Source organism: Staurois parvus, unplaced genomic scaffold (assembly GCF_062004578.1).
Source record: "Staurois parvus isolate SC_StPar_1 unplaced genomic scaffold, SC_StPar_1.0 ptg000053l, whole genome shotgun sequence".
NCBI classification, from domain to species: Eukaryota; Metazoa; Chordata; class Amphibia; order Anura; family Ranidae; genus Staurois; species Staurois parvus.
This window is the reverse complement of record NW_028317849.1, coordinates 3414301-3558479: the sequence shown is the minus strand read 5'-3', so window position 1 is coordinate 3558479 and position 144179 is coordinate 3414301. Positions and strand designations below refer to the sequence as shown.

The 144179-nt window shown below is 44.5% G+C and overlaps 1 protein-coding gene across 3 annotated transcripts; it reads right to left on the bottom strand.

Moving 5' to 3' along the window:
* Positions 1–37328: 37328 nt before the first annotated feature.
* On the bottom strand, positions 37329–134400 carry LOC149470079 (acetylgalactosaminyl-O-glycosyl-glycoprotein beta-1,3-N-acetylglucosaminyltransferase-like). 3 transcript variants are annotated; one of them, XM_089667655.1, is made up of 3 exons: positions 134274–134393; positions 120018–120101; positions 37329–38838 (listed from the first exon to the last, which is right to left on the bottom strand). In XM_089667655.1, exons 1-3 carry the CDS (start codon positions 134276–134278, stop codon positions 37692–37694), a joined length of 1236 nt encoding a protein of 411 aa, XP_089523781.1. In that variant the 5' UTR covers positions 134279–134393; the 3' UTR covers positions 37329–37691. The 3 variants fall into 3 exon arrangements, with proteins under 3 accessions (XP_089523781.1, XP_089523783.1, XP_089523782.1); XM_089667657.1 differs by lacking the exon at positions 120018–120101 and adding an exon at positions 76733–76860 and having other exon boundaries at positions 134274–134375; XM_089667656.1 differs by lacking the exon at positions 120018–120101 and having other exon boundaries at positions 134274–134400.
* Between the last annotated feature and the right edge of the window lie 9779 nt (positions 134401–144179).

Here is a 144179-nt window from a genome sequence, read left to right as displayed (position 1 = left end):
AACGCCCCTCCTAGATAGCGCCAGTTTGCCCGCTAATGCATGGGATTTTTTTTTACCAAAAACATGTAGCAGAATACATTTTGGCTTAAATTTATGACTAACTTTGAGTTTACGATATATTTTTTATAGCTGAAAGTAGAAATATTGTTTTTTTTCAAAATTTTTGTGGTTTTTTTGTTTATAGAGCAAAAAATAAAAAGCGCACAGGTGATCAAATATGACCAAAAGAAAGCTCTATTTGTGTGAAAAAAGGACGTAATTTTCGTTTGGGTGCAGCATTGCATGACCGCGCAATTATCATTTGAGTTAGTGCAGCGCTGTATAGCAAAAAAAGGCATAAATTACAGTATCTATACCATAGTTTGTAGACGCTATAACTTTCACACAAAGCAATCAATATGCACTTATTGGGATTTTTTTTACCAAAAACATGTAGCAGAATACATTTTGGCTTAAATTTATGACTAACTTTGAGTTTACGATATATTTTTTATAGCTGAAAGTAGAAAATATTGGTTTTTTTCAAAATTTTTGTGTTTTTTTTGTTTATAGCGCAAAAAATAAAAAGCGCACAGGTGATCAAATACCACCAAAAGAGAGCTCTATTTGTGTGAAAAAAAGGACGTAATTTTAGTTTGGGTGCAGCATTGCATGACCACGCAATTATCATTTGAGTTAGTGCAGCGTTGTATAGCAAAAAAAGGCATAAATTGCAGTATCTATACCATAGTTTGTAGACGCTATAACTTTCACACAAAGCAATCAATATGCACTTATTGGGATTTTTTTTTTACCAAAAACATGTAGCAGAATACATTTTGGCTTAAATTTATGACTAACTTTGAGTTTACGATATATTTTTTATAGCTGAAAGTAGAAATATTGTTTTTTTTCAAAATTTTCGTGGTTTTTTTGTTTATAGCGCAAAAAATAAAAAGTGCACAGGTGATCAAATACCACCAAAAGAAAGCTCTATTTGTGTGAAAAAAAGGACGTAAATTTTGTTTGGGTACAGCATTGCATGACCGCGCAATTATCATTTGAATTAGTGCAGTGCCAAACAGCAAAAAAAGGCCTGGTCATTAAGGGGGTAAATCCTCTGGGGCTCAAGTGGTTAATGAAAAGCTAATGGCTATCCTTTATGATAAACATGATCAATTCCTGAAACCTTGGCAGCCTTGACTTGACCATTTTCCACCCTCACAACTAACAGCAGACTTGTTGGAGGGGTTACTTTAAGCCAAAATGAAGGTGTATACAGTGATAGCCGCCTCTGAGGTATCCCCTTATCTTGGCTTGTCCTCTCTTATTTCTTTTCAGGGACATAGATAAGGGAGGGATCAGGGCATCCGGACAAAAATCAAATGCATGGTGTCCCTGCTATGCTGTTTGTCTCTGGTGCCACGTGCTGCCGGCAGCAGAGCAGGGAAATCATGCAGACTGCAGTTCATTTCTGTCAGTGGACAGCGCACTGTACATTATTTTACACTAGGTACTCACTCTGTTGACATCATCGGGCGGCCGGGCTGTTACTCACCGAGGCTGGCTGACACTTTTCTTCTTGCTGCTAGCATAAGAGATCTTTAACTAACCAGTGATGTGTGACGTGGCAACAGTAATCAGAGCGGTATCGGCCAGTGCTTATCCTGCCCTCTGCTATATTCCCATTGGCTACTCGCAGTGCAGCTTTGCCTGGGCCCCTTACAGTGCAGAACCTGAGAGCACTGTGCTTTGTAATCTGCCAGGCCACCCAGATGATGTGCTAGCTGCTGCTCTCCTTTCCAGGTGTGTTCCTCGTTCCATTGTGTCCTCCCTATTCTGTATGTATGGAAATTTTTATTTGTAAAAACAAACAGAAATACATAGTAACAAAACTAACCATATAATAAAAACACATGAAAATAACAAAAATGTAACAATTGCTTATATATTTTTCAGATCAAAAACTCAGCAGTTCAAATTAAAAGAAAGTTATAAATAGAATTTTCATGCTGGAAATAAATTCCTTCCCATCATTCTATATTCCTCCAGTATTTCTTAAGCTCTAAACTCCTTATCCATCTCAGCTCTGAGAGGACTACATCTGCAATTTTCCTAGACAGGAACAGTTCATTGTGCATGGCTACTTTAATTCATTTGTGCATGCCAGTGATAATATTTGACCACAGTAATGATAATAGAAATAGTTCCTCTGTATATGTTGTGTATCAGTGGGGGAACGCCATAAGGACTGTCTGAGCAGCTCAGGTTTCCCAACCTTTGGATTCTAACTCTGTCAGCTACTTCCTTTCAGACTTCACGGCTTCCCCAACAATCCACCAAGAAATGTGCCATGGACTCCTCCTGATTACAACTCAAAAGACAGTTTCTATCAGAGGCAGCCAGACCTTTCACAGTCCCCCTCACATACATCTTTCCATGGAGAGACAGCCTGGCAATGTCATGAAACCTTAAGGGAAGTCTTGGACTATTCAGCAACTTTAAGCATTCCTTCAAAGCAGCTGTAGTGCAGTTCCTGAGTACAAGTGAGGAACAGTGCAGTGGAGTGGAGAATAGAAAAAAGTCCTACAGATCATCTGATATAACAGTTTCCTTGGACTACTTTCAAGGTAGGACTTCTCTATCCCCACCTTCTCAAAGACTTCAGAGCTGAGTTTAGATATGATGTAAGGTAACCCTGAGTACATTTCTTCCTCCTGAGAGAAACACCTTGCTGAAACTTTCAGAAACAAAGAATCAAAAAACACCTTAAGATTGATCATATTCAACCCACCCTCCTTCGTTTGCAAGTAGCCCTCCTTTTTGTTGGGTTCAGTCTATTCTCTCAGAAGAGCTGAAAAAACAGACTGAAGAGCCCAGCGGAGAAAGATTCCAGCAAAGGAAAACCCATAAATTCTTCCCGATATTGTTTGGGCACATATATGTTAATTAACCGGAGTCTCCTGCCATGAATTGTTACCTCCAACATAAGACATCTACCTACTGACACCTCAGTGAGTCTGTGTACCATTACATTCTTGGTATTAAAGAGGATGGCAACACCCGCACAGGACTCCACAGCCAAAGACCAAAAAGAGAGTCCTGTGTGCCACTCCCTCCCTGCCTCCAGCAATAACCCAACAGAAGTTTGGAGAATCTCTTGTAAAAAATAGACATCAGCGTCTAGGTATCTGAGGTGTTCAAAAACAGCATGCTTTGTCCTCCTGTTTTGTATACTGTTCACATTGCTGAAGACAGTGTTTAATGAAAACCCTGCCATCACAGTAAAGCAAAGTAAAAATAAGGCCCCCATCATTATAAATCAGAATCAGAGTCACTTTGCAGACTACCAGTTTCCATATCAGATTCTGCAGATGCAGGAGCAGGAGGCAGCCGCCTTAGTAGGCAGGTCAACCCCTGGGCCAGCCTCATTTTCCCTTTCCACTCTTTTTAACTCCTGCTCCAGTTGGGCCTCAAACACAGGAGTTGGCATCCGATGATAAGACATCATACCTATATGTAAATAGAAAGGCTACAGTGAGCGCTCCAAAATGTCAGCAGTTGAACATACAAGGAAAACACATAAAAAGTCCCAACATGAATATACAAATATAAAATGCAGCGCTATGTGGTGTTGCCCTAATATAGGTAACAATAATATAGACATAAAACCAAACATGAAATTTATATCATAAATGGATGAAATGCAGTCCTGTAATAGTGCTCACTGTTCTCCAGTGCAAATGATAGAAATGCGCACTAACCAGAAGCGTATTGGTAATACGCATGTATATAAATAATCCTGAAGAATCCCCTCTTTCTGGTCAGAAAATGGATAGGAGCTGGAAGATGTGGAGATGAAGCGCCCTTGTGTGGTGAAGATGAAGTCCCACAGGCCAGAGATATCCTTGCAGAGATGTGTGGAGTGGATAATCCCCCTTCTCTAGAACTGGTACAAGGGTCACTCTGAGGCCTTCCAAAATCAAAGATGGCCGCCGGGTCTCCACGTGGCGCCGGCGGCGTGATGTCAACGACGTCCTGGGCTCCCACTGACACGTTTCGTGCACACGCACTTCTACCTCAGGGGCCTGTGGGACTTCATCTTCACCACACGAGGGCGCCTCATCTCCACATCTTCCAGCTCCTATCCATTTTCTGACCAGAAAGAGGGGATTCTTCAGGATTATTTATATACATGCGTATTACCAATACGCTTCTGGAGCTTTTCAAATTTTGCAGCCTCAGAGTGACCCTTGTACCAGTTCTAGAGAAGGGGGATTATCCACTCCACACATCTCTGCAAGGATATCTCTGGCCTGTGGGACTTCATCTTCACCACACAAGGGCACTTCATCTCCACATCTTCCAGCTCCTATCCATTTTCTGACCAGAAAGAGGGGATTCTTCAGAATTATTTATATACATACGTATTACCAATACGCTTCTGGTTAGTGCGCATTTCTATCATTTGCACTGGAGAACAGCGAGCACTATTACAGGACTGCATTTCATCCATTTATGATATAAATTTCATGTTTGGTTTTATGTCTATATTATTGTTACCTATATTAGGGCAACACCACATAGCGCTGCATTTTATATTTGTATAAAGACATCATACCTGTTGGTGGAAACTGCCATACCCACTTCTGGTGCCCCTTTCACTTTCTTAGCTGGCTTCTGCACTAGGGTCCAACCACTTTCAGGTTTACGGGTAGACTTGTCTCTTCTATGCCTTCTCTTATGCCTAGGAATGTTCTACACAGAGGCAGGAACTGAAACAGATGAAAAGTGTATAGCCGGCCACTGCTCCTCAGCCAGCTGAACATTGTCCATCCGCCCGCACGAGGGTTGACCCTGGACCTCTAGGTCTACTTCCCCCCAGTTAATATAGCCCCATTCATTAAGGCTTCCTCTTCTAGATGTTCTGCTGAAGCCAACAGTTCATCATCTGCAGATTCCTCGTCCCTGTTATGGAAGGCCACTGGCAATCTCTGTGGAAAATGGCCAAGCCTACCACATAGATTGCACTTAACCTTCTAACAGTTAGAACTGATATGCTCTCCACAAACATTACAATTCAAGGATTGTACACATACTCGCCACGTGACTGGATTTACCACATTTAAAGCATAACCTGGGCTGACCTGCATAGAAGCAAACTCCTCTGTCCCGCTCAATGAAAAAGGAGTTTGGCAGGTGATGGGTGACATTGTTGATTTCCCTCAACTTAACCAGAACCCTCCAACCACCAGTCCAGATCCCATCGCTGTCTTTAGTTTTTGTTATTTCAGAAACCATTTCACAATGCCTTCTGAGTCAGACTACAATATCCTAGGGAAAAGGGGGGGGGGGTGTTTCAGAAAATTACATTAACATTTGCTGTGTCAGGTTTGGAAATGGGAATGAAGATTAAATTCTTCCACCCCTCTTTGTCCCAAACCCTACTGAAGTTGGCACAGGACCTGTCTAAGTCAGACATGAGTTTAAAGCTGACATCATAACCTTATATATCTGTATACCAGTATATCTGCATGCACAAACCCTATCTGCTGACACAACTCCTCCCTAATTACAAACCTCCTGACAGGGAACTCTTCTCTGGAACCCCTATGCTTGAACCTGACTACTTTCCTCCTCTTAAAGGCCTGACCAGTATAACTAGTATTGTTGGAAAAAGAAAGGGCCCCATGGCTCCAGGCATTCTGAGGAGGGAAATGACCTGATGGACCACCATTCCCTTGTGATGCAGGTGGTGGCTCAACCAAAGGGAGGAAGTCATGAGGATTATTCTGAACTGACTCCTCCACTGCCACATTCTCAGAGCCCTCATACTGGTCATAACCCCATTCAGACATTCCTGCATCAGTATAAGTGACATCAGAAACCCTTACATCAACATTAGTGATATCAGCACTGGCTATCACATCACCACTAGCATCACCAGCCTGATCCACATCATTACCAGTTATCTCATCATGAACACCAGTCCCCCCAGCATTGATCCCACCATGCAAATTGGGGGTAGAAGCACTGTTCATATGATCCATGTGCTGGGAGTCCACCATGTCACTTCTCTGGGTTTCCTGTACTGTGAAAGTGTGCTGGGTTGAACTGATGCTCCCGGTATCCTCCAGAGGTGGATGTCCAGCAGATAAATCAGCTAGAGCCTGGTGATGTTCGTCACTGTCCCTCAGAGTCTTTCAGGAAGCACATTTGTTGGCAGAGTGCATTGGACCAGTTCCTCGGAGTGTGACTCTGAAGAAGACTCAGTCCTTCCACCACTTAACTACGCCTCATAGTGATCACAATTCCGGTACACCTCCCCCACTGGTCCCAGTTCTTCCAGAACAGCATCAATGTCCTTTGATATACCAGCCAGTTCAATGCCCAGGGAGTTTAGTTTGCTCTGATCTGCTGAGCTTGCTGTGGCTGTAATGGCTGACTGCCTTGAGTTGCACTTCCAGAGTGTGGAGTGTGCTGGGTGACAATATCACTTTTCTGAGCCGTATGAACTGTATGGGCTCTGCTCTGCATGGCATGGGCTCTGCTTGGCTTGCTATGGCTGACTGCATGGAGTTGGACCTCCATGGCTTCTCTGTGCTGGGTAACAACACTACATTGCTGGATAGACTAGACTGAATAAGCTCCAGTCTGCTGGGCTTGTTGTGGCTGCAATGGCTGAGTGCCTTGAGCTGCACTTCCAGAACTCAGATTTTGCTGAGAGACGTTATCACACTGCTGGACCGACTTCATCTTACCTGTATTTATCAGAACTTCTCATACTGGACTTTCCATCACAAACATTTCCACATCTGCTCAGTCTCTGCCATCTGCTTTCCATTCCCCGAACTCCATCCTCCCATGTGTAGGCCGAGAAGCCTGGGACTCTCCTGGGAGGCGTCCCAACCCAGGGCAGCCCAACTATGGCAACAGATAGCAGAGGAGGTCAGCACCACACAGTCTGCAGCTACTCCACAGGAAGCCACACCATCTGCAGAGTACAACTTCTCTTGTCCTGTATGTTGGGTGTAATTCTCTGTATTTGTTCTTATTCTGTATGTATGGCCTCTGCACAGTACCACTTCTCCTGTCCCATATGCCAGGTGTAATTCTCAGTATCTGTCCTTATTCTGTATGCATGGATATTTTTATTTGTAAAAACAAACAGAATACAAAGTAACAAAACTGTAACCATCATAAAAATAAAACACATGAAAATAACAATGTAACAAGTGCTTACATATTCTTCAGGTCAGAAACTCAGCTGTGCAAATTAAAAGAAAGTTATAAATAGAATTTTGGTGCTATAAATTCCATTCCATGATTTTATATTCCTCCAATGTTACTTAAGCTCTAAACTCTTTATCCACCTCAACTGAACAATTTTCCTAGACAGGAAAAGCTCATTGTGCATGGCTACCTTGGTCTGTGCGAGCCAGTGATAATACTTGACCACAGTGATAATAAAGTACCGTGAGGAACAGAAGTATTTGAACACCCTGTGATTTTGCAAGTTCTCCCACTTAGAAATTATGGAGGGGTCTGAAATTCACATTGTAGGTGCATTCCCACTCTGAGAGACAGAATTAAAAAAAAAAATTTCAGGAAATCACATTGTATGATTTGTAAAGAATTTATTTGTCTTGCACTGCTGAACATAAGTATTTGAACACCTGAGAAAATCAGTGTTAATATTTGGTACAGAAGCCTTTGTTTGCAATTACAGAGGTCAAACGTTTCCTGTAGTTCTTGACCAGGTTTGCACACACTGCAACAGGGATTTTGGCCCACTCCTCCACACAGATCTCCTCTACATCTGTCAGGTTTCGGGGCTGTCGCTGAGCAACACGGAGTTTCATCTCTCTCCAAAGATGTTCTATTGGATTTAGGCCTGGAGACTGGCTAGGCCACTCCAGAACCTTGATATGCTTCTTATGGAGCCACTCCTTGGTTATCCTGGCTGTGTGCTTCGGGTCGTTGTCATGCTGGCAGACCCAGCCACAACCCATCTTCAATGCTCTGACTGAGGGAAGGAGGTTGTTGCTCAAAATCTCATAATAAATGACCCCATTCATCTTCTCCTTAATACAGTGCAGTCGTCCTGTCCCCTTCGCAGAAAAGCACCCCCAAAGCATGATGTTACCACCCCCATGCTTCACAGTAGGGATGGTGTTCTTGGGATGCAACTCATCCTTCTTTTTCCTCCAAACATGACGAGTGAGGTTTAGACCAAAAAGTTCTACTTTGGTCTCATCTGACCACATGACTTTCTCCCATGCCTCCTCTGGATCATCCAGATGGTCATTGGCAAACTTCAGACGGGCCTAGACATGTGATGACTTGAGCAGGGGAACCTTCCGTGCAATGCATGAGTTGAAACCATGACAGCATAGTATTCTACCGACAGTGACCTTTGAAACTGTGGTCCCAGCTCTCTTCATGTCATTGACCAGCTTCTCCCTTGTAGTTCTGGGCTGATTCCTCACCTTTCTTATCATCAGTGATACCCCACCAGGTGAGATCTTGCATGGAGCCCCAGTCCGAGGGAGACTGACAGTCATCTTTAGCCTCTTCCAATTTCTAACAATTGCTCCAGCAGTTGATCTATTTTCACCAAGCTGCTTGGCAATTGCCCCATAGCCCTTTCCAGCCTTGTGGAGGTCCACAGTTTTGTCTCTGGTGTCTTTTGACAGCTCTTTGGTCTTGCCCATGGTAGTAGTTGGCGTCTGACTGACTGTGGGGTGGACAGGTGTCTTTAAAGAGCTCAGACAGGTGCTACTAAGTTAGATTAATGAGTGGAGTAGAGGTGGACTTTTTAAAGGCACAGTAACAGGTCTTTGAGAGCCAGAATTCTTGCTGTTTCTTAGGTGTTCAAATACTTATGTTCAGCAGTGCAAGACAAATAAATTCTTTAAAAATCATACAATGTGATTTCCTTAATTTTTTTTTTAATTCTGTCTCTCAGAGTGGGAATGCACCTACAATGTGAATTTCAGACCCCTCCATGATTTCTAAGTGGGAGAATTTGCAAAATCACAGGGTGTTCAAATACTTCTGTTCCTCACTGTACATAGTTCCTCTGTCTATGTTGTGTACTGTTGGGGAAACGCCATAAAGCCTGTCAGAGTAACTCCGGTTCCCCAACTTTTGGATTCTAACTCTGTCAGCTATTTCCTTCCAGACCTCACAGCTTCCCCAACAATCCACCAAGAAAAGTGCCATGGACTCTTCCTGATTACAGCCCAAAGGACAGTTCCTATCAGAGGCGGCCAGACCTTTCATGTTTCCCCTCACATACATCTTTACATGTAGAGACAGCCAGGCAATGTCATGAAACTTTAAGGGTAACCTAGGGCTATTCAGCAACCTTACATTTTCCTCCAAAGCAGCTGAGGTGCAGTGAAGAATAGAAAAATGTCCTACAGATCCTGTGATATAACAATTTCCTTGAGCTACTTTCAAGGTAGGACTTCTCTATCCCCTACCTCCTCAGAGACTTCAAAGCTTCAGATATGGTGAGAGGTAACCCTGATTACTTCTCTTCCTCTTGAGAGAACCACCTCACATCCAAGACTCTGCATGAGGCAATATCCAGGCCCTAACACTGCTTACCCACAGAGGGCCACAACTGGAGTCTAAACACCCAAAATTGACTTTCAGAAACAAAGAATTATTAAACACCTTAGGGTTTATTATATTCAACCCACCCTCCTTCCTCTGCAGGTAAGTAACCCCCTTTTTATTGGGTTCAGTCTATTCCCCCAGAAGAGCTGAAAAAACAGATTGAAGAGCCTAGTGGAGAAAGATTCTGGCAAAGGAAAAACCATGGAGACATACAGAAAGATAGGAACCAAATAAGTCTTCAACATTGTGACCCTTCCTCTGTAGGTCATCTTGCAATTCTTCCATTGCTGAACCTTTGCATTTCCAGCATCCAGTTTCTCCTCCCAATTTAGCCTGGCATTATCTTCCCATCCGAACTTAACCCCTAGGATCTTAAGATAACTTGAGGCTTTTCTAAATTGGGGCAGATCAAAATCTGGATCACCCTGCTGTGTCCACAGAGTTTCACTCTTCTTAAAGTTGACAAGAGACCCTACACCCTCAGCCTCTGCTGGGTGTAGAAGGACTCGCTGGGGCAGACTGGAGTGTTATTGCCGCCTTCATCTTTATTCTGCTGGAGTTTGGAGCATGATGAGTGTTCCTGGCCACTTCCCACCATTACACACTGCTGTAAGTTCTCCTTAATGGTTTTCTGCTCCAGAGAAGTCCTTGCATATTTGTGTGGAGTACTGGGAGTGACAGATGCCTCTGCTCCGCTCTAAACAGCATGGGCTCTGCTCTACATGGCATGGGTCCCACTCTGCGTGGCACGGGATCTGCTCTGCACGGCATTGGCTCCACTCTGCTGGGCTTGCTGTGGTTGTAATGACTGACTGCCTTGAGTTGCACTTCCAGAGCTTGGAGTGTGCTGGGTGATATCACTTTTCTGAGCCGTATGAACTGTATGGGCTCCGCTCTGCACGGCATTGGCTCTGCACTGCACGGCATGGGCTCTGCTCTGCTGGGCTTGCTGTGCCTGTAATGGCTGACTACATGGAGTTGGAACTCCATGGCTTGGACTGTGCTGGGTGACAACCAGGGGCGGACTGACCATTTGGAAACTCGGGCACTGCCTGAGGGCCCAGGGTCAGTAGGGGGCCCCATGAGATGCCCCTGGTACCTTTTTCGTAGGCTTTTTTGAGTTTGGGAAAGGACACAGGGGCCCCATGTTCCCCTATTGCCCAGGGGCCCCATGAGTTGTCAGTCTGCCCCTGGTGACAACATTACATTGCTGAGCCATATAAACTGTATGGGCTGCGCTCTGCACAGCATGGGCTCTGCTCTGCTGGGCTTGCTGTGGTTGTAATGGTGGACTGCATGTAGTTGGGCCTCCATGGCTTGGACTGTTCTGGGTGACAATATATCCTGGTACCTCCTGGTATCCTATGTATCTAACAAATTCTGGGAAATTGCTTTTTTTCACTACCGTAGCCTGCTTTGTGAGTCTTTCGATATACAGTATGCACCTCACAAAACTGGCTTACAATGTAACAATGAAGTACCCGATAGGTCTGTTATTAGAAGGAGGGTTTTTACCTATATTTCCCTATATTTCTAAGAAAATGCATTTATCTCACATTTTTAGTTGCTGCTATTTTTTTTTCTACTTTGTGTCATATTTTTATGCATTCTGTTCTTTTTGTTTAAACGTGATGTATCTGATACCAATTCCATGTAAATGCTTTAAAATCAATAAAACTACAGGGATGCCACAAAATGTTTCTCAGAAATGAAGGGAACAGGATGTCTACATGCCTTTGGGGTTCATATTACCAATTTAAGTGTATGTACACCTAAAATATATTTTTCATTATGTTTGGTATAATGTTTCACTGTATACATTTTTAAGCAATTTTTAGTTTCTTACATGAAGATACCGACAGTAACAGCTCTTTCTATTGTAGGCTGACAATGCTAAGACACTGCTAATGCTTATCCAATGTATTCATATCCCTCTGCAAACTAGGCATCTTTGCTTTTTTTATCATTTCTGGCACTTCAAGGTGTTGCCAGAGGCTTCCTCTGCCAAATGTTCACTGCTGTTCCCCTGACTCTTAGAAGTATAAGGGACTGGTTTTGTGTAGGGAGGATTGGAAGGTCAGGTAAGTAAATCTCCGCTGTACTTTCCCCTAGGACAAAATGAACAGTTAAACTGTGCACTGCGTGCATAGCCCCACTGCACGGGCTAAAAAAAAATTGCCTGGAGTTCTGCTTTAGGGCTTATCAACCACTTTAAAGTGGAACTTTAGGCTGGGATTTGAAAATGGGCAAACAGACAGGAATTTAAATGCAGAAGAAACATGCTTTGTCTCAAGTCGTTTTGAGTATGATGCTACAAGCTTGGCACACCTGTTTTTGGGCAATTTGTCCCATCTTTCTTTGCATTACCACTCAAGCTCCATCCGGTTGGATGAGAAGCATCGGTGCACAGCCAATTTCAGATCTCTCCAGAAATGTTGAATCGGGTTCAAGTCTGGGCTCTGGCTGGGCCAGTCCAGGACATTCACAGAGTTGGCATGTAGCCACTCATTTGTTATGTGGGTTGTGTGCTTAGGGTTGTTGTCCTGTTGAAAGATGAACTGTCACTCCAGTCTAAGGTACAGAGCACTCTGGAACAGGTTTTCATCAAGGATGTCTCTGTACATTGCTGCATTCATCTTTCCTTCAATCCTGACTAGTCTCCCAGTTCCTTCTGCTGAAAAAATCCCCACAGCATGATGCTGCCACCACCATGCTTCACTGTAGGGATGGTATTGTCCAAGTGGTGAGCGGTGCCTGGTTTCCTCCAGACATGACGCTTGGCATTCAGGTAAAAGAGTTCAATCTTTGTTTTATCAGACCAGAGAGTTTTGTTTCTCATGGTCTGAGAGTCCCTTAGGTGCCTTTTGGCAAACTCCAGGCAGGCTGCCATTCCCTTTTACTGAGGAGTGGCTTCCGTCTGGCCACTCTACCATACAGGTTTGATTGGCGGAGTGCTGCAGAGATGGTTTTCTTCTGGAAGGTTCTCCTCTCTCCACAGAGAAACACTGGAGTGACCATCGTGTGCTTGGTAACCTCCCTGGCTAAGGCCCTTCTCCCTCGATCGCTCATTTTGACCGGGCGGCCTGCTCTAGGAAGATTCCTGGTGGTTCCAAACTTTTTACATTTATGGATGATGGAGGCCACTGTGCTCACTGGGACCTTCAATGTTGCAGAATTTTTTCTGTACACTCCCCCAGATCTGTGCCTTGATATAATCCTGTCTCGGAGGTCTACAGACAATTCCTTGGACTTCATGGCTGGGTTTGTGCTCTGACATGCACTGTTACTAGAATGTTGAGGAAAAAAATTAATTTAATCCATTTTGGAATAAGGCTAAAGCATAACAAAAATGTGGCAAAAGTTAATTGTTGTGAATACCTTCTGGATGCACTGTATTTTCCCTAATTCCATCACCATTGATTATATGCTTATATATACTATTGTATGCCGCATCTACCTCCTTACTTTGTCACGGCCAAATAACCGACTTGCCTACCTATCTTCTGATGGCTACTTCCAGCAGGATAATGTACCATGTCACAAAGCTCAAATTATCCCAAACTGGTTTCTTGAACATGATCATGCGTTCACTGTATTCCAATGGCCTCCACAGTCATCAGACCTTAATCCAATAGAGCACCTTTGGGATGTGGTGGAACAGGAGATCTGCATCATGGATGTGCAACTGACAAATCTGCAGCAACTGCGTAATGCTATCATGTCAATATGGACCAAAATCTCTACGGAATGTTTCCATTGTTTAATCTATGCCATGAAGAATCAAGGCAGTTCTGAAAGCAAAAGGGGGTCAAACCCAGTACTAGCAAGGTGTATCTAATAAGGTGGCCGATAAGTGTAGTTCTGCTTTAAGAGATCTGACTTGCCTGTTATGTATAATATGGTGACATGCTCATATTAAAGCTTGGGCTACATTGGAGATTTTAATTTCTTGTCATTGACACTTGTTGGCACAATTTAAAGGAGATCATTTTGGATAGTGTATAGAGAGGGTTATAAACCCTGTCAGATTTTTTTTTTCCATCTGTGTCCCATAGGGGAGATTGTCCTTCACTTCCTGTCCTACAGTCAAAACAGGACGCAAAAGGAAATCCCTGCAAATTAAGGAAATCACTTGGGGCCCTTCAGGTCATCAGATCTGGTGTCCCCATTGGAAGATTTCCCCTCTATTACTTTTCTGGGGGATCAACCCAAAACTTGGATTTTCTTTTAATTACACTTCCAATGATAATGGTAAACTGGACAAATAGAAAGGGTTAATCAATCTCAATCAGGATAACATGTGGCTTCATAGCATAGTCTCTATAAGATTCTTTAACAACAGAGAGTCTAGATGAGAATCATTACTTCGGCTAAACAGTTTAGAACACAGACAGCTACTTGTGATTATTCTCATAGACAGCATCCCTCTCAGTGAAGTCTAGGGTAGTTCTGGTAACACAGATGAACAACTGGAGGGATCCAAGGCCGAAAGACAAAAGGGCCACCCCACTGGAACTGCAGTACTCTGGTACCAATTGGGGAGGTGCTTCCCAGAACAGCTGGGCCTTCTGGAGAAGCTGCATGCTATTAGGCTCCAGCCCAGATACCTGTATGCCAGTCCTGAAAGTGAAAAGCCTCTCAACTAGCTGCAGATCACATCACTTGCCCAGCTACTTCTGCCTCATCAGGTGTGGTATCTCTGAGCTTTCAGGGGATGAAAGCTATGGAATTTGTACTTTCTGGGTGTTTTCAGGAACCCAGAGATTTGTGGGAAATAAAGATAAAGGGACCCACACCTGCATCCTATAAAGTGACCACTACAACACTCTCCATCAAACAATGCAACTGTGTTAATTTGATCAAGTTCCTTAAATCTACCCTAAAGCGACCCTGCCACTATTCTAAAATATTCTCAGCAGCTGCACCTTGTTAAAAAAGAGGCTAAATACTTTCCACTCCAGTGGGTGACAAGTCCATTCTTTACTCTTTTGCACAGCTATTGTCTTGCAGAACCAGCAGCTATGCAGTCCTTCTGGGTGTGCTGGATAGCATGTCTCCTGCTTGGTGACATGGAGCCGTTCACCAACCACTAAGTCCTGTAGTCACTTAGCAGCCGGTGGGAGAAACTATGGTGCCCAGTGGGGTACATGCTATCACAGACATGTCGAATAACAGCGATGCTGCTATCTCTGCAAGAATGTGAAGAATACAGGTGATACTCGAAAAATTTGAATATCATGCAAAAGTTCATTTATTTCAGTAATGTAACTTAAAAGGTGAAACTAACATATGAGATAGACTCATTACATGCAAAGCAAGATAGTTCAAGCCGTGATTTGTCATAATTGTGATGATTAAGGCTTACAGATCATGAAAACCCCAAATCCACAATCTCAGAAAATTAGAATATTACATGCAATCAATAAAACAAGGATTGTACATAGAACAATATCGGACCTCTGAAAAGTATAAGCATGCATATGTACTCAGTACTTGGTTTGGGCCCCTTTTGCAGCAATTACTGTCTCAATGTGGCGTGGCATGGAAGCTATCAGCCTGTGGCACTGCTGAGGTGTTATGGAAGACCAGGATGCTTCAATAGCGGTCTTCAGCTCTTCTGCATTGTTCGGTCTCATGTCTCTCATCTTTCTCTTGGCAATGCCCCATAGATTCTCTAAGGGGTTCAGGTCAGGCGAGTTTGCTGGCCAATCAAGCACAGTAATCCCATGGTCATTGAACCAGGTTTTGGTGCTTTTGGCAGTGTGGGCAGGTGCCAAGTCCTGCTGGAAAATTAAGTCAGCATCCCCATAAAGCTCGTCTGCAGAAGGAAGCATGAAGTGCTCCAAAATCTCCTGGTAGATGGCTGCGTTGACCCTGGACTTAATGAAGCACAGTGGACCAACACCAGCAGGTGACATGGCTCCCCAAATCAACACAGACTGTGGAGACTTCACACTGGACTTCAAGCATCTTGCAGTGTGTGTCTCCATTCTTCCTCCATACCCTGGGTCCTTGGTTTCCAAATGAGATGCAAAAGTTGCTCCCATCAGAAAAGAGGACTTTGGACCACTGAGCAACAGACCAGGTCTGCCCAGGTAAGAAGCTTCTGACGTTGTTTGTTGTTCAGGAGCGGCTTGACAAGAGGAATACGACATTTGAAGCCCATGTCCAGGATCCGTCTGTGTGTGGTGGCTCTTGATGCACTGACTCCAGCCTCAGTCCACTCCTTTTGAAAGTCCCCAACACGTTTGAATGGCCTTTTCCTGACACTCCTCTCTAGGCTGCGGTCATCCCTGCTGCTTGTGCACTTTTTTCTTCCACACTTTTCCCTTTCACATAACTTTCTATTAATGTGCTTTGATACAGCACTTTGGGAACATCCAACTTCTTTTGCAATTACCTATTGAGGCTTTCCCTCCTTATGGAGGGTGTCAATGATTTTCTGCACAACTGTCAGGTCAGCAGTCTTTCCCATGATTGTGATTTCTACTGAACCAGACTGAGAGACCATTTAAAGGCTCAGGAACTCTTTGCAGGTGTTATGGCTTAATTAGCTGATTAGAGTGGGACACTTTGAGCCTAGAATATTGCACCTTTTCACAATATTCTAATTTTCTGAGATTGTGGATTTGGGGTTTTCATGAGCTGTAAGCCATAATCGTCACAATTATGACAAATCATGGCTTGAACTATCTTGCTTTGCATGTAATGAGTCTATCTTATATATTAGTTTGACCTTTTAAGTTCTATTACTGAAATAAATGAACTTTTGCACGGTATTCTAATTTTTTGAGTTTCACCTGTAGATGAAGGGGTATTTTATACAGTGTGTGTGTGGATCTTTTTATGGCTTTAAACATATATATAAATATATGGAAAAAAACCTTTTTATTTAAATTTCTTCATTTTCCCAAAAATTGTGATAAAAAAGTACAACTTCATAAATTTAGCCATGCCTCTTACTTACCTCAGACTCTCTGCTTTCCAAAAAGGAGTCATTTGGGGGATATTTGTACTGTCCTGACATTTTAAGGGCCTCAAGAAATGAGACAGGGTATTAGTACATCAGGACTGATTAATTTACATATATATATATGTATACAGTATATATATATATATATATATATATATATATATATACATGTAATATAGCAGAATATATCTTGGCCTAAATTTATAGTTAATTTTTCTTATTGAATATGTTTTATAACAGAAAGTAGAAAATAATGGGTTTTTTTTTTTAATTTTTGGTCTTTTTTTGTATCTATAATAAAAAATTAAAAACCCAATGGTGATCAAATACCACCAAATAAAGAAAATTATACAATTTTAATTTGGGTACAGTGTTGCAAGACCACACAATTGCCAGTTAAAGCACAATGCTGAATAGCAAAAAAATACCCTGCTCATGACGGGGGCAGAACCTTGTGGAGCTCAAGTGGTTAAAGATATTTCTGGCATATGGGCAGTGTGTTGCTTCTTCTTTTATATGTTATGTTTCTATTTAATCAGAAAGCAGGGGCAGACTGACCATTCGGGAACTTGGGCACTGCCCGAGGGCCCGGGGTCAGTAGGGGACCCCATGAGATGCCTCTGGTACCTTTCATAGGCTTTTTGTGGGTGTTTTGAGTGTGGGCAAGGACACAGGGGCCCCATGATCCCTTATTGCCCAGGGCCCCATGAGTTGTCAGTCCGCCCCTGTCAAAGAGATATGTTTTATGTGGTGAACCTAATGTTTTGCACTAAATGTTTGTTAATGTATAACCAATTCAAATAAACTAAGAATGCAAGTCAGAACAACCCTTACTATCATAAATACCTAAAGAAAATGTTGTCTTTGGACATGTATGAAAAATGTAGTCCTATCATTTGATCAGAATAAATTTGTATTTGTCCAGAAGCTACACACTTTAAACATTATATAACATGTGATAGTGACACATTCAATAGGCTTCAAAGTCCAAAGTCCTGGAACTAGGATGTAGCTTGAGTTGGGGGATGGCTAATTCCCACAAAACAACATTATTGGCGTTTTGCTTTAACTACTTGCCCTCTGGAAGATTTGCCCTCTGGAAGATTTACCCCCCTCAATGGCCAGGTCATTTTCTGCTATTCGGCACTGCGCTAATTCAACTGGTAACTTCACGGTCATCTAATGCTGTACCCAAACAAAATTTATGTCCTTTTTTCCACACAAATAGAGCTTTATTTTGGTGACATTTGATCACCAATGGGTTTTTTATGTTTTGTGATATAAACGAAAAAAGACTGAAAATTTTGAAAAAAAAACAATATTTTTTACTTTCAGTTATAAAAAATATATAGTAAACTAAAATATAGTCATAAACTGAGGCCAAAATATATTCTGCTACATGTCTTTGGTAAAAAAAAAAATCCCAATACATGTATATTAATTAATTTGTGTGAAAATTATAGTGTCTACAAACTATGGTATATATTTTGGAATTTACGCAGCTTTTACTTTCTGAATGCCTGTCACGTTTCTTGAAGTGCTAAAATGCCAAAGCAGACAGCCTAAAGAATTTGCTGAGAGGCATGTTGAGTCCATGGAACATTTTATTTTTTGCTACAAATTTTTGGAAAATTACAAAAATGTATTTTTTTTACACAATGTTGTCACTTAAATGATGTATTGCTCATGCATGCCATGGATATATGTTGAATAGCACCCCAAAACACATTCTTCTACTTCTCCTGGGTATGGGGATTCCACACGTGAGATACTTTTTAGCAGCCTAGCCACATACACGCTTCCAAAATCCAAAGACCAGCTCCAGGCTTTCAAGGGGCATATTTCCTCATATCACTTCCTCACTACCTATCACAGTTTTGGAGGCCCTAAAATGCCAGGACAGTTCAAACATCCCCCCAAATTATCCCTTTTTGGAAAATAGACACCCCAAGGAATTTGATAACAGGCATGGTGAGTATTTTTCAGATATAACTTTTGTCACAAGGTTTTGAAAAAGAATAAAAGTAAAGAAAAAATACATTTTTGTTTCCTTTCTTTGTTTTCCAAAAACATATGGCAACAAATGAGATCTGCAAAATTCTCACCATTCCTCTTAGCTAAAACCTTGTGTGTCTGTGTGTGTGTGTAGGGGGGTTTGGTGCTTCTACTATCCTGGCATTTCAGGGCCAACATTAGAAGCTTATGCCAGACATCTCCCACTTTTCTAACTGCTTGTAGATCAACCCTTTTTTGACAGTTTTTGATTACTTGAAAAAACTTTTTTTTTTGGTTGAAAATGACTTTGAACCCCCAAACATTATATATTTTTTAAAGCAGAGGCCCTAGAAAACACAACAGTGGGTGTTGAAATTTTTTATGTCACCTAGCATTTGCGCAGCGATTTTGCAAACGCAAATTTTTTGGAAAAAATACACTTTTTTAGAATTTTATTGCACAAAAACACAAAATATTGCCCAATTGTGTGGTAAAATATAAAAGATGATGTTACGCCAAGTAAATGGATACCAAATATGAAATGCTTTATTGTTATCACAGGGAATGTAAATAGCAATAGGCAGTGACAAGTACTCTTTTCTGAGAAATCTGGGATGTATTAGATTAGATTTGGCTCCAGCTTGTCACATGGTACAGGGTGCTGTGATTGGCCGCATCTGTCATGTGAGAGCTATGGACTAATCACAGCTCACCAGGAACAAAAGCAAAGCTTTTATGAATCAGATTGATTCATAAAAGCTTTGCTGTCATTGTGATCATGTGATCGCATAGCAATCACATGATCACTAGGACCCGATTACAGGGATTCTCATTCTGCTCTCGGGCATGCAGCCCCCTGTATTGCCAAAAAAACAGAAAAGTAAGGGTAAGTCGCTGGTCCTGTAGCTGCCGCCCATCCACAGTACACATGGGTGGGCCGCAAGCGGGTGGCCTGAAACGGTTAAAAAAAAGCCCTGAAAACCATAATATTTTTCAGCTTACCTGTCCTTAGATGTGGTGGCTGCATTAGTTTTCACTTTTCAGGCTAGCAATTTTTTCAGCAAGTATAAAAAGTAACTGTAGCTGCTTCCCGTCCACAGTACATCGTGGGCGGGTGACCTGAAAGTGAAAAAAAAACCTCAAAAGCAAAACTATAATATTTTTCAGCTTACCTATACTTAGATGTGGTGGCTGCATTAGTGTTCACCTTTCAGGCTAGCAATATTTTCAGCAAGTACAAAAAGTAATTGAATATTTTGCCAGAAATTCGGGGTCCTTTTCACTTTCTGTGAACTAAAAAGAATGCACAAACATCCAAAATTTAGTCGTGTAAACTGTTATCCACATCAATCTACGATGTAATGAAGATGAACAAGAGAAATCTTCACATGAGGGATGCCTGTCCTCTTCCTACCTCTGAACTTCTTCTTGTGGTTCCTCTCACCAACCACTTGTTAACAGCTTCAGGTCTTCAGGAAGAACAGTATTCCTTCATTGATTACACTGCTTTTAACACGGTCTGTGAATCGGGTAGAAAATCCTGTGACTGATCAGATGCTCCCCCATTCACAGAGTACATTAAAACTTTATTTTAACCTCCTTGGGCCCCTTGACTACATTTTATTCAAAAAGTAAATTTAGCCTTTAACAGAGAAAAGGGGGCCAAGTAAGAGAAATTGATTGTTAAACACAATTTAACATATAAAGTTTAGGCCAAATGTATTTGTAGTCAGCTTTATTTTTGATGAAGAGTCTGCTTCATAGGTAGTCAGGAAATCAGATGCATAATTTATGCCCCTTGAAAGCCTAAAGGTGCTCATTGGATTTTGGGCCTCTCGATGCATCCAAGCAATAAAACAGTTTTATAAATGTGGTATCCCCATACTTCAGAGAAGTGGAAGAATGTGTTTTGAGTGTAATTTGAAGTATGCCTATGCATATGTGTAAGAAGGAACGGAAAATAACAACTTTGTAAAATAAAATAACATTTTATTTACTTTCTTCATTTTCTAAAAAAGTGTGTAAAAAAATTGCAATTTCAGAAAAGGCACAATGCCTCTTACTAAACATCTTAGAGTGCCTACTTCAAAATAAAAATTAATAAAAGTAATTTTGTGGGTGTTTGTACTGTCCTGGTGTTTTAGGGCCTTGAGAATTGAGATAAGCAGCCGGAATATCAGTATATAGTATTGGCTAAGCAGTTAAGCACTTCCACCTGGCAGCCTTAGGGTTGTTGGTTTGAATCCCAACATGACACTACCTGCACGGAGTTTGCATGTTCTCCCTGTGCCTGCATGGGTTTCCTACAGGTACTCGTATGTGTATGTAAGAATGTAAGTTAGGGACCTTAGATTGTATGCTCCTTGAAGGTTAGAGACTGATATGAATGTACAATATACACTATATTGCCAAAAGTATTAGGACGCCTGCCTTTACATGCACATGAACTTTAATGGCATCCCAGTCTTAGTCTGTAGTGTTCGATACTGAGTTGGCTCACCCTTTGCAGCAATAATAGCTTCAATTCTTCTGGGAAGGCTGTCTACAAGGTTTAGGAGTGTGTCTATGGGAATGTTGGACCATTCTTCCAGAAGTGCATTTGTGAGGTCAGACACTGATGTCGAACGAGAAGGCCTGGCTCACAGTCTCCACTCTAATTTATCCTAAAGGTGTTTTATTGGGTTGAGGTCAGAACTCTGTACAGGCCAGTCAAGTTCCTCCACCCCAAACCTGCTAATTTATGTCTTTATTAACCTTGCTTTGTGCATTGGTGCACAGTCATGTTGGAACAGGAAGGTGCCATCCCCAAACTGTTCCCACAAAGTTGGGAGCATGAAATTGTCCAAAATGTCTTGGTTTGCTGACGCCTTAAGAGTTCCCTTCACTGGAACTAAGGAGCTAAGCCCAACCCCTGAAAAACAACTCCACACCATAATCCCCCCTCCACCAAACTTTACACTTGGCACAATGCAGTCAGGCAAGTACCATTTTCCTGGCAACTGTCAAACCCAGACACATCAGATAGAAAAGCATGATTCGTCACTCCAGAGAACACGTCGCCAGTGGTGGCGTGCTTTGCACCACTGCATCCAACTTTGCATTGCACATGGTAATGTAAGGCTTGGATGCAGCTGCTCGGCTATGGACACCCATTCCATGACGCTCTCTACGCTCTGTTGTTGTGCTGATCTGAAGGCCACACAAAGTTTGGAGGTCTTTCGCTACTGACTCTGCAGACAGTTGGCAACTTCTGCGCACTGTGCGCTTCAGAATGCAATTCAGAATGCGCTGACCCCACTCTGTCATTTTACGTGGCCTACCATGTGGCTAAGTTGCCGTTGTTTCCAGCTCCTCCACTTTGTTATAATACCAATAACAGTTGACCCTGGAATATTTAGTAGCAAGGACATTTCACAGATGGACTTATTGCACAGGTGGAAACCTATCACGGTACCACGCTTGAATTCACTGAGCTCCAGGGAGCAACCCATTCTTTCACAAATGTTTGTAGAAGTAGTCTGCATGCCTAGGTGCTTAATTTTATACACCTGTGGCCATGGTGGTGATTGGCACACTTGAACCCAATGATTTGGAGGGGTGTCCCAATACATTTGGCAACATAGTGTATGTAAAGCACTGTGTACATTGATGGTGCTATATAACTACCTGAAATAAATAAATAAATAAAATAGTTTGTAGATTCTATAATGTTCACACAGTGTGTGTATATATATATATATATATATATTTTCTTTTTTTTTTTTTACAAATGTAGCATAATACATTTTGGCCAAAGTAGTGGTATTATTTATTTGCAATTTTTTTTTGTTTTGATTTTTAATCTTCATTCTTTTTTCTTTTATATAGTAAAAAAGTGGTAATTAAATACCACCAAAAGAAAGCTCTGCCTGTCTAAAAAATTATATAAAATGAATTTTGGTACAGTGTTTTATGACTGAGCAATTGTTAGTTGAATTATCACAGTGCTGAAAACTGAAAGATGTCCTTGACAGAAGGGGGGTTTAGCTTACCAGTCTTCAAGTAGTTAACTGCAAAAAAAAACAAAAATAGCCCCAAATAATGAGAACCAATACAGTGGGGCAAAAAAGTATTTAGTCAGCCATCAATTGTGCAAGTTATCCCACTTACAAAGATGAGAGAGGCCTGTAATAGGCATCATAGGTAGACCTCACCTAAGAGAGACAAAATGAGAAAAAAATCCAGATAATCACATTGGCTGATTTGGAAAGAATTTATTTGCAAATTATGGTGGAAATGACCTTTGTTGGCAATGACAGAGGTCAAACGTTTCCTGTATGTCTTCACAAGGTTGGCACACACTGTTGCTGGTATGTTGGCCCATTCCTCCATGCAGATCTCCTCTAGAGCAGTGATGTTTTGGGGCTGTCGCTGGGCAACACAGACTTTCAACTCCCTCCAGGGTTTTCTATGGGGTTGAGATCTGGAGACTGGCTAGGCCACTCCAGGACCTTGAAATGCTTCTTATGAAGCCACTCCTTCGTTGCCCGGGCGGTATGTTTGGGATCATTGTCATGTTGGAAGACCCAGCCACGTTTCATCTTCAATGCACTTGCTGATGGAAGGAGGTTTGCACTCAAAATCTCACGATGCATGGCCCCATTCATTCTGTCCTGTACATGGATCAGTCATCCTGGCCCCTTTGCGGAAAAACAGCCCCAAAGCATGATGTTGCCACCCCCATGCTTCACAGTAGGTATGGTGTTCTTTGGATGCAACTCAGCATTCTCTGTCCTCCAAACACGACGAGTTGTGTTTCTACCAAACAGTTCTATTTTGGTTTCATCTGACCATATGACATTCTCCCAATCCTCTTCTGGATCATCCAAATGCTCTCTAGCAAACTTTAGACAGGCCCGAACATGTACTGGCTTAAGCAGGGGGACACGTCTGGCACTGCAGGATCTGAGTCCCTGGTGGCGTAGTGTGTTACTGATGGTAGCCTTTGTTACGTTGGTCCCAGCTCTCTGCAGGTCATTCACTAGGTCCCCCCGTGTGGTCCTGAGATTTTTGCTCACCGTTCTTGTGATCATTTTGACCCCTCGGGGTGAGATCTTGCGTGGAGCCCCAGATCGAGGGAGATTGTCAGTGGTCTTGTATGTCTTCCATTTTCTGATTATTGCTCCCATAGTTGATTTGTTCACACCAGGCTGCTTGCCTATTGCAGATTCAGTCTTCCCAGCCTGGTGCAGATCTACAATTTTGTTTCTGGTGTCCTTCGACAGCTCTTTGGTCTTCACCATAGTGGAGTTTGGAGTGTGACTGTTTGAACTTGTTATCAGTATAAAAGACACCTGTCCACAACCTCAAACAGGTTCCATTGATACAGTTAATGAGTGCAGGACAGAGGAGCCTCTTAAAGAAGAAGGTACAGGTCTGTGAGAGCCAGAAATCTTGCTTGTTTGTAGGTGACCAAATGCTTATTTTCCACCATAATTTGCAAATAAATTCTTTCCAAATCAGCCAATGTGATTGTCTGGATTTTTTTTCTCATTTTGTCTCTCATAGTTGAGGTCTACCTATGATGCCAATTACAGGCCTCTCTCATCTTTTTAAGTGGGAGAACTTGCACAATTGGTGGCTGACTAAGTACTTTTTTGCCCTACTGTATGTCAGCAAAGAGTTTTTTTGCACTTTCCTAACAGTCCCTAATCTTTCCTTGTGCAGTTTACCTGTTTTCTGCATCTGTCCCTTGAAGCAGCTTCCATTACACTGAATCATCAATGTGAATCCCTGTTACAGCAATAAATAAGTAGTTTTGCATTTTGTAAGCATTTTCAAAATCGGATTGCCATTTTTCCATCTTCTAATCTAGATCTGTTATGTTTGATACAACCATTTGCTACTTTCATCTAATATGTTATAGAATTTAAGTGTTATCGATGCTGTTCAACATGCTTAGGATATTTCTGTGTCAAACGATTTTCCAGGTGTGTTTATAGTAATTTACTGTACACAAACAATTTACTTTAGGGCTGGTTTTTATTGGAAGGGGGGTTTGCAACTGTGGGAATTCCTAAATTTTACAGTGGTCACTAGAACAGGAGGTAAGGAGAAATCTGTCAATTTCCCTTTGTAGAGCTTTCCTGTCGTATCTGCTTTGTTCAGAACTGGAAATAAGGGGGAAATCTCTTCCATGTGACATGGTTAAAAAAAAACCTAACGTGGTTTTTATCTACTGTAATGTTTATATGTACTCTATCCATGTGCACGTAAACTTTAAATACTCTTTTTTTAAGTTTTACAGGTTTTGTTTTCAAATTCTTTATTTATATAGACAACACCACACTCACAAGTTCAATATATATCCAGAGAATACAGATTAGAAAGGCATAACATCCCCTATGTACAAAAGCCATCTTGTAAAATATAGCCAGAAGTATAAACATGAAGACAATACAAAGATAAAACATACAAAGATTGCACCTTAGCCCGCAGGCCGTAGAATGATAATCAGACAGGGAGTGTACCTCAGAGTCCGTATGGACTGCAACCATGAGGGGCTGGGATTGTCTGCTTTTACAAAAATTATACGGAAGAGATAGAAGAGTGGGATGTATTCAGATAGAAAAATCTGTAAATAGAAGGAGGAAAAGAGAAAGAAGAAAATAAAAAAAAAGGGGAAGAGGGGAGAGAAAGGGTCGGGGATAGGGATACCAGAGGGGGGAGGGATGACCCAGCCAAAAGAGTGTAAGGTGAGTCAGTCATGTAAGGAGGCTACAAAGAGGGTTTTCCCCTCTGAGAAAGTAAACATATTCCAGAGAAGCCAAGTTTTTGAGTAGGTTTGGTGTCTATTTTGTGCTGTTAGGATCAGGTCCTCCATCTTGTTAACCTCCTCTACCCTCAAGAGCCAGAGCGAGATGGAAGGAGGCCACGTATCCCTCCACCGCAGGGCGATACAAGATCTGGTGGAGTTGAACAGGTGGTAGAATCGATTTACCATATGCTTTTACAGGCATGCAAGAGGAATAAAGCTGGGTCCTCTGGGAGGACATAATCAGTGAACTTCTGGGATATACGATGTACCTCTTTCCGGAAGGCTATCAGTTTTGGGCACGACCAAAAAATGTATAACAAAGAGCACTTGCCATCCTGATATCTCCAACACTGGCTTGAGAACGTGGGCAGAATTTATGAAGTACCAATACCATCTGGTAAGGAGCTTGAAGTTCATTTCCTGTATCCGTGTACAGATGAAAGATCTGAGAGCAAATGTATCATTCGTCGTTGTTGGGTTGAAGAGAATGATCTGTCCAACGCCAGTTCACCCCATGAAGGGGGAGAATAGTCCTCCGGCGTGGTTAATCAATTGAGCGTACATTTGAGAAAGGGAATGTGGCACAGGACCATCTCCCACACAAAGGCGTCCAAAAGAGGTCAATGGTGCTGAAATCGTTCTGGAGAAGGGAGTGCCATCAAAACTTGGTGTAACTGCAAGGCACTCCAAAAGTTCAGATGATAGCGTCCCGTCGCCAAGGTAATCATTGAGGTAAGCATCCATTCACAGTTGTAGGGTCACCGCAGAGTCCATTTGGTGGGTCTGGTACCGCTCCACTGCGGCAAGTCTGTCCTCTATAGCCCCTCTTGAGACTTCCTCCTGGGAGATATGCTCAGATAGCTGCTGAGCGTCAGTGCGGATTACCTGGAGATCTTGTTTATGCTATTCAGTCATGTGGAGGAGTAAGGCCTCGATATTGGCCCTTGTAGGGAGGGCCTGTAGGAGTTCTCTAATCTCCGCAAGTGGGCTCCGTGGAGGGGGGAGCGGAGTCAAAGGGATGGGAAGCCAGGACCACAGGGAGATCCGAGGCATCTGAGTCCCCAGACAGGGTGGGTGATGTCGCCGACTCCAGCAGGAGGCCATTTTCGGCTGCACCACCACAAGGATCTGCCATGGTAGGCCGGGGATTAGCAGTAGAGGTTCCCAGAGAGAAATGTTGAATGACCAACCGGGCCAGAGTCCCACGAGAATCCTTAGTCTTTTTACGTTTTGTGGAGCTTTTGTCGGGGCTTGTAAGCTGCAGAATGTGGGAGACAGGAGCTCCAGAGAAGTACGTCCTTACGCCGCCTTTTTTTCTTTTTGCAATGGTATGTATGTATGAGAGCTAGTGTTCAATTTATAGATAGAAAGACCGAGTAGCAGCCTGGGCAATAGTCAGTTGGGTCAAATAGAGGTCAGGGCTGACAGGCTCTGCAAATCAGTTCCCTGATACCTCCACCTGCTCAAGAATCTTGGAGAAGATTCTAGAAGCATTGGGTGGGGGTGAGGAGGGGCTGGTCTACAGGGTCAAAGTCCCGTCAAAGGACTCTGGCCAATCCGTAAGCTTGGCATGGGACCAGAGCAATTCTTAAGTATAACTGAGCCTGCTGGACAAGAAGAGAATTATCTGGGGTATGGGGTGATACACCAGGAGAGGTTGGAGAGCTCTCCAAGAAGAGTTTTTGCTGTGTAAAGACTTGTACATAGAAGCTAAGGAGTTTGTTCTCAGTTTGCAGTTCCATTGGGCAACACACACCCTTTACCCCATTCAAGTTCAACACCCCTAATAACAAAAATAAAACAAAACAGAAAGCTGTTTAATGTGTCCTGAATGCAAATCTGTGAAGAATGCGTGTTGTCTCGCTTTGCAGGACTATAGGGGGACCCAAATCTTCAGCCACCCTTAAGGGGGTAGTGCTACTGGTATTATTATTCTTATTATAGGATTTATATGGTTCATCCCCCATATAGTAATTCATCCCCCATATAGTAATTCATCCCCCATATAGTAATTCATTCCCCATAGTAATTCATCCCCCCTATAGTAATTCATCCCCCATATAGTAATTCATCCCCCATAGTAATTCATCCCCCCATAGTAATTCATCCCTCCATAGTAATTCATCCCCCATAGTAATTCATCCCCCCTATAGTAATTCATCCCCCATATAGTAATTCATCCCCCATAGTAATTCATCCCCCATATAGTAATTCATCCCCCATAGTAATTCATCCCCCATATAGTAATTCATCCCCCATAGTAATTCATTCCCCATATAGTAATTCATCCCCCATAGTAATTCATCCCCCATATAGTAATTCATCCCCCATACAGTAATTCACCCCCCATATAGTAATTCATTCCCCATATAGTAATTCATTCCCCATATAGTAATTCATCCCCCATATAGTAATTCATTCCCCATATAGTAATTCATCCCCCATATAGTAATTCATCCCCCATATAGTAATTCATCCCCCATATAGTAATTCATTCCCCATATAGTAATTCATCCCCCATATAGTAATTCATCCCCCATAGTAATTCATTCCCCATATGGTAATTCATCCCCCATATGGTAATTCATCCCCCATATAGTAATTCATTCCCCATAGTAATTCATCCCCCATATTAAGTCCCCCCTATAGTAATTCATCCCCCATATTAAGTCCCCAAGTCCCCCCGTGTCAATTCACTTACCTTTGCTCCGCGCGTTCTTCTCGCCGTGTTCCTGCGCTGTTCTGGTCTTCAGGGCGGACTGTGAGAGCAGAGGAGTTCGTCACGCTGCCCCGCCTACATCCTGGCTGCCCCGCCTACATCCTGACAGCTGCAGAGTCCTGACTTTTGGGGCGGCCGCCCGAGAGGAGGGAGGGGGGCGGCCGCCCGAGAGGAGGGAGGGGAGCAGGCGACCGGCACACAGAAGAGCCGCATTTAAGTTTGTAAAGAGCCGCATGTGGCTCGCGAGCCGCGGCTTGCCGACCACTGTGTTAACTGGATAGCTAAAAGAAGTCCAATAAAAATTGGGGTATGTTTCAAATAGATTATTTCTAACTATTAATAAAATATGAAATTTGAATGAAAACTTGAAAATATATCTTATGGTATCCAATAACACTGAAACTTTTCCACCAACAGGACCAGTGCAAAGCTATAAAGTGTTGACTCCCACACAATAGCCCATTCCCTCTTAACCAGCCTTTCTCAACCTTTTCAATGCAGAAGAACCCTTGACATAACTTTCCGGTCTCATGGAACCCCCGCTAAAAATGACTATATCTACAAATTCATGATATGTTATAGTGATAGTCAGAGGTAAGAATGCTTCTCACACTTGTGGTCATTGGGAAGAATAACCCCCTTACAGATTGCTAAAAAGATCACTGGTGTCAGTGGGAACTTACCTGAGACACAAAAATTGCTCACTGCTCAAGGAACCCCTGGCAACCTCTGGAGGAACCCTAGTTGAGAAACCCTGCTCTAAACCAATAAAAAAGAACTGGATCGATTTAGTATGCTGCCATGGACTGGCACCAGGAAAAATAATTACAAGGCAAGTATGATACAATTTTCAATTTCCTGGTGCCAACATGGCAGCATACATGTCATAGACCAATAGCTAGCTGCCAGGGTGGGGAGCTTAAGCAAATCCTATATTATGAGAAAGGGAGGAAGCTCCAGTCTTCCTGCCAAAATCAGTTGTAGTAAGGACTGCTGAGCCCAGCAGTAGTGTTGAAGGAATGCACCATAAGAGGACTGGTTGGCTGTCCTGCCTATTTTCTTAGTTGAAAATCCCTGTACAAGGTGCTCACAATATCAAGACGCTTCTGCTAGAATATTCAGCAATTACACCTGATCATATAGTTATCTCTTTGAATTAATTAGGCTTGGAAATATGGTTCCATGGCTTCTTGGATCCACTCACTTGGAAAGCAGGCTTGGAAAACTTCAGATAAAGACAGAACTTCCAAGGAAGATAGTCCTGTGTGCTCTGCTATATGGGCAGACTGAAACTCACAGTTTTCACCTCAAAAGATGCATTTAGCATCCAAGGTCAGGGACTGAGCTACAGGAAAGGCTGAACCTATAGTCAAAATGTAAAATCATGTATTAATTTCTACATTGTATTTCATTCATTTCTAGCCTACTTCTGTTAAACTGAATCATTTTGAAGTTTGTAAACTTACTTTGTGAACATTCTCACACATTTACTTTTTTTTTTTTAATTATATCTTTTATAAAATTTTTCCAATACAAAAAAAGTGTTTTTCTTATAAAATTTTGCAAATAAATAATATTTCAGCATAAATCTTGGCCAAAATGTATTCAGTTATCTTTTTAGTAAAAAAAAAAATAACCCAAATTAGTTTATAACCAAGAATTATAAGTTTTACATTTTGTTTTACATTTTATTTTATTTTTTTATATTATTATTTATGTTTTTTTTTTACATACTGTCACCCTAGCAGTACAGTGTCACCATGGTGACACTGTACTACTTGTGGGGGGTGATGAAGATTTTTGTGAATAGCCTTGTACCATGTGACCTCTCACACGTAGTAAGCAATGATGTCAGAAGTGACATCTTGCATACTACTCTGCATGTGATCACTGATTGGCCAATCAGTGATCACATGATCGGGACCTCGCACAGAGGTCCCGTACGATGATCGGTGTTCCACTGTGTCCGGAAGATACAGCAGGCACCGGATCGCGGTGCTGCGCGCTCCCAGGGAGCACGCACAGTCTAAAATGGTGGGTGCCGTTTATGAACAGCAACCCGCCCCTGGACTGCCACCGTCTGGCCGTTTATATACAGCAGCCAGACGGCAAGTGGTTAAATCTGAAAAAGTGTGCAATTTCCCTTTATTCAGTATATCCTTCAAACGTGCATTCTTATCTTTAATCCATTTCCCAGAAATATTATCCTTCCCTGGGGGGGAAATACTCCGTTCCCACCAAGGGAATAATAACTGAATTATATTTCCATCCCTTTTGCATATACAGTCTATCCCAAACACTTAAAACTTTCTTTGTCAGACATTCATGTCCAATGTGCGAAATTTATGTGGTACACAAGCCATCTTCTCTGTGTCTTGCTCAAAATCCCTTCCATATTCACCCAACCTTTCCCTTGTGAATTAAATATCCAGCCTAATATTCATAATAATATCACTGCTTGATAATATTTCTTAACATTAGGCATACCTAAACCCCCATTCTCTTTTGCCCTACACAGTACCTCATAACTAATTCTTGGTTTCTTGTTTTCCCAGATAAACTTAAGTATCATTTTTTTATCCCATAGAAAGATTGTGGTAGGTGTACAGGGAGCATGTGAACCTTATACAGGATTTTTGGTACTATCACCATCTTTACCAGATTTATACGACCTGTCCAAGAAGCTCCACCTTTTGACAGTCTCCCCATCTCATCTTTTATTTTGTTTAAGAATGGAGTTTAATTTGCCTGGTACAGTCCTTTTATTGAAGGAGTTAATTTTATTCCCAGATAGCCTATTTCCTTTTCCCTCTAAGTAAATGGAAATTTTTTTTGTAGACTCAGCTTCTCTACCTTTGGTATATTGATGTTTAAAATCTCTGACTTTGCAGGGTTTATTTTCAAATTTGATAGCTCACCATACTGTTTTAATAATTTCATTAAATTAGGCAATGTTATTCTAGGATTTACAACACAGAACAACATGTAGTCTGCATATGCTGCCACCTTATGCTCCACCTCCCCTATCTTTATTCCTGCCATTTCTACACACTTTCTTACCCTCACCAGGACAGGTTCCAGGGATAAAACAAATAATAAAGGAGAAAGTGGGCATCCTTATCTGGTTCCGTTGTACATTTTAAAGAACTCAGAGAGGGATCCGTTGACCTTTACCGCCGCTGACTGAGTTCTATAAAGCACTTTTATCCACCTTAACATTTTAGGCCCTATTCCTAAGGCCTCTAGCGTATCAATCATGAAACCCCAGTTAACCCTGTCAAAAGCCTTTTAGCTGTCAATCGACAGGAATATTGTCGGCAGTTTCTCTCTTTTTACCCTTTGCAAGAGGAGCAATGATCTCAGGCCATTATCCCTACCTTCTCTTCCAGGAATGAATCCTACCTGATCCAGGTGTATCCACTCCGGCATCAACTCCTTCAGTCTGGTTGCCAATACCTTAGCGTACAATTTGTTGTCAATGTTTAATAAGGATATGGGCCTGTAACTGGCGCTCTGTGTGCTATTTTTCCCTTTTTTTAAGTATAATCGTTATATGTGCCTGTAATGACTCCTCCCTCATTTCCATCCCCTCCCCAATTGCATTCATAAAACCACACATTTTAGGGATGAGGAGATCTCTAACGTTTTTAAAATAACCCACAGTATATCCTTCCGGGCCAGGGCTCTTTCCTGCAGCAGTATTTTTTAGGTCCAAGGTGATTTCCTCTGGAGTAATAGATCTCTCCAGGGTCTCTAATTTTATCTTCTGCTATTCTTGGCAACTCCACTTCATTTAAGTATTTCTGCCTGTTTTTCTTCTTTTCCTCCTCTGTTTCTTTTTGGTTTCTGGGGCTCACATCGTACAGCCCGCTGTAATATTTTTGGAACCTATTGGCAATATCAGTGCTGGTGTATACCATTTCTCCTTTATCATCTTTAATTTTTTCTATAAAGTTTTTAGATTTCTTTTCTTTTAGCTTCCTCATTAAGTATTTTCCAGGTCTATTCCCCCACTGATATCTTTCCTTTGAAACCCTATTGAGTATCCTTCTCGACTTCTGTTTCATAAGATCTTTTAATTCTTCTCTTTTAAAAATTATCTTCTGATATCCGTCTGTACCTGTTTTCTTTCTATGTGATTGTTCTAACTTGTAGAGCTCCTCCATCACCATCTTTATTTTTTTTTCTTGTTCTTTTTTTTCTGCTTCTATTGAGATCAATATTCCCCTGATATATACTTTTTGTTCCTCCCAAATTGTGGCCACCAACACCTCCTCAGTCTCATTAAGCTCAAAGAATTGCTCAATTTCCTGCCTTAACCTTTTCTTTAATTCAGGACCCTGTATAAGCATCTAATTTATTCTCCACATAGTTATTTTATCCTGATCCCCCCTACCAGTAGTCTCATTGTGACAGAAGCGTGATCAGAAATGGACGTAACCTCTATATTGGCACTGACCAACGACTCCAGTTGTCTATGTTTGATCATCATATAATCCAGTCTTGAATATGATCCATGTACCGGAGAGAAGGTATAATCTATTTCTCTTGGATGTTTTACTCTCCAAGTATCGGCCAGTTGACACTGATATAATAACCTCTTCAATAGTTTTGAATTCCTACCCCCCTCTCTCCGCGTACATGATGACGCATCGATCTGAGGATCCAAACACAGATTTAAATCTCCAGCCACAACCAGACTACCCTTTTTAAATTCAAAAAGTTTTCTTAGCACGCCCTCCAAGAATGTTACTGGATTTTTTTTCGGGCAATAGATATTAACTAGTGTATATTCAGATCCTTGTAATTTTCCCCTCAGAAATAGGAATCGGCCCTCTGGGTCCTCCATTATTCTCTCCAGGATAAAACTTATATTTTTTGAAAACCCAATTGCTACCCCTTTAGCTCTTTTAACTGGAGAATCAGCATAGTACCACGTTGCATAATACTTTGTGTATAACTTAACATTTGTATCGTGGGTTATATGTGTCTCTTGAAGAAACACTACATCTATAGAATGCTGGTGGATTTCCATAAGTATGTTATGTCTTTTTGTTGGAGAGTTTAGCCCTTTCACATTATATGTCATAAACTTAATAAAGCTCATTTCAACTATTATTTCCCTACCCTACCAGGATTCCCATCACAGGAAGACAGATCCAGACATTTTAAGATATGGACTTTCTCCTTCCCTCCCTACCACAATTCCCCATTTTCTTCCCTCCCCTCTCTGTTTGCCCACCCACCACCCCTTTTCCCACCCTCCCTTCCCCCTTCTTCTCTTTACCCTAAAACCCTCCAGGCCTACATATTGCCCTGGAATCTGTCACCCCTCCCCACTTATTCCTCTTAGATAACCGCTGCCATCTTCCTAATCCCTGCCCTCCACTCTCTCTCAAAAATATGCAAGTTTGTTTCCGCATATTTTATTTCAGTAGAGTAACGTACACCTTTCCATATTCTCTCTCTATGTTCGAAGCGATGACATTGAACTATCACGTCTCTGGGGCTTTCCACAAGTACTCTTTTTGGCCATCTAATCCTATGTACTCTTTCGATTTTTAACTTTACTGTTGCTGATCTTCCCATTATTGGATAACACACTCTTTATTTTCTCCCGTAGATCCTCTTCCTGTTCCTCTTCTTCTGGTAGGCCCCTAATCCTTAAGTTATTTCTTCTCTTGCAATTCTCCTGGTCTTCCACTATAAATGAGAACTTTCTCTGTTCTCTACACATCACCTCCACCTGCGTTTCTAAATTATTGATTCATTGCGTAATATCCCCATCTCACTTTTCATGGACATCTTTAGTTTTGGGAACATTTCTGCCATCTGTTTTTGTAGGTATTTGTGACGTGGCTCCTTGCTGTTCCATATTTCCTTGCTCTCTTACACTTTACATGTTTGTAAATTCTTTAGTCTGGTTCTCTTCCAGTGTCCCGAATGACAATCTAGATTGATCTCCATGATACTTTTTGTATTTCTATGGTTTTTATTAATTTTTAAACAGTTTAACAAAGGAGCAACAAATCATGCCCATGCAGGGGCTATCAATTGCACATAAAAAATTTAGAAAAAACAGTGCTCTAACACCAACAGAGCAAAAGGTGTGCCCACGCAGGGCTATCAATGGCACTTAAATGGCAAAACATTAGTATAACACTGACAGTAACTCAAACTAAAGGCAGCTATCCACTGCCACACCAAAAACAAACAAAAAAAAAGAAAAGGAAGGATGAATACAAAAGAAATAAGATAAAAAAACCAAGAGCAGGGGTTCAAGAATGCCAATACCGAACAACATCACATCCCACACCCTCTGAAGAGGGACAAACAGGCTCTTCCAGGCCTGAGCAATTGTTCTAGTGGCTGACAAAAATAAATAGGAAGCCAACTTCTGCTGATGAGCCAAGAGGCCCGGTATTGGACAATGAAGCACATACCAAGCATCCCGGCGTATGGAGAGATGGAAGAAGGTGAAAAGGAGGCCAAACACACGGGACCAAAAACGAAACAGTTTCGGGCATGACCACCAGATATGCAATACATCACCATGAAGGCCACAACCCCGAAAGCATTGATCACTGCAGACAGGGTTCGCCTGGGTCAAACCCAATACCAACAAAACAATACTTGGTATGCCGCCTCCAGCATGGTCGTATTAAATTAACATTTAGCTGTAAACGACCAGGCCCTATTCCAGTCCTCCAGATCCACAACTGCCCCCAGGTCGTGCTCCCACTGAACAACATATGAAAGAGAAGTATGTGTCATACTGTTCAAAGCTGCATAAAGAATGGAAATAAGGCCCGGGGCGCTTGGACACTGTTGGAAAAACAGTTCAAAGGCAGATTTCTGGTACGGGAAAGCGGACGTGCCCGCAGTGAAATCAGCCAATGCCGCAATGGAAGGTAATGAAAAAATTCTGCCGGAGGGACATCCGTGACTCCCGAAGAGAATTCCAGGTAGGGAAGGACCGAGAAGTCAAAAAGTGCCACACCTGCGAAAAACCATTGGCCACCCACCAAGATCTAAACCCGGTGGGAAGAGAGGGTTGTTAGTAATTAGGAGCAAAGGCAAGAAAGGTGACATCAGGCCACTGAAGTAACATCTCCATCATACTTTTCAATTCTTTCATGCTGTTTTCCCCAAGTTTGGGTCTCTGGGCAGGGGCATGTATTTTCTTATTGTGCTTGTATTTGCATTTGATTGGGGGGTTTTTGATCCCCCCCTTTAACAGATCTACTCTTCATTTCATTCAAGGATTTACAGTTAGCAGGAAAGACCCTTTTTTTTCTTTTCCTTTTCTTCTGATGACTTTTACTGCCTCTATTATGTTACTTTGGGAGCAGTAATAATCTAGCTCGTTCCACCTACCACTAAACACCCCGGCTCATGTAGTCCTTATATATTTCTCCGTCTCCCCCAGTGTACATGTGTATTTTAGATTGCAATAATTATATCAGGAACAACAAAGGATTAAATGTTCTGCCATTACCCACGGCAACTCACCACTACCTTCTGTGCAGACCGTATAGGATCATTCAATCCCGCTGCACTTTCGGTCCCTGCCGCGGCCTTCAAATCAGGTTCCAGCAAGGTCCAGGTGGATCAGTGGGGGGACTCTATGTCTCAAGTGGCCTGGGGTGTTTCAGGGTCTCCCAAGGCTACTGTCTCACTGTTCTCCTGTTTCTTTAGGACCGTTTGTCACATTCAAAGCTTCCGCCATAGTCCCCGTCACATGGTCAATCACATGGACGCTCTCACCTTCCCCTTCTCCTCCGGTTCCACTGCCTCCAGTTCCCAATCAGTCGGGGGGGTCCAGCGCTCCTCCCCAAACACCGCCACCCGTGATTTTCCCAAGGGTCCACCTCCAGGCACCACCGATAACTACCGGCCCCCTGTCATCGACCTGCCACTGGGGCTGCCCACACTTGGAGTCCCCGCGGGATCCGACACCACACCGGCCCAGGCCTCAGGTAGGGCAGATAGCTTTCAAACGTGGTGGGCGTCTGGAGCTCCTACTCCTCACAGCACCATGTTCAGGCCCCTCCCCCCCTCTTTGACACATATTGACTATGCCCTGTGAGCAGGCGCTGCTGTGTCACACATTTCACAGAGTCTGCCTTCTGAACTACAGAGGTGCTGAAAGGAGGAGTTTCAGAAGGCAGAGTCAGTACAGGAATCACAGCTTGCAGACAGCAAGGTACCATGAGCTATGTATTCCCTAAACATTGAAATGAAATAGGTTGCAAAGCATGCATAGAATCCAAGAAGTTGAGCTTATACTGGATTGTCAGAAATAACTATTATTTGTGTTCTATTGCACTGCTAATGTTTTTAAATGAAAGTGTACGCTAAGACTATAGATCTCCTTTAAGTGAAATGTACCTTTGTTTTATCAGTATAAACTAGGGATGCACAGATACTGATACCGGTATCGATAGTCAGTATTTTCAGGAGTACTCATACTCATGAAAATGCTTCTGATACCGGAAACGGATACTTTGTGGTGTGATTTGCATCAATACAAATTGCCCCGCAAAGATTGACATGCAATTTGAGCAAGGAGAGGAGAAAAAGTGGCAGGAATTTTAAATCCCCACTGCTTTCTCTCCTCTCCTACCACTGAGAATATGGAGCATCTGCCACCATAGTTTACATCCCCACACACCCAGTCTCTTTATCTGCGTGAAAACCTCCCTGCACCATTCCTGTGCGTTTTATTTGGGGGGGGGGGCTGTCGGGTTCACTGTATGTGGCCCCGTGGTTTCTAACAGCAGGACTGAACTTAGGTGTGGAAAAGTTTAGAACTTTTTCTGAGGTGTGAGTCAGAAAATGACCATTCATTTTGTTTAGTTTTGCAGCAGAGTAGGAATAGAATACCTGCCACATTAAACTGTGATCACGTATAAGAGATTTCCTATCATTTCTTATTGGGATGAAACTCTTTTATTCATTGAAATATGGAAGGGATAAAACCTCAACTTAATGTAATTGTCTTTGTCTTTCTGTCGACTGTTCCTCAATTCCTATCCTGCTGTCACAGGTGCTGGAGGTGAGGTGAATCTCCCTAACAAAGTTAAGGACAAAAATAAAAGTGAGATTAAGGTTAATTTAGTAGTACAAAATTTATACTGTAATGTTGAAAATTGTAACGTTTTGTAACTTCTACCAGTCACGTTTTGATACAGGTTCTAACCCTCATCCACTCAATCCAAAACTGCAAAGAAAAAGAATTTTTAAATATTTTAGTTCATTTAATTGGTATGTATAAAAATATGGCTCAAGATAAACTACTTTGATACAAAATGGAGAATAAATTAACAAAGATAAGCATATGAAAAGTCATTCTGAAGACAGCTGCTTAACCGAGTACAGCAACCCAACAACTCTTATAAAAACTGGAGGAAAGGAAAACATTGCCATGGTTCCCATTTTTAAGTGTAAATGAACGTGGACATTTTGATTCAAATTTCTACTCTGGTTTCTGGTTTTTGTGAGCTATACAGATTTTCCTTTCACCAAGTCTTATAGATAAGACTATTTGTTAAGAGAATTAAATGGTATATTGCTTCAGAATCTTCCCAAGTCCATCCCTGTTAGTGGCCTACAGATATAGAGTGCTTCTGTCCACAGTTGAGATGAGGATCTTGTATAGCTTTCCACATGATCAGTATCTGATATGGCACAAAACGGTGTACCATTAGAAGTTCTCTATAAAAGCATGGGTCAAAAGAGTCTACTTTGGCAGATTTCACATTCACTCCTACTGTTCTCATTCCTATGTGAGAGCCTGGGACTAAGCCAGCCTTTGCCAGACACATGCCTAGATAAACATCATCAATAGGGATTAGGGGAATTTCTAAGGATTTATTATAAATGACATGAGCAGTGTATCTGGATAGCAAAATTCCCCCACCAGCACAATACATTGGGTAGGAATTGGAGCTAGCGATCTGTTCTGGTACATAATATTTGCTACCAGTATTACGATCAGGCTTCACATCAGTTATCAGCTGTCCAACAAAGAGGTGATTATCTGCATCCAGTCCACTTAGATAGGTGACAACATTAAAGGTATTAACAAATACATCATCATCTCCATTAAAAAGAAACTTAGCTCCTGGGCAGCTATCCACAAACCATTTATGAAAGAGGAGCTGTTTCAATGTCAGATTAAAAAATGTGTCATGGAAGTTCCACTGTAATATATCACCGTAGGTTTCACTTTCGATTTTTAGAAGTTGCCTTAATTGTTTGTCCTCGCTCTCATTTTTGGAAGTTCCAGAAAGAAAAATCCTTCTGATATGGGCACCGTTATAGCTGTTTTCCTCCCCCCAAGTCTGGCGAATGATGGCTCTTCTTTCATAATTCCCAGGGGAAGTCTTTATGGCAAGAAGCAGAAATACCCTTTTGGATTTAGCTCTTCCACCACACTTCTGTGGTGCATTAAGAATCTGTGGAAAGCTTGTGCAGTGTTTATATCTCAAAAAGTCTTTAATGTGTGCAGGTAATTTGGAAAATTTATAAATACTTTCCACTGAGGAGTTCTCCTGACAGTGGGAGACCCATTCAAGTTTCTTTAAGGTAGCAGGTTCAGAGGTAACATGAGGAGTGAGAATTGGCTGATCTTCAATCTCTTCAATTCCATCTTTTCTTTCTTGCATAATGAACAAGAGACCAACAATCCCCACACACAGCAGTAGTATGCTTCCCACCTTGACAATAGGCCGCCTCATATTGATGCTGTGAAAAACAAATAAAACTGCTTAAAGAAAGTCTAATTTTGTCAAAACTACAATGCAATATTTCATAAATCTGTTTTATAAAGCTGTATTTATGCAAAGAGCAAACCCTTGAAAATCTGCTATTTCAGTGTTTAATAGGTGCTGCAGAGTTTCTGTGAGTCTCTATGAGCAAAAAAAAAAGTTGCAGGTATAAAGTACAGGCATATTGTACAGGTATATCTGAAACAGCCTCCAAAGCCTCTACAGCCAAATAATAGGCCATTCTGACAGGCTACAAAAGACTGAATTTAAGCTGCTTTGCTTGCAAGGCAAAACACATGGCTGTAGGACTTACTGCATCCAGCAAGTTCCAGAACTTCTTTTGGGAAACACACGTCAAACGATTTGGTTTGCGTGATTGTAGTGCAATTTGTCACATGACAATTGCGGCAGAATTGCCCCACATTTTTAGGTGCCATTGAAATGAATGACACCTGAACACACCAATGTGCAATTTGACATTTTAACAGTGCGCTTTGAAATCGTGATCAGAATCATGACGATTCTGCCTGCGATTCAAAGCACCTGTATACAAACGGAACCTCAAGCAAAACAGGTTAATTGTAGCTTCATGATTGCCATCTACATTATTCCAGTTATGTAAAAGGGAATCTGCAGACCTGCATTTTGTGTGCATATGAAACTTAAAACACCCATCTACACAAGTTCTTAATCATCAATTCTAATATCTCTCAGGGATTCAGTATCTGTACATGGGTTCCAATCTGCCACAGCCATTGTAAGATGATTCCTTTCTCCATACTAGGCATGTTATTTATTTTATGTAAAAGAGAATGCAATAGTGTGGAGGGAACATTCCAATCAGGGGCATTGCTAGCGGGGTGCTTGGGAGTACGGAAACGGGTGCACAGATGTGAGTGGAGCCTCATTGTTCTGTGTAAACACACCAATTTCACTTTCAGGCCCCATTCACATCTAGCATAGCGGGAGCGCACGTTTTTTGGCTTGTTTTTCCCTTGACACGCATAAGGCAGCCCGTTGATTTCAGTGGGCTGCGCAACATGTGGCTCATTGGCATATTGTGGGTTGCACGTTTTTTACTGTGCGTTTTGCTGCGTTCGCCACTCCTTTTTTAACATAGCAAAATGTTTGTTTGCTTCTGTATTTGGTGTGCCATTAACAATTAATGGCACCGAAAGCACAAGTACTTAATTTTAGGTGTATAAAGGTGGCCATACACTACACAATCTAATTGTACAATCTCTGTACGCTCTCCTTTAGAGTTACCAAAACTATATAATAGGAGGAAACACCACCTATCTAATCACTGTTTCCAATCAGGCAGGCCCTTACACTACATAGATGATGGTAGACCTAAAGCATGGAGAAAAATCGATGCCTGTGTATTTAGTGAGAAAATGTGCTCCTGGAAGTGGGTGGGAGGTAGGAGGGTAGATGATGCAGGGTGTGTGCTAATGAGGTCAGCTGGTCAATTCCTACCTGTGTCATGAACCTAAAGTCTCTCCAGGAAGTAAGGGAGAAGTAATGGAGTTTTTTTTTTCATACAGCCAAATGGAAGTAAGAGCGTGTAGAATAAATGGAAAGCATTTTTATTTCTACATAAGAAGTACATAAATGCTTTATTGGTACTTAGAGGAGCTGGAAAACAAAGGTGAACTAAGCCTTTAAGAACACTGTAAAGATGTGGTGGACTATTTTTTGTGGTTATGTTAGACTTTTACACAAATCTGTTTTACGACAACTGGAATATTTTGTTTGTCGATCACTTAGCGCCTCCTTAGATCTGTATTTTATTGCAGCTGTAATGGTATTATATGGTTGAGGTATGGTGACTTTTTTTATTTATGATGTTTGCATTGTAAGTTGTATTGACCTTTTGTGCACTTGGTGATTCAACACACGTCCTCTAAGGTGCAGTGTTGAAAGGTTTATTATGTTTATTTTATTCCCACAGTCTCTTTAGTTCAACCCCAGGCCACATTTGGTCTATACAACGGGAGAAAAATGTCACACTGACCATGAAGAAACACCCACTTGCTGGCAACACCCACAAGTAGGCAGTGGGCGAAGTGCAAGGTGTGCTACATTACCACTCCCTCTTGCACTCCCAGTGCCAACACTTCCCAAAAAATTGTCTGGAGCTGCCCCGATTCCATTATGCATGGGAAGATCCAAAACACTAAGGTGGCCAAGAACACAGCCAGGAATAATAGAGGCATCTCACTAGAAGTCACCAAAGGATGTAAGAAGCCAAACAAAACACTTGCATTAGGCTCTATCTATAAATAAAATATTCCTGGGCAGACTGATCCTTTGAAAATATTCATAAATAAAGTATGGTATTGAAAAACAGCATATAAAACTGAATTTAAGATTATTATAGATTAGATATTCAGTGAAAAAGTAGTTCCCGAGAATTAAAAATAAAGGATAAATTATAAGTAATTGCTCTACAAGAAAAATCTTTAACCACTTGCCCTCCTGAGGATTTACCCCCCCCCCCTTCCTGACCAGGCCTCTTTTTGCTACTTGGTGCTGCACTAATTCAACTGATAATTGCACCCAAACAAAATTTACGTCCTTTTTCACACAAATAGAGCTTTCTTTCGGTGGTGTTTGATCACCTGTGCACTTTTTATTTCTCATGCTATAAACAAAAAAAGACCAAAAATGCTGAAGAAAAACGATATTTTTTTACTTTCAGCTATAAAAAATATATAGTAAACTCAAAGTTAGTTATAAATTTAGGTCAAAATGTATTCTGCTACATGTTTTTGGTAAAAAAAAAATCCCAATAAGTGTTTATTATTATTATTACATCTTGTTTATATAGCGCCAAAGGGTTTGCTCAGCGCTGTACAATAGGGGGGACAATACATGGCACAGTACAACAAAAACAGACAGGGTACGAGGGGTAAGAGGGCCCTACTCTTTCAAGCTTACAATCTAGGAGGGAGGGGGTAGTGGAACAATAGGGAGTGGCTGAGGGGAATGAAGTGGCTGAGGGGGATGAAGTGGTGGGAGGAATGAGGTAGAATGGCCGTTAGGTGAGGGTGGGGTAGGCTTCCCTGAAGAGATGGGTTTTGAGGGAGCGCCTGAATGTGGGGAGGGAAGGCGACAGTCGGATGGATTGGGGCAGTAATGGATTGTGTGAAAGTTATAGCGTCTACAAACTATGGTATAGATACTGCAATGTACGCCATTTTTTTGCTATACAGCGCTGCACTAGTTTAACGGACAATTGCGTGGTCATGCATTATGGTACATAAATTAAAGTTATGTCCTTTTTTTCACACAAATATAGCTTTCTTTTGGTGGTATTTGATCACCTGTGTGCTTTTTATTTTTGACGCTATAAACAGAAAAGTTTTTGAAGAAAATTTTTTTTTTAAAAAAAAACAATATTTTCTCATTTCAGTCATAAAAAAATATCCAAAAAAACTAAAATTTTGTCATAAATTTAGGCCAAAATGTATTCTGATACATGTTTTTGGTTAAAAAAAATCCCAGTAAGTGTATATTTATTGCTTTATGTGAAAGTTATAGTGTCTACAAACTATGGTATAGATAATGGAATTTACACAGCTTTTACTTTCTGACCACCCATCACATTTCTTGAGGTGCTAAAATACCAGGATAGTACAAACACCCTCAAATGACCCCTTTTCAGAAAGTAGACACCCTAAGCTATCTGCTGAGAGGCATATTGAGTCCATGGAAGATTTATTTTTTTTCCACAAGTTTCTGGAAATGGACAAAAACATTATTTTTTTTGCACAAAGTTGTCATTTAAATGATTTATTTCTCGCACAAGCCATGGGTATATGTGGAATTACACCCCAAAATACATTCTGCTACTTCTACCAAGCATGGGGATACTACGCGTGTGAGACTTTTTGGGAGCACTTTGAAAACCTGATGGTGCGTAACTTCCTCTTTCCACTTCCTCACTACCTATCACAGTTTCGAAGGCCCTGACATGCAAGGATAGCCCCAAACTCCCCCAAATGACCCCTTTCTGGAAAGTAAACACCCCAAGGAATTTAACCGCTTGCCGCCCTGCCACTGTATATATACATGTGCAGGGCGGCACTCAGGCACAAAACCACGTTTTAAAACGGGTTCCGCGCACCTGCCGTTTTCGCCAGCAGGGGGCGCACGCGCGTGCTCCCGCAGACTCGCGGGTGACACCATTCGATCTCGGAGGGATCAATCATTAGATTTCAGCCAGTGACGTCTGTTGACATTTACACAGGACAGGATATGATGTCATTCTTCTCTGCCTGGACACATTCCGTTCCAGACAGAGAAGAAGACATACAAAAAGTGAGTACAAAGCACTACACTAACAGTTAGAACACACCTAGGACACATTTAACCCCCTGATCGCCCCCCCCCCAGTTAACCCCTTCACTGCCCTGTCACCAGTGTCACTGATCGGTGAACCGATTTTTACTGATCACTGTATCAGTGTCGCTGGCGACTTCCGATAGTGTTAGCGCCCCTCCCAGTTAGCGCCAGATTGCTCGCTAGTGCACCAGAAATCCCATTTAACCCCTTGATCGCCCCTCTCCCCCCCCCCAGTTAACTCCTTCACTGCCCTGTCACCAGTGTCATTGATTACAGTGAACAGATTTTTACTGATCACTGTATTAGTGTCACTGGTGACATCCGATAGTGTTAGCGCCCCTCCCAGATAGCGCCAGTTTGCCGCTAGTACACAAGTAATCACATTTGACCCCTTGATTGCCAGGAACACGCTTACTTGCACGCTAAACCTCCATTGCTAGTATAGTGTCTGATTGGATCAATATCTTTGATCAGATCAGTGCTATACCAGCGTTCACATTACTATAGTATCCCCAAAAACGCAGCATTAGCGGGATCAGCCCCGACACCTGCCAGCACCTGTGTTTAGCCCCTACGCCCCCCCCTTCTCCCCCAGCAATTGCAGTGTCAGTAGATAACTGTCACTTGATACATATTACACACAAAACCACAGTGTTCACAGAATCAGGCCTGATCTCTGTTAGCACTTGTCGGTAAATTTTTTGTAGCGGTTCGAACAGTCCCTGACAGCCAGGCGCTCTTTTTCCCGTGAATCGCACTAGGTACCTGTAAATTTAGTGGCCAAAATGTCCAAGCAAAGGTACTCTAGTGAAGAGGCCTATAGGATTCTGAGCATGTCAAGTGAGAGCGAAGGGGAAGACTCACTGGCAGAATCAGGCTCAGAATACGAACCTATAGACAGCAGCGGCACCCTGACAGATAACTCAGACGACGAGGAAGAGGTCCCTGCTAAGATCAGGTGTACCCGATCCCATTCCTAGGTTGCTGAGGTGGTACAAATGCATGATGACTCTCATATGCAGCAGAGTGCCAGTACTAGTGCCGCACTACCTTTTGGTGAACTGGCGAGCACCAGCGGCCTAGTACATCCTGGTCGTATACATACCAGCACTGCAGTATCACTTGGTGACGTGGCGAGTCCCATAAGTCCAGTACAAGCTGGTGCGGTAGTGAGCACAAGTAGTGTCTCGCGGCCACCAAGAATTCGCAGACAGGCCCGTAGAGCCCCTAGTGTCCTTCCGGATGTGCTTGCAAATCCCGACTGGCAGCCCACAAATTCTGCAGCACACTTACTTCCCCCATTCACTGCCCAACCCGGAATTCAGGTGGAAACAGCAAATTTAAATACTCCCCTTGATTTTTGGAGCTTTTTTTCACAGAAGATCTTTATGCATTGATTGTGGATCAAAGCAATTTATATGCACGACAATATATCGCCACCAACCCAAATTCATACCTTGCCAGACCATTCGCATGGAAACTCATTACGGTTTCCGAATTTGAAGTTTTTTTGGGCGTAACCCTCAACATGGGCATTAATAATAAAAATCAATTGTGGTTGTATTGGTCCACAGACCCGCTTGTTCACATGTCCGTGTTCTCTGCTGCCATGGCCAGGCATAGATATGAGAAGATAATGCGTTTTATGCACTTCTATGACAACACACTTGGCTCCACAAAATTCGGCCCCTCGTAAATCACTTTAACCAAAAATTTGCAGATGTGTATACTCCCCATAAAAACATCTGCATCGATGAGTCCCTCATTCAATATTCTGGCCGCCTTCTAATCAAACAAGCGTGCCAGATATGGGATCAAGATGTATAAGACCTGTGAGAGGGCAACAGGCTATACATGTAAGCTTCGGATTTACGAGGGAAAAGACAGTCACTTAGAGCCCCCCGGATGCCCAGACTACATGGGGAGCAGGGGCAAGATAGTTTGGGACTTGGCGTCATCCTTTTTCCATATGGGGTACCACTTATACGTGGACAATTTTTATTCAAGCGTGCCACTATTTAGACATTTGTTCAATCTGGGAATTTGCGCATGTGGCACTGTGCGATCTAATCGCCGGGGCTTCCCCCAACGGCTTGTAAATACCCGTCTTAAAAAGGGGGAAAAAGCCTGCTTGAGAAATGAAGAATTGCTCGCAGTGAAGTGGAAGGACAAACGGGATGTTTACCTCCTGTCTTCCATTCACGCAGATATGTCCGTCCAAATTACCACGGCAGCTGGTGTTGTTGAGAAGCCCCTCTGTGTCCACGATTATAACCTTAACATGGGAGGGGTGGACTTCAACGACCAGATGATGAAGCCGTACTTACTTTCCCGAAAAGCCAAACGCTGGTACATAAAAGTGTCAGTTTATTTATTTCAATTGGCTGTATATAATGCTTTTGTCACTATAAAGCAACTAGACATAGTGGATCATACCTAAATTTCCAGTTAGAGATCAACAGGGCCTTTCTGTATCCAGAAGGTGCTGCGCCCCAAACCCCTATCCCAGATGCAGTTAGCCGTCTGCATGAGAAACATTTTCCCGATACCATTCCTGGTACCCCAACCCAAAGAAGACCCGAAAAAAGATGTTGTGTCTGCAGCAAACGTGGAATTAGGCGTGAGAGCCGCTATTGTTGTCCCTCCTGTCCTGGCCAACCTGGCCTCTGCGTCAAGCTCTGCTTCCGCCTCTACCATACACTAGTTGACTATTAGTATAGGGTACAGCACGGCACAGATCAGGGCACATTTACACAGGGTCTCAAAAGATGTTAAGTAGTCAGGAAACTGGCTATCGCATTTGGAGAGACCCTACCAGCTGTTTTAAAAATGTTTAAAGTTTGAAAAAAAAAAGTTAAAAAAAAAAAAAATTAAAAATACAAATCCCCCCCAAAAAATAAAAAAATTTAAATACCAAAAATAGTTATAGTTTTTTTTGTTGTCATTTTTGTGATTGTTCTACTTTTACTGTTTTATTGTTACTATTTTATTGTTAACCATTTCTGTTTGCAAGAATGCTTTCAGCTGCAACACTGACCTGTTTATTCTGACAGCAACAGGAACTTGCTCTCAGAATAGACATAAGTCAGCGTGGGCAGCGCTGTTGGATGAGATTTTTCATCCGCAGTTAAAAAAAAGAGAATATATGCCAAAGCATGGGGGCCTGGGGTGGCCAGTGGGTGGATGGCCCCTATGCTTCGGCATATATATTTTATATTTGTTGGCACATTTCATGTGTGCCCACTATTAGAAGTGGGTGGATGCAGGGAGGTTTCTAATGGTGGGCATACCACCACACACTTTTCCTTGCAGAGATATTTCAATTATAAAGTTGTTTTATTGAGTTAATGTTTTATTGTTAACCATTGTTGATTTCTTTGCAGGAATGTCAAACTGCAGCACTGACCTGTTTATTCTGACAGCAACAGGGTTTTGCTTTCAGAATAGACATAAGTAGGTGTGTGCAGTGCTGACGGATGAACATTTTCAGCCGCAGTTAAAAAAAAGAGAATATATGCCAAAGCATGGGTCCTGGGGTGGCCAGTGGGTGGATGGCCCCCATGCTTCGGCATATATATTTTATATTTGTTGGCACATTTCATGTGTGCCCACCATTAGAAGTGGGTGGATGCAGGGAGGTTTCTAATGGTGGGCATACCACACACTTTTTCTGGCAGAGATTTCTTCTCTTTTTTTTCCATTCAGCCCACAGGCTGCATAAAGAAAAAAAGAACATAGCATATACACCCAACAAGGACCAGCGACGTACTGGTACATCACTGGACTTTGAATGGTTATACCAGGGTGATGCCTGCAGAAGCAGGCATCATCCTGGTATCATTTTTTTCAGCCGGCAATGGGCTTTCATGTAAAAGCATTCCTAGTGGTTAATTAGCTGCAGGATTGCCTTTACAAGCAGCGGGAGAAAATGCCCCCCCTCCCCCTCCCTGAGATAGCATTAAAAGTGATTAAAAAAAAAAAAAAATCAAAGGGACAGTGTAAAAATAAATAAATCAGAAAAAAAAAAAAAAAAAAAAAAAAAAAAAGGACCCTCGCCCATCCGCACACCTGCGGTCGTGAGCGTTGACCCTGTGCCAGTATGGAAACAGCGATTGCACCATGCATGTGAGGTATCGCCATGAACGTCAGATCAAGGGAAGTAATTATAGCTCTGTAAATCTAAAATGGTAGCTTGTAAAGGCTTTTAAAGCATTGCCTATAGATATTAAAAATGTATGCAGTTTGTCGCCATTGCACAGGGCATGCGTAATGTCATGTTTGGTATCTATTTACTCAGCATAGCATCATATTTTATATCATACCAAATAATTGGCCAATATATTGTGTTTTTGTGCATTAAAAGTAAAAAAAGTGTATATTTTTCAAAAAAATTGCGTTTGAAAAATCGCTGTGTAAGTAATATGTGAGATAAAAAAATCGCACCACCCACCATTTTATTTACTAGGGTGTCTGCTCTAAAAAAATATATAATGTTTGGGGGTTCACTTTAATTTCCTAGCAAAAATACTGATTTTTTTCATGTGAACAAAAAGTGTCAGAAAAGGCTTGGTCTTCAGGTGGTTAGAAGAGTGAGTGATGTGTGGCATAAACTTCTAATGCTGGGCATAAAATGCCCCCACCCCTCAAAATGACCCCTTTTTGGAAAGTAGACACCCCAAACTATTTGCTGAGAGGCATGTTCAATCAATAGAAGAATTTATTTTTTTACCACAAGTTTTTGGAAAATGACACAAAAAAAATTACACAAAATTGTCATTGAAATAATTTATTGCTCACACAAGCCATATGTATATGTGGAATTACTCCCCAAAATACATTCTGCTACTTCTCCCGAGTATGGGGGTACCACATATGAGAGACTTTTTGGCAGTCTAGCCAAGTACAGGACCCCAAAATCCAATAAGCACCTTCAGGCTTTTAAAGGGCGTTATTTCCTCATTACACTTCCTGACTACCTATAACAGTTTCGGAGGCCCTGGAATGCCAGAATAACACCAACCCCCCCCCAAATGACCCCTTTTTGGAAAGTAGACACCCAAAAGGAATTTGATAAGAAGCATGGTAAGTATTTTGAAGATCTCATTTGTTGCCACAAGTTTTTGGAAAATGAAGAAAGAAAATAAAAACATATTTTTTCTTTTCTTTTTTATATTTCAAAACCTTGTGAGAAAAAATGAGATCTGCAAAATACTTACCATGCCTCTTTTTAAATTCCTTGGAGTGTCTACTTTCCAAAAAGGGGTCATTTGGGGGGGGGGGTTTGGTGCTATCCTGGCATTTCAAGGCCTCCGAAACTGTTTTCAAAGTGGTCATTGGATTTCAGGCTCCTGTATGTGGCTAGGCTCCCAAAAAGTGTCACACGTGTGGTATCCTCATACTCGGTAGAAGTAGCAGAATGTATTTTGGGGTGTAATTCCACATATACCTATGGCTTGTGCAAGAAATAAATCATTTAAATGACCATTTTGTGTAAAACAAAAACAAAAAAAAAAAGTTTTTGTCATTTTCCAAAAACTTGTGGAAAAAAAATAAATCTTCCATGGACACAATGGGGTTTATTTACTAAAGCTGGAGAGTCCAAAATCAGACTCCCTTCTGCATAGAAACCAATCAGCTTCTAACCTCAGCTTGTTCAATGAAGCTTTGGCAATGAAACCTGGAAGCTGATTGGTTTCTATGCAGAAGGGAGTCTGATTTTGGACTCTCCAGCTTTAGTAAATAAACCCCAATATGTCTCTCAGCAGATAGCTTAGGGTGTCTGCTTTCCAAAAAGGGGTCATGTGGGGGTGTTTGTATTATCCTGGTATTTTAGCACCTCAAGAGATGTGATGGGCGGTCAGAAAGTAAAAGCTGTGTAAATTTCAAATTATCTATACCATAGTTTGTAGACGCTATAACTTTCACACAAAGCAATCAATATACACTTATTGGGATTTGTTTTACCAAAAACATGTAGCAGAATACATTTTGGCTTAAATTTATGACTAACTTTGAGTTTACGATATATTTTTTATAGCTGAAAGTAGAAAATATTGTTTTTTTTCAAAATTTGTGTTTTTTTTGTTTATAGCGCAAAAAATAAAAAGCACACAGGTGATCAAATACCACCAAAAGAAAGCTCTATTTGTGTGAAAAAAAGGACGTAAATTTCGTTTGGGTACAGCATTGCATGACTGCGCAATTATCAATTGAATTAGTGCAGCGCTGTATAGCAAAAAAAGGCATAAATTACAGTATCTATACCATAGTTTGTAGACGCTATAACTTTCACACAAAGCAATCAATATACACTTATTGAGATTTTTTTTACCAAAAACATGTAGCAGAATACATTTTGGCTTAAATTTATGACTAACTTTGAGTTTACGATATATTTTTTAAAGCTGAAAGTAGAAAATATTGTTTTTTTTCAAAATTTTCGTGTTTTTTTTGTTTATAGCGCAAAAAATAAAAAGCACACAGGTGATCAAATACCACCAAAAGAAAGCTCTATTTGTGTGAAAAAAAGGACGTAAATTTCGTTTTGGGTACAGCATTGCATGACCGCGCAATTATCATTTGAATTAGTGCAGCACCAAACAGCAAAAAAAGGCCTGGTCATTAAGGGGGGTAAATCCTCAGGAGCTCAAGTGGTTAAAAAGAGGCATGTTGAGTATTTTGCAGATCTAATTTTTTCTCACAAGGTTTTGAAATATAAAAAAAGAATAGAAAAAATATGTTTTTGTTTTTTTTTCATTTTCCAAAAACTTGTGGCAACAATTGAGATCTGCAAAATACTTACCATGCTTCTTAGCAAATTCCTTGGGGTGTCTACTTTCCAAAAAGGGGTCATTTGGAGGGTTTGGTGCTATCCTGGCATTTCAGGGCCTCCAAAACTGTTATAGGTAGTCTGGAAGTGTTATGAGGAAATAAAGCCCTTTAAAAGCCTGAAGGTGCTTATTGGATTTTGGGGTCCTGTACTTGGCTAGACTGCCAAAACGTCTCTCACATGTGGTACCATACTTGGGAGAAGTAGCAAAATGTATTTTGGGGAGTAATTCCACATATACCCATGGCATGTGTGAGCAGTAAATCATTTAAGTGACAATTTTGTGTAAAAAAAAAATAAAAATGTTTTTGTCATTTTCCAAAAACTTGTGGTAAAAAAATAAATTCTTCTATTGATTCAACATGCCTCTCAGCAAATAGTTTGGGGTGTCTACTTTCCAAAAAGGGGTTGTTTTTGGGGGTGGGTGCATTTTATGCCCAGCATTAGAAGTTTATGCCACACATCATTCACTCTTCTAACCACCTGAAGGTCAAGCCTTTTCTGACACTTTTTGTTCACATGAAAAAAATCTGTTTTTTTTGCTAGGAAATTAATGTAAACCCCCAAACATTATATATTTTTTAAAGCAGATACCCTAGTGAATAAAATGGTGGGTACTACAATTTTTTATGGCACATAGTACTCGCACAGTGAAAAGCAAATTTAAAAAAAAAATACACTTTTTTTACTTTTAATGCACAACAACACAATATATTGGCCAATTATTTAGTAAAATATAAAAGATAATGGTATGTCGAGTAAATACATACCAAACATGACATGCTTTAAAACTGCACATGCCCCATGCAATGGTGACAAACTGCATACATCTTTAATATCCATAGGCAACGCTTTAAAAGCTACCATTTTAGATTTACAGAGGAGGTGCTGTTCATATCCTGTGAAACTGAAGTGATGAAATGCTTGTAGCTTCCGAATTCTTAGACTATAGAGATGATTGGCACCACTCTGGTCTCCAATCAGCTCTATGGTCAGCTGGCAGAAACACCGGCTGCATTCTCAGGTTCCCCCGATGGCACGGGACTGCCCGAGAAGGCCGTGGAAGGCAGCGGGAGAGGGGGCATCATCTCCCACTGCTTATAAAAGCAATCCTGCAGCTAATTAGCCACTAGGATTGCTTTTACATGAAAACCGATCGCCGGCTGAAAAAAACTATACCAGGATGATGCCTGCAGCTGTAGGCATCATCCTGGTATAACCATTCAAAGTCCAGTGATGTACCAGTACATCGCTGATCCTTGTTGGGTGTATATGCTATGTTCTTTTTTTTGTATGCAGCGAGTGGACTGAATGAAAAAAAGAAAAATCTCTGCCAGAAAAAGTGTGGTATGCCCACCATTAGAATATACCGCCCTGCATCCACCCACTTCTAATGGTGGGCACACATTAGGTCACACTTTGTCACAAGCGCCAGTTCCAAGATTGTATAAATGTCTAAATAGTGGCACGCTTGAATAAAAATTGTCCACGTGTAAGTGGTACCCCATATGGAAAAAGGATGACACCAAGTCCCAAACTATCTTGCCACTGCTCCCCATGTAGTCTGGGCATCCGGGGGGCTCCACGTGACTATCATTTCCCTCGTAAATCCGAAACTTAGAAGTATAGCCTGTTGTCCTCTCACAGGTCTTTTACATCTTGACCCCATTTCTGGCACGCTTGCAGGGGAGAAATTGTTTGAATGCAAGGCTGCCAGAAAAATTAATGAGGGACTCATCAATGCAGATGTTTTGCTGGGGAGTATACACATCTGCAAATTTTTGGTTAAGGTGATTTGCAAGGGGCTGAATTTTGTGGAGCCGGTCAAATTCAGGGTTACCCAAGGATGACAGAGTGTATTGTTGTTGAAATGAATAAAACACATTATACTCTCATATCTATGTGTGAGGGACCGCCGAGCGGCACCACTAGCACTACACCGGTCAGGCGTGCCCAGAGCGCGGAATCTAAGCCCCAGGGTACTTGTTCACCAGGGCCCCTGATGGTGGGGATGGACTTGTAGTACCCTGAGACCAGGTCGCCTCTACTGAGCACACCTGTCAGTGGTAGGGGTGTCCGCCAGGGGTTCCAACCAGGGAGAGCCAAATGTGAGGAGGTCGGGTGACCCTGATGGGATGGATGGATGGATGGCTGAGCAAGTGCGTAGTCAGACAGGCCGAGTCGGTAATGTAGAGGACGGTAAGGTACAAGGGAGCAGGCAGAGAATCGTCGGGTCACACGCCAGGTCAGCAACAGGAGGTCAGATCTACAGAGGGGCATCCAGGGAGAGAGGTCAGGCAAGCAAGGGTCTGGGCAGGAGAAATCAGCAAGGTCAAGAGCAATCCGGGTCAATAACTTACAGGATACAGGTTCACAGGATCAGGAATGCAGGTAAGACCAGAAGGCAACGAAATGACAGCTCAGGGACCTTTAAATATCCCGCCCTGCGCTGCCATTGGTGCCCAGCGGGCGGCCGCGGCTTCTACTGCGCATGCGCAAACTCGAACGCCGCGGCCGGCCCGGACCTAGTGCCCGTGTACTGGGAGGAGCAGTGCGCCTGCGCCGGGACCATCGAGGGACGGATCGCGGGGATCCCTGACATTGCCCCCCCCCCCTACGGGCAACCTCCGGATGCCCACCCGATCTCTCCACCACGGGTGATCACAAAGAAACCTCCGGACAAGCCTAGGTGCATGGACATTATGGGCTGGTTCCCACGAATTGTCCTCAGGGCCGTAGCCCTTCCACTTGATGAGAAATTGGGTCTGGCCCCCCCTTCGACGGCACTTCAAGATTGCCTCCACCTCGAATTCCTCTTCCTCTTCAACCGTTACGGCCTCCGGGGGCCTGGATTCCCGTTCCGGGAAGGCATCAGGGACTACCGGTTTCAACAGGGACACGTGGAAGACAGGGTGGATCTTGAGTGTGTCAGGGAGAACAAGTTCATAGGCCACCTCATTGACCATCCGTTTGATGCAAAAAGGGCCTATGAATTTAGGTCCCAACTTCTTCGACGGGCAAAGCATCCTCAAGTTTGACGTAGCCAGCCAAACCTTCTCTCCGGGCTGCAACACCAGGTTCCCTCTTCGCTTCCTATTGAAAGCCTTCTTGTAGTCTTCTTGGGCTTGACGGATGGCTTCCTGTAATTTCTTATTGTTGGAGGTGAAGAAGGTCAGTGCATCCTGCGTCGCTGGAATCGGGCATTCCGGGACCAAGTCCGGGAGGAAGACCGGATGAAACCCATAGTTGGCGAAGAACGGGGACTGCCCAGTTGCTGAATGGCAAGCGTTGTTGTACGCGAATTCTGCCAAAGGGAGGAGTGGCGCCCAGTCGTCCTGAGAGAATGATGTGTAGCATCGCAGGTATTGCTCCAGGGTCTGATTGGTCCTCTCGGTCTGGCCATTGGTCTGAGGGTGAAATGCCGAGGAAAGAGACAGCTTGATATCCAGGGCTTTGCACAGCGCCCTCCAAAACCGCGAGGTAAACTGCACCCCTCGGTCCGAGACGATGTCTTCGGGAACCCCATGCAGTCTAACGATCTCTCGAATAAAGACTTGTGCCGTCTCGGCTGCAGATGGAGTCTTCCGTAAGGGGATGAAATGGGCCATCTTGGATAAGCGGTCCACAACCACGAGAATTGCTGTGTGGTCCAGCGAAGGAGGGAGCTCGACTATGAAGTCCATGGAGATTCTCTGCCAGGGCCGTTCAGGGATGGGCAATGGACGTAGCAGGCCCCATGCCTTGTTCCTTGAAGGCTTGTTCCGCTGGCAGATGGCACAGGAGCCCACGTAGATCTTACAATCCTTGGCCATGTCCGGCCACCAGAAGGAACGCCGGAGAAGTTCCAGGGTCTTGACCGGTCCAAAATGCCCTGCCAGTGGGTGATCATGGCAATGTCCCAAGACTAAGGTTCGGGCATCCTCTGGCACCACAATCCGGTCCTCCCTCCATAGGAGTCCCTCCTTGTTCTGGAGGGGGGCCCCATCGGAGGTAGACATTGCTGTGGACGCCCTCAGGATCTCGGAGCGAAGGTTTGTCTGAAGGGCCAAGAAATTCCCTGCCGGAAGAATAGTGTCGGGCACTGGGATCTCCTTGGTGTCCTCATACATGCGCGACAATGCGTCAGGCTTCGTGTTTTTTGAGCCGGGCCTGTATGTGATGTGGAACTGGAACCTCGAGAAAAACAATGCCCATCTTGCTTGTCGTGGGCGTAGACGTTTGGCCGTCCTCAGATATTCCAGGTTCTTGTGGTCCGTGAATATCAGGATGGGATGGGAGGCACCTTCCAGCAGGTACCTCCATTCCTCTAAAGCGGTTTTGATAGCCAGTAGCTCGCGATCCCCAATGTCGTAGTTCCTCTCCGCCGGGGTAAGTTTCCGTGAAAAGAATGCTACTGGGTGAAGTAATTCCTTGGCGCCCTTCCGCTGGGAAAGGATGGAGCCAACCGCGTTTTCAGATGCATCTACTTCTAAGATGTAGGGCAGGGAGGCGTCGGGATGACCCAGAATGGGTGCCGAGGTAAATAACCTTTTTAGTGCCTCAAAGGCTTCCTGTGCCTCGGGCGTCCATCTGAATCGCGTCCCAAGCTTAGTTAATTGAGTGATAGGGGAGACCAGACCCGAGAAGTTCTTGATGAACTTCCGGTAGAAATTTGCGAACCCAATAAAACGCTGGACACTTTTCCTGTCCGTGGGTTCAGGCCAATCTAGGATCGCTGAGACCTTCTGAGGGTCCATTGCGACCCCCGTGGTGGAGATAATCAGACCCAGGAATGTAACGCTAGTCTGTTCAAAGCAGCATTTCTCTGCTTTAGCGTACAACCCGTGCTGCCGCAATCGCCCCAACACCTTTGTTACATGTACCCTGTGCTCCCCCAGGGAGGATGAGAAAATCAAAATGTCGTCTAAGTAGACGATGACAAAGATGTCCAGGAAGTCCCTAAAGATGTAGTTTACAAAGTGCTGGAAGGTGGCTGGCGCATTGCATAACCCGAAAGGCATGACCAGGTATTCAAAATGGCCGAATCGGGTGCGGAAGGCCGTCTTCCACTCATCCCCCTCCCTTATGCGAACCAAATTGTAGGCTCCCCTTAAGTCTAACTTGGTGAATACTACCGCAGCCTTTAAGCTCTGTAACAATTCAGGTACCAGAGGTAATGGGTAACGATTTTTAATGGTGACCCTATTCAGCTCCCGATAGTCAATGCATGGCCTCAAAGTCTTGTCCTTCTTTTCTACAAAGAAGATCCCTGCACCTGCTGGGGAAGTGGAGGGACGGATGAATCCCTTACGGAGGCTATCCTCAATATAGTCCTTCAGGGCCCCTAATTCCAGCTCAGAAAGGGGAAAAATTCGTCCGAACGGGATTTCAGAACCGGGCAACAGATCAATCGGACAGTCATATGGGCGGTGGGGGGGTAGAGCATCTGCTCCCCGTTCACTGAACACGTCAAGGAACTTGTGATAGGCTGCAGGAACCACTTGTTTCAGGCTGTCATCCCTTTCAGAGCACAGAAGAACCTGGGGGACCCCCGGGCCCGAAGTTCGACACAGTTCCCGACAATATGGGGAAGGGAACGAGACAACCCCAGTTTCCCAGTCAATTTGGGGGTTATGGGCCCGCAACCAAGGGAGCCCCAGAATGACTGGGAAAAGGGGTGATGCAATAGCATCCAGGCGGAGGAGTTCCCGGTGCTGACCGGCAATGGAAGTCATAATGGAAGGGGTCTCCTGGTTGACTACTCCTGACTTTATCCGGGAACCATCAGCTAAAAAGATATGAAACCCCTTCTCCTTTGGGCGGAGGGGAATACCCTGCTGGTGAGCAAAATTGATATCCACAAAACAGCTGCATGCCCCCGAATCAACTATGGCCGACACCTCCACGGTCCTTTCGGAAAGCTGAAAGGAGAGGGGAACAACTAAGTACTGGGACGGGGTCATATCGCCAACAGATAAAGAAGATGAAGTGAACTTACTCAGTTTCTGCGGGCAGGAACGCACCATGTGACCAGCTTCGCCGCAGTACAGGCACAGATTCTGGGAGCGTCTGCGCTGGTGTTCCTCAGGCGATAGTTTAGGCCGAGCCAGGCCTAGCTGCATGGGTTCGGGGGCATCTTCAGCCGGCAGGTTCTGGATGCTTGGCCTAGTATGTTGACCGGATCCCTGAAATGACCCCCAGGGATTTCCGCGACCCTGACCAGACCTCTCCAATCTGCGCTCCCGTAGCCTACGGTCAATTTTAATAGTGAGTGCAATCAAGTCCTCTAATATCTCGGGCACCTCTACCCGGGCGAGCTCGTCTTTCAGAGCCTCAGATAGGCCCATACGAAACTGGTGTAAAAGGGCGAACTCGTTCCAACGAGTGTCACCCATCCAGCGCCTAAAGTCAGAGGCGTATTCCTCAGCCGTCCGCCGACCTTGTCGGAGTGCGTATAACGTGGCCTCGGCCGAGGCCGCCCGTTGTGGGTCATCATATAAGATGGCCATAGCGTTAAAGAAGCTGTCGACCGAAACCAGGTGAGGGTCATTGTTTCCCCTTAGTCGGTGGGCCCAGTCTTGGGGTTCACCCTGCAGCAGGGAGACAACAAACCCCACTTTCACTGACTCTGTCAAAAAGGTCCGTGGCTGTAGTTCAAAAAAGAGCAGACAAGAGTCACGAAATGACCGAAAACGTGTGCGATCCCCATGGAAGCGCTCGGGTAAGGATACTCGGGGTTCCGCCATAGGGAGTGATGTGGGAGGCCCAGGAGCCGGCTCGTGGGCTGCTGCGACTGGAGGTGCAGGAGCCGGGGCCTGTGAAACAGGAACAGATATGGTGCAGGCCTGAAACCGATTCTCGATCTGCAGACATCTGTCCTGTAATGTGTTTACAGCTTGCGTCAGGGTAGACAGGTGCCTGCACACCTCGTCCAACGGGGTGAGTCCTCCTCGAGGCTCAGTCATGGCCTTCTGGTACGGTGAGGGACCGCCGAGCGGCACCACTAGCACTCCACCGGTCAGGCGTGCCCAGAGCGCGGAATCTAAGCCCCAGGGTACTTGTTCACCAGGGCCCCTGATGGTGGGGATGGACTTGTAGTACCCTGAGACCAGGTCGCCTCTACTGAGCACACCTGTCAGTGGTAGGGGTGTCCGCCAGGGGTTCCAACCAGGGAGAGCCAAATGTGAGGAGGTCGGGTGACCCTGATGGGATGGATGGATGGCTGAGCAAGTGCGTAGTCAGACAGGCCGAGTCGGTAATGTAGAGGACGGTAAGGTACAAGGGAGCAGGCAGAGAATCGTCGGGTCACACGCCAGGTCAGCAACAGGAGGTCAGATCTACAGAGGGGCATCCAGGGAGAGAGGTCAGGCAAGCAAGGGTCTGGGCAGGAGAAATCAGCAAGGTCAAGAGCAATCCGGGTCAATAACTTACAGGATACAGGTTCACAGGATCAGGAATGCAGGTAAGACCAGAAGGCAACGAAATGACAGCTCAGGGACCTTTAAATATCCCGCCCTGCGCTGCCATTGGTGCCCAGCGGGCGGCCGCGGCTTCTACTGCGCATGCGCGAACTCGAACGCCGCGGCCGGCCCGGACCTAGTGCCCGTGTACTGGGAGGAGCAGTGCGCCTGCGCCAGGACCATCGAGGGACGGATCGCGGGGATCCCTGACACTATGCCTGGTCATGGCAGCAGAGAACACATATGATGAATCGGGTCTGTGGACCAATACAACCGCAATTCATTTTTTTAGTAATGCCCATGTTGAGGGTTAGGCCCCAAAAAAATTTAAATTCGAAAACCGTAATGAGTTTCCATGCGACTGGTCTGGCAAGCTTTGAATTTGGGTTGGCGGCGATAAATTGTTGTGCATATAAATTGCTTTGATCCACAATCAACGCATAGAGATATTCCGTGAAAAACAACTCCAAAAATCAAGGGGAGTAGTTAAATTTGCTATTTCCACCTGAATTCCAGGTTGGGCAGTGAATGGGGGAAGTACGGGCGCTGCAGAATTTGTGGGCTGTCAATCGGGATTTAAAAGTGTAGCCCTGTTTTGGGGGGGGTTATGTGAAATGGCCCACACCAAACAAGCTATGGCGCTAACCTGTATATGAGTAGGCAATCCTGAGCCTTCGCTATATGGAAGAGGGGGTTGTGATAATACAAATGGCAGTGCCTCCACCTAGAATAGGGATCCTGCAATTGAGGAGACTCACCCCTTTCTAGGAATGTAACAGGTAGACAACTTAAAGTAACTATACATAGCAGTATTTGTCAGGGATCCCCTCGATCCCCGCCGCGATGGTCCCGGCGCAGGCGCAGTATGCCGCCCTGTGCAGGGACTCGAGCACTGGGTCCGGGCCGGCCGCGGCGTTCGAGTTCGCGCATGCGCAGTAGAAGCCGCGGCCGCCCGCTGGGCACCAATGGCAGCGCAGGGCGGGATATTTAAACGACCCTGAGCTGTCATTCAGTGCCTTCTGGTCTTACCTGTATCCTGTATCCGTGAACCTGTGTATTGTAAGTTGCTGACCCGGATTGTACCTGACCTTGCTGTATTTCTCCTGCCCAGACCCTTGCTTTGCCTGACCTCTCTCCTGAATGCCCCCTATTGGATTTGACCTGCTGTTGCTGACCTGGCGTGTGACCCGACTATTCTATGCCCGCTGCCTTGTACCTTGCCGTCCTCTCTGTTACCGACCCGGCCCGTCTGACCTTGCTCATCCATCCATCCATCCCGTGCAGTGGGGTCTGCTGACCTCCTCATATCAGACTCTTCCCCGTGGGAGCCCTTGGCGCATACCACTACCACTGACGGACGCACCCAGTAGCCACGACCTGGTCTCAGGGGGCTCCAAGTCCATCCCCACCATCAGGGGCCCTGGTGAACAAGCACCCTGGGACTTAGACTCCGTGCGCTGGGGACGCCTACTCAGTGGAGTGCTAGTGGTACCGCCAGGCGGTCCCTTACAGTATTAATGCACCCAGCTTATATTTCTAACATGAAAACATGTCACCACACCTGTATGAGATTAATGCAGTTTATATAAAGCAGCCACATAAAACAGGATGCATAAGAATAACATTCAGGAATTACAATTTAGCATAAATTGGGAGGTTGCAATTATACCCGGGTATATGTGCATGTAGTATACAGAATACCTCCAACCATGGGTTATAGCGCTGTCCGGTTGCAGGGGCCCCTGGAGAGGTGAGAGTCAATAAGATGCACGCTTCCACTTTAGATGCTGTGATGGCGTCCAAGTAACATGCGGATGATTGCACTGCTTGTCTGAAGATCAGCGATGCATCACCTAGAAGGATAAAATGCTCTATCTATCCTCACTCTTAGTCCCTATCCCTAAACTGGGCTGTCACTGCAACCGGGCCTCTATCTGTCTAAGTGGCCGTCGGATGCCTAACCTACCTCTAGCCTAATCTTATCCAACGCTCCCTATGCTAATCCTAGCTAAAGAGAGATCCAGACCAATAAGGCTCTTTAAGCAAAGAGGCTGCAAAGATACACTGCAATTAACAGAAAGTTCACCTGACAGTCTTATGCAGGTGAAAACACTGATCTATATATATATATAGACAACTATAAGGATTCTGCAGTGTGTAAATAGAATAATGATAATGAACCACAAATCTCTCTCTTACAGAGATATTAGGGTTCCTATACAGAAGTTGAAATATAACAGAGGCAGACCTAATCTGCTTCAGTAACAACTAAATAGATAGCAGCCTTGTTAATCTGGATCAGTACTCACAGAATCCCCATACAGTTCTCCCCAGATACATAGCACATGGCAGACTGGTACCCTCTGCCTGATACTTCCTGGAAAACAACTATATAACATCCTGGGGTTTCTTGACCTCCTTGTAGGGGCAGGAAGCACACCTAGGGACTTGTCTGTAATGGGACCTCTATGGTAGTGGCTGTATATGGATGTAAACAAACCACAACTAGTGTATAAAATAACAGTTCCCTACACAAGCATATTCGGAAGGATACTAGGAGCTTTACAGGCCTGTGTGCGAATTCTTTGTGGTTGCAGGACAACACTTGTGCTCGCCACCGCACCAGCTTGTACTGCACTTATGGGACTCACCACGTCGCCAAGTCATACTGCAGTGCTGGTATTATTATTATTATTATACAGGATTTATGGCGCCGACAGTTTACTCAGAGCTACAATATAACGGGAGACAATACAGAACAATACAGTTCAATACAAGAGGGTTAGGAGGGCCTGATCCTGGGAGCTTACAATCTATGAGATATGTGAAAGACCAGGATGTACTAGGCCACTAGTACTCGCCAGTTCACCAAAAGGTAGCGTGGCACTAGTACTGGCACTCTGCTGCATATGAGAGTCATCAAAATTTACTGACAAGTGCTATCAGAGATCAGGCCTGATTCTGCCAACACTGTGTTTTTTTTGTGCAATGTATGAAGTGACAGTGACCTACTGAAACTGCACTTGCTGGGGGAGAAGGGGGGGTAAGCGTAGGGGCTAAACGCAGGTGCTGGTAGGTGCTGGGGCTGATCCCACTAACGCTGCGTTTTTGGGGACGCTATACTAATGTGAACGCTGGTATAGTGCTGATCTGGTCAAAGATATTGATCCGTTCAGACACTATACTAGCAATGGAGGTTTATTGTGCATGAGCGTGTTCCTGGCAATCAAGGGGTTAAATGTGACGACTGGTGTACTGACGGGCAATCTGACGCTATCTGGGAGGGGCGAGAAAACCGCGGGAGCACGATTTACGTATATATACAGTATATGTGATTTTCTGCACCCATGCTGCGCTGTAGCAGTATTTCTGCTACAGGGCCGTCAGGAAGTGGTTACAGAAGCGGTTTGTGTTACATCGCTGTGTTACTTTAACTAACAATTGTGCAGTCATGCAACACTGCACCCAAATAAATTTATGTCCTTTTTTCCCCACAAATTGAGCTTTCTTCTGATCGCCTGTGCATTTTTTATTTTATGTGCTATAAAAAAAAACACCAACAATTTTGAGAAAAAAAACATTTTGGACTTTTTGCTATAAAACATGTCCAGTAAAAAAATTTAAAAATCAAATTTTGTCATAAATTTCTGGCAAAATGTATTCTGCGACATGTCTTTGTTAAACAAAATCCCAATACGCGTAAATTAATTGGTTTACGTGAAAGTTATAGTGTTTACAAATGGCAGTATAGATACTGGATTTTTTAATTTTTTTAACCACATGCCGCCCAGCCACTGTAAAAATACGATGGCAGGGTGGCACGGGCAGGCAAAACCATGTTTTAAAACGTGCGTTTTGTAAACAGGTAGGGGGCACGCGCGAGGCACGCCGCTGCCCTACCTGTCCCTCTGATCACAGCCGTGGATGTCAGTCGCCGGGTCACAGCCGATCGTTACCGGCTATGTCCCGGCGAACGGCGGCAATAGCTGACAGAGAGCACAGCTGCAGTAGCTGTGCTTTCTGTCAGTTCCCTGACAGCTCCAGGACAAGCTGATCGGGACAGAAGAGTTTCTCTCTCCCGATCAGCGGTGTCCCGTGCAGTACACATCCCCGTCCCCTAGTAAAACACTCCCCCTCACACAGATAACCCTTCCCTGAAAAATAAACTTAACCCCTTCCTCCCCAGTGCCATTAGTACAGTGTCAGAGTTTTTGTTTTGCACTGATCACTGTATTGGTGTCACTGGGGATGTCAGTGACCCCAAGTCAGTACCCTACAATGTCAGAATGTCCGGCGCAGTCCCGCAGTCCCGCCATAAGTCGCTGATCGCCTCCATAAGTCCCTGATCGCCGCCATTATTAGTATAAAAAAAAACTAAAAATCCCAGTATCTTTCCTGCCATTTGTAAATGCTATAACTTTCATGTAAACCAATTAATTTACACGTATTGGTTTTTTTTTTAAGCAAAGACATGTCGCAGAATGCATTTTGGCAGAAATTTATGACTAAATTTGATTTTTTAATTTTTTTTTACTGGACATGTTTTATAGCAAAAATTGTCAGCCTTTTTTTTTATAGTGCAAAAAATAAAAACCGCACAGGCAATCAAATACCACCAAAAGAAAGCTCATTTTGTGGGAAAAAAAGGATGTAAATTTCATTTATGTACCATATTGCATGACCGCGCAATTGTCCGTTAAACTAGAGCAGCGCTGTATAGCAAAAAAATGGCGTAAATTGCAGTATCTATACCATAGTTTGTAGACGCTATAACTTTCACACAAAGCAATCAATATACACTTATTGGGATTTTTTTTACCAAAAACATGTAGCAGAATACATTTTGGCCTAAATTTATAACCAACTTTGAGTTTACTATTTTTTATAGCTGAAAGTAAAAAATATTGTTTTTCTTCAAAATTTTTGGGCTTTTTTTTTTTTATAGCGCGAAAAATAAAAAGTGCACAGGTGATCAAATACCACCGAAAGAAAGCTCTATTTGTGTGAAAAAAAGGACGTAAATTTTGTATGGGTGCAGCGTTGCATGACCACGCAATTATCAGTTGAATTAGTGCAGCGCTGAGTAGCAAAAAGAGGCCTGTTCATTAAGGGGGGTAAATCCTCTGGAGGTCAAGTGGTTAATACTAATAATGGAGGCGATCAGCGACTTATGGTGGCGATCAGCAACTTATGGCGGGACTGCGGCGGACATTCTGACACTGGGAGGAACTGACTTGGGGTCACTGACATCCCTAGTGACACCAATACAGTGATAAGTGCAAAAAAAAAAAAAACACTGACACTGTACTAATGGCACTGGGGAGGAAGGGGTTAACTTTTTTTAGGTAATGAAAGGATTAACTGTGTGAGGGGAGTGCTTTACTAGGGGGTGGGGGGGTGTTCTTCACAGGAACACGCTGATCCTGAGAGATAAACTCTTCTCTCAGGATCAGCGTGCTTGAAACTGACAGGGAGCAGAGTTGCAGTGTAAACACTGCAGCCGTGCTCCGTCAGTGATTGCCGGTAATCGCCGGGACACGGCGGGTAATGACCGGCTGGGACCCGGTGATTGACACCCGCGGCTACAATCAGCGGCACAGGTAGGGCGGTTACGCGCCCCCTACCTGTTTTGCAGAATGGCGTTTAAAAACGTGATTCTGTGCAGCGGTGCCGCCCTGCCGCAGTATAAACACTGTGGCTGGACGGCAACCAGTTAATGAAAAAGAAGTTGACTACATTAAAGGGAATTTGTAAGGGTAAAAATATAGAAACTGCCATTGCCGACTTGGTTTTTAACTGCCTCCTGGCATTGGCAAATGTCAGACGGGTGGGAGCTCTCTTGCTCTGGGAGAACATCAGGGGCACACGGTGATCGCTGATGAGGTATCCCTTGGACACATCGCATCATCGATCAAGGTAAAGAGCCAATGCCAATGGCTCTTTACCGCTTGATCAGCTGTGTCCAATCGCAGCCGGTCACAAATGTACCCACAGAGTGGTAACTCGCTGTTACCGGCTTCCTCTCCTCATACACAGATCTTGTGTGAGGAGAGGAATCTTCAGACAGTGAGTTACAGTTCTGTACACAGCACAGTGCATAAACAAATCACAGTGCCCCTGTCACAGTGCTCATCAGAAGTGTTTCTAGTGGCTGTCAGTGTAGCTGTCGCACATCAGTGTACCCGTCGCCCATCAAAGTACCTGTTGCCCATCAGTGTACCTTTCGCCCATGAGTGCACCTGTCACCCATCAGTGTACTTGTCACCCATCAGTGTAACTTTAACCCATGAGTGCACCTGTCACCCATCAGTGTACTTGTCACCCATCACTGTACCTGCTGACCATCGGTGCTCTTCAGCAGTACACCTGTCACCCATCAGTGCCCTTCAGCGGAGCACCTGTCGCACATGGGCCCTCAGTGCCGCCATCAGGAGAGTACCGGTCACATAGCCACCATCACCAGAGTACCCATCACACACCCGCCCATCAGCAGTGTACTCGTCATACAGCCACCATCAGCAGAATACCATCACACAGCCACCATCAGCAGAGTACCATTAAATAGCCACCATCACCAGGGTACCCGTCCTACAGCCACCATCAGCAGTCTAACTGTCCCAGTGCCATCAGAGCCAGCCATGTCAAAAAACATTTACACTAGTGAGGAGGAGTTCAAAATCCTCAGTATGATGAATGAGAGCAGCGGGGAGCTCTCACCTTCCGATTCTGATTCAGTGTATGAACCCATTGACAGTAGTGGATCAGCCACCAAATCGGAGGAGGAAAGGGTCCCTCCTAAAAAGATATGGTGTTCTGAAAACCAGGCAACCACCAGCAGCGCCATACACCCCAATTTTTTTAAATGTATTTTTTCCCGACAGTTTATTTTGTTTTATTGTGGACCAGACAAACATTTTTGGCCAACAATATATTACTAACAACCCCAGTTCATCCTATGCCCGTCCATTTGAATGGAGACCTCTTACATTGGAGGATTTTAAGTTATTTTTGGGCCTCATCCTTAACATGGGGTTTACAAAAAAAATTGGTACAGTGTTGCATGACTGAGTAATTGTCAGTCAAAATATGACAGCACTGAAAGCTGAAAGTTGGTCTGGGCAGGAAGGGGGTATAAGTAGGTAAGTGGTTAAAGTTGCAGGCTCTGAGGCAGTCACACTTCAACTTGAAAGTCCTGCTGGAAAATGAAGTCAGCATCCCCACAAAGCTCGTCTGCGGAAGGAAGCATGAAGTGCTCCAAAGTCTCCTGGTTGACGGCTGCATTGACCCTGGACTTAATGAAGCACAGTGGACCAACACCAGCAGATGACATGACTTAACCCTCTCTGCCCTGCTCCGCATCCCGTGTATTGGATTAACCCCATTGTGCCCAGACCTCTGCCCTGCCTTTGACTTAACCCTCTCTGCCAGATCCACATCTGGTGTATTGGATTAACCCTGTTGTACTGGATTAACCCCGTTGTGCCCGGATCTCTTCACTGTGTGGACTTAACCTCTCTGCCCTGCTCCGCATCCCGTGTACTGGATTTTTTTTGTAAATTATATATTTATTAAATACAAAACCACTATAATCATATATGCATTAGTACACAGTAATCAAACATTTATTAAAATTTTCCCAATACCCCCCTTCCCGCCCCACTCCCCCCCCCTTTTCAATGTCTTTTCCCTTCTAGTAATTTTCGTTCACCTCTACTATCTTCCTCTAAGTCAGATGTATCTTCTTATCATCAACTTTTTACTCTTTACTTCTCATTCCTAGATTTCCATTTTCCCTTCTACTCCATCAATTCTGCAAATCTGTGTAGTTTTAAATTCTCCCCACTTTTCCCATATTCCGGAATTTATCCATTTTATCTTCTCCACTAAAATAAAAGTTCTTCATTCTTGTATATAATTTCTACTCTTTTTATCCAGTCTTTTATTCTTGGTATATCTTGGACCTTTCAGAATTTAGGAATCAACCCTTTTGCTGCATTAATTAAGTGGGGCTGTCAGGGATCCTGCAGCGGTAGCCTCTAGCACTCTACACACCGGAATCCCCCAAGGCGCGGAATCTAAGCTCCGACCTGCTTGTTCACCAGAGCCCCTGATGGTGGGGATGGACTTGGAGCAGGCCGAGACCAGGTCGCGGCCCCTGGGTTCACCCAGCTGTGGTAGAGGCACCGTTGAAGGTGTATAGCGGGTAAGAGTCTGATGTGAGGAGGTAACTGAAGCAGCGTCGGGCAGGCCGGGTCGGTAACAGTGGTGGCGGTGTAGTACAGAATCAGCAGGCAGAGGGATAAACAGGTCACAAGCCGGGTTCGTCAACAGGTCAGAACGTATGGGGTTAAGCAGGAGAATGGTCAGACAAAGCCAGGGATCAGAGCAGGAGATGGACAGCAAATCAGGATCAGGCAGGGTCGGCAACAAACAATCTACTCACAGGAACTCAGGAACACAGATAAGACCATAGGCACTTGAGCATTGCAAGAGCCGGGTTTAAATAATCTGCCCGACTCCTGACAGGCGCTCCTGGGTCCTAGTGCTTGCCCAGCGCCCTCATTTGTGACAGGCGCGCCTGGGTCCTAGTGCCCGCTTTGTCAGGATTCTACACATGTGCAGATTCGATCGCTGCGGCGATCTTCCCATTCCCTGACAGGGGCATCATCGTGTTTTTATATTCTTTGTTTGTTAGATCGGTATTATGGAAAAGACATACCCACGGTTCTTTTAATATACAGTATTTTCCCTCGTAATCTCAGCTATTTGTTGTATTATCTCCTGCCAGAATTCCTGAATTTTGGGGCATGCCTACCATATGTGCGTTATTGTACCCTCCATCCCACATCTCCTCCAGCAATACATAGAATTCTCTGGGTGTTGTTTATGGGCTCTACAAGGTGTTATATACCATCTTGCTGTCAATTTATAGTTCATCTCTACAGTATTCATATCCACTGCTCCCTGTGCAATTCTAAATATTTTCCTTCTCTGTTCACTCAACTGCATTCCCAACTCGTTTTCCCATTTTCCCGTAAATGCTGGTATAGCCGGTTCAGATTTTATAGACAGTATCCTATAAATAAGTGAAGTACCATGTTTTTGTATTCCATCTGAGTTTAACAATTGTACATATCGATGCATATTTTTAACCTCTCTTAATGGTTGTGGAAGAGATATAACAAAGTGCTTTAATTGGCGGTATCTCCACTCATCAAGTACATAAAATGTGTCCTTTCTTTGTTTCAACTCTTGTAACGTGCCTATTTCTCCATTACTCGTACCGTGCTTATTTCTCCATTACTCATAATATACTTTAATCGTGCTTTTCTATATTTAATCCAAGTTCCTCCTATACTAATTTTACCCGGCTGAAAAAAATGTGCTCCTTCTAGTGGTATTAGTGGTGAATTAAACCCCCATCCATTTTGTTTGTGAATTAAATCCCATACCTTAAGTACATTTTTTTGTCAAAGTGCTAGTATTTACTGATAACATCCGATATTGTTGTGGAACCCAAATAATTTTATTTAAAAGTGCTTCACTTAATATTTGTTCAATTCGTACCCAACTTTTTCCCCGTGCATTATGTACCCAATCTATTATTTGTGATAATAATACTGCAAAATAATATCTTTTAAAATCCGGCATGTTCAAACCCCGATTTGTTTTGTCTTTACATAATACCTCGTATTTCACCCTAGGTTTTTTATTTACCCATATATATCTCATTATCATTCTTTTTAAAACTCTAAAATACATTTGCAGCAAATATATTGGTAACATTTGAAATTTATACAGGATTTTAAGCACTATCATCATCTTCACCATGTTTATTCGTCCTATCCAGGAAAGTGATCTTTTTGAGATTTTCCTCAGCTTGTCCCTAATCTCATTTAATAATAGTATATAATTTGTCTGGTATATATTTCTTAATGATGGAGTCAGCTTTACTAAATAATTAAGTTCTTTATCCCTCCAGGTAAATGGGAACTTTTCTTGTAAAGCAGTGGTTCTCAACCTTTCTAATGCCGCGACCCCTTAATACAGTTCCTCATGTTGTGGTGACCCCCAACCATAAAATTATTTTCGTTGCTACTTCATAACTGTAATTTTGCAGTGGGAGGAGTAGTGCCACGTCACTGGTGTCAGTGGGAGGAATAGTGCCACGTCATTGGTGTCAGTGGGAGGAATAGTGCCCCATCATTGGTATCAGTGGTAGGAATAGTGCCCCCATCATTGGTGTCAGTGGTAGGAATAGTGCCCCCATCATTGGTGTCAGTGGTAGGAATAGTGCCCCCATCATTGGTGTCAGTGGTAGGAATAGTGCCCCATCATTGGTGCCAGTGGTAGGAATACGGCCCCATTATTGGTGTCAGTGGGAGGAATAGTGCCCCATCATTGGTGTCAGTGGGAGGAATAGTGCCCCATCATTGGTATCAGTGGGAGGAATAGTGCCCCCATCATTGGTGTCAGTGGGAGGAATAGTGCCCCATCGTTGGCATCAGGGGGAGCAATAGTGCCCCAACATTGGTGTCAGTGGGAGGAATAGTGCCCCATCGTTGGTATCAGAGGGAAGTATAGTGCCCCATCGTTGGTGTCAGTGGGAGGAATAGTGCCCCATCGTTGGTGTCAGTGGGAGGAATAGTGCCCCATCGTTGGTGTCAGTGGGAGGAATAGTGCCCCATCGTTGGTGTCAGTGGGAGGAATAGTGCCCCATCATTGGTGTAAGTGGGAGGAATAGTGCCCCATCGTTGGTGTCAGTGGGAGGAATAGTGCCCCATCGTTGGTGTCAGTGGGGGGAGGAATAGTGCCCCATCGTTGGTGTCAGTGGGGGAGGAATAGTGCCCCATCGTTGGTGTCAATGGGAGGAATAGTGCCCCATCATAGGTGTCAGTGGGGGGAATAGTGCCCCATCATTATAAATATAAAAGTAAAGTGCAGCGCTAAAGAAAACAAAAAACAAAATAAAATAAACGCACATAAAGTCAATAAAAATAAGTCCGCAAAAATATGAGGGAGGGGGGAAGGGGAAGGCCCTAGGCCAAAAAAAGTCTCAAAAAAAAAAGAAGGACGACTTCAAATGCCCATATACACTGATCAAAGATGTATATACTGCGGTAGAGATGGAGTTTGAAGATGTAGTCAGGGCACAGAGGTAGATGCAATCCCCGGATCAGTGAAGATCCCCAGATCAAGGAAGCAATCGTTCCACAAGACAGCAAGGAAGCAGTCACAGCTCCACCAAAGAGAAACACCACTCCTTCACTTCATATCAGCGGCATCTAGGAGGAGATACTCCTCATAAAAAGAAAAGCCCATGGTGAGGTACATTTAAAAAGCATTTATTAAATAAAACAGGATGCATCCAGAGAATATGTGAAAATGCACACCGCTAGTGAATAAACATGAAAACTAGCAATGGAGGCGGAACAGGACTAACCGTCCTGTCAGATGTAGTGGCCGCCGGAGCTCCCCAGTGCTCCGACGGCGTGGCGTCAAGGCGTGCGCAGGTTCCTCCTATCCTTAGCTTTACTAAATAATTAAGTTCTTTATCCCTCCAGGTAAATGGGAACTTTTCTTGTAAAGCAGTGGTTCTCAACCTTTCTAATGCCGCGACCCCTTAATACAGTTCCTCATGTTGTGGTGACCCCCAACCATAAAATTATTTTCGTTGCTACTTCATAACTGTAATTTTGCAGTGGGAGGAGTAGTGCCACGTCACTGGTGTCAGTGGGAGGAATAGTGCCACGTCATTGGTGTCAGTGGGAGGAATAGTGCCCCATCATTGGTGTCAGTGGGGGGAATAGTGCCCCATCATTGGTGTCAGTGGGGGGAATAGTGCCCCATCATTGGTGTCAGTGGGGGGAATAGTGCCCCATCATTGGTGTCAGTGGGAGGAATAGTGCCCCATCACTGGTGTCAGTGGGAGGAATAGTGTCCCATCACTGGTGTCAGTGGGAGGAAAAGTGCCCCATCATTGGTGTCAGTGGGAGGAATAGTGCCCCATCACTGGTGTCAGTGGGAGGAATAGTGCCCCATCATTGGTGTCAGTGGGGGGAATACGGCCCCATTATTGGTGTCAGTGGGAGGAATAGTGCCCCATCATTGGTGTCAGTGGGAGGAATAGTGCCCCATCATTGGTATCAGTGGGAGGAATAGTGCCCCCATCATTGGTGTCAGTGGGAGGAATAGTGCCCCATCGTTGGCATCAGGGGGAGCAATAGTGCCCCAACATTGGTGTCAGTGGGAGGAATAGTGCCCCATCGTTGGTATCAGAGGGAAGTATAGTGCCCCATCGTTGGTGTCAGTGGGAGGAATAGTGCCCCATCGTTGGTGTCAGTGGGAGGAATAGTGCCCCATCGTTGGTGTCAGTGGGAGGAATAGTGCCCCATCGTTGGTGTCAGTGGGAGGAATAGTGCCCCATCATTGGTGTCAGTGGGAGGAATAGTGCCCCATCGTTGGTGTCAGTGGGAGGAATAGTGCCCCATCGTTGGTGTCAGTGGGGGGAGGAATAGTGCCCCATCATTGGTAATAGTGACACCAATGATTGGGCACTATTCCTCCCACTGACACCAATGATACTTACCTTGCTGACCCCTGCTCCAGCCTGGGCTCGCTCGCTCCCTCCCTCTCCCATGGTACAAACACTTACCGGTCAGATGGCTTCCTTCTCCGGCCGCTTTCCTCCTCTTCACTCGCTCGTGCTTCGCGGTGCCGCTCGGCTCCTCCTTTCCAAGCTCCACCTCCTCGCCGGTGATTGGTCGCCTGTGTGCCTCTCTTGAGCTACAGTTCCGGCGGCCAATCACCGACGAGGAAGGATTGATCCTGGGGGTGTGTCCAGATGACAGGGACGGCATGTCATCCCGCCCACACCTGCAGACGGATCAAGGAGCGGTGTCTCGGTTCCTAAGGCCATCGGAAATATGTGTTTTCCGATGGTCTTAGGCGACCCCTGGGAAAGTGTCATTCGACCCCCAAAGGGGTCGCGACCCCCAGGTTGAGAACCGCTGTTGTAAAGACTGTCTTTCTGTTTTCAGTACATTAATATCCAATATCTCTGATTTTGAAAGATTAATTTTAAAATTTGATAGGTCTTCGTAGTGTTTTAGTAATATTATTCTAGGGTTTGCTACATAAAACAGCATGTCATCAGCATATGCTGCCACTTTGTGTTCTACTTCTCCAATTTGTAATCCCTTTATATCTACACTCTGCCTTATTGTTGCTAACAAGGGCTCTAAGGATAATACAAATAAAAGTGGTGAAAGTGGGCATCCTTGCCTCATACCATTGTACATGGATCTGACAATGAGCCATTAACATTCATCTCTGCAGAAGGGTAGCTATATAAAGATTTTTTCCATTTAATCATTTTTGGTCCTAGTCCTATTGCATCTAAAGTACTCACCATAAATTCCCAGTCTACCCTGTCAAATGCTTTTTCAGCATCTATTGACAGATATAGAACTGGGGATTTCTCCTTCTTGCTTTTTTGTAACAGTAGTAATGACCTCAGACCATTATCTCTTCCTTTTCCTCCTGGCATAAACCCCACTTGATCTATATGAATCCGTTCTGGCATTAAATTTTTCATCCTGTTAGCAATAACTTTTGCATATAGTTTTGTATCTATATTCAGTAATGCTATCAGCCTATAGCTGGCACATTGTGATAAGTCTTTACCTTCTTTAGGGATGATCATTAAATGTGCCAGAAGCGATTTTTTTCTTATTTGCATTCCCTTTCCTAACGCACTCATATACGCACACATTTTCGGGATTAGTTGTTCTTTAAACTTCTTATAATATCTTACAGTGTATCCATCTGGCCCTGGACTTTTCCCTGCTTGTTTACCACTGAGGGCTTCAAGCACCTCTTCTGGTGTTATTGGGTTATCTAAAATTGCCAATATTTCTTCCTCTAATTTAGGTAGTGCAGCTATCTCTAAATATGTCTGGATTTTTTTATTTCTATCCTCCTCCAAATCTCTTGGATTCTTTGAGGTTACCGAATACAGAGACCTATAATATTTTTGGGATACACTCGCAATTAATTTAGTTGACTATTACTATTTCTCCAGATTTATTTCTGATATTTTCTATATAGTTTATTGATTTTTTTTTCCTTACCATCCTTGCCAAGTATTTTCCCGGTTTGTTTCCCCATTGATATCTTTCTTTTAACACAGAATTAAAGGCTCTATTTGTCTCCTGTTCCATTAGGCTATTTCATTCTCTCTTTAATATTATCTTCTGTTGTTTTACAATTTCCATTCTTTTTTTATGTATTTGCTCTAATTCAAATAGTTCCTCTGTTACTGTTTTTATCTTTTCCTGTAGTTTTTTCTTTTTTTCCGCCCCTATGGAGATCAGGATACCTCTTATATATGCCTTAAGGGCTTCCCACAACGTAACAATCGAGACTTCTTCCGTTTCATTTAGTTGAAAGTACTTATTATTATTATACAGTATTTATAAAGCGCCAAAAGTTCGCTCAGCGCTGTACATTACAAAGGGAGACAGAACATGTGACAGTACAATAACAATACAATGTGATACACGAGGGGTTCGAGGGCCCTACTCTTTCGAGCTTACAAAGTACTTCTCTATTTCTTTTTGTATTTTTACTTCCGTCTCTTGATCTTGTATGAGTGTTCCATTGCACACGTTTTAATTCGTTCATTCCCCACTTTCAACCTCATTGTGACTGGTGCATGGTCAGACAGTGATGTGATTTCTATATTGGATTTAATCAATTACTCCAATAGTCTATGTTCTACCATTATATAGTCCAATCTAGAGTATGTCGCATGTACTGAGGAATAGAACATATAGTCCTTTACCCCCAAGTGAATCTTACATTTTTTGCCATCCCAATAGCAACCTCTTTAGCTCGTTTTATTGGTAAATCAGCATAGTACCAAACTGGGTAATTTTTTTTATTGTAACCTAATTCTTGTGTCCTGACATAAATGTGTTTCTTGAAGGAACACTACATCCATTGAATGTTGGTAGATTTCCTTTAAAATCTTATGTCTTTTTACTGGAGTATTTAATCCTTTTACATTGTATGTTTTTAAATTGACTACAATTAACTACTTTCCCATCTTCCATCCTTTTTTTTATTCCTACTCCTTTTCTCCCAATCCACCTTAACATAGATCTTAATATGATACATCTATACCAACCGGGAACTGTTAGACAGATATTATTGCTTTTTTTTCTCCTCTCCCCCTCTCCCCAGGGGCGCACACCCGCCAATCTCCATGATCACTGCATCCTACGGACACAGTTGATCATGTGATCTGGTAAAAGGCCAATCACAGCGGCCATTTACCACGTGATCAGCAGTGTGCAATGACACAGCAGCTCACCGGTAAATGCAGTTGCTGGTTATTGGCTGCACTTTCCTCCAGCTGTCACTGCGTGAGGAAAGTACTGCAGATAACTGGCAATTGTCAGAGGACGGATCGGCACCGATCATCAGGGCACTTCTGATCAGTGCCCAGCAGTGCCACCCACCAGTGCAGTCCACCTGTGCCCAGCAGTGCTACCCACGCATGCCCAGCAGTGCCACCCACGTGTGCCCAGCAGTGCCACCCACGAGTGCCCCAATCAGTGCCACCCATCAGTGCTGCCCAGCAGTGCCACCCGTCAGTGCCCAGCAGTGCCACCAGTCAGTGCCCAGCAGTGCCGACAGTCAATGCCGGCAGTCAGTGCCACCCATCAGTGCCGCCTTTCAGTGCCCATCATTGTTGCATATCAGTGCAGTATCATCAGTGCCAGCTCGTCAGTACCACCCATCAGTGCTGCCTATCCATGCCACCTCATCAGTGCCGCCTATCAGTGCCCATCAGTGCTGCCTATCAGTGCCACCTCATCAATGACGCCTATCAGTGTCCATCAGTGCCACCTATCAGTGCTGCCTATCAGTGCAGCCTCATCAACGCACATCAGTGGAGAAAAATTACCGGTTTGCAAAATTTTATAATAGAAACAAAGAAAAACTTTTTTTTCCACATTCTTTGCTCTTTTTTTGTTTATAGCGCAAAAAATAAAACACCCAGCGGTGAGTAAATACCACCAAAAGAAATCTCTATTTGTGTGAAAAAGAATTATAAAAATGTCATATGGATACAGTGTTGCATGACCGCTCAATTGTCATTCAAAATGCAACAGCGTTGAAAGCTGAAAATTGGCCTGGGCAGGAAGGGGGTATAAGTGCTGGGTAGGCAAGTGGTTCAATATTCTCCTTGGGGTGTCTTGGGTAACCCCCGAATCCCCTAATTATTCCTTCTACTTCTATTTTCCTGGTCTTCTATCTTATATAAGTTTCCTCTGTTCACTTCACATTTCCTCCATTTGGCTCTTTATTTCCGATATTACTTGTGCATATTTATCCAATTTTTCTTCCGTTTCCTCCATTCGGGCCAAAACCTGTCCTAAATCCTTATGCAGTATTGCATATCATTTTTTATGGACATTTCTAGCTTTGCAAACATATCTGCCATTTCAATCTTTGTAGGTATTTGTGAACTCTATTTGTTCTTCTCTGTTTATTTTCTCCTCTACACATACTGTCTTTGATTTTTCTTTACCTGTTCCATAGTTTCTAATGACAGTCCAGATTGATCGCCGCTATTGTTTTCCACATCCTGTCTTCTGTTGGATTGCCATTGTCTCTCCGGGGAGACACCCCCTGGGCTTTTCTCCTGTGGGGGCATATATTTTTAAATTGTACCTATACTAGTTTTGAGTGTCTTTACCCCTCCTCCTTTTGCCGCTTTGCTCTTCATAGTTATTTTCTCTCTTTTTTCCTTCACCTTACCACCTTCTTTAGCGACTTTGAGTATACACTTAGTCCTCTTTCTAATTTTCAGTAAGGGTTCTGCTTATTTTTAATCCACTGGATACCCCCTTTGTCACTTCCCACTATCGACTCCTGGGTACTGCTTCCACCAGCCACGTATAATGTTACTTATATTATAGTTTGTAATGTTTAATTGTGAGCACTCACCATTCTCCAGCATATGGTTGTTCAGCTTTTTTTCTTCAGCCCATAAAACTTCACCGTGACCATATTATTATTATACCATATGCAGTACTTCTTCAGTTTAGGGGTGACCAGGGATGTTGTTTTCGAGTCCTCCTCTCTCCTCTTTCCACTTCGCCTTTCCTCTCTCAAGACTTCATTTGGCTGTCCTCGTGAGTTGCTCTCCTAGGACCTCTCGCTGCAACCTGTGCAGGGGGGCCCGTTTCTTCCATGGAGATCTCCCTGTGCTCTCTCCAGCTCCTTGAACTCAGCAGCTCTAGTGTCCTCAGCCCTCCAGTCCTGGGACCCTCCCGCTCTCACCTCTCCTTTCAGCCGACTAGCAGCTGCCTCTTTCGCAGGCAAAGCAGCCAGACAGAGCCACCTGCAGAATCGCTCCCGCAGCTACTACCCCTCACATAGGGTTCCACCTCCTCTCCATTCTGTTTAGCAATTTCTCAAGCCAAACCAAGCCGCAGGGATCCCAGCAGACACAGGCTCGTCCAGCACCGCTCCCCAGTTCCGATGGAGCTAGACAAAGGGAGCCAGACAGAGATATGTCTCTAATTCATTCTTTCCAGCATCTTCCGATGGTTGATGGAGCTCCTAACACACGCCGGCCAGCGCCATGTTCAGGCCCCGCCCCAACCCTGAAAATGAGCTCTCTGCCATGTACTTGATTAACTCCATTGTACCCAGACCTCTGCCCTACATTGGATTTAACCCTTTCTGCCCTGCTCAGCATCCCGTGTATTGGATTAACCCCGTTGTGCCCGGATCTCTGCCCTGCCTTGGAATTAACCCTCTCTGCCCAGATCTGCATCTCATGTATTGGATTAACGCAGTTGTGCCCGGATCTCTGCCTGCGTTGGGACTTAACCCTCTCTGCCCAGGTCCACATCCCGTGTATAGGATTAACCCTGTTGTGCCCAGACCTCTGCCCTGTGCTGGACTTAGCCTGATTCTGCCCGAAACCCTTGCCCGCAGACTCCAACCCCTGTGGTGCCCTGCTGCTCTGTCCTATTGAACTGTGTACTATCAGCCCCCTGTTGTCCCATATTGCCATTCTGATGTATCACTGTGTCTTGTGTTGTCCTGTGGAATAGCTGTTTGATTGTCTGCACCCTGAAAAACGCCTGCACTTCACGTTCCATGTGATCTGTCTCCATGTGCTCTCTCTCTGTGCTCTCTGGCTCTGTAGCCAAAGAGCTTCTAACTTCAGCTTGCTCAATTAAAATGTTACTAAACCGAGGACCCTGCATTCACTATATCCGGTCTCCCACAGTACACACAACATGGAAATGCAATTATTTTAGTAAATATAAACTGCTAAATACCTTTTCTCATCAGAAGTTAGAGCAGTCTTGTGACTTCTATCTGTATCCAGCCCACCGCTAGCTAAAGCTCGTAGGAGGAGTTTTCTTTCTGCTCTAGGAGGATGCAAATCCCCTGACGTCTGTCTGGACAGTGCTGATTGGCCCTGTGCTGATCACATGCAATCTCCCAAGAAAAAAGAAATCCTCTCTAGCAATACACACCAAACTGAGCATGTGACTATGGATTAAGTCTGTATCAAGTGATCATTTTAACAAGAGGAGGGGCAGAGAAGAAAGGGTCAAATAGCCTTTTTACACAATGCAGAGGATTAATCCCTTAGGTTCCACAGTGAGTATAACAAGCATGCTTTACTGCATATACACACTGATTTTATTGTTGTGGGTTTAGTAACACTTTAAATAACATTTAAGCAGGCGTCTATTAGGCCTGTTATCCCTGAATAACCATTTGTCTACTGTGGCAATTTTATCATTTGTGCACATATTTTAAAATCTGCAATTTTTGCTAGAAATTACTGTAAACCCAACAAAAAGCATGCCCCTATGGTTCAGTCTGGAGATAGGAGGTGGTTGCTTGAAAAAGGGGAGGAACAGAAAAGAAAGGATCAAATGGCCTTTTTACACCAGAGGATTAACCCCTTAGGTTCCACAGTGAGTATAACAAGCATGCTTTACTGCATATAAATACTGATTTTACTGTTGTGGGTGTAGTAACACTTAAAGCTTTGGCAATAAAAACTGGAAGCTGATTGATTTCTATGATGCGTTGCACCAGATTTTGTACTCTCCAGTTTTTGTAAATGTTCTTTTATTTGCTACCTTTTGGCCTGCTAAACATACCAGTGAAATTATTATATTATATCTGCTGTATAGGTGCAAAAATACCTGTTTATCGTGCCAAAAATCAAATCCTGTCCTGCGTCCTTTGCTCTCTGTTTTGATATCTCAAACACTGTTATCAGGATGTGTGTAAGGACTACAGAACACCTTCCCCCCGATATGCAATACACTACCTGCAATCAAATATAAGGTACGTCTAAATAAATATACATTTTAATAGCAAAAGCATATAAAACAAAACATCAAACATACAGAATGTAAGGGGATAAAACTGAAAATTCCCCAGAGAGCCTTTATAGTCCAAGCAAGGATCACTGGAATATTGTTCAGAGTAGCATCTCTGTTAAAAGCTGAAATTGTTCCCATCCAGGACACATCTGAAAAATCATAGATTGCCTCCCTCTCCTGTGACTAGCAGTAGGGATATGAGAGGAGTGAGAGGATCCTTATAGATTGCTGTAATCACAGTGTTCTGTGTGTAAGTCAATGAGACAAGCAATCAGGTGAACCAGGAACCTAGTAGCAAACAGGCTACTTGGTTCTAAGTTTCAGCAAAGCATTCCCTGTTGCTGTGACAACATTTCGAGGTCTCTGCCTCTTTGACAAGTTGAAGTTTTGGTGCCCTAGGTTGGGTGTTCTTTTTCATTCCCCTATAGTAAGGATAGTAAGGAGATGAGAAGGGGGGGGGGTGTCTTCTGTATGTAACACACTGCATTGTTACTGATTGCAGATAGAGAATTCCCAGATCATTCATCGCACGGAAATGCAGGATAGTAGATCCTGTATGCAGGTGGATGAGGTCAATGTCATTGGCACCACAATCTCTACAGGGAGACTTCAAAGAAAGGGGGCCCCCAGCGACAAGGCCATCGTTCACATCGCTACTACTAAGGACTGGGTGATGGGCGAGAGGGTTCTTAACCCATAGCATACCACTACATGCTACAAGTTCTGTAGTTGGTTTTGCCAGTTAATCAGAACCAAGACTTTCTGCAATACAGAATTCCACTTAGAGACCTGGACTCTGTTAGCCCAAGCAGTACTGTTGTCTATCTGCATTAATAGTCTATTTCAGTACTACACATAGTATATCAGCCTCAATAGCTTCTGCTTCCCTGTTTGGAAGGAATTGTAAAAAGTAACAGCATATCACATCAGCCATTTTCTAAATATCAAAGCAATTACACTAGCCAATCCTTGCACTTAAAGGGATTTACTTTTGTTACCCTGACTACACATTATACATTTTTTGTACATCCTTTACATCTACCAAAACCATAGAATATGAGGTCAAATCTAACCACTTTCAAATTGTATGCAGTCAGGCAGGCCCTTGCACTACATAGTTGAAGGTAAATCTAAAGGAAATTGAACAGGAAAATTGTATAATGTGTAGCCAGCTTAACCCCTTGACGCAGAACGCATGCAAATATGCGGCCTCTCGGCATCTGGGCCCTGACACAGCATATTTGTGTGCCATTAGAAAATACATACAGTTGTGTTCAAAATAATAGCAGTGTGTTGAAAAAAGTGAATAAAGCTCAAAATCCTTCTAATAGCTTTTATTTCCTTACACACAAATGCATTGGGAACACTTCACATTCTATTCCAAATCAAAACATGAAGAAAAATATATCAAATTTGTGTTGTTCCTCTAAGAAAATTGAAGAAAAGTGAATATTAGACTGTTCAAAAAAATAGCAGTGTTTGTATTCTTCTTTACAAACTCAAACATTCACTATATATGCTTTCCTTTGAATAACTTAATGAATATTTAGTTGTATAAGCACTGTTTCTGAGAACTGCTGTACATCTGTGTTGCACGGAGTCAACCAACTTCTGGCACCTGTGAACAGGTATTCCAGCCCAGGATGATTGGACTACATTCCACAGTTCTTCTCTATTTCTTGGTTTTGCCTCAGAAACTGCATTTTTGATGTCACCCCACAAGTTTTTTATTGGATTAAGATCCGGGGATTGGGCTGGCCACTCCATAACGTCAATCTTGTTGGTCTGGAACCATGATGTTGCACGTTTACTGGTGTGTTTGGGGTCGTTGTCTTGTTGGAACACCCATTTCAAGGGCATTTCCTCTTCAGCATAAGGCAGCATGACCTCTTCAAGTATTCTGATGTATTCAAACTGATCCATGATCCCTGGTATGCGATAAATAGGCCCAACACCGTAGTATGAGAAACATCCCCATATCATGATGCTTGCGCAACTATGCTTCACTGTCTTCACAGTGTACTGTGGCTTGAATTCAGTGTTTGGGGGTCATCTGACAAACTGTCTGCGGCCACTAGACCCAAAAAGAACAATCTTACTTTCATCAGTCCACAAAATGTTGCGCCATTTCTCTTTAGGCCAGTCAATGTGCTCTTTGGCAAATTGTAACCTCTTCAGCACGTCTTTTTTTCAACAGTGGGACTTTGCGGGGGCTTCTTGCAGATAGCTTGGCTTCACATAGGCGTCTTCTAATTGTAACAGTACTCACAGGTAACTTTAGACCTTCTTTGATCTTCCTGGAGCTGATTGTTGGCTGAGTCCTTGCCATTTTGGCTATTCTTCTATCCATTCGAATGGTAGTTTTTCGCTTTCTTCCACGTCTTTCAGGTTTTGGTTGCCATTTGAAAGCATTTGCGATCATTTTAGCTGAGCAGACTATCATTTTCTGCACTTCTTTATATGTTTTCCCCTCTACAATCAACTTTTTAATCAAGGTACGCTGTTCTTCTGAACAATGTCTGGAACGACCCATTTTTCTCAAAATTTCAGAGAGAAATGCACTGTAACCAGCATGTACAACATTTGCTGCCTTCCTTAAATAAGGGCAATAACTGCCACCTGTTTTTCAAAGAATGAATGACCTCACTAATAGAACTCCACACTGCTATTATTTTGAACATGCCCCTTTCAAATAGTGATTCAATTACACAGAATCATTAGCATGCATGTCATGACTGTTGGGTCTGTTGGATTTCTATTACTGCTAGTAATTTATTTGCCATGTAGAAATATCATTTCTACCAAAAACAGTGATTGATCAGGTTAGTGATGTCTGACTGCTATTATTTTGAACACAATTGTATGTGCTGAGAGCGTGCAGCTTGCGCACACCCAGCACACATGTCCGTGACTCCCGATCTCCCCTTGCGATCAAGACCTTTTCCAATCATGTGACCGCCGTGACAGCGAATCACGGCGGTCACATAACCCTAAAACCCTGCCTGCCTCCCGGCTTCTGAAACTCTTAAAGGGCCAGGAGGCGCCGGTGCGAAGAGGTTTAGAGCCTGTTCCCACCCCTCTTGGGTATGGATTAACCACCATACCACTTTGATATAATCAAAGCTGACTCCCAGCTTGCTGCCTTTAGCTGCTTTCCCGCCACCCTATAGCAGAAATTCTGCTACAGGGTGGAAAGTGTGCGCAAAATCACGTATATATTTTTGTGATTTTGCATTTCCTGGTAGTCGTACCCGCGCCGCCATTAGCGGCCTCGGCTGTCAATCAAAGGATCCTAGCCAGTGATTCCTCGTCCGCACCCAGCAATCACAGTGTATCATGGACAGGGGAGAGACCTGTATGTAAACAATACAGATCTCTCCCCTGTCAGCTCCTGCACACTGCTTTGTATGGCTCTGCATAGCAGAGCCATACAAAGCAGTGTGCTTACCGTGTAAAGCACACACACAGCACACAGTTAACCCTTTGATCATCCCAGATGTTAACCCCTTCCTGCCCAGGGTCATTAGTACAGTGTCAGTGGATTTTATTAGCACTGATCACTGTATTGGTGTCACTGAGGATGTCAGTGACGGTTAGTCCGTTCCCCCCAGTGTCAGATTTCCCACCGCTATAAGTCGCTGATCACTGCCATTACTACTATAAAAAAAAAAAATTCCAATATATATACCGCCATTTGTAGATGCCATAATTTTCACATAAACCAAGTAATTTACATGTATTGGGATTTTTTTGTAGCAAAGATATGTAGCAGAATACATTTTGGCCTAAATTTATGATGAAATTTGACTTTTTAATTCTTTTGACTGGACATGTTTAATAACAAAAAGTAAAACATGGTGTTTTTTTCTCAAAATTGGCTGTCTTTTTTTTCATAGCGCAAAAAATAAAAACCGCACTGAAAGAAAGCTCTATTTATTAGGAAAAAAAGGATACAAATTTAATTTGAGTGCAGCATTGCATGACAGTGTAATTGTCAGTTAAAGTAACGCTGCACCGTATCGCAAAAAATGGCCTGGTCAGGAAGGAGGGTAAATCCTCTGGAGGGCAAGTGGTTAATTAAGGGGAACTCTCCTGGCTGTGTCATTATCTTTAGGAAAGTGACATTTTATTGTAAAGGAAAAGAAAGACAAGGAAAGTATTTAAACTGTGCACCAACATAAAGAGCTCCACCAAAGTCGACATTCCCATATTGTGTGACAGGACATATATGGGACTACCTTGCTTTGAAAAATTCCTCCGAGAGTTAGTCTAGATACATCAAGCCCGACTTTGAAATCGTGTGACTTACAGTGAAGTCGCACAATTTCAAAGTCGTGTGACTGCCAATTTCAGGTGCGATTTGCAAGATATCTGACACAGATGTCTATCCAAATTGCACCAAAAGTAGTGCATGTACTACTTTAGAAATCGGTGCGGCTCCGACCATGTTGGAACTGCACCGATTTAACCGCTGTCAGTGCACTGGACATATGTGAACAAACATCATAGGAAGCACCCTTATTTCACATGTCATGCGGATTGGATGCAATTCAAACCGCATCCAATTTGCATGTATGTGAGTCCTGCAGGACAATTGGGACTATTTAAAAGGGTCTTGTGCTGTACTTTTATTTCTCCTGTTAGTTTATATTTCTCCCATCAGTCATTGATCCTCCATATGTACATTTCTGCTAATCTGACTTTAATACAACCTGCTTTGTTATTCATCAAACGCTTTGTGGGTATTGTGTGTGTTTTAACCGAGGGGAATATCTGGCTCAGGTGTCATTAGGGGTTGTGCTCCAGCCAGGCCTCAGAAAGGAATGGGAAACCCAAAATATTCAGTGGCCCTTAAGGGGGTAGAACTACAAGTAATTCTATATTTTTCAGTCCCAGAGTAACAATGCTGTTCTCCCATACTTACAGTACAGTGAGCATTGTCACCCTAGGACAGGAAGCAAAAAAAAAAAAGAGAAAAAAAAAGCCTGAAAAACAGAAAACTCCTGCAGCCACCACACATAATGGCAACAATACAGAAAATCTGGGACATACTGTATGTATATATATATATATATATATATATATATATATATATATATTCTTTTTAGTTTGATTACATAGTTAGTCTGGCTGAAAAAAGACAAAAGTCCATCCAGTTCAACCATAAAAAAAGAGAGAATCCTATACCCACAGTTGATCCAGAGGAAGGTAAAAAACCCAGCAAAGCATGATGCAATTTGCTCCTGCAGGGGGAAAAATTCCTTCCTGATCCCCCGAGAGGCAATTGGATATTCCCTGGATCAACATTACCAATACATGTTAGTATCCAGTTATATTCTTTGTATCCAAGAAAGAATCCAGGCCTTTTTTAAGCATTTTGCACCACAATTAAAAAAAAAGAATATATCTTTTTTTTTCTAAAGAGCGAATATCTGTTTCTAAACAGTTTCTGCCAATAAAAACATCCCCACAACAGGTTACTACCAGTCATGCGTTACTGTCAAGATGGGGTTTTGGCTTTCTGCCACAGAAAAAAAAGGTTCAGTCTGTCAAATGTTTTTGTGCCTTCCATATGCCTTGTGATAAATTTTTTTCGGCATCAGCTCAACACTCCTCCACCAAGTCCAGACCGTGGTAATGTACTCCTTTTATTAATACATTCACCACTGCTTTAGGAGATGTTTGTAGCTTGAAGGTTTTTTTTTTTCCATAATTTAACTCCAACTGGTGTTTCATCTGTACCTTATCTGAGAATTATTTAGATAACATATCTAAACATGGACAAAAAAAACTCACTTCCAGGATTCAAGGATAACATGTTTAGATAACATATCTAAACATGAAAGACACTATGCTATATAAAAAAAAAAAACTCTGGAGACTTCCAGGAATAGGTGTATTTATATTGAGATCATGTGGCCCTTTAATTGCACATGGATGAATGCCATTCCACTAATTAAGTTTTGCAAATAGTTGCACTCTGATCTCATACCTAGAGCTCATTGAGTGCAGAGGGCTGCACAGAGCCAACAGCAGCAAATATTATAGCACCTGGAAGTACAGGTACTTACAAATGAACATGTACAATGACGGGCTGCAGCGGTACACTGGTAATCACACATTTACAGGTGTACAGGGATAGATGAAATACCTGGATGCAAACTTTGTAAGTCTAGGGTGCATGTCCATTCCTGTATGCATGTGCTCATATGTGCAGTTACCTGCATATAGCCACAGCTTGTTATTGATTTGGGTGCAGAAATATGCTCATGTTTTTTATGGTGTGCGGTTTTCTATGCCTGTGGGAATGAGCCTAAGGGGTTTGACAGCAGAGGATTAATATTTATGCAAACAACACTTTACAACTTTTAATCTGTAAATCATTTAAAAAAATCTATTTATATGTTCCAGTGCAAAATTGAAGTCTACTTTATGTAGATCACAGAAAAAAAGGTTCCTGCACCATTTTTAAAACAAAGTGGTTGGAAATTGGATTTCCCAGTGGTTTCAGCATCCACAAGCATGCTGCAATTTTAAATGCATGGGCATGCCATTAAGAATGATTGGCAGCCCCACACGTCTTTAACTGGTTGCCGACCAGCCGCAGTGTTTTTACTGTGGCAGGGCGGCACCTCTGCGCACAGCGCCCTCTTTTAACGTCGCTGTGCAAAACAGGCAGGGGGCGCGCGTGAGGCGCGTGCCTGCCCTACCCGTCCCGCCGGTCGTGGCAGCAGGTGTCCATCTCCGGGTTCCGGACGGTCTTTACCCGACGGGTCCCGGCAATTACCGATAATCACTGACAGATAGCACGGCTGCAGTGTTTACACTGCAGCTCTGCTATCTGTCAGTTCAGAGCACGCTGAACCTGAGAGAAGACTTTATCTCTCGGGATCAGCGTGTTCCTGTGAAGTACACCCCCCCGCCCCCTAGTAAAACACTCCCCTCACACAGTTAACCCTTTCATTACCTAATAAATGTTAACCCCTTCCTCCCCAGTGCAATTAGTACAGTGTCAGTGGTTTTTTTTTTTGCACTTATCACTGTATTGGTGTCAGTTCCACCCCAGTGTCAAAATGTCCCGCCGTCCCGCCATAAGTCGCTGATCACTGTCATAAGTCGCTGATCGCCGCCATAAGTCGCTGATCACTATCAGAAATCGCTGATCACGCCATAAGTCGCTGATCACTATCATAAATCGCTGATCACCGCCTTTATTAGTATAATTTTAAAAAAAATCCCAGTATCTTTCCCGCCATTTGTAAACGCTATAACTTTCATGTAAACCAATTAATTTACACGTATTGGGATTTTTTTTAGCAAAGACATGTCGCAGAATACATTTTGCCAGAAATTTATGACTAAATTTGATTTTTAAATTTTTTTACTGGACATGTTTTATAGCAAAAAGTCCAAAATATTGTTTTTATTTCTCAAAATTGTCAGCCTTTTTTTTTATAGCGCAAATAATAAAAAATGCACAGGAGATCAAATACCACCAAAAGAAAGCTCAGTTTGTGGGAAAAAAAGGATGTAAATTTAATTTGGGTGCAGTGTTGCATGACCGTGCAATTGTCAGTTAAAGTAACGCAGCGACGTAATACAAACCGCTTCCTGACCGCCCTATAGCAGAAATACTACTACAGGGCGGCATGGGTGCGCAAAATCACATATATACGTGATTCGCGCACCCGTGGTTTTTGCGCCCCTCCCAGATAGCGTCAGATTGCCCGTCAGTACACTAGTCATCACATTTAACCCCTTGATTGCCAGGAGCACGCTCATGTACAATAACCTCCATTGCTAGTATAGTGTCTGAACGGGTCACTATCTTTGATCAGATCAGCACTATACCAGGGTTCACATTAGTATAGCATCCCCAAAAACACAGCGTTAGCGGGGTCAGCCCCTCCACCTGCCAGTACCTGCGTTTAGCCCCTACACTTACCCCCCCTTCTCCCCCAGCAGTGTCAGTAGGTCACTGTCACTTGATACATTGCACACAAAACCGCAGTGTTCGTAGAATCAGGCCTGATCTCTGTTAGCACTTGCTGGTAAATTTTGACGACTCTCATATGCAGCAGAGTGCCAGTACTAGTGCTACGCTACCTTTTGGTGAACTGGCGAGTACCAGCGGTCTAGTACATCTTGGTCTTTTTTTATCGCCGCCAACCCAAATTCAAACCTTGCCAGACCATTCGCATGGAAACTCATTACGGTTTTGGAATTTACATTTTTTGTGGGCCTAACCCTCAACATGGGCATTAATAAAAGAAATGAATTGCGGTTGTATTGGTCCGCAGACCCGATTCATCATATGTCTGTGTTCTCTGCTGCATGGCCAGGCATAGATATGAGAGTATAATGTGTTTTATGCATTTCAACGACAATATACTCTGTCATCCTGTCAGGGCTCCCAGGTATGACCAGAGGTGTGTGACTGATGCAGGGAAACGCAGACTTCAGATATGTGATAAACAATACAATTTATTAACACTAACCATACAAACATAAACGCAGTGCAATACTAAACATAATACAGTGCAAACAAACCAAACCAAACCACCCACAGATAACAGTACATACAAGCAAGCGTCGTCAGGCAGGCCGGGTCAATATCAATTGGGCAAGTAGGTACAGGGGGAGCAAGCAGAGAATGGTCGGGGTCACAGGCCAGGTTCAGCAGGTAGCAAGCAGCGTAGTACAGAGGGTCAAGCAGAGGGATGGTCAGGGTCACAAGCCAGGGATCAGGACAGGTAGCAGAGAATCAGACAGGAACAGAGAGCAGGAACAGGATACAGGGCCCAAGAGAAACACAACACCAAGGCAGAGTCTGTGGGTCTGGCCATCCCTTAAATACCCCAGCATCATCAGTTCCAGGTGTTAGCTGGCTGAAAGGTTGAGTCTCTGATTGCTGGGAGCACCCGCTGGCCAGCCCTGGTACTGCAGATCAAAAGGCAGGTGAGTCCCACCATTGCTGGCCAGTCCATTCCTAACACATCCTCGGGGTAACCCTGAATTTGACCGGCTCCACAAAATTCAGCCCCTCGCAAATAACCTTACCCAAAAATTTGCAGATGTGTATACTCCCCAGCAAAACATCTGCATTGATGAGTCCCTCATTAATTTTTCTGGCAGCCTTGCATTCAAACAATTTCTCCCCTGCAAGCCTGCCAGAAATGGGGTCAAGATGTAAAAGACCTGTGAGAGGGCAACAGGCTATACTTATAAGTTTTGGATTTACGAGGGAAAAGATAGTCACGTGGAGCCCCCTGGATGCCCAGACTGCATGGGGAGCAGTGGCAAGATAGTTTGGAACTTGGTGTCATCCTTTTTCCATATGGGGTACCACTTATACGTGGACAATTTTTATTCAAGTGTGCCACTATTTAGACATTTGTACAATCTTGGAACTGGCACTTGTGACAAAGTGACCTAATGTGTGCCCACCATTAGAAGTAGGTGGATGCAGGGCAGTATATTCTAACGGTGGGCATACCACACTTTTTCTGGCAGAGATTTCTTCTAATTTTTTCATTCAGTCCGCAGGCTGCATACAAAAAAAAAAAGAACATAGTATATATACCCAACAAGGACTAGCGACGTACTGGTACATCACTGAAATTTGAATGGTTATACCAGGATGATGCCTACAGCTGCAGGCATCATCCTGGTATCGTTTTTCTCAGCCGGTGATCGGCTTTCACGTAAAAGCAATTCTAGTGGCTAATTAGCTGCAGGATTGCTTTTACAAGCAGCGGGAGATGATGGCCCCCCTTCCCCGCTGCCTTACATGGCCTTCTCGGGCAGTCCTGACAATGCAGCCGGTGTTTCTTCCAGCTGACCATAGAGCTGATTGGAAATCAGAGTGGTGCCAATCATCTCTATAGTCTAAGAATTCGGAAGCTACAAGCATTTTATCACTTCAGTTTCACAGGATATAAACAGCGCCATTTGTAAATTGGGAAAGCATCTGATCACACCGATTTTGGTTTGATTAGATAATGTAAGAGCAGAGGAGATATCCAGAGTCTGATAGACCCCAGATTTCTCAAAAAAGAATATATGACAATGCCCATTTAAGTTATAGGGGATATTTGCATTCCCTGTTATAGCACTAAAAGTGATTAAAAAAAAAAATGAAAGGTACAATGTAAAAATAATAAAAAAAAATCAAAATAACTAAAAAAAAAAAAATCGCCCCTCCCATGCGCGCACGCCTGTGTGCAGAAGCCGCGACCCTGTGCCAGTATGTAAACAGCATACATGTGAGGTATTGCCATGAACGTCAGATCAACGGCAGTCATTCTAACACTAGACCTCCTCTGTAAATCTAAAATGGTAGCTTTTAAAGCGTTGCCTATGGATATTAAAAATATTTGTAGTTTGTCGCCATTGCACAGGGCATGTGCAGTTTTAAAGAATGTCATGTTTGGTATCTATTTACTTGGCATACCATTATCTTTTATATTGTACCAAATATCTGGCCAATATATTGTGTTTTTGTGCATTAAAAGTAAAAAAAGTGTATTTTGTAAAAAAATTTGCTTTTGAAAAATCGCTGCATGAGTATTATGTGCCATAAAAAAATTGTAGTACCCACAATTTTATTCACTAGGGTGTCTGCTTTAAAAAAATATATAATGTTTGGGGGTTTAAATTAATTTCCTAGCAAAAAATACTGATTCTTTTCACGTGAACAAAAAGTGTCAGAAAAGGCTTGGTCTTCAGGTGTTTAGAAGAGTGAGTGATGTGTGGCATAAACTTCTAATGCTGGGCATAGAATGCCCCCACCCCCCTAAACGACCCCTTTTTGGAAATTAGACACCCCAAACTATTTGCTGAGAGGCATTGTCAGGGACCACGGCTCCAGGGTCCGCGATCGCGGCTCCGTCCCTCGCGCATTCGCAGTGGCGGCGGATCGCGCCGGGACACGGGCACTAGGTCCCGGCGAGCCGCGGCTGACAGGACGCTGCGCATGCGCAGTAGGAGCCGCGGGCGCGCCTCAGGCGTCCAATGACAGCCGGGGGCGTGTCCTAGCCGGCCAATGACAGTGCAGGGCGCACTATTTAAAGATGCCCTGCACTGTCACAGATTGCCGCAAGGTCTTCTGTGATCCTGAGTTCCTGCACCTATCCTGTGACCCTGATTGACCCTGACTATTCTGCCTGCTCCTGCGTTTGACCCGGATTGTCCTGACTACTCTGCCTGCTCCTGCGTTTGACCCGGATTGTCCTGACTACTCTGCCTGCTCCTGCGTTTTGACCCGGATTGTCCTGACTATTCTGCCTGCTCCTGCGTTTGACCCGGATTGCCCTGACCATTCTACGGATTGACTTCCCTGCTGACCCTGCGTGTGACCCGACTACTCTCGCCTACCGATTCTGTACCCCGCTTACCCTCACGGGCCCACAATCCGTTACTACCCTGCTGGGGCCGCCATCCTCTTCATATCTGGCTCCTCAGCCACTGGCGGGCCTGCTCGGAGGTCGTGACCTGGCCCGGGACTGTTTCAAGTCCATCCCCACCATCAGGGGCTCTGGTGAAAGCACAGCCCGGGCTTAGACCAAACGCTCTGAGTAGGTCTGTCAGTTGGCAGCCTGAGGCACCACCTGGCGGATCATAACAGGCATGTTCAATCAATAGAAGAATTTATTTTTTTACCACAAGTTTTTGGAAAATGACGAAAATTTTTTTTTTTTTTTTACACAAAATTGTCACTTAAATGATTTACTGCTCACACATGCCATGGGTATATGTGGAATTACTCCCCAAAATACATTCTGCTACTTCTCCCAAGTATGAAGTACCACAGTACAGGACCCCAAAATCCAATAGGCACCTTCAGGCTTTTAAAGGGCATTATTTTCTCATTACACTTCCAGACTACCTATCACAGCTTCAGAGGCCCTGAAATGCCAGGATAGCACCTAACCCCCCAAAATGACCTCTTTTTGGAAAGTAGACACCCCAAGGAATTTGATAAAAAGCACAGTAAGTATTTTGCAGATCTCATTTGTTGCCACAAGTTTTTGGAAAATGAAGAAAAAAAAACAAAAACATATTTTTTCTTTTTCTATTTTTTTTTATATTTCAAAACCTTGTGAGAAAAAATGAGATCTGCAAAATACTCACCATGCCTCTTTTTAAATTCCTTGGGGTGTCTACTTTTCAGAAAGGGGTCATTTGGGGGGGGGGGGGGTTTGGTGCTATCCTGGCATGTCAGGGCGTTCAAAACTGTGATAGGTAGTGAGGAAGTGTAATGACATTACGCACCTTCAAGCTTTCAAAGTGGTCATTGGATTTCAGGCACCTGTATGTGGCTAGGCTCCCAAAAAGTCTCACACACATGGCATCCCCAAACTCAGTAGAAGTAGCAGAATGTATTTTGGGGTGTAATTACACATATACCCATGGCTTGTGCGAGAAATAAATCATTTAAATGACAGCTTCGTGTAAAAAAAAAAAAAAAAAAAAAAAAAAGGTTTTGTCATTTTCCGGAAACTTGTGGAAAAAAAATAAATCTTCCATGGACTCAATATGCCTCTCAGCAGATAGCTTAGGGTGTCTACTTTCCGAAAATAGGTCATTTGAGGGTGTTTGTACTATCCTGGTATTTTAGCACCTCAAGAAATGTGATGGGCAGTCAGAAAGTAAAAGCCGTGTAAATTGCAGTATATATACCATATTTTGTAGACACTATAACTTTCACACAAAGCAATCAATATACACTTACTGGGATTTTTTTTAACCAAAAACACGTAGCAGAATACATTTTGGCCTAAATTTATGACGAAATTTTAGTTTCTTTGGATATTTTTTATGACCAAAATGAAAAAAATATTGTTTTTTTCAAAAAAAAAATTTTCTTCAAAAATTTTTCTGGTTATAGTGCCAAAAATAAAAAGTGCACAGTTGATCAAATACCACCAAAAGAAATCCCTATTTGTGTGAAAAAAAGGACATAAATTTCATTTATGTACCATATTGCAAGACCGCGGAATTGTCCATTAAACTAGCGCAGCGCTGTATAGCAAAAAAATGGTGTAAATTGCAGTATCTATACCATAGTTTGTAGACGCTATAACTTTCACACAAAGCAATCAATATACATTTACTGGGATTTTTTTTACCAAAAACATGTAGCAGAATACATTTTGACCTAAATTTATAACTATATATATTTTATACTATATATATTTTATAACTGAAATTAAAAAATATCGTTCTTCAAAATTTTGGGTCTTTATTTGTTTATAGCGTGAAAAATGAAAAGCGCACAGGTGATCAAATACCACTGAAAGAAAGCTCTATTTGTGTTAAAAAGGACGTAAATTTTGTTTGGGTGCAGCATTGCATGACCGCGCAATTATCAGTTGAATTAGTGCAGCGACGAGTAGCAAAAAGATGCCTGGTCAGGAAGGGGGGTAAATCCTTAGGAGGGCAAGTGGTTAAAGAGCTGCTTATTGTGGCTGCAGGTGTGGGAACAACTGTGACTCCTGCACCTGCAACCACCCACAATAGTGTGTACCTACAGAACACAAAGGTGTGGCGCTACGGATAATCACAATAAAGAAAAGAATATATAAAATAACAGTCCAATAATGTACGGTATACATAAAATAAATGCTTCTGTGATAGAATATTGTTGATATCATATAAATTCCAAAATAAAAAGTTCCAATAGATTAGGAGAGTCCACCATCACCAACACCCCAAAAAATGCTGCCTCTTACCAGACCGTAATGACCCCTCAATTAAGTACGGAGAGCGCAGTACAGATTCCAAATGTAGATAGTGAACCCGAACACTTTTTGGCTCCAAAGGGACAAACTGACCCCCAGACGTTGAATGAAGGAAACACCTGCTGGATCACGTTCGAAAGATTCCCATAATCAAGACATTGACTTTCAACTGATAATCCGAGAGCAAAGGTAGAGATAAGCCTTTGTTCAGGAACAGGCAGTGTGGCAGGCGCAGCACCCTTTGGTGCCTTGTGCGCTGTGGCATTAGAAAAATTATGCAATTGCTGTTTCTTTGTTTGACTAGATTGACTTTACTCTGTAATTCCTCCAATGCCGCTCTATGGATGCAGTAGGTTTAAAGAGCACACTGAATACTTTAGTTAACTTCTTTAATAACGTCAAACTTCTTCATATAACACTGCTTACAATGGCTTGTTTATCTTACAGTAGCTTATTTCTTTCATATTACAGTGGTTTAATTCAGTGGATTATATCAATAACTTATTTCGTTCTGTATATTTCAATAGATTCGATAGATTTGTTAGCTTATGTTGTTAAATTTGATAGGTTCGTTAGATTCGATAAATTCGGTGGAACTACAAGTAAACACACACACAACAGATTTTACACACAGATCTACCTGCACTGTTAAACAATAGAGGAACACACAAGTGCATTAAATACCTATTTGGCCTTCTCTGTTTCCATAAAGCTTCTCTGACTGGAACTTTGTCTGTTTCCTCTTCTGTCTGGTGAGCATGTGTCTCTAGAACAATCTAGCAGGGAGTTTTACACAGGCATAAATGTGAAACTGGCTGGGATTGGTTAAGGCTCTGTACAGTGTGAGGCTGGCTGTGATTGGCTCACCTTATACTAACTCTTAAAGGCATATTTTTCTTTTCTGCTAACACAGTGAATATATAAATTACATATAACATTCAAAGACATAAATTACAGCAATGATTCTGCTTTTGGCTTTAACATGTGCACATATACACTGTACTGAGGTTATTGGCAGGTTTGGTATACACATATATGTGAACCATATTAGCAACCTAGGACTGGTCTTAGCTTGCCAGCTACAGGCAGGCAGCTGGGTCCTCCCCTGGCAGAGCAGAGCCTTTCTGGGAGGTGTAGTCTGGGCTGGGATTGCTGTGTACCTATCCTAAAGCCTCGTACACATGATGAGAATATCAGACAAATGATCATCTCCTTTTTTTTTTTGCATGCTAGTCTCATATCGAAAACAAATAGGTTACAAAAATTCTCATAAGACAGAACACAGCTCCCAGGATAATGTGATTGCTTGTTACAGTGATGATCACTGTAACAGCAATCATTTGAACTGTCATGAATGGCTTTCATGACTCATTCTTTACTATTGTGCTGCTGTGTTTGGCCCAGCTATCACATAGTACAGAGCAGGGGCGGACTGACAACTCATGGGGCTCCCGGATAATAGGAGATAGCCATCTTTATGATGGAACAGGGGGCATTTTATGAAAGCAGTGGATCTATGTGTGAAATCATAATTTGGGCCCTAATACCAGAGAAAGAAGTGTGACGCGGCAAACATTGGGTGTGGTTTTTGGGGTCTGTAAGTAATGCCTGCTGATTACTTAGTACAATGAAGATGCCCAATGATTGACCAGTTAACTGCCTTTTGAAGCCTTTCGGCTCCCACTCAGCTCCTTTCTGACAGAGTTGCCATTAGTGATGGGCTGCATGTTCATGTCAAATGTAAGTTTGACTTCAACGTGGGCCGACAGCAGGTATCGTGATTGACGGTTCGAATTTCAAATGTTCGAGCATGAACTGAACAGGGGGGTGTTCAGCCCATCACTAGTTGCCACCCCCTACATTTTTTTTTTCACTGACAAAACATGGAAAATATACTGACAAAATGCATTTTTTACTGAGAACCTGAAATATGCCAGAAACTCCTATTAGAAACAAAGAGAAGAGGGAGTACAGGGAGAGAGACAGAAGAGCGGAAGAGGGAGAGAGAGGAGGGGGAGGGGATATAGGAATAGGAGGGAAAGGATTAGATGGGAAAGTAGGAGGGAGAGAGAAAGGGGAAAGAGGGAGGGGGGAAGAGGTGGAGGGAAAGAGAGAGAGGTGAGAAGGGGGAGTAGAGAGAAAGAGAGGGAGGATGAGAGAAGTAGGGGGCGAGAAGGGGGGATGAGAGAAAGAGGGGGGGAGAAGGGAGAATGAGAGAAAGAAGGGGGGATGAGAAAGATGGGGGGGGAAGGGGGGATGAAAGAGAGGAGGGTGAGAGACGGAGAGGAGGGTGAGAGACGAAGGGGGGGGTGAGAGAGAGGGATGGTGAGAGAGTAAGGTGTGGAGGGGAGAGGGAGGAGTGAGAGACAGGGAGGGGTGAGAGAGGGGGTGAATTAGGGAAGGGCAAGAGAGAGAGAGATGTGGGGAGGGGGGTGAGTGAGAGGGGGGATAGGGGGTGAGTGAAGGGGGCTCCCCTGCTCATCCATACTACACTCTGAGATCCCCCTAAATCAGTGGTTCTCAACCTTCCTAATGCCGTGACCCTTTAATACAGTTCCTCATGTTGTGGTGACCCCCAACCATAAAATTATTTACCCAGTAATTATAATTTATGAGTGTCGTTTTACCTCCAATACTGCTGCTTTCAACACAGCTCCTTTTAACAGAGTAGCTGCTTTCAACACAGCAGCTGCTTTCAACACAGTAGCTGCTTTTAACAGAGTAGCTGCTTTCAACACAGCAGCTGCTTTCTACACAGTAGCTGCTCTTTACACATCAGAAATATGTGTTTTCTGATGGTCTTAGGGGACCCCTGTGAAAGGGCCGTTCGACCCCCAAAGGGGTCGCGACCCACAGGTTGAGAACCACTGCCCTAAATATTATACCTGTATAATATTCTACATTATACAGGTGTAAACTAATGCGTTTACTTCCAGGTTCGGATTAGATGTAGGCAGGTGTAAATGGACACAAGTACTAAACCCTAGCAATCAAGGGAGTAACAGGTTTATCCTGCATGAGGCCTGGCTCACACTAGTGACCAGTGTTTGTGCAGGCATAGCAGTCCATTCGTTTGAGTGGGCTGCTGTGCCCGAGTTTAATGTAAGAAAAGGTGCATGCACCTTTTAAAAATCTCATCTGCAGAGAACTGCAGGGTCTGTCAGGAATGGACTGGCCAGCAATGGTGGGACTCACCTGCCTTTTGATCTGCAGTACCAGGGCTGGCCAGCGGGTGCTCCCAGCAATCAGAGACTCAACCTTTCAGCCAGCTAACACCTGGAACTGATGATACTGGTGTATTTAAGGGGTGGCCAGACTTGCAGACTCTGCCTTGGTGTTGTGTTTGTCCTGGGCCCTGTATCTGTCCTGCATCCTGTTTCTGTTCCTTTGCTGACCCTGCCTGATCTGAACCGCTGCTGACTTCTCCTGCTCTGATCCCGGCTCGCTCCTGACCATCCCTCTGCCTGACCCTCTGTACCACGCTGCTTGCTACCTGTTCTGATCCCTGGCTTGTGACCCTGACCATCCCTCTGCCTGACCCTCTGTACTACGCTGCTAGCTACCTGCTGAACCTGGCCTGTGACCCCGACCCATCTCCGCTTGCTCCCCCTGTACCTACCTGCCCTATTGATATTGACCCGGCCTGCCTGACGACGCTTGCTTGTATGTACTGTTATCTGTTGGTGGTTGGTTTGGTTTGTTTGCACTGTATTATGTTTTAGTATTGCACTGCGTTTATGTTTGTATGGTTAGTGTTAATAAATTATATTGTTTATCACATATCTGAAGTCTGCGTTTCCCTGCGTCAGTCACACACCTCTGGTCACACCTGGGAGCCCTGACATTACACCAAGGCCAATCCTGACCAGAAGTGGCTGCACAGGGAAGCCATCTTGGCTTGTTGCTGGGAAGGATGGATCTGGATGAGGTTGTGTATTTATCTCTGCTAGTGTTTGATGACAGAAAATATGCTTATCAGACTCTGAAGGAGGGATGAACTGCTAGAATGTATACGGCTCGCTCATGTTCTAGTAGATCAGGGCACAGATTTCTCTATGGTGCAGCCATTGATTAAGGTTTGTGCTGAGTTGGTTTCATCTGGTTTCCCCGAATGCAGGGATGAATTTTTGCCACCATTTAGTGCAGACCAGGTAGAGTCCCTGGTATGGTTATTAGAGGATGATGTGGGTTACTTTCTGGAGCGTTATTCCACATGTTCACCACAGATACTAAGAGATTGTATAAACGCAGTGCAGTCTTTGGTCAGACAGGCTTTGTGTAAGCTCAGCTTTGTTCAACCCATACTGCAGACATGGACAGACTTGTTGCACCCAGCCTCAGTCAGCTTACAAAGACCCAGTCCTGCTTCTAATCTATTTCCTCAAAGCTCTATTCCTGCATTCCCAACAGCTCCTCCTGCCCTGCTATCTACCGCATGTCAGTACCCTGTTCCCACTCGCTGCACCTATCCTGCCTTTAACCCTGTAAAAAAGCCCTCTGTAGCAACTGCTCCCTCTCCTGTTCCATCCTCCAGCTCTTCTCTGTCTCCAGCTGCTCCATTCGTTTGCAGACCTGCGTTTACTTGCAGTGCTCCAGTAGTTAAAACCAGAAAAAAGCGAAAATTCTTTCCAACCAATACCATCCTGCCAGTATCCAAACCGGTGAACCTGCCTTCCGTGGTTCAGCCTGAATCCTGTACGCAGCCTGATGCCTCTCTTCTGCCTGAAGCCTCTACTCGGCCTGATGCCTCTACTCGGCCTGAAGCCTCTACTCGGCCTGAAGCCTCTACTCGGCCTGATGCCTCTACTCGGCCTGGAGCCTCTACTCGGCCTGGAGCCTCTACTCGGCCTGGAGCCTCTACTCGGCCTGAAGCCTCTACTCGGCCTGAAGCCTCTACTCAGCCGGACGCCGGCATTCAGCCTGATGCCTCTACCCAGCATGATGAACTGATCCAGCCTGACGATCCTATTAAGCCAGTTGACTCGATGCCCGCTGTTGATCCAGATGATCCGTTACCTGATCCGGTGCCCGCTATCGTGCCAATTGACTCAGAGCCCGCTGTCGTACCTGGTGACTCGGTGCCCACTGCCTTGCCAGATGATGCGGTGCCCGCTGGCGAGCCAAATGACCTGATGCCTGGTGACCCGATGCCCGCTGTCCTGTCAGACGATCCAATGTCTGACCCAGTGCCCGCGGTCATACCAGTTGACTCGGAGCCCACTGCCTTGCCAGATGACGCGGTGCCCGCTGTCGAGCCAAATGACCTGATGCCTGGTGACCCAGTGCCCGCTGTCATACCTGGTGACCCGATGCCCGCTGTCGAGCCAGACAATCCGGTACCTGATGACCCGGTGCCCACTGTCGTGCCTGTTGACTCGGAGCCCACTGCCTTGCCAGATGACGCGGTGCTCGCTGTCGAGCCAAATGACTTGATGCCTGGTGACCCGATGCCCGCTGTCCAGTCAGACGATCCAATGTCTGACCCAGTGCCCGCGGTCATACCAGTTGACTCGGAGCCCACTGCCTTGCCAGATGACGCGGTGCCCGCTGTTGAGCCAAATGACCTGATGCCTGGTGACCTGATGCCCGCTGTCCAGCCAGACGATCCAATGTCTGACCCAGTGCCAGCGGTCATGCCAGTTGACTCGGAGCCCACTGTCGTGCCTGGTGACTCGGTGCCCGCCGCTTCGCCTGGGGGCCCGAGACCTGTCGCCCCGCCTGGGGGTCCGGCGCCCGCCGCTCCGTCTGAGGGCCCGAGACCTGTCGCTCCGCCTGGGGGTCCGGCGCCCGCCGCTCCGCCTGAGGGCCCGAGACCTGTCGCTCCGCCTGGGGGTCCGGCGCCCGCCGCTCCGCCTGAGGGCCCGAGACCTGTCGCTCCGCCTGGGGGTCCGGCGCCCGCCGCTCTGCCTGAGGGCCCGAGACCTGTCGCTCCGCCTGGGGGTCCGGCGCCCGCCGCTCCGCCTGAGGGCCCGAGACCTGTCGCCCGCCGCTCCGCCTGAGGGCCCGAGACCTGTCACTCCGCCTGGGGGTCTGGCGCCCGCCGCTCCGCCTGAGGGCCCGAGACCTGTCGCTCCATCAGGGGGTCCGGCGCCCGCCGCTCCGCCTGGGGGTTCGATGCCTGTCGCCCCGCCTGGGGGTCCGGCGCCCGCCGCTCCGCCTGAGGGCCCGAGACCTGTCGCTCCGCCTGGGGGTCCGGCGCCTGCCGCTCCGCCTGAGGGCCCGAGACCTGTCGCTCCGCCTGGGGGTCTGGCGCCCGCCGCTCCGCCTGAGGGCCCGAGACCTGTCGCTCCATCTGGGGGTTCGGCGCCCGCCGCTCCGCCTGGGGGCCGGATGCCTGTCGCCCCGCCTGGGGGTCCGGCGCCCGCCGCCCCGCCCGGGGGCCCGATGCATGTCGCCCCGCCCGGGGGCCCGATGCCTGTCGCCCCGCCCGGGGGCCCGGCGCCCGCCGCCCCGCCTGGGGGCCCGATGCCCGCCGCTCCGCCTGGGGGCCCGATGCCTGTCGCCCCGCCTGGGGGTCCGGCGCCCGCCGCCCCGCCTGGGGGCCCGAGACCTGTCGCTCCATCTGGGGTCCGGCGCCCGCCGCTCCGCCTGAGGGCCCGAGACCTGTCGCTCCGCCTGGGGGTCCGGAGCCCGCCGCTCCGCCTGAGGGCCCGAGACCTGTCGCTCCGCCTGGGGGTCCGGAGCCCGCCGCTCCGCCTGAGGGCCCGAGACCTGTCGCTCCGCCTGGGGGTCCGGCGCCTGCCGCTCCGCCTGGGGGCCCGATGCCTGTCGCCCCGCCTGGGGGTCCGGCGCCCGCCGCTCCGCCTGGGGGCCCGATACCTGTCGCCCCGCCTGGGGGTCCGGCGCCCGCCGCCCCGCCTGGGGGTCCGGCGCCCGCCGCTCCGCCTGAGGGCCCGAGACCTGTCGCTCCACCTGGGGGTCCGGCGCCCGCCGCTCCGCCTGAGGGCCCAAGACCTGTCGCTCCGCCTGGGGGTCCAGCGCCCGCCGCTCCGCCTGAGGGCCCGAGACCTGTCGCTCCAACTGGGGGTCCGGCGCCCGCCGCTCCGCCTGAGGGCCCAAGACCTGTCGCTCCGTCTGGGGGTCCGGCGCCCGCCGCTCCGCCTGCGGGCCCGATGCCTGTCGCCCCGCCTGGGGGTCCGGCGCCCGTCGCCCCGCCCGGGGGCCCGATGCCCGTCGCCCCGCCCGGGGGCCCGATGCCCGTCGCCCCGCCCGGGGGCCCGGCGCCCCCCTGGGGGCCCGATGCCCGCCGTTCCGCCCGGGGGCCCGATGCCTGTCGCCCTGCCTGGGGGTCCGGCGCCCGCCGCCCCGCCTGGGGGCCCGAGACCTGTCGCTCCATCTGGGGTCCGGCGCCCGCCGCTCCGCCTGAGGGCCCGAGACCTGTCGCTCCACCTGGGGGTCCGGCGCCCGCCGCTCCGCCTGAGGGCCCGATGCCCGTCGCCCCGCCCGGGGGCCCGATGCCTGTCGCCCCGCCCGGGGGCCCGGCGCCCGCCGCCCCGCCTGGGGGCCCGATGCCCGCCGCTCCGCCTGGGGGCCCGATGCCTGTTGCCCCGCCTGGGGGTCCGGCGCCCGCCGCCCCGCCTGGGGGCCCGAGACCTGTCGCTCCATCTGGGGTCCGGCGCCCGCCGCTCCGCCTGAGGGCCCGAGACCTGTCGCTCCACCTGGGGGTCCGGCGCCCGCCGCTCCGCCTGAGGGCCCGAGACCTGTCGCTCCGCCTGGGGGTCCGGAGCCCGCCGCTCCGCCTGAGGGCCCGAGACCTGTCGCTCCGCCTGGGGGTCCGGCGCCTGCCGCTCCGCCTGGGGGCCCGATGCCTGTCGCCCCGCCTGGGGGTCCGGCGCCCGCCGCTCCGCCTGGGGGCCCGATACCTGTCGCCCCGCCTGGGGGTCCGGCGCCCGCCGCCCCGCCTGGGGGTCCGGCGCCCGCCGCTCCGCCTGAGGGCCCGAGACCTGTCGCTCCACCTGGGGGTCCGGCGCCCGCCGCTCCGCCTGAGGGCCCGAGACCTGTCGCTCCGCCTGGGGGTCCAGCGCCCGCCGCTCCGCCTGAGGGCCCGAGACCTGTCGCTCCAACTGGGGGTCCGGCGCCCGCCGCTCCGCCTGAGGGCCCAAGACCTGTCGCTCCGTCTGGGGGTCCGGCGCCCGCCGCTCCGCCTGCGGGCCCGATGCCTGTCGCCCCGCCTGGGGGTCCGGCGCCCGTCGCCCCGCCCGGGGGCCCGATGCCCGTCGCCCCGCCCGGGGGCCCGATGCCCGTCGCCCCGCCCGGGGGCCCGGCACCCCCTGGGGGCCCGATGCCCGCCGCTCCGCCCGGGGGCCCGATGCCTGTCGCCCTGCCTGGGGGTCCGGCGCCCGCCGCCCCGCCTGGGGGCCCGAGACCTGTCGCTCCATCTGGGGTCCGGCGCCCGCCGCTCCGCCTGAGGGCCCGAGACCTGTCGCTCCACCTGGGGGTCCGGCGCCCGCCGCTCCGCCTGAGGGCCCGATGCCCGTCGCCCCGCCTGGGGGTCCGGCGCCCGCCGCCCCGCCCAGGGGCCCGATGCCCGTCGCCCCGCCCGGGGGCCCGATGCCCGTCGCCCCGCCCGGGGGCCCGGTGCCGCCGCCCCGCCCGGGGTCCCGGTGCCCGCCGCCCTGCCCGGGGTCCCGGTGCCCGCCGCCCCGCCCGGGGGCCCGGTGCCCGCCGCCCCGTCCGGGGGCCCGGTGCTCGCCGCTCCGCCTGGGGGCCCGCTGCCTGCTGCTTCGCCTGGTAATCCGATGTGTCTCTGCCCGGAGTCCTGCCCGATGTGCCTCTGCCCAGAGTCCAGCCCGATGTGCCTCTGCTCGGAGTTCAGCCCGATGTGCCTCTGCCCGGAGTCCAGCCCGATGTGCCTCTGCCCGGAGTCCAGCCCGATGTGCCTCTGCCCGGAGTCCAGCCCGGTGTGCCTCTGCCCGGAGTCCAGCCCGGTGTGCCTCTGCCCGGTGTTTAGCCCGGTGTGCCTCTGCCCGGTGTGCCTCTGCCCGGAGTCCAGCCCGATGTGCCTCTGCCCGGAGTCCAGCCCGATGTGCCTCTGCCCGGAGTCCAGCCCGATGTGCCTCTGCCCGGAGTCCAGCCCGGTGTGCCTCTGCCCGGAGTCCAGCCCGGTGTGCCTCTGCCCGGAGTCCAGCCCGGTGTGCCGCTGCCCGGAGTCCAGCCCGGTGTGCCAGTCTTTGATATCCCGCCAGTTACCAGACCTGGGCGGTGGAACATTTTGCCCAGCTAGGACTGTTTGGAGCGTCCTGAGGCCGCTCCTTGAGGGGGGGGTACTGTCAGGAATGGACTGGCCAGCAATGGTGGGACTCACCTGCCTTTTGATCTGCAGTACCAGGGCTGGCCAGCGGGTGCTCCCAGCAATCAGAGACTCAACCTTTCAGCCAGCTAACACCTGGAACTGATGATACTGGTGTATTTAAGGGATGGCCAGACTTGCAGACTCTGCCTTGGTGTTGTGTTTGTCCTGGGCCCTGTATCTGTCCTGCATCCTGTTTCTGTTCCTTTGCTGACCCTGCCTGATCTGAACCGCTGCTGACTTCTCCTGCTCTGATCCCGGCTCGCTCCTGACCATCCCTCTGCCTGACCCTCTGTACCACGCTGCTTGCTACCTGTTCTGATCCCTGGCTTGTGACCCTGACCATCCCTCTGCCTGACCCTCTGTACTACGCTGCTAGCTACCTGCTGAACCTGGCCTGTGACCCCGACCCATCTCCGCTTGCTCCCCCTGTACCTACCTGCCCTATTGATATTGACCCGGCCTGCCTGACGACGCTTGCTTGTATGTACTGTTATCTGTGGGTGGTTGGTTTGGTTTGTTTGCACTGTATTATGTTTTAGTATTGCACTGCGTTTATGTTTGTATGGTTAGTGTTAATAAATTATATTGTTTATCACATCTGAAGTCTGTGTTTCCCTGCGTCAGTCACACACCTCTGGTCACACCTGGGAGCCCTGACAGGGTCTTTTTGACCATGCAGTTTCCCTGCATTTCCCATACCCATGATCGTGCTGCAGACTGAGATGTGTGGGGTGTGCCATTCATAATGAATGGCAGCCCCGTGCATCTTGTAAGAACAGCACACTTCGGCTGTGGGTGGTTGCGGGTGCGGGAACCAATGAGATTCCCGCATCCGCAACCAGAACGTACAGTGCCGGCTATGGTTAACATAACCTTACAGAAGAAAATGCCTTCATTGTAAAACAAGAAGAACTAAAAACCAGAGGAAGAAAGCATAGTTTCAAAAAGGCCATCAATGTAGGCAGTTCCAACTGGGACTCTTAAGGAAGTGTAAAAGGCATACATTTTCTCCTGGGCCATGTTCATTGTGCAAAACTGTGAAAAGATATGTAAATGAGATCTCAATAAAGATCTGTATAGGGGAATCAGGACCTCCTTTTTCCTGCTGTGACTCCTCTAGTGATGCATCCTAGAATTCTATTTGCTTTTCCCACCGCCTGGGCACACTGTTTGCTCATTTTGCAATCATCTGAGATAAGTACCCCCAAATCTTTTTCCTTTATAGTGCTGGCCAACCCCCAATGTTGTACTCTCTCAAGTTATTCTTTTTCCCTAGGTGCATTATTTTACATACAAAATTTAGAAACATTGAACTGCAGTTTCCACTTCTTTGACCAATCTTCCAGCAATGCCACATCATGTTCCAGGCAGGGGCGGACTGACCATTTGGAAACTTGGGCACTGCCCGAGGGCCTGGGGTCAGTAGGGGGCCCCATGAGATGCCCCTGGTACCTTTTTCATAGGCTTTTTTGAGTTTGGGCAAGGACACAGGGGCCCCATGATCCCCTATTGCCCGGGGGCCCCATGAGTTGTCAGTCCGCCCCTGGTTCCAGGGATATCAACCCTCTTACACACCTTTGTATCATCAGCAAAAAGACATACCTTATCCAACAAACCTTTAGTTATATCACTTATATATAGATTAAATAGAACAGGACCTAGTACAGAACCTTGTGGTGCATCACTAGTGACTGGTCTCTGTTCCAAATGAACCCCATTTACAACCACACTCTGGTGTCTATTCTTTAGCCAACTGCATATCCACTCAACCACCCAAGGATTAAATCCTAGTTTGTACAACTTTTGTAATAAATCATTATGTGGAACTGTGTCAAATGCCTTGCTGAAATCAAGATATGCTATGTCCACAGCACCACCACAGCTCGCTAACTGTTGTTATCTGTGATTAGCCCACAGCAATCACATTGTACCTGGCTACCAACACCATGCGATTAGCTGTAGCCAATTACAGATCACAACCATAAGCAAGCAGTTCATGAATGGGAAAAATATTCATGACAGCTAAAACTATTGCTTATACAGTGATCATCACTGTGCAAGAAAGGACAGTGTAAAAAAAAAAAACAAACGATTTTTTTTACATACTATCAGTCAGTATTGCTGATTAACGCCACATCATCATGATGATACTGTACTGCTGCACTGGTCACAGTATGTTAACCACTTTCTGTCCATCCTATAGTAGATTTACTGTTACAGGGTAGACTTTCTGTGCAAAATCACGTATATAAACATGATTTTGCACTTCCACCACTGGAGGGGGCACGTGTCTGCCACCGCAGCGCAGCTTCTGCTGTGATGGCAGGTGCCAGCCAATGGATGAGCGCCGGAACCTGTTGATCACTGAGGAGACTGACAGAAAACAGCTCTGCATATATAAACAAGGCAAAGCTGTGTTATGTCAACAGCAGAATAAAGTCTAGCAGATTGCCTAGTAAATACAGTACACAGTATATACAAATCTACGCGTTGTGTCACGTACATGTGACTTCCTCAGGATAGCGTGACTATTGACGCTGTCCTGAGGAAGTCACGTGTACGTGACGCAACGCGTAGATGCAATGTGGTGACACACTTCCGGCGGAGCGCTATCTTGCTACACCAGGTTTACACAGTACACCCATACTGAGTGGTGAGACAAGCCTTGTTTGATCTGCGTTAATGTGAGTGCAATATTTGGCGGTTTAACATGCTTTTAACATATTAAATAGTGTTGCACTATGGGAGACTTGTCCTTTCATGGCTGTAATGTGATACTCATTTATTGACCTGCACTGCGTTTACCCCTGAATGGAAGAGTGATTTATATTGGAAGGAAGTTACCAGTGAGGTTCAGTGGAATCAGAGCGACCTGAAGAATTGGTACCTGTAGGATCCAGAGTGATCGAAAAGGCGTGTTGACCCTTTTGGGTCGCAGCAAGGAGGTGAGGGGGCATGCCTGCCATCTAAGGATATATGCTCACCATCTGCACCAGCACTATAGCACGTGGTTTGAAGATATAGGCACATTTTGGCAGTCATTGCCATCTTTGCTATTCTTGGCAACTTGTTGGGCACTTTTTATCGTTTTATGCGTTTATGAAGTTTATGTTTATATATTGTGTTTAACATTATTCACTAGTCACTTTATTTGGTTTATATCACAATTTTAGGATACACTTTATATATCATTCACTTTGTGATCATATCCCTTATTTTGGGATCCACTGTATAGAGCACCTAGTCTTTTGGGGTTTGGTCCTTAGTGGGACTGGGTATTGTCACTGTATGAGGGTCCGAACATAGGACCAGCTTCATCATATGCACTTTGTGTACTGATAATATCACAGTTTGAGACACTGTTTTTCTAGATCTTGAAAGATCTATCACTTATATATTTATATTCATTCAGTTATGTGATTTATGTTTTTTATCTTATTATTGTGGAGTTTGCATATTTAGTTATCAGCGCTACACCACTATTATATTTTATCACTTATATTTGTCCACTTATAGGTAGAGGATAGGGTGTTAGCAGCATATAGAAATTAGGTTCCATATTAGCGCAGGGGGATCTCTGTCACCATCTAGTGTACATTTTTAGCACTGATCACTGTATTAGTGTCACTGGTTCCCACAAAGTGTCAGTTGGTGTCAGTTACTGTCAGACTGTCCACCGCAATATCGCAGTCCCACTTGTCGCTGATCATTGCCACTACTAGTATAAAAAAAGAAAATTCCAGTATATATTCCACCATTTGTAGATGCTATTTCTTTTGTGCAGACCAATCAATATACACTTATTGGGATTTTTTTTACCAAAAATATGTAACAGAATACATTTTGGTCTACATTTATGAAGAAATGTGATGTTTTAAATGTTTTCATTGGATATGGTTTATAGCAGAAAGTAAAAAAATATATATATTTTTTTAAATGTCAAGTGTTTTTTCATTTATAGCACAAAAAAATAAAAAGTGCCGAGGTGACCAATACCACTGAAGGAAAGCTCTATTTGTGGGAGAAAAAATTACATATATTTCATTTACGTACAGCGTTGCATTACTGAGCAATTGTCAGTTAAATTAATGCAGCTCTGTATCTCAAAAAATAGCCTGGTCATTAAGGAGGGGTAAATCATCCAGAGGTCAGGTGTTAAAAAAAAGTGAAAACAAATTTTGTTTTATTCATTTTTCAAAAAAATTGTGAACACAATTACAACTTAAAAAAAATTCTCCATGCCTCTTACTAAAAACTTCAGAATGTCTACTTTCCAAAAGTCGAGGGGTGATTTTGGGGGGCATTTGTACTGTACTTGAATTTTAAGGGCCTTAAGAAAGGCAGCCAGAACATTAGGATTGATCAATTTTCAAATATATACTTCATAGTTTGTAGACTCTAACTTTCACAAAAAAAACAATTAATATACAATTATTTGATCTTTTTTTACCAAAGACATGTAGCAGAATAAATTTTGGCCTAAATGTATGAAGAAATTAAATTTTTTTATTGGATACGTTTTATAACAGGAAGTAAAAAATATAGGGTTTTTTTCTCATTTATATAATAAAAAATAAAAAAACCCAGGGGTGATCAAATACCACCAAAAGAAAGCTCTATTTGTGTGAAAAAAAAATATACAAATTTAATTTGCGTACAGTGTTGCAAGAAAATTGCCAGTAGCACAGTTCTGAATAGCAAAAAATGCCCTGGACATGAAGGGGTAAAACTTCACGGAGGTCAAGTGGTTAAAGAACATATTACTCTCACATAAATTATGTAAAACATGCTCCTATTCGCTGACGATCAAAACAGACCCCATCACTTTCCGGCTACTTGTGACATCTGACATCACCTCTGCCCTCAACACATTTCACCACAAGGACCTCCCCAGGAAACAACTTGCATCAGACAACTCAGTGGTCCTTAGTACCACTTCCTCCCTTACATCAAAAATCCCTTTAACCCCCCCCCCCCCCAGTCATACCCACCAATATGTAAATGACATTAAAACCCCCTTAAAACTTTAATATATCACACATACACCTGTAATTAAAATAAAACCAAACCAACTTTTATATATATATATATATATATATATATATATATACATACAGTGAGGAACAGAAGTATTTGAACACCCTGCGATTTTGCAAGTTCTCCCACTTAGAAATCATGGAGGGGTCTGAAATTCACATTGTAGGTGCATTCCCACTCTGAGAGACAGAATTAAAAAAAAAATTCAGGAAATCACATTCTATGATTTTTAAAGAATTTATTTGTCTTGCACTGCTGAACATAAGTATTTGAACACCTGAGAAAATCAGTGTTAATATTTGGTACAGAAGCCTTTGTTTGCAATTACAGAGGTCAAACGTTTCCTTTAGTTCTTGACCAGGTTTGCACACACTGCAACAGGGATTTTGGCCCACTCCTCCACACAGATCTCCTCTAGATCTGTCAGGTTTCAGGGCTGTCGCTGAGCAACTCGGAGTTTCAGCTCCCTCCAAATATGTTCTATTGGATTTAGGTCTGGAGACTGGCTAGGCTGCTCCAGAACCTTGATATGCTTCTTACGGAGCCACTCCTTGGTTATCCTGGCTGTGTGCTTCGGGTCGTTGTCATGTTGGAAGACCCAGCCACGACCCATCTTCAATGCTCTGACTGAGGGAAGGAAGTTGTTGCTCAAAATCTCACAATAAATGGCCCCATTCATCCTCTCCTTAATACAGTGCAGTCGTCCTGTCCCCTTTGCAGAAAAGCACCTCCAAAGCATGATGTTACCACCCCCATGCTTCACAGTAGGGATGGTGTTCTTGGAATGCAAGTCATCCTTTTTCCTCCAAACACGACGAGTGAAGTTTAGACCAAAAAGTTCTACTTTGGTCTCATCTGACCACATGACTTTCTCCCAACCCTCCTCTGGATCATCCAGATGGTCATTGGCAAACTTCAGACGGGCCTGGACATGTGATGACTTGAGCAGGGGAACCTTTCGTGCAATGCATGATTTGAAACCATGACGGCGTAGTGTTCTACCGACAGTGACCTTTGAAACTGTGGACCCAGCTCTCTTCATGTCATTGACCAGCTCCTCCCTTGTAGTTCTGGGCTGATTCCTCACCTTTCTTATCATCAGTGATACCCCACCAGGTGAGATCTTGCATGGAACCCCCAGTCCGAGGGAGACTGACAGTCGTCTTTAGCCTCTTCCATTTTCTAACAATTTCTCCAACAGTTGAGCTATTTTCAGCCTTTCCAGTCTTTTGGAGGTCCACAATTTTGTCTCTGGTGTCTTTTGACAGCTCTATGGTCTTGCCCATGGTAGTAGTTGCCGTCTGACTGACTGTGGGATGGATAGGTGTCATTAAAGAGCTCAGACAGGTGCTAGTAAGTTAGATTAATGAGTGGAGTAGAGGTGGACTTTTTAAAGGCACAGTAACAGGTCTTTGAGAGCCAGAATTTTTGCTGTTTCTTAGGTGTTCAAATACTTATGTTCAGCAGTGCAAGACAAATAAATTCTTTAAAAATCATACAATGTGATTTCCTGAATTTTTTTTTTAATTCTGTCTCTCAGAGTGGGAATGCACCTACAATGTAAATTTCACACCCCTCCATGATTTCTAAGTGGGAGAACTTGCAAAATCGCAGGGTGTTCAAATACTTCTGTTCATCACTATATATATATATACATACATACACCGACCACTTTTTTAGGTACACCTGTTTAATTGCTTGGTAACACAAATTGCTAATCAGCCAATCACATGGCATCAGCCCAATGCATTTAGACATCTAGACGTGGTGAAGATGACTTGCTGAAGTTGAGCATTAGACCAAGCATCAGAATGGGGAAGAAAGGAGATTTAAGTGACTTTGAACGTGGTATGGTTGTTGGTATTTCAAGAACGGGGATAGTATTTCAAGAATGGGGATTTTCACCCACAACTATCTGTAGGATTTACAGAGAATGATCCAAAAAAGAGAAAATATCCAGTGAGCTGCAGTTGTGTTGGATGAAAATGCCTTGTTGATGTCACACTTCAGAGAAGAATGGGCAGACTGGTTCGAGACGATAGAAAGGCAACAAGAACTCATGTCAATATGAACCGAATTTCTGAGGAATGTTTCCAACACCTTGTTGAATCTATGCCACAAAGAATTAAGGCAGTTCTGAAGGGGGTCCAAGTTCAAATATGTATATATATATGTATATATGCACACACACACTTAATATGACAATATTAGTTACTGAAATGGGAATAAATGCTTAATAAAACCAAGCAGAATTCCTTGTAGTGGACAAAGTAAAAATAAACGATCAATTACCCATACCCAGACTGCATAAAAAATACTAATAAAACATATATAATAAATGTCTCAAAAAAGACTTTCTAAGCTTCATAAAAACAGTAGAGGCTTATGTAGGGAACTGTTATTTTATACACTAGTTGTGGTTTGTTTACGTTCATAAACAGTCACTACCATAGAGGTCCCATTACAGACAAGTCCCTAGGTGTGCTTCCTGCCCCTACAAGGAGGTCAAGAAACCCCAGGATGTTATATAGTTTGTTTTCTAGGAAGTATCAGGCAGAGGGTACCAGCCTGCCATGTGCTATGTATCTGGGGAGAACTGTATGGTGATTCTGTGAGTAATGATCCAGATTAACAAGGCTGCTATCTATCTAGTTGTTACTGAAGCAGATTAGGTCTGCCTCTGTTATATTTCAACTTCTGTATAGGAACCCTAATATCTCTGTAAGAGAGAGATTTGTGGTTCATTATCATTATTCTGTTTACACACTGCAGAATCCTTATAGTTGTCTATATATATATATAGATCAGTGTTTTCACCTGCATAAGACTGTCAGGGGAACTTTCTGTTAATTGCAGTGTATCTTTGCAGCCTCTTTGCTTAAAGCCATAGCATCCTTATTGGTCTGGATCTCTCTTTAGCTAGGATTAGCATAGGGAGCGTTGGATAGATTAGGCTAGAGGTAGGTTAGGCATCCGACGGCCACTTAGACAGATAGAGGCCCGGTTGCAGTGACAGCCCAGTTTAGGGATAGGGACTAAGAGTGAGGATAGATAGAGCATTTTATCCTTTTAGGTGATGCATCACTGATCGTCAGACAAGCAGTGCATTCATCCACATAGAACGTGTTACTTGGACGCCATCACAGCATCTAAAGTGGAAGCGTGCATCTTTTTGACTCTCACCTCTCCAGGGGCCCCTGCAACCGGACTGCGCTATAACTCCTAGAAGGAGGTATTCTGTATACTACATGCACATATACCCGGGTATAATTGCAACCTCCCAATTTATGGTAAATTGTAATTCCTGAATGTTATTCTTATGCATCCTGTTTTATGTGGCTGCTTTATATAAACTGCATTAATCTCATACAGGTGTGGCGACATGTTTTCAGGTTAGAAATATAAGCTGGGTGCATTAATACTGCTATGTATAGTTACTTTAAGTTGTCTACCTGTTACATTCCTAGAAAAGGGTGAGTCTCCTCAATTGCAGGATCCCTATTCTAGGTGGAGGCACTGCCATTTGTATTATCACAACCCCCTCTTCCATATAGCGAAGGCTCAGGATTGCCTACTCATATACAGGTTAGCGCCATAGCTTGTTTGGTGTGGGCCATTTCACATAACCCCCCCCCCCAAAACAGGGCTACACTTATATACAGTGGCTAAGTGGTTATCACTTCTGCCTGGCAGTACTAGGGTCATTGGTTCGAATCCAAACCATGGCGCCACCTGCCTGGATGGAATTTGCATGTTCTCCCTGTGCCTGCATGGGTTTCCTCTGGGTACTCCAGTTTCTTCCCATACTCCAAAGACATGCTGAGAGGTGGATTGGCTCCTGTCTACATTAGCCCTAGTATGTGTATATATGAATGTGAGTTAGGGACCTTAGATTGTACGCCCCTTGAGGGTTAGGGACTGATGTGAACGTACAATATATATCTAAAGCGCTGCATAAATTGACGGCGCTATATAAGTACCTGAAATAAATAATAAATAAAATATAGAAATTAACAAAATAAATAAAAATAACCAAAATCAGTTAAACATTTTACCCCTTAGATGCATACAATCAAGCTCATAAACTCATTTCATTTTGTTACGTGAGATTTCCCTCATTTATTCTAACCTCTCCAATGACCACTAAGGCTAGGTTCACATCTGTGCGGGTGGTGCCGCTGCGGATCCGCACGAAAATCCGTGCAGCCGCACCACCCGCACAGAGATAAGCGGACCCGCGGGCGGGTGCCATTAGTTCTAATGGCACGCCACCTGCACTGGAAAACGCAACCGGTCCGGGGAACCAAGGTTTCCATGTGGGCTGCATTTATGTGAACCAGGACTAATAGTTTCTCTTGCACAAAATTGTAATTGCTTGGCATCTCTATTATGGTAATGATAAAAGTGCCTCAAGAGGTAATTATATTTATACTCCTTTTTTATGTTTTGAATTTGGGTTAAATGTGGAAATGGATCTAAACTCTTTTTGTCTAATTTTTTATAAAAAATCAGATATAAGATTTTCTCAAGGTTATGGTTCCTCATGGTGTATGGTATCTAATAAAGAGAGCTTCTACTATTTTTATGAAGCTAAGGGGAAGTTATGGGGTTTTACCCTTTCCCTTTTACCCCACAGTGGCTTAGTGGTTAGCACGTCTGCCTTGCAGTAAATGGGTCATGGGTTCGATTCCCGACCATGGCGCCTCCTGCATGGAGTTTGCATGTTCTCCCTGTGCTTGCGTGGGTTTCCTCCGGGTGCTCTGGTTTCCTCCCACACTCCAAAGACATGCTGGTAGGTTAATTGGATCCTGTCTAAATTGGCCCTAATATATGTGTATGTATGAATGTGAGTGAGGGACCTTAGATTGTACACCTCTTGAGTGTTAGGGACCGATGTGAATGTTCAATATATATATGTGTAAAGCGCTGCGTAAATTGACCACGCTATATAAGTACCTGAAATACAAATACATCTAAAAAAAAAAAGCTTAGGTTTTACATACACTTTATTGACTCAAGGACATTAGGCATTCTACACATAACAATTACAAGGAAGGCCTAGGGCAGTCTTTTCCGCTTGAGTTTGCCAAAAAAAAAATCCCTTTCTACCTGTCCTCTTGTGTTTGTAGTATCGCCCAGCTTTCCTCTCTCGCAGCTCTCCAGCGCCATTTACAGGAAATAGCCAGGATTCGTTGTATTTACACAGGAACAAGTCTTTTGGCTCTCATGAAAAAAATACACTCAGAACTGTGTCTGTCATCAAGAAGAGATACAATGAAGTGATTCTGTTACTAGTTTTATGTGTATTTGATGCTTGGAATAAACACAGATCCATGCTCCCTACAGAGTATAGCCTTTAACTAACTCCTTCCCCCTTCAACTCCTTATCCATTATTTCTTTTTAATTATTTTTTTTTATTTCTATATTTTACAATAGTTAAACTTTTTTTCAGGTTTATTCGTTTGACATTTAATTTTTTTAGTGATGCACTAAAAAAAGCGCAACATTTTTATTTAATTTCTAAACAACTTTGCTACACTTTGTAACAGAAACAAAATAGAATTGTGATACACAGGAGAAATTATAGAATAAAATGTGCACTTTTTCTTGACAAGAACACTTGTTTTAAAACAGACACTGGTTAAACTAGAAACAATGCATTTTATTTTTATTTTTTTTTACATCTGTTTTCATTACTGAAAAAACAATATATGTATCAATCACTGAGCCAATAGCTAAAATGTAAAATTGCTCTTTTCAGTAGAGGAAATGAAGTGTGAGAATTTTAAGTGGTTTTATCAACTGTCAGCGTCACCTCGATGGTCGGGTGGTTAGTCAGTTGACGTGGAATTTCTCATCCAAGAATACAGTCTAAAAAGGACTGTTCGAAGTGCACCCACCGTTTGTCCATGGTCAGATTATACCAGTTCAGAATACTTGCCATTGCGTTGCCCTATGATATTTAAAAACATTAAGTAAGACAATACCACCTAGGGGTTTGGGTCTCATCAGGAGTTGCTCATTATCCCAAGAGCCTTGCCTGCCCATAAGAATTTCCCAAACTCACTCACAGTTATTTCAAGAATAAACTGGGAATATATAATGGCAGAGTCTGGAATAGCTAAAGCAAATGGGATAGGGTGGTCATCTTGATTGCTAGAGCTGTGCAGTGAATCCAGCATTAGTTAGGAGTGGGTAAAATCAGCACATGTGCAGTTGATTACATCTAAAGGGTAAACAGTCTCCCTGTTTTTCTCACCTGCAGGTGCAAATGGTGGCCCCAATGGTAAGTAGTGTTATAAGCGCCTAGTTGTTGCAGGGACATCTCCGCATGGTGAGAGTATGTGGTGAGAGGTCCGGGAAGAACATAATAGTAGCACCATCAACCTCAACCATTTTTTTATTCCAGGCCATCTTGAGCATTTCCTCTTTGAGCACAAAAAAAAAAGAATTCTGCAGAGAATGGGAGCTGTTCTCTCGAAACTTCCTTTGACCCGACGCACTGTGTACCCAATTCAGTTTGATGGGGGTGGAGATGTCCCTGTCTAAAAGGATGTTGAGGATAGCTTGCACAGTGTTCCTGAGATCCGTTCCTTTGGTGGCTTGGAGGAGTCCACAGTTAACAACATTATTTCACTGGCTACAGTTCTCAGTGTCATCTATTTTAAGTCAGAGCTGTATCAACATTTGAGTGTGTGAGCTGGTAGCCTCAAGGGCAGTTAGCCTGTGTTCCATTTTAGAGCTGAAGGATCCCAAGTTCAAGACCCTGGAGTCCACTGAGAGATCTGCTGTCTCACCTCCGAGAGTTCTTTTGTTTAGGGATTCCTCAATCCAACAGACAGTCTAGGTCGGAGCAGAGGATAGAGAACATCTCCTGGAGCTCTTGACTGGGTAGAACCATAATGTCTCTTCATTGAACAGTTTCATCATTTTTAGGTTAAATACAAAGATTGAGGGCCGGTTCACATCAGATGCAGTCCAATGTTTTTTTCTGAATCAAAAATGCATGGACAGTAGGTTATATGGGTTCCATTGGCCTAGAACACACCAGTGCAGTGCGTTTCAGTGCAGACAAAAAAATGAGGACATATTGCATTTTTTCTGCATTGACTTGTACTGGAACACATCAAAAATACACCAAAATGCATTACAGCAAAAAAAAAAAAAAACAGGAAACCTTGGGAAAAAAAGAAAAAAACAAAGTGGGAAAAACTCACCAGAACGTATTGAAAACACATTAATAATGTGCATGCAGAAGCACATCCAGAGCACGTTTTTGTGGTGTGAACTGTAAGCAAATACACACCTGGAACGCATCCGGAGTGCGTTTTTGTGGTGTGAACTGGCTCTCAGTTTAGTTTATGTATGTCGGAGCCACAAAATAGTTAACTTTAAACCCCATTAAAGGGCCGAGGTTAAAACTTTTCCACACCTATATTTTTGGTATTTTATAAATTGTATTTGTTATTTATATTATGCAGTTTGTGGAGGGGCAATGATGGGTGTGTACAATACCAATCAGACATTCCTGTCAGTCAAGACAGCGAGGTTCTGACCTTACAGTTTTCTACTGTTGTAAGGCCCCACTCACAGTTGTGAATGGGGCCGTTTGCCAATTATCCATTGGAGAATCAGCAGAGTTCCCTGCAAGTAGCTGCATGCAGGGCTGATCTTCTGCAGGTAATCGCTGCATAACATGCAGGCAGCAAAAGGAAAAGCTGAGGGAGCTGACAGCCTCCCATTATCTTTAAATGGGCCTTCCTGCCTGCAGCTAATTGCAGGGAACCCTACTGAGTCTCCCAGTAATTGCAAACATTCCCATTTGCCTCAGGTGTGAATTGCTCTTGGAGGAGCGGCAGTGACGTCTCCAGTAAAGAGCAGGAAGTGCCGCTGACATGCAGACACCTCCTCGGCCGGCCGCTGCACAGAGCCGCACTGAAGGGACAACGGCAGCCTCTCTCCTTCACTGGTGGGAACAATGTGACAGGTCTGTAGCGGCAGTGGATTGGGCTGTCTCTTTGTTGGACGGCTGTCACTTTGCTGGATGGGCTGTCTCTTTGCTGATTGAGCTGTCTCTTTGCTGGACAGGCTGTCTCTTTGCTGGACAGGGATGTCTCTTTGCTGGACAGGGATGTCTCTTTGTTGGACAGGGATGTCTCTTTGCTCAGTTGGGTCCAGCAAAGAGACATCCCAATCCAGCAAAGAGACAGCCCAGTCCAAGAAGGGACATCCCCAGCCATCAAAGAGACATTCCTATCCAGCAAAGAGACATTCCGTCTCTTTGTGGATTGGGATATCTCTTTGCGGGATGGGAATGTCTCTTTGCTGGATGGGGATTTCTTTTTGCTGGATTGGGCCATCTCTTTGAATATATAGGGGGCACTGTGATTAGATTTCTAGGGGCACTGTGATATAAAGGCTACTGCGATATAAAGGCTACTAATCAATACAGTGCCCCTTTACAGTGTTTACAGTGCAGTCCCCTTTATATTACAGTGCGGAAGACCAACTCTGTAAATATTCCATCACCAACTGCCCCCACAAATGCCATTGCACCCCCCCCCCCCCGGACTCTGTTTAAAGGAGTAAAGAGCTTCCCCGTTCTACCTTTCCACCTCTCTGCTTCATCAATGTCTTTGCTCAAATGTGACCATGATGGACCATGAGCAGCTGCATTACCAGCCATCATCTACTCAGGAAACTCTGACATCAGCCAGCACTGCAATGTACTAAGGGTAAACTTCATAACTGAGTTTGGATTGGTGAGTATACCTTGCTTTAAGCAAAAATATAGGAGGTTAATGTAAAGACAGACGAAAGCACAATTTAGAAATGTACTTTTTTTTGGGGGGGGGGGGTGTTTGCAGGAATAAGATATCCCAGGATGCACTGGAAAACCAATGGAAAGATGCCATTAGTAGCCACTTCCAGTTCATGTCTTTATATTCTGGATGTGTCTAGTGCAGACATCACATCTGGTATGCAGAGCGGAGCAGCAAGAAAGTGAGTGGGGTTCAGACCGGAGCAACTAGCAGATGCCACACAACATGGGAACGCTATAGCAGAAAGTGAGCAGGGACCGGAGAGAGAGCACTGAGCGGGAGAGGATCAGCAGAGCTGGGAGAAACTAGCCATGTCACATGTAGTATGCAGCATGGGAGCAATATAGAGGGAGGTGAGTGGGGACCAGAGAGAGAGTAGGATCAGCAAACCAGAGGATCAGCATAGCTGGGGATTACTACTGAGTGAGGGATTTACAGACCTGGGGTCTACTACTGAGTGGGGAATCAGCACAGCTGGGGGTTACTACTGAGCAGGGGATAAGCAGAGTTGGGGGTGCTATTGAGTGGGGGATCAGCAGAGCTGGGGGATCCTACCATGCGGGGGATCAGCAGAGCTGTGGGGGAACTACTGAGCGAGGGATCATCAGAGCTGGGGGTTACTACTGAGCGGGGGATCAGCAAAGCCGGGGGTACTACTGAGTGGGGAATCAGCAGAGCTGGGGGTACTACTGAGCAAGGGATCTGCTAAATGAGGGTACTAATAGGCTGGGGATCTGCTGAATGAGGGTACCATTGAGCACACGCACTGGGCATTTGCAAGGCTTCATTATAGCTTCAAGCACATTTGAAGCATCACAGAAGCGTCAAAGACATATTAAAAAAGCATGTTGAAACGGTAGGTGCTTTAATGTATGTTAAAGTAGAAGCAAGTGTAAATAAGTCCTTAGGGTTTCTTTCTATCACTGTCATCTGGCAATCCTGAAAGTCTGTGGTTTTTCAAAAGAACAAGCTCTCTTTCACATGTATTCATTTACAGGGGTGAGACAAACCATTGCAATCTTACAATAATCAGCCTTTATTTATGTAAAACCTTTATCCTAAAAGGAAAAACCCTGTTTGCTGTAACTGCTTATAAAGTGTTAGCTGGAGTTGGCTTCAATCTATCAATGAATCTAAATCTGCTAGTATATTTAACACTCCTCTCCCCCAAACTGAAAATGCTGCTGTCTGCTGTGCTTTCTGTGCTCATTCATCCACTCTAATACAGGAGGTGTGTTACTGTCCAGATCACCAGGTAAAAACACAGGGGAAAAGGCCTAAAATAAATCTAATGCAGCCACCACATCTAATGATTAGTAAGGTGTATTAACTCATTTTTGGTTTCAGGTTTAGTACCACTTTAAAGTGATTGTAAAGGCTCAAGGTTTTTTACCTTCATGCTGTAAGTAAGAGAGCTGTGGTAGAGGGGAGGCTCTGATAGAGGGGAGTTGTGATGTGAGAGGGGGAGCTGTAAGTAAGAGAGCTGTGGTAGAGGGGAGGCTCTGATAGAGGGGAGTTGTGATGTGAGAGGGGGAGCTTCCATCTACCCATAAGAGAGCTGTGGTAGAGGGGAGGCTCTGATAGAGGGGAGTTGTGATGTGAGAGGGGGAGCTGTAAGTAAGAGAGCTGTGGTAGAGGGGAGGCTCTGATAGAGGGGAGTTGTGATGTGAGAGGGGGAGCTGTAAGTAAGAGAGCTGTGGTAGAGGGGAGGCTCTAATAGAGGGGAGTTGTGATGTGAGAGGGGGAGCTGTAAGTAAGAGAGCTGTGGTAGATGGGAGGCTCTGATAGAGGGGAGTTGTGATGTGAGAGGGGGAGCTGTAAGTAAGAGAGCTGTGGTAGAGGGGAGGCTCTGATAGAGGGGAGTTGTGATGTGAGAGGGGGAGCTGTAAGTTAGAGAGCTGTGGTAGAGGGGAGGCTCTGATAGAGGGGAGTTGTGATGTGAGAGGGGGAGCTTCCATCTACCCATAAGAGAGCTGTGGTAGAGGGGAGGCTCTGATAGAGGGGAATTGTGATGTGAGAGGGGGAGCTGTAAGTAAGAGAGCTGTGGTAGATGGGAGGCTCTGATAGAGGGGAGTTGTGATGTGAGAGGGGGAGCTGTAAGTAAGAGAGCTGTGGTAGAGGGGAGGCTCTGATAGAGGGGAGTTGTGATGTGAGAGGGGGAGCTGTAAGTAAGAGAGCTGTGGTAGAGGGGAGGCTCTGATAGAGGGGAGTTGTGATGTGAGAGGGGGAGCTGTAAGTTAGAGAGCTGTGGTAGAGGGGAGGCTCTGATAGAGGGGAGTTGTGATGTGAGAGGGGGAGCTGTAAGTTAGAGAGCTGTGGTAGAGGGGAGGCTCTGATAGAGGGGAGTTGTGATGTGAGAGGGGGAGCTGTAAGTAAGAGAGCTGTGGTAGAGGGGAGGCTCTGATAGAGGGGAGTTGTGATGTGAGAGGGGGAGCTTCCATCTACCCATAAGAGAGCTGTGGTAGAGGGGAGGCTCTGATAGAGGGGAGTTGTGATGTGAGAGGGGGAGCTGTAAGTAAGAGAGCTGTGGTAGAGGGGAGGCTCTGATAGAGGGGAGTTGTGATGTGAGAGGGGGAGCTGTAAGTAAGAGAGCTGTGGTAGAGGGGAGGCTCTAATAGAGGGGAGTTGTGATGTGAGAGGGGGAGCTGTAAGTAAGAGAGCTGTGGTAGATGGGAGGCTCTGATAGAGGGGAGTTGTGATGTGAGAGGGGGAGCTGTAAGTAAGAGAGCTGTGGTAGAGGGGAGGCTCTGATAGAGGGGAGTTGTGATGTGAGAGGGGGAGCTGTAAGTTAGAGAGCTGTGGTAGAGGGGAGGCTCTGATAGAGGGGAGTTGTGATGTGAGAGGGGGAGCTTCCATCTACCCATAAGAGAGCTGTGGTAGAGGGGAGGCTCTGATAGAGGGGAATTGTGATGTGAGAGGGGGAGCTGTAAGTAAGAGAGCTGTGGTAGATGGGAGGCTCTGATAGAGGGGAGTTGTGATGTGAGAGGGGGAGCTGTAAGTAAGAGAGCTGTGGTAGAGGGGAGGCTCTGATAGAGGGGAGTTGTGATGTGAGAGGGGGAGCTGTAAGTAAGAGAGCTGTGGTAGAGGGGAGGCTCTGATAGAGGGGAGTTGTGATGTGAGAGGGGGAGCTGTAAGTTAGAGAGCTGTGGTAGAGGGGAGGCTCTGATAGAGGGGAGTTGTGATGTGAGAGGGGGAGCTTCCATCTACCCATAAGAGAGCTGTGGTAGAGGGGAGGCTCTGATAGAGGGGAATTGTGATGTGAGAGGGGGAGCTGTAAGTAAGAGAGCTGTGGTAGATGGGAGGCTCTGATAGAGGGGAGTTGTGATGTGAGAGGGGGAGCTGTAAGTAAGAGAGCTGTGGTAGAGGGGAGGCTCTGATAGAGGGGAGTTGTGATGTGAGAGGGGGAGCTGTAAGTTAGAGAGCTGTGGTAGAGGGGAGGCTCTGATAGAGGGGAGTTGTGATGTGAGAGTGGGAGCTGTAAGAGAGCTGTGGTAGAGGGGATGCTCTGATAGAGGGGAGTTGCAATGTGAGAGGGGGAGCTGTAAGTTAGAGAGCTGTGGTAGAGGGGAGGCTCTGATAGAGGGGAGTTGTGATGTGAGAGGGGGAGCTTCCATCTACCCGTAAGAGAGCTGTGGTAGAGGGGAGGCTCTGATAGAGGGGAGTTGTGATGTGAGAGGGGGAGCTGTAAGTAAGAGAGCTGTGGTAGAGGGGAGGCTCTGATAGAGGGGAGTTGTGATGTGAGAGTGGGAGCTGTAAGAGAGCTGTGGTAGAGGCGAGGCTCTGATAGAGGGGAGTTGTGATGTGAGAGTGGGAGCTGTAAGAGAGCTGTGGTAGAGGGGATGCTCTGATAGAGGGGAGTTGTGATGTGAGAGGGGGAGCTGTGATATAGGGGGAGCTGTGAAGTGAGAGGGAGGAGCTGTGATATGGGGGGCTGTGAAGTGAGAGGGGGAAGCTGTGAGAGGGGGAGCTGTGATAATGGAGGCTATGAAGTGGAGGAAGCTGTGATATGGGGGGCTGTGACTTGAGAGGGGGGAGCTGTGAAATGGAGTGGGCCTGCTAGAGGGGGGAGCTGTGATATGGGGTGCTGTGATAGGGGGGAATTGTGATGTGAGAGGGGGAGCTGTAATACTGGGGGGCTGTGATGTGAGGAGAGCTGTGATATGGGGGGCTGTGATGTGAGGAGAGCTGTGATATGGGGGGCTGTGATGTGAGGAGAGCTGTGATATGGGGAAACTGTGAGTTAGAGGGGGAGCGGTGATATGGGGATCTGTGATGTGAAAGAAGAGAGCTGTGATATGCAGGGTCTGTGATGTCAGGAGGGAGGGAGCTGTGATGTGGGGGGTTGTGATTGCAAGGGAGACTGTGATGTCAAGGAGGGACTCTGATGTGAACGGGAGCTGAGATGTAAGCGGGGCTATAATGTTGGGGGGCTCTGATGTGAAAGGGAGTTGTAATGTAAGGGGGGCTGTGATGTGAAAGACCTGAGTAATAGAAGAAAAATAAGATTCGGACCTCTGCAGAAAAAAATGTTACCAACTGGACTTCCGTGAATTTTGATTCAGTACCCTTGGCATATACCATAATTTGCAGATTACCATACACCTATTGGGATTTTTTTTACATGTAGCAGAATACATTTTGTCCTAAATTTATGAAGAAACTGTATTTTTTTTTAATTGGATAGGTTCTATAGCAGAAATTAAAAAAAAAATTCAAAAATGTTGGTCTTTTTTGTTTACTATATAATAAAAAATCCTGTGTTGACCAAGAAATGTCTATTTGTGTGGGAAAAAAATTATATAAATTTAATTTGTGTACAGAGTTGCATGACTGTGCAACTGCCAGTTAAAATAGCACAGTGCTAAATAGCAAATAATGGCCTGATCACAAGGGGGGTAAAAGCTTCTGGAGACAAGTGGATTTTTGTTTGGTGATTTACTGATCAATTGCACTTTCACTGCTTATGAGATGGTGCAGATTTATGAGTTTGTTTGCATTTTTATCACTTTATTCGTTCATTTATAAATTGCTATTTTTTACACATGTATTCATGACTGATTAGTATTGTCAAATTTGCACATATAACTGTTATTTCAATTTAAAAGGGACAGCACACCTGTGGCTTTTGGGGCTCTGGGGGTGCTCTGTAAGGTATGTAAATATGCATGCAGACACAATAGGTACCAAGTCTCAATAGATACGGGGGCGTGGTTTGGCATGCAGCGTGGATGGCAGCACGGTGAAGGAGCTACACCAAACCTGCAGCTACTAAGCTGATTTACTTGTCTACCATAGCACGAACATGGGCACATCTACCCGCCACCATTCTGGGACTCGGTCATGCAGCCTGTCTGCCGCCTCAGGTGCCCGTAACATTCCGGACATCTTTAAAACGCAGACATGGACGGGCCATGGAGAGCCTGCAGCCAAGATGGCGCCGGCCAGACATGAGGACGACTACAGTGACGTATCACAATCCACCTCGGAGGATATGGTAAGAAGCTCTGACTCATCAGACCATCCTCTCTCTTTCTTGGGCATGTTAGCATTTGTAGCTGACATTAAAAACACTTTCTCCTCAGCTATTACAGAAATTAAAGCGATCTTGCTATCCCTTACTGAGAATATGGCGAGGATAGAGAAAGCAGGTCATAGGAGAGAGAGCCATAGCACAATTGTAAACAGCCTCAGATACACACACTGCACAACTGATTACTGTGAACCGGCAGTTAGAAGACCTCGATATTAGGGGTCAGAGGCATAATATTCGGATAAGGGACCTTCCTGAGTCAGTCATTCCAGACTCAGCCCTGACATCTATATTCAACAATCTACTAGAGAGAGCAACAGACACCCTGATTGAATTCGAAAGGGCTCACAGGGCTTTAAGGCCAAAACTCATTGTAGACGCACCACCAAGAGATATAGTCTGTTGTTTAATGAATACAAGATAAAAGAGGAGCTTCTGAAACAGGCGAGACAGAATGAGCTCATCACCTTTAACGAACACCAGGACTTATCACCTATCACACTGTGTAACCGCGTAGAGCTCTATGCCCTTTGCTAGAGCTCTTAAGAGAAAAGGGTCTCAAGTATAAATTCCCGTTTGCGCTCTCTGTGACCCTTAATGGAAAACAGCTACATCTCAAAACGCCTGATGATTTACCATTTTTTTGTGAAACCCTTCAACTTCATCTAATGGATTTACCTGATTGGTACCGAGAATTCCGTCTTTCCACGCTGACTCATAGTCCTCTGCACACCCCACATTTGCCGCTGACAAAACATCCACCTGAAAAAAAGGAAGATTCCAGAAACAACATGGCTCTGGATTAACCCGCTCTGTTCCAAATGAAAAGTCTGCTAGGGCCCGGGAGCCTACTTGACTTCTGAACCTGACCTGAATCTTTAGACAGCCCTATAACAGCAGTAGAACTTTTGAATGCCATCAAAATGTTGAAACCAGGGAGAAGCCCAGGCCCGGATGGATCCACCACCCTTTACTATAGAACTTTTGGATAATTAATTAAGACTCCTCTCTTACAGGCCCTGAACCATCTAAAAGATCCCCATCTAGTCCCTGACTCTTTCACCTTGGTTCATATTGCCCTAATACCAAAACCTGCTAAAGACCCAACGGACTGCACTAACTATAGACCAATATCGTTACTGATTGTAGACCTGAAATTGCTGCCAAAAATTATGGCTACATGGCTACAGACCTTCTTGCCAAAATTGATTGGCCTAGAACAGGTGGGCTTTATGCCAGGGAGGGAGGCCCATGACAATGTAAAAGCTCTCAACTTAATCCACCATGTTCACTCTGAGGGACTTGAGGGCCTTTTGCTGTCAACCGACGCGGAAAAAGCCTTCAACGGAGTCGCTTGGGACTACGTGATGGCTACCTGCAGACATATTGGCCTGAAGCCACACATGTTATCATGGATATCAGCTCTCTATCATAACCCACTAGCAATACTTAAAATAAATGGCACCCTTTCTGACATAGTCCACATCCACAGTGGCACTAGACAAGGTTGCCCCCTTTCGCCTCTTTTGTTCATTTTAACTTTAGAACCTTTCATTCGAACAATTAACAATAACCCTTCTATTGGAGGCTTCATGATAGGCCCAAAAGTGTATAAAATCGCAGCATATGCAGACAATCTTCTCTTTTTCTTAACCCAGACCCATACAGTATATCAAATCTCATTAAAGAGTTTCAATGTTTTGGATACATTTCTAACCTTAAAATCAATTATACCAAATCAGAGGCCCTTAATCTCACCCTCGCACCTGATGCCCTTCAATTGACTCGCACTAACTGTTTATTCAAAGTAGAACCTAACAGGCTTAAATATCTAGGCATTCTTCTCACCGCCAAAATAACAAATATATACCAAACCAATTTTAAATCACTATTGGAGGGGGTTAGACAGGATCTGAAAAGGTGGTCGCTCAAACCATTTTCATGGTTTGGGAGAGCAGCAATTATCAAAATGACGATTTTATCAAGAATACTCTACCTCTTTCACAATCTGCCCATAGCTTTCCCATCTAGTTTCTTTAGACAACTGCATGCTATACTTAGAGTTTTTATTTGGATGGGGCGGAGACCGCACATCAATCTTAATATCCTAAGCAAGCCTACACCCAAAGGAGAGCAAAGTTTACCTAATTTCAAATTCTATTATTATGCAACGCACTTGGCTAGAATCCTAGATTGGAATTGCAACTCGAAAAATAAAGATTGGGTATCATTGGAGGAGTCTATGACTCCCTTACCCCTGGCTCATCTGCCATGGATCCCAAGAGGAAAATACCCACGTTGTATTCAACAACATCCTCTTCTAAAAGCTATGTTGGATGTTTTTCATAGAGTAAATAGGGAATATGGTCTGTCCGCTTCCCCAGGCCCTCTTACCCCGATCGCACAAAACCCAGATTTCCCCCGGGTTTGGACCCGCATATCATACTGCCTAAAGACAAACATACCCCTCTTTTGATAATTGATTGTATATCTAAGAACAAGTTAAAGTCATATGACACCCTGAAGTTGAAATTGGGACAGCAACAACCCCTCTCTTTCTGGATTTACTGCCGATTGCATAATTATGTTTATGCTTCTACACAAAAAAATTATTTCTTGCAGTCACTCACTCCATTTGAATCCTTAAACCTTTGGAAGGAACCTATTCAAAATGCAGACTCGGAAGTTCTCCGCAGAGACCAGATGCAGTGGGAGAAGGTTCTTCAATTAAACCTTACAGATGAGCAATGGGAGCAAGCCTGTCTATTTGCTCAAAAATGCTTGATCAGTACTAGAATACAAGAAACATCCTATAAAGTTCTTACTAACTGGTATGCTACCCCTGTAAAGCTGAAATTATGGTACCCACTGTATTCCGACCTCTGCTGGAGATGCGCCCAGGCCCAAGGAACCATGTTACACATTTGGTCGGAGTGTCCATTGATAACGCCGTACTGCAGAAAATATTCAAGCTAATTGTTCACATCAGAGACACCAAAATCGCACTCACACCAGCTTGCTGTCTTTTCCATATAGCCAATTGCTCTTTGAAAAGATATAAACAGTCACTCACTAGACACCTCCTAAACGCAGCCAAGTCTTTAATTCCAAGACACTGGAAATCTACACAAACTCCTACATTGGTTGACTGGCTACAGCTGGTGGAAGATATTTCTGACATGGAAAAAACTATAGCTATTGCTAAAGGATCAACCGAAAAATTCTACAAAATGTGGTCTCCTTGGCTCATTTTTCGATACTCCAAACTCTATCCGCAACTAATGGTGTAACATTTTGTGCAGTTCTCTGGGGATATATGACCTCTGTTTTAAATCATTGTAGCATATGGAAATAAGCCAAATATCTTAACAGTTCTATTTTCCTCTCTTCTTTCATTTCTTCCTTCCACTCCTCCCTTCCTCTCCTTCTCCCTTTTTTTTTCTCCCTTGTTCCCCGTATTCTAGATTGAAAAAGTTGCATTTTATGGACACTGTATCTTTGGAGGGTATAGTTGAATGTGATTTTTTTGTTCATTATAAATCTATTGCTGAGCTCTCCTAACAAGGGAACTTTATGTCCTACGTTATGTTCAAAACTGTTTGTTATTCAGTGTTTGCTATAATTACCAAGAGTTTAAGAAAAACATATAATTGTAAAAAAAAGTTTCAATAGATGCCAGTGTTCACAGCGTCACTTTAAAATGTTTTTTTCTGCGCCAAAGTAGATGGAAAGCAGTATATATGGAATGGTCCAATAGTACTTTAAAGACTTTATCACTTTCTGATGTTTAACTTACAAGAAAAAAGAGCATGTATTGAACGAAGTGAAATTGCATTTTACATATTTTGCCCAGAGAGACACCTTAAATGTTGTATCTCCTTGCATGAGAACTTAAATAAAGCCATCCTGCTATCCATGTATCTCATATTACCCCAATTGAAAACTGCCAAAAATAAACTCAATTCCTGTCCGGCCATTTATCAATTTTTAGCACTGATACTTTGACAATTACTTGGTCATGCTATACTGTACCCAAATTAATTTAATATACTTTTTTTGAGAAAGATAAAAGCTTTCTTTGAGTGTTACTTAAAGCCTAAGTTTAGCTAAAATTCAAAACACAAAAAATCAGCACAAGGGACATGACTCAATAGTTAGTATGATGTGTCCCTTGTGCTGATGCTTCCTGTCTTTATAGAAATCTTCCTCTGTTCTACCCACCCCCCCCCTCCATAATCTTCTATTGCTCCGGGGGTTAATATAGCCATTCATAGAAACTGTACTACAGCTTCTATGAATGACACAGGATCTATGAACGGAGAGGGCAGAGCTATCAATCATCTGCCCATCCCCTATTCATAGGTCCTGTGTCATTCGTAAAAGCTGTAGTACAGCTTCTATGTGTAGCGCATACTCCTGAAGGAGCTGATGTTTCTCGGGTCCCCTGTTCCGTGCCCACAACACTGCAAACAGCACCACTGGCCTACATTGGCTCTGCTGACACTGGTACTGGTCTGCTTAGTGGTCAGATCAATGTTGCTGGCTTCACTGGCTCTCGTGACACTACCACTAGTGTTACATAAGCTCTAGTAACACTGTACTGGTGTGGGGGCAATCAGAATACTGTTGCTGGCTTACACTGCCTCTGATGAAAACAGCAGTAGCGTAGCTAGTGTTCAGGACTCAGTTGCTGGCTGCACTGGCACTGGTGTGGCAGCAATGAGGAACACTGTTGCTGGCTGCACTTGTCTGGTGACACTGAACTGGTGTAACAGAGATCAGGGATAATGTGGTTGGCTGCACTGATCTGGTATCACTGTGTACTGGTGTGGCAAAAGCCTTCTACATAAGGGCTGCAAATTGGTTGGTTCAGCAGGAAATGTCTGACTTTTAGCCCGTGTGTACAGCTGTCTGCTCTACAGAAGCCAGTCTCATGACTAGTTCTGTTAATAGGCATGCTGGAGAACCAGCATCCAATCAGTGCTGGCAGCCAATGGCCCCCTGTCAGAACACAAAGGCACAGCAGGTGAGTTGGCCACACCAACATCAATTGTCTTAGTATGGCGATCTCTCAGTTTTTTTTCATTCAGTCCGCTGGGTTGAATGAAAAAAAAAACTTCTACTGTGTACCCAGTTTAACGATCAGGAATACTGTTTTCTTTCCCAGCCGGATGGTTTCAGAGGAAACAGATCACTGGCTGCAGAATGCAGCCTTTGTTTACATGTGTAATCACTGTGATTGGTCAAAGTGGTCAGGTGATACAAAGCCAATTTCATTTTCACCCTGGTTTTTTGATCTGTCCAATGGACACTGTGATCACAGGGTGTGCTTGTGCTGGCACTAAAGGGAGTACATGAGCACAGCAAAGGGAAGGTCATTTTTAAATGGCCTCCTGCCCTCAGAAGACAACTCTCTGACCATTTATTTGCATTGGCCAGATGACAAGTGGTTAGGTAAAAAATCTAAGCAATAATAATGTGATACACCCAGCTTTGCAATAGGTATTTCCTCACACTAGCAGAACATGTTCATTCTGATCTCTTTACATGATTACAATTAAAATCATAATTGGAAAACAAATTAGAACATTACTAATTGACAAAACACATGTGCTCTCCTGTTACCCAGAATCAGCTGACAGAGGGCTAAAGTCCGATGTCGCCTGACGCCAAAGAGCCGCTTCAGGCTCTGGAAAGATCCCAACAATAATGCACTGCTGAGAGCCTGAGCCAGTTGTTCCCACCCCCTACCAACTTGGCACTCCAGTGAACACAGGACGGGCAGAGCAGAGAGCAGTGACTGACAGTCATCTCTCTCTGCTCTGGGAAGACTGAAAACTGAACGATCAGCGGTCTTGTGATTGCTCACTTCTCAGGCTTAGAGCTGGCAGGGGACAGCTGTAGTAAGGAGGGGAGTATGAATGTCTTCTATTTTCAATGCCCACACTTCCCCTTTAATTATGACATTGTGAAGACTATTACCATCAGTGCAACAAACTGTATGTAACGCGAGCGCTTTTAAGTTATCAGTGGCATAGATAATGCCAAAATATATGTGGAGTCATGAGGTGAATTGTCAACATAACGTATATTCAAAGTCTATCCTATGGACGTTTAACCTAGATCCTCTTTGTTCTTTACAGTGGACTTTATCCTTTACAGCCATAGTTACGCTTGTATTTCGTTACTGCTTTACAGTTTTAGGTATGTTGCATTTGTTTACAGAGTTTAGAAGACTTTTCTTTTGTGCTTTTATATTTTTTGCTTTATGTGCGCCATAGGAGTGTATTGCAAAAAGCTCAAAGGAAAGTCTGAGAAATACAGTAATAAACTGAATGAGTTAGGGCTCATTCACACAGGTGGCTTGGTAAGGGGTTTGCAGTAAAAGCAGGTGGTTGAGCCACAGTTTTACCATTCCCAGCCACTTACCTATATTCTAGCATTACAGCTAGATAGGGCTGTATACATGCCATAGAAAATTTGACTTAGCCTGCAGAGTTTGATAGGTGGCACTGCCTGACAAACTTTCCTTTTGTGCTTATTGGGAATGTACTGCAAACACTTGGCTCGCAGTTGTCTTGCAGTATTTTAAACAAAATACCCCTTGAAATTTTTAAAAAAAGCAGATGGGGCAGGATCGTCTCTTGAACCCCTTCCAACTAGTGCTATACTGCCCTCTAAAATGCAACCCAACACATGACTGAGGGACATGCAGTATATCGAGGCTAATACTTACCACCTAATCCATAAAACAACCACCCCTTCAACCTACCCACCTAAATATCCACACAACTCTCCTTTTGGTGTAAAACTGGCCAGAGCAGCCCATTTATTTAACAAAACTCTTACATAACACTTCTTACAGTACAATCAAATAATAACTGCTAGTAATGATCCCAACCGGGTCCAAGGTCTTCGAAGGCACTGTTCCTCATTTCAATAACTCGGCTGTATCTGACACCCAATGAAAAGGCCCCCAGCTGCTACTACACCACCTCTGGGACAATACAATAGTTAAGTAGTCCCAGATTCAGCCAATAAACTCCCACATTACCAACATGACCTTATAATTGGGAAGGAACGCCCATACCTACGATGGGCCCAACCCATAATCCACCAAATTATCACTCCAGCACCGCCTTCAAAGACCCAGCGACCCCTGCCGGCTGCCATGACAAAACAGAAAACCAGACAAACACCACAGGACACCAAATGCTGATCAAGAAAAGAAAACAAAATCAAGGAACTCACACAAAACAAACAACAGGACAAACACAAAAGGACTAAACCAATAACCAAAGCAAACAAAACACAAAACAAAACAACAAAAAGCTACAGAAAGGGAGGGCGGGAGAAACCACACCCGTGCTGGCACAAGCTCTGACTGACCTCTGACAAGTCCCAACCCCTCTCCTCATCCTAGCAAGACCACCCTCAAGCTCGCTTACTCCAATCAGGTGAGTAACCACACTGTCAGGAATGGACTCAGCACTGGTGGTGGGACTCACCTGCCGTGTGGGCTGCAGTACCAACACCTGGGGCTGATTGCAGGAGGTGTATTTAAGGAATGACCAGGCCTGTGATCAGGGCCTTGGTGTATGTTTCCCATGAGCCCCTGTACCTGGTATCCTGTGTTCCTGCCTCGTTGCTGACCCTGCTTTGATCCTGACCTCTGCTGACCGTCTCCTGTTGAACCCCTGGCTTGCCTGACCATCCTTCTGCCTGATCCTCGGTACTGCGCTGCCCGCTACCTGCTGAACCTGGCTTGTGACCCCGACCATTCTCTGCTTGCTCCTCCTGTACCACGCTGCCCGCACAATACCGACCGGCCTGTCTGACTACACTTACTTCACCCGACGATCCATCCATCCTGCACGGATCACCTTTAGTAAGTCTGCCTGCCTCTTCCCATCAGACTCCGTTCCTGCACTCCCCTGCCAGTACTCTCTACCACAGCCGGACGCACTCAGGGGTCGCGTCCTGGTTCCAGTCTGCACCAAGTCCATCCCCACCATCAGGGGCCCTGGTGAATAGCAGGCTGGAACTTAGACCCCGCACCCTGAGGAAATCCGTGCTGTGGGCTCGGCCTGCCTGACTGCTCCACCTCTCCAGCCCTGACTGCACTGGTACCTATTACTTTAAGGTTTATTGCACCTGGTTGTACATATTTATGTAAGTGTTAAGTTTGGTTGTTTGCACTGCGTTTATGTTTGTATTGCCTTTAATAAATTATATTGTGTTACACGCTATACCTGAAGTCTGTGTTTCCCTGTGTCGGTCCACACACCTCTGGTCATATCTGGAGCCCTTATACACCCCCACCTCCTGAATATACTCCCAGCCCAATCCATTCTCTGCCTCATCTGCAAGCCCCAGTCATGCTGGCCCTCCCTTTTAGCTTCGCTCAGTCCTGGCCCTGACTGATCACAACAAGCGGGCAGATATACTTCTGTCACCAGTGTGTATATATATTATACACTGCTCAAAAAAAATAATCAGAGTATAGCAGCATCAAGTCAATTAAACTCCTGGGATGTTGATCTGGTCAGTTAAGAAGCAGAGTTGGCTGTTAGTCAGTTTCAGCTGCTTTGGTGTTAATGAAATCAACAACAGGTACACTAGATGGGCAACAATGAGACAACCCCAAAAACAGGAATGGTTTTACAGGTGGAGGCCACTGACGTTTTTTCCCTGTTCATCTTTTCTGACTGCTTTTCACTAGTTTTGCATTTGGCTAGGGTCAGTGTCATTACTGGTAGCATTAGGCAATACCTAGACCCTACAGAGGTTGCACAGGTAGTCCAACTCCTCCAGGGTGGCACATCAATATGTGTCATTGCCAGAAGGTTTGCTGTGTCTCCCAGCACAGTCTCAAGAGCATGGAGGAGATTCCAGGAGACAAGCAGTTACTCTAGGAAAGCTGGACAGGCCCATAGAAGGTCCTTAACCCATCAGCAGGACCTGTATCTACTCCTTTGTGCAAGGAGGAACAGGATGAGCACTGCCAGAGCCCTACAAAATGAACTCCAGCAGGCCACTGGTGTGAATGTCTCTGACCAAACAATCAGAAACAGACTTCATGTTGGTGGCTTGACATCCTCTAGTGGCCCTGTGCTCACTGCCCAGCACCATAGAACTCGATTGGTATTTGCCATGGAACAGAAGTGGCAGGTTCGCCACTGGTGTCCTGTGCTTCTCGCAGATGAGAGCAGGTTCACCCTGATCACATGTGACAGACGTGAAAGGGTCTACAGAAGCCATGGAGAACATTATGCTGCCTGTAACATCGTTCAGCATGACCCTTTTGGTGGTGGGTCAGTGATTGTCTGGGGAGGCATATCCATGGAGGGATGCACAGTCCTCTACAGGCAAGACAATGGCACCCTGACTGCCATTAGGTATCGGGATGAAATCCTTGGACCCATTGTCAGACCCTACACTGGTGCAGTAGGTCCTGGGTTCCTCCTGCGGCACGACAATGCCCGGCCTCATGTGGCGAGACTATGCAGGCAATTCCTGGAGGATACCAATAAATAAATAATTTGCGCTAGTAAATATGTATAAATATATAAATGTATATAAAGAAATCATCAAATCATAAGTCCAGAAAAAAATATATATATGCCAATACCACAAAAAAATATAAAAAAACTTTTAAGTGCAAAAAACTTTTGTGCAAAAAAAGTGTCTAAATATGAAAAATTTCACCAAAAAACCTTGATAATATAATGGCAGATCATCCATAAATATATCTTCAAAAACGGAAACTCTGCAACACACCGATCCTCATCGATCGAAATAACAGGATGAAAAACTTTGTAGTTAATCGAAAATCCACTTCTCCAATAGATAAAGGACCACCTTCAAACGTATCCATGGGGGGAAATGCCAAGCACTCGAGAGAAACAGAAAGACTTCATGGTGCAATATTATAAAAACCAATTCCTTTATTAGGTACTCATTGCACTTACTCAAGAGGTGTCCCAGCCGACACCAGCATCAACAGCATAACAGCAATCACATAAACGAGCCTGGCTACTCAGCACATGCGCAGTAGCTGGCAGCCAAAAACGTAATGACGTCACATCAATCAAGCTCCGCCCTACGCGTTTCGTCATCGACGTCCTCATGGAGCGGATTTTGTCTTTCTGTTTCTCTCGATTGCTTGGCATTTCCCCCCATGGATACGTTTGAAGGTGGTCCTTTATCTATTGGAGAAGTGGATTTTCGATTAACTACAAAGTTTTTCATCCTGTTATTTCGATCGATGAGGATCGGTGTGTTGCAGAGTTTCCGTTTTTGAAGATATATTTATGGATGATCTGCCATTATATTATCAAGGTTTTTTGGTGAAATTTTTCATATTTAGACACTTTTTTTGCAAAAAAGTTTTTTGCACTTAAAAGTTTTTTTATATTTTTTTGTGGTATTGGCATATATATTTTTTTTTCTGGACTTATGATTTGATGATTTCTTTATATACATTTATATATTTATACACATTTACTAGCGCAAATTATTTATTTATTGGTACACTTTATATATGGTGATTTTTTGCAGCTGGTACACTATTAGTAAGTTATATAATTTTGACCATAGGCGCTATTATTAATTTTTCTAATTCCTGGAGGATGAAGGAATTGATACCATTGAATGGCCTCCATGCTCGCCTGACCTAAATCCAATAGAACACCTCTGGGATATCATGTTTCGGTCCATCCGACGCCGCCAGGTTGCACCCCAGACTGACCAGGAGCTCAGCTGTGCCATGGTCCAGATCTGGGAGGAAATACCCCAGGACATCATCCGTCGTCTCATTAGGAGCATGCCCCGACATTGTCAAGCATGCATACAAGCACATGGGGGACATACAAACTGCTGAGTTCCATTTTGGTTTGCTGCAATGAAATTTCAGCAAAATGGACTAGCCTGTTGCATAATTTTTTCATTTTCAATTTCGGGGTGTCTTTGAATTCAGTCCTTTGTAGGTTAATCATTTTCATTTCCAACAAATGATGGGACATCCTTACATTCCTAACACATTACCCAGTCCATGTCAGTATATACAGTATCTCACAGAAGTGAGTACACCCCTCACATTTTTGTAAATACTTTATTCTATCTTTTCATGTGACAACACTGAAGAAATGACACGTTGCTACAATGTAAAGTAGTAAGTGTACAGCTTGTATAACAGTGTAAATTTGCTGTTCCCTCACAATAACTCAACACACAGCCATTAATGTCTAAACCACTGGCAACAAAAGTGAGTACACCCCTAAGTAAAAATGTCCAAATTGGGCCCAATTAGCCCTCCCAGGTGTCATGTGACTCATTAGTGTTACAAGGTCTCAGGTGTGAATGAGGAGCAGGTGTGTTAAATTTGGTGTTATCGCTCTCACTCTCTCATACTGGTCACTGGATGTTCAACATGGCACCTCATGGCAAAGAACTCTCTGAGGATCTGAAAAAAAGAAATGATGCTCTACATAAAGATGGCCTAGGCTATAAGAAGATTGCCAAGACCCTGAAACTGAGCTGCAGCATGGTGGCCAAGACCATACAGCGGTTTAACAGGACAGGTTCCACTCAGAACAGACCTCGCTATGGTCGACCAAAGAAGTTGAGTGCACGTGCTCAGTGTCATATCCAGAGGTTGTCTTTGGGAAATAGACGTATGAGTGCTGCCAGCGTTGTTGCAGAGGTTGAAGGGGTGTTGAAGGGGTGTCAGTGCTCAGACCATAAGCTACACACTGCATCAAATTGGTCTGTATGGCTGTTGTCCCAGAAGGAAGCCTCTTCTAAAGATGATGCACAAGAAAGCCCGCAAACAGTTTGCTGATAACAAGCAGACAAAGGACATGGATTACTGGAACCATGTCCTGTGGTCTGATGAGACCAAGATAAACTGATTTGGTTCAGATGGTGTCAAGCGTGTGTGATGGCAACCAGGTGAGGAGTGGTGGCGGGAGTGTCATGGTCTGCGGATGCATGAGTGCTGCCGGCACTGGGGAGCAACAGTTCATTGAGGGAACCATGAATCATGATCCCCTCCCTTCGGAGACTGGGCCGCAGGGCATTATTTCAACATGATAACAACCCCAAACACAACTCCAAGACTACCACTGCCTTGCTAAAGAAGCTGAGGGTAAAGGTGATGGACTGGCCAAGCATGTCTCCATGTCTCTTATTGAGCATCTGTGGGGCATCCTCAAACGGAAGATGGAGGAGAGCAAGGTCTCTAACATCCACCAGCTCCGTGATGTCATCATGGAGGAGTGGAAGAGGACTCCAGTGGAAACCTGTGAAGTTCTAGTGAACTCCATGCCCAAGAAAGTTAAGGCAGTGCTGGAAAATAATGGCGGCCACACAAAATATTGACACTTTGGGCCCAATTTGGACATTTTCACTTAGGGGTGTACTACCTTTTGTCGCCAGCGGTTTAGACATTAATGGCTGTGTGTTGAGTTATTTTGAGGGGACAGCAAATTTACAGTGTTATACAAGCTGTACACTCACTACTTTACATTGCAGCAAAGTGTCATTTCTTCAGTGTTTTGCAGATGAAGATATAGAATAAAATAATTACAAAAATGTGAGGGGTGTACTCACTTCTGGGAGATACTGTATATCCAGCATTATATTTTTCCCTATTGAGATCAGATGTGTTTTCAAAGTGTTTCTTTAAAAAATTTTTAACAGTATATATATATATATATATATATATATATATATATATATATGAGTATATATCTCCCAGAAGCTACGGTAAACTAGTAACATCGAACACTTGCCTAATTATTATCCCTTCTTCTGGTATGGATTAGCAACAGTTCTTCCATGGGGACATGTGGTCTGAACTCCCCTCTCATTGCTGACTAGATGCCTTCCACTGCATTTGAGATGGAGAGAGGCAGCACAGCAGGCACTCCCTGATACCTGAGATTGTTGCTGACTGAGCCCACTGCCCAGTTGTTGGAAAGAAAGCTGTGGATGCTAGCTTTACTGAGTCACCAATGGGGAACAGAGGGAGGTCATCTGTTGCTACAGTAGTCAGTGAGAAACCACTGGCCAGTCCCACTGCACCCTGTTAAAAGGAACAGCATTGCCCGTGTGAGTCACAGTGCAGTCACCTTAACAGTGTTTGGAGGAACTTTATCATGAGTGTTCCAACATCAGATTTCGGTCCCAACAGGGAAAGGTGTATAATATTGACTGCTGAACTATTATTGTGGTACTGCTCATTTGGGAAAATGATTAGTGCTAGTATAGGGTTTAGGGACTATTCTCTATTCCATATGTTAAGTCACCTACTGTATATCTTTATTGTCATTGTTTTACCTATTTGTTGAGTAATTACTACTGTTCCTCTCTTTTAAACTGTTGGGGTACTGTATAAATTTGCAATAAATATTCCACCTTCGGCTTAGCTCTGTAAGCATGCATGGTGCTATGAGGGGCGTTCAAGTCAAACCAGGACTTTTGAGTTTATATAATAAAAAAACAAATGTCAAGGAATGCAAACTGCATTTATTTTTCGAAATACTCCCCTGCTACAATTACACACGTATCCCAGCATTTAACTAATGCCTTGAAAGCTTTGCCATAAAAAGATTTGTCAGTATGCCTGAACCATTCTAGAAGAGCATGCTTCACTTCGTCATCATCGTGTTCACCATTCCCACAGAAAGATTAGTCTCTTGTGTAATTTCACAACAAGTGTGTCGATTATCCAGGATCAGGCATTCCATGTACTGAATGTTCACAGGAATGACTGCGCTGGACTGAGAACCACCATGGCCGGGATCATCATTGACGGACGTATGGCCATCTTTGAAATGTTTATACCATTCAAATGTCTTACTGCGGCTGAGCATCTCATCACCATACTGTGCTTTAGGTCTTCTGTAGATATCCGCAGGTTTTATGCCTTCGTTCACAAAAAACTTCATCACCACATGCTGTTCCATGCATGCACTAACACTGTTGTCTGCCATCTTGATTAATGGTCTCTGGACTGGCGGCATGTGCGCCATCTATCAGTAATAGGACACTCTTGCCACTTACTACTATTTGTAGTACCGCGACACTAGCATCCCCTTTTATACCTGTAAAATTACAAGTCCCGTATGACTTTAACATCCCTTGTAATTTCAGGGTCGTCTGCATGAGAAACATGGGACCTGGGGAAACCGCGACTCCTTAGAGGGCAGGCGCTACACATACACTTTAAGCACAAAATTGTTCATACATTAAAAGAGATTGTACAAGAATTGTACAGATTGTACTGTATATAGAAAGTTTCACTCACTCCCCCTCCTCCTAATGATCACCACGTGTTATAATTTTTCTCTACAATTCCCTTTAGATCTACCAACAGTTATGTTGTACAAGGACCTTCCTGACTGTATACAGATTGGTGGGATAGTTTAGGCAGGTCTTTCTATTAAATAGTTTTAGTAAATTTAAAGTTCATTGTACAAAGGATGCAAAGTCAGATTGCAACATGTAATGGTGACCTTAATTATCACCACTTCTAGGTTTCTCTCCACATCCATTATTAAAATTGTATAATCTTTATTACCTACAACTTACCAACAACTATATAGTATAAGTACCTTCCTAATTGTATACAAATTGATTGGATAGTTTAGGTCCTCATATTACATAATTTTGGTAGATCTAAAGTTTATTGTACAGAGATTGTATGGTCAAGTTGTAGCATGTGTGGTGATCCTGATTGTACTCTCTCATTTAGATCTACTTACAGCTGTGTAAGGACCTGTCAGGATACAAATTGATGGGATATTTTAGGTTTGTTCTTATATAAGATAGTTTTGGTAAATCTAAAGTTGATTGTACAAAGACTGTGCTGTCAGATTGTAATGTGTATGGTGTCCCTTGAAGCCAACAATGATAAAAGTATGTACTTACTTCATTAGAAAAGCAGCTGTGTTCCAGCAATAGTCCCAGCAAGAATTGTCAGCTAGCAGCCATATGCTGTGTACTCCTTGTACAAGTAGTTGTCACAGCAGTTCAGTAGCAGCACCTCTTGTGTAATCAGTAGCCTGCCCCTCCCCAGCCCCTCCCCTGGTGATCTTCCCAACTTCTTATGTCAGTCCCAGGAGATCTACATCTCCTACTGAATTTACCAGTTTGTTGATAGGAAAGACAAAAGTAGGTCTACAACTTATGCTGCTTTCACACTGATTTGCCTCAAAAACGTTTGAAAAATGACTAGCATTTTTGGAGCGTTTTTGAGGCCTTTTTCAAGCGTTTTTCAAGCAGAACATCCTGGACAGGTGACTTACTTTTGTAGCTCAAATTGGGCAGAGTTGCACATTTGAATTCACTAAAAAACACTACTAAAATACTGGATGAGTTATTTTATCAAATTATGCGGTATTTTAGTAGTGAAAACCACGCATTAATGTTTCAGCTCTCAGCGGGGTTCCCCACTGACAGCTGAATGTAAAAGAAAGAATTTGCCGGCAATTAAAAAATAATAAAAAAACGGCATGGGGCCCCCTTCATCCATACCAAGCCCTCCGAGTCTGCTATGGATTTAGAGGGGAACACCCATGCCAAAAAAAAAAAATGGAGTGGGGTCCCCCCAAAATGCATACCACACCCTTATCCAAGCATGCAGGCCAGCAGGTCAGGAAAGGGAGGGGACGAGAAGTTGCCCTGAAGAAGATCCAACGTCAATCACGATGCCCGCCGCCGCCCACCAGAAGAAAGAAAAAAAAAAAAAGAAGGCTCCGCTACCAACTGTCTATCTGCTCTGATGGCTTGACAGTTCTTAAATATGTAAAGCGTAGGGCTATCACTTATGTGAGCCCACCCCCGTGTGACATCATTGACCCAGCATGCCCCGATTGATGTCATATGGGAGCGAAATCACACGAGTGATGTCACGGGGTGGCCCCAGCCCTTACATATTTAAGTACTTTCAAGCCAACGGGGGCGGGATCCAGATTCCGATAAGCCCCCCACCCACAGACCCCCACAACCACAGCCCAGGGTTGTGGGGGAACAGGCCCTTGTCCCCATCAACATGGTGCTTTGGGGGGGGGGGGGGAGTCCCGAGCCCCAAAGAACCCCCCATGTTGAGGGCATGTGGCCTGGTATGGTTCAGGAGGGAGGGGGCACTTGCTCCCCTCCCCTCTTTCCTGTCCTGCTGGGCTGCATACTCGAATAAGGGTCTGCTAGGGATTGGGGGGCACGCCATTTTATTTTATTTTGGTGTGGGGGTTCCCCTCAAAATCCATACCAGACCTGAAGGGCTTGGTATGGATGGAGGAGGGGACCCATGCCGTTTTTTTATTATTTTTTAATTGCCAGCAATTCTTTCTTCTACATTCAGTTGTCAGTGGGGAACCCCGCTGATGGCTGAAACAGCCAGACCTTCCCACACGTGCAGTGCAATTTTGGAGTGGTTTTAAGCATTTTTGGAGCCTGTTTGAGGTGGTTACCATTCATTTCTATGGGAAGATGTGTATTTGAGGCGTGTTTTTTAATTCCCCAAACATGTCTCAAAGATGCTGCAAGCAGGAGTTTTTACACCGCGCCGCAAACAGAATGCCTCTATAAACATGCATAGATATACATTCACGTACACAGGGAAGCAGTTTTCTTGAGCTTTTCGGGCGTTTTTTTTTTATGCAAAAACACTTCAAAAACTCCTCAGTGTGAAAGCAGCCTTATATCACTACAAACTGGTCATATGCTATACTGATTGATTGTACAAGTCCTTTTATGGTGGCCATAAAAGCTTCAATTGTATTACCCAATTCATAGGTGAACAGTCAAAACCTCCCTTCCAATTGTTTTAGGCTCAATTTAGATTGAATTTGATCAGTCAAACTGCCAGGACAGAAAATTATTGATCATGGTGCATCGATGAGCATCATTGAGATGCTTGTCATAAACTCAGTCATATTCCGATCAATCTGTTTATGAGATTGCATGGTGAAAACAGAGATGAAATTGATAACTTCTAATAATAATCAGATCTGCCAACTATCAATGGAAAGCCACTTCCCTATTTGTGTCATATCGATCATGTTGGTTGTCACCTATAGATCAATCAAGAAGAGATCAATATTTTATTTGGGCTCACTTAAACCATAATCATTGCATTCACTGTGCTGTTCTTTATACACATTTACATGTGTTTTTACAGTGCGTTAAGGTGCTTTTCTTTTAGCATTTTTGTTTTTACTGAGTTTCATTTACATGTGTTGGTGTATTTGCATGTTCTCATGTGCGAAAAAATGCAGCATGCTGCACTTTATTTTGTACAATATGTTTTTAAAGGCAAATTTGTCTTTATTAGTTTACATATGTTTAAAAAACAAAACATAGGAAGTATATAAAAAAAGAAAACAAGTACACGTACAAAACAAATGAAAAACATCAGAGAGGCGGTTATGATCAAGTGGGCAAATGAAGATAGTGCAATATAACAGTAAGAGGAAGGATTAATAGCCCATATTACGGAGGCAAAACATAACAGATTGTCGGGGGGGGATCCCCCAGCACGATGTATGGACCAATATGGAAGAACTCCGCAAAACCAAGATGATAAATTGTAATTAAAGAAAAAGAAAGGAAAAGAAAAAAGGGAGGAGAAAAAAAAGGGAGGGGGGAGAGGAAACAGAAAAACAAAGAAAAGAAAGGGTCAGGGGAAAGGATATCGAAAGAGAAAAAAGAAAGGGGTGGGGAACGGGGATGGCAGTAAGCAGCAATGGGATAGCTCCTCACATGTCTCATGGAAACAACCCTGACGCACATAGCACAACATGAGTCCAACCGACGGATAAGTCAAAATGAGATCGAGACGGGAGGACAAAGCACAACTCCACTAGAGCGCAGCAGGGGCACACATATCATGGAGAGTTGTAGAGGAGGAAAAGTGAAGCCAGACTGACCACAACAGCTTATGTTTATCATAGGTATCATTAGTAAACGCCAGCATTTCCTCCATACGCATGGTATCATTGAGCACGGAAACCCACATCGGGGGGGGCAGTCGATTTCCAAAAGAGAGGTATTCATTTACGGGCCGCAGACAGGAAGAAATGCAACAAACATTTCCTCCGTGATGCCCGCGAGCCCGGTAATATAGAAAGAAGAGCAACTTCCGGCGAAGGGGTCAAGGATTCCACGTAGATCTCGTTATACACAGCAAAGACCTGAAAGAAAAAGAAAAAAGGTTGTATTCAATCACAATCCCACCAAATGTGGAGTTGTGTACCAACAGCTCTATCACAGCGCCAACAAAGATCAGGAGTAGAAGGAAAAATTTTGTGTAGAGAGAGGGGGTCCCTGTACCATCGGGAAAGAAGCTTAAAATTCTTTTCTTGTGAGTAGCAAGAAATAGAAGATTTATGGGTGGAACTATGTGGACAATTCCTCCTCCGACACCTCCCTACCCAAGTCCCGAGCCCAAGCCTTAGTGTAGGAAGGGAGTTCAGAATAAAGAGCATTATGGAGCACTTTATAGAGAGAGGCAAGGACACGTCTCGGCGGTTCAGGGAGGGAGCACAGCCGCTCAATCTTAGAGAGTGGACAGTGAATGTTGGAGGAGGAGTGTAAGTGTTTCCAAAATGAGGACAGATGTAGAGTGGTCAACCAATCCCTAGACCCACCTTGAAGGAGCAAAAGTCCCAATTGGGGGCAAATAAAGTCCCGAGCTATGGACCAGGAGGCACGTGTAAAGGGTCCAATAATAGAGGAGCCCAACCCTTGGGGAAGAGTGGGGTTATCAAATAGGGATGACAAAGGAGAGGGATTGGAAGACAAGAGAGTAACCATGCCTCGTGTAGCACTGCCCCTTGGGACAAGCTGGAATATATTATGGGTCCTGCGCTCAATAGATCCAACCCTAAGCAAACCCAATCCCTCTGGCACAACTGGTAATGAATAGCAAATACCCCGCCAAGAAATTTGCTGACACAGGGTTAAATGAAACAAAAACAATTTTATGGAGAATAAAATGCAGTGTAGAGGGGTGGGGTTCCCCTTTCAACTTCAAAAATTACTTTTCTTCTTTTATGCAATGCAGTAAATTTGGTCTGCCACTAGAGGGCTTCACAGCCAAGAGTCTCCAGATGGCAGAGTCGCACTTTAAGCAGAATACAACTGATATCAAACAAATAAACTTACTTATGCTCTATCAATGAAAAGTATTACCCACATCGGTGTATGATTCTGCTTCTGAGGGGCGTTAGCCAAAAATCACCTCAGAGTCAGAACAGAATGCAATAAAGAGGTACCTCTAATAAGGCTACTAAGCCAGATTCCCCCACTTCAGTCCTTGTAATGGTGGAGCTCTAGTTGGTGCACGTTTAGTCCTTACAATGAAGTAAATAGCAGCTGAAGGCTTCTTTGGAGTTTCAGCTGGTGTGGGTTACATCCAATTTCATTAGGTTTCTGGGCTGAGAGGGTCCAATCTCAGTGTCTAAACGCAACACAAAGCACCCCAAGACCAGGAGCAGTCGCAGGATGCAATCTCCCAGTATGTGTCAATCCCCGGGGCAGACAGTCTCAATTACACTGGTGGTGAGGGACAAAGCAGGCAGAGGGATCTGTGGCTTGCACAGGGCCCCGGATGGGTGAGATCCCAGCAGTGGGGTGCGGATGTCCCAGTCTATATGCAAAGTGTAAATGGTGTGTCTTACTCTCTCCAGGGGGACAGCTCACCAGACTCTGAACACACAGCAGGGTCCCTCTATCCGCGCTGGGTGCTGTAGTGCCTCCTCCTCTGCTTGGACGGGCTCCACATGTCCCTGCCTTTTCTCCAGCCTCATGTGTCTCTCTGTTCTCCCCTTCACTTCCTGCTTCCTCCCCCTCCCAGCGTTCTTTGCTGTGTAGTGGATGAGTCATGAACTTGGCAGAATGCCCAGGTTTTACAAATAGGGGAGAGAGAGGAGGGACTGACTGCTGAACATGTGATTCCTTCTGAATCCTCTTGTACAAGGAGCCTGCTACACTTGTTTATACCACAGCCGCAGCACAGCTAAGGTCAAGGGAGACAGGGCAGAAAAACGCTGATAGTCCCGATCGTAACCCCATGGTAATGCCCGAAGATCCACCTGAGAAAGATCTTGTTCTATCATACAAGAGGCTTTCCGAAAAGGTCTAACGAACCAATCGAGCATCCGGGCCAGCAATGCAGCTCTGTAATAAAGCTCAAAGTCTGGCAAACCCACTCTGCCCTCAAGTTTCAGGTAAGTAAGTAACCTGTGCTTTAATCTAGAGAACCCACGGTGCCAAATAAATCGAATCGAAAGGGAGCGTAAAGAGAAGAAAAAACTCTTAGGGATAGTGATCGGCACCGTCTGAAAAACATATAAAAGCTTAGGTAAGGTATCCATCTTGAGGGTGTTGATAAGACAGAACCAGGGAAGGGCTGAAGAACCCCATGTAGCTAAATCTTTTTGAATACGGGAAAGTAAGGGTAAATAATTAAGGGAATATAAAGCATTAAGTTTAGCCGAAATCAGAACCCCCAGGTATGTGATGGCCTTAGGTCGCCATTGAAAGGAAAAATTAGGGCGTAGGTTCACCAGTACATGGGCAGGTAAAGAAACATTTATGGCCTCTGTTTTAGAGATATTAAGTTTAAAATTACTGAAGGAACTAAATCTACAGAATTCATGGAAAAGACTGAGGAAGGAAACAAGTGGTTGTTGAACGTAAACTAGCAGATCGTCGGCACACAAAGATAATTTGTGGTGCGCGGAGGGAGAAGGTTTCCCCAGTATAGAGTCATTAGCTCGTATGGCACGTGCAAGATGTTCCATTACTAAAACAAAGAGAAGAGGCGAGAGGGGGCATCCTTGTCTGGTCCCATTCAAAATGGGAAAGGACGATGAAATCGTACCGTTAACCAGGACAGACGCTGAGGGGCGAGAGAGGGACATAATCCGAGCGAGGGTCCGCGAGCCCAAACCAATCTGCTCCAAGGTAAGGCGGAGAAAGCACCAGTCGACACGATCGAACGCCTTCTCAGCGTCAAATGAGAGAAGGCAAGCCTTTAAACCATGCTGTTTGTTGTAAGAGATAAGCTGAATTGTTTTAGAAGTACAGGTGAAACTCGAAAAAATAGAATATCGTGCAAAAGTTCATTTATTTCAGTAATGCAACTTAAAAGGTGAAACTAATATATGAGATAGACTCATTACATGCAAAACAAGATAGTTCAGGCCGTGATTTGTCAGAATTGTGATGGTTATGCCTTACAACTCATGAAAACCCCAAATCCACAATCTCAGAAAATTAGAATATTGTGAAAAGGTGCAATATTCTAGGCTCAAAGTGTCCCACTCTAATCAGCTAATTAAGCCATAACACCTGCAAAGGGTTCCTGAGCCTAAAATGGTCTCTCAGTCTGGTTCAGTAGGAATCACAATCATGGGAAATGCTGCTGACCTGACAGTTGTGCAGAAAACCATCATTGACACCCTCATAAGAAGGGAAAGCCTCAAAAGGTAATTGCGAAAGAAGTTGGATGTTCCCAAAGTGCTGTATCAAAGCACATTAATAGAAAGTTATGTGGAAGGGAAAAGTGTGGAAGAAAAAGGTGCAAAAGCAGCAAGGATGACCGCAGCCTGGAGAGGATTGTCAGGAAAAGGCCATTCAAAAGTGTTGGGGACTTTCACAAGGAGTGGACTGAGGCTGGAGTCAGTGCATCAAGAGCAACCACACACAGACGGATCCTGGACATGGGCTTCAAATGTCGTATTCCTTTTATCAAACCGCTCCTGAACAAACAACGTCAAAAGCGTCTTACCTGGGTTAAAGAAAAACAGACCTGGTCTGTTGCTCAGTGGTCCAAAGTCCTCTTTTCTGAGCAACTTTTGCATCTCATTTGGAAACCAAGGACCCAGATTATGGAGGAAGAATGGAGAGGCACACACTGCAAGATGCTTGAAGTCCAGTGTGACGTTTCCACAGTCTGTGTTGATTTGGGGAGCCATGTCATCTGCTGGTGTTGGTCCACTGTGCTTCAAGTCGAAGGTCAATGCAGCCGTCTACCAGGAGATTTTGGAGCACTTCATGCTTCCTTCCGCAGATGAGCTTTATGGGGATGCTGACTTCATTTTCCAGCAGGACTTGGCACCTGCCCACACTGCCAGAAGCACCAAAACCTGGTTCAATGACCGTGGGATTACTGTGCTTGATTGGCCAGCAAACTCGCCTGACCTGAACCACATAGAGAATCTATGGGGCATTGCCAAGAGAAAGATGAGAGACATGAGACCGAACAATGCAGAAGAGCTGAAGGCCGCTATTGAAGCATCCTGGTCTTCCATAACACCTCAGCAGTGCTACAGGCTGATAGCTTCCATGCCACGCCGCATTGAGGCAGTAATTGCTGCAAAAGGGGCCCAAACCAAGTACTGAGTACATATGCATGCTTATACTTTTCAGAGGTCCGATATTGTTCTATGTACAATCCTTGTTTTATTGATTGCATGTAATATTCTAATTTTCTGAGATTGTGGATTTGGGGTTTTCATGAGCTGTAAGCCATAATCATCACAATTATGACAAATCACGGCTTGAACTATCTTGCTTTGCATGTAATGAGTCTATCTCATATATTAGTTTCACCTTTTAAGTTGCATTACTGAAATAAATGAACTTTAGCACAATATTCTAATGTTTCGAGTTTCACCTGTATTATCCCGTGATTCGCGACCCTGAACAAAGCCGACCTGGTCGTGATGGATCAAGGTTGGGAAAAGAGGGGCGAGACGATTTGCTAAAAGTTTGGCAAAAAGCTTAACATCCAGGTTAAGTAGAGAAATCGGACGGTAGCTACTGCAATGAGAGGGGTCTTTACCCAGCTTAGGGATAGCCGAAATGGTAGCGAAAAGAAAGGCTGACAAAGGTACATTCGAATCGTCGATGATATTATTATTATCATTACACAGGATTTATATAGCGCCAACAGTTTGCTCAGCGCTTTATGCTTGAGCCAGAAGCGGAGCCAATTGAACAGCAAATGTTTTAGAAAAAATGAGGGGTGAATCCATCTGGACCCGGACACTTACCATTTTTCAGGGCCCTGATTGCCCCAAGAACTTCTATAACTGAGAAGGGCTCCTCTAGATCCAAAGCGTCTTGGGCATCAAGGACAGGTAACGCCGTCTCCGCAATATATTGGGACATAGCTGGCAGGGGGGAAATAGGGAGGCTATCAGGACTGAGGAGAGATTATACAGTTGAGAATAATAGTGCTCAAACGCAGAACAGATTTCCTTATTGTGGTAGAGTTTAGAATTATTAGGCGCCGTGATGTACTGAATCGGACGACGGGATGGATGGGAATGTAGTACATGCGCCAAGTGTTGGCCACATTTGTTAGCTAGAGAGTAATGGGTGTTGCGTGCTTTGTCTCACGTAATAAGGGAGGAGGAATCTAAAAGCTGGAGTAAATCTCTGCGAGCGTTGGAAAGTTCTACCGCAAGCACCGGGTCTAACATACATTTGTGGGACGGTTCCAAACGTACAATAAGTGAAAATAATCGATGCATCTCCGTCGTACGAGCCTTTTTTAGACAAGAGCCATGTTTAATGAGATCCCCTCTAGGAACACATTTGAGGGTGTCCCATTGATTAAGAGGGCAGGTAGTGTCCATCGCGTGATCCAGAATAAAGTCCTGGATAGTCTTCTCCATCTCCGTGATACAGAGAGAGTCTTTGAGTAGGGTGTCATTCAGGCGCCACGAAAAATTACGTACAGGCGAAGGCCTGTCTTGAATCGTAAGATGGATTGGAGCGTGGTCCAACCACAAAAAGTGACCGAGAGAGGATGAAGTCGGGCAATCTAGCAAAGACTGTGAGACAAAGAAATAGTCTATTCGACTGTATGATGCATGAGCTGCAGAGTAATAGCTATAGTCTCGCTCCGAAGGATGTTGAATACGCCAAATATCCACTAGGTGTAAGTCATGCAAGTGTGACTTAAGTTGAGATAAGGTCGAGAAGGAAAGAGAAGATTAAAAAAAACATAGCTCCATGCTATTTGGTGTAGAACATGCAATTCTAGTGGGGATTAGGTACCATCGATATAACAGTTTATAATATGTCTCTAAAGATAGGGTTGGCACTTATATTTTCCAAGGGGCCACATGATAAACTAGGACTGTTGTGAGGTATCAAGCTTAAAGGATACATTCACCTTTGGGAACATGTTACAGTGGATATAAAAAGTCTACACACCCCTGTTAAAATGTCAGGTTTCTGTGATGTAAAAAAATGAGACAATGATAAATCATTTCAGAACTTTTTCCACCTTTATTGTGACTTATAAACTGTACAACTCAATTGAAAAACAAATTGAAATCTTTTAGGGGGGGAGTAAACATAAACAACTTAATAATGTGGTTGCATAAGTGTGCACACCCTCTTATAACTGGGGATGTAGCTGTGTTCAGAATTAAGGAATCACATTCAACATCATGTTAAATAGGAGTCAGTACACACCTGTCATCATTTAAAGTTCCTCTGATTAACCCCAAATAAAGTTTAGCTGTTCTAGTAGGTCTTTCCTGACATTTTCTTAGTCGCATCCTACAGCAAAAGCCATGGTCAGCAGAGAGCTTCTAAAGCATCAGAGGGATCTCATTGTTAAAAGCTATCAGTCCAGGAGAAGGGTACAAAAGAATTTCCAAGGCATTAGATATACTATGGAACACAGTCAAGACAGCACAGTGGGGCAGCACAGTGGCTAAATGGTTAGCACTTCCGCCTGGCAGTACTAGGGTCATTGGTTTGAATCCCAACCATGGCACCACCTGCCTGCATGTTCTCCCTCTAACTGCG

Bases quoted from the DNA above. Each gene is read 5' to 3' on its own strand.
- LOC149470079 (XM_089667655.1), bottom strand. The intron at 38,839-120,017 runs GTAAATCCATTA...TGTTTTTCACAG, and splicing joins GAATTCTCGGTACCAATCAG to CATCAATATGAGGCGGCCTA.